The sequence below is a fragment of the Calypte anna genome, chromosome 11 (assembly GCF_003957555.1).
Source record: "Calypte anna isolate BGI_N300 chromosome 11, bCalAnn1_v1.p, whole genome shotgun sequence".
NCBI classification, from domain to species: Eukaryota; Metazoa; Chordata; class Aves; order Apodiformes; family Trochilidae; genus Calypte; species Calypte anna.
In genome coordinates, this window is record NC_044257.1 from 18,068,878 (window position 1) to 18,185,613 (window position 116,736).

The 116,736-nt window shown below is 49.4% G+C and overlaps 2 protein-coding genes across 7 annotated transcripts; one reads left to right on the forward strand and one right to left on the reverse strand.

Moving 5' to 3' along the window:
* Window positions 1-21,595: 21,595 nt before the first annotated feature.
* On the forward strand, window positions 21,596-72,979 carry JPH3 (junctophilin 3). Its single transcript, XM_030457652.1, has 5 exons — window positions 21,596-21,977; window positions 37,766-38,543; window positions 56,552-56,676; window positions 61,359-62,278; window positions 72,780-72,979. Exons 1-5 carry the CDS (start codon window positions 21,596-21,598, stop codon window positions 72,858-72,860), a joined length of 2,286 nt encoding a protein of 761 aa, XP_030313512.1. The 3' UTR covers window positions 72,861-72,979.
* Window positions 72,980-81,085: 8,106 nt separating this feature from the next.
* Window positions 81,086-102,224, reverse strand: KLHDC4 (kelch domain containing 4). Of its 6 annotated transcripts, none has more exons than XM_008491360.2 (12): window positions 101,974-102,224; window positions 101,461-101,552; window positions 100,699-100,777; window positions 99,719-99,817; window positions 97,581-97,717; window positions 92,357-92,449; window positions 91,310-91,469; window positions 86,512-86,593; window positions 84,442-84,650; window positions 82,762-83,164; window positions 81,971-82,087; window positions 81,086-81,682 (listed from the first exon to the last, which is right to left on the reverse strand). In XM_008491360.2, exons 1-12 carry the CDS (start codon window positions 102,070-102,072, stop codon window positions 81,507-81,509), a joined length of 1,746 nt encoding a protein of 581 aa, XP_008489582.2. In that variant the 5' UTR covers window positions 102,073-102,224; the 3' UTR covers window positions 81,086-81,506. The 6 variants fall into 6 exon arrangements, with proteins under 6 accessions (XP_008489582.2, XP_030313513.1, XP_030313515.1 ...); XM_030457653.1 differs by having other exon boundaries at window positions 81,100-81,682; window positions 97,581-97,713; window positions 100,722-100,777; XM_030457655.1 differs by lacking the exons at window positions 97,581-97,717; window positions 101,974-102,224 and having other exon boundaries at window positions 81,100-81,682; window positions 100,722-100,777; window positions 101,461-101,486.
* Window positions 102,225-116,736: the final 14,512 nt, after the last annotated feature.

Below are 116,736 nucleotides of genomic sequence, written 5' to 3' on the forward strand. Positions count from 1 at the left end.
GGAAAAAAAAAAAAAAAAAAAAAAAATCTCCCACCCCCAAATCAAACAAATGCCAGCTTTGAAGCACAGAGAAAAGATGTTATGTGGGATTTGGGAAAAGGGGATTAAAAAAAAAAAAAGGAACAACAAAAAAATTACAATTAAAAAAAAGTAAAATTACAATTAAAAAAAAAAGAATAAAAAATTAAAAAGGAACAATAAAAAATAAAAAAGGAAAAATAAAAATTAAAAAAAGGAACAATAAAACATTAAAAAGGAACAATAAAAAATATAAAAAGGAACAATAAAACGATTTTAAAAGGAATAATAAAAAAAACCAGAAGGAACAATAAAAAAAATGAAGAAAAAGGAACAGTAAGAAAAAAACAAACAATAAAAAAACAATTAAAAAAAGGAACAAAAATTACAATTAAAAAACAAAAATTACAATAAAAGAATTAACAAAAAAGGAACAATAAAAAATAAAAAAGGAAAAATAAAAATTAAAAAAGCATTAAAAAAATTTAAAAAGGAAAAATAAAAAATTAAAAAGGAATAATAAAAAAATTTAAAAAGGAACAATAAAAAAACCCAAAAGGAACAATAAAAAACAATTAAGAAAAAGGAACAGTAAAAAAAAAGGAACAAAAAAAACAATTTAAAAAAAAAAGGAACAAAACAAAAAAAAGCATCCAGATGTGGGGATTCAGCATCCCTTGCAGAAATAAACCTTAATAATAAATAAACCCAGAGGGTTTGGCAGGGGTGGGAGGGAGGTGTCCTTGCTGTGACAGGAACCTCGGGAGGGATGTGTGCGAGTCACTGCCCTCTGCTGATAAACTGCGGCAGGCACAGAATGGGCTCTAAAAGGGACTTTTCAGGCTGCTTGGGTTTGTTTTTTTGTTTCTCCAGCAGAAGAGGTAGAGTTCTCCTAGGGAAAGTCCCCCCTCCATCCCTGCCCTGTCTCATCTCTCACGTCTCAAACCTCAGTGCCAGACCTGCAGTGCTCTCACCCCGTGTCCTTCCCCTGGGGATTGTCCCTTCTGTGTCCCCAGGCAGCTCCTCTGGCTTCCTGCCCTTCACCAGGGGACTGAAAATCCCCACGCCCTGCCTGCCAAAACCACTTCCCCACCTCCCTTAGGATCAGAGAATGGGCTGGGTTGGAAGGGACCTCAGAGATCATCAACTCCAACCCTTGGATCATCAAGTCCCTTCCCTTGCTGCTTGTGTCCTTCTCTGAAATTCCTGCAAAAGAAACGTTCTGAGTTTTCCCTGCTTTTCTCTTTGCTCTTTCCCTCCCTCTCCTGCTCTGCAAGACTGGGATCAGAGAATCCTAGAATGGGCTGGGTTGGAAGGGACCTCAGAGATCATCAAGTCCAACCCTTGATCCACTCCCCCCGTGGTTCCCAGCCCATGGCACTCAGTGCCACATCCAGGCTCTTTGGAAAGATCTCCAGACACGGAGAATCCACTACTTCCCTGGGCAGCCCATTCCAATGCCTGATCACCCTCTCCAGAAAGAAATTCTAAGTGTAAGGAAGGTTTGCACTGAACGGAAGCAAGGCCAGGCAGTGGGTATAAGGATGTTGAGTCCTTTGGTGGCTCTTTGCTCCCCTTGGTGGCTTTGACCCTGAGTTAATCCATCCTGAGGAGTCTCTGTAGCTGTGCTCCAAGGCAGGAGGCTGCTGATTGCCTGCTGGTCTGTAGCAAGCTGCTAAGTCTAAACTTTTCCCCTTGGATACCAAGTCTAAGCCTGAGCCCCGGTCAGAAGTTGAGGGTGTGCATTTAGAATCATAGAATGGGCTGGGTTGGAAGGGACCTCAGAGATCATCCAGTCCAACCCTTGATCCACTGCAGTTCCCAGCCCATGGCACTCAGTGCCACATCCAGGCTCTTTGGAAAGATCTCCAGACACGGAGAATCCACTACTTCCCTGGGCAGCCCATTCCAATGCCTGATCACCCTCTCCAGAAAGAAATTCTTTCGAATCTCCAACCTAAACCTCCCCTGGCACAACTTGAGACCCTGCCCTCTTGTCTCAGCCTTTGCTGAACCTGCAGCCTCCTCCTCCTCCCCATCCCATTCCCGGGGCAGCTCTTGCCTTTAGATTCCCGCTCGGAATCCTCCCTTCCTTACCGGGAAAGTCACATTTTGGGTGACTCTTTCCCAAAGAGGAATGTGTTGCAATCTCTTTTGGTTCCCTTTCACTTTGCCCAGCTGCTTGCCCCCTCGGCTCGGGGTTGCTGGAGCCAAGGTTTGCCACGTGCCCAGGATGGAGTCATCCTCTCCTACCCACAGCCTGCTCCCAGCTTCTCATCCATTACACAACGTTCACTCACTCCTGGCTGCAGCCAAATTGCTTTACAGCTGGAAAAGAAAATCTGGAAGCATTTACTTGGCTATTCCAGTGACATTCCTTGGGGTTCTTTTCACATCCTCTCCCTCTGCTCGCTGCTTTGGGTCAGCGTTCCACTAAACCAGCTTGATCTGTTTCAAAATGCTTAAAGGGGGGGGGGAAAGCACGAGAGGGAACGTGCAGGAATATTTACAGAAGAGGAATGGTAAAGTTCAGTGTTTGAACTTGAAATTCAGGGTACAGTTTGTTCCAGAAAATGTCAGCTGGGGCAAGAGAGGGAACGTCACCTGCCTGACCTGGTGGCCCCGGGCTGCAAACATCTGATAGGAAGGAGACTGAGGTGCTGGAGCAGGTCCAAAGGAGGCAACTGGGCTGGTGAAGGGATCCAGCACAGATCCTGTGAGGAGAGGCTGAGGGAGCTGGGGGTGTTGAGGCTGGAGGAGGCTCAGGGGAGACCTCATCACTCTCTGCAACTCCCTGAAAGGAGGTTGGAGCCAGGGGGGGGTTGGGCTCTTTTCCCAGGCAACTCTCAGCAAGACAAGAGGGCAGGGTCTCAAGTTGTGCCAGGGGAGGTTTAGGTTGGAGATGAGAAAGAATTTCTTTCTGGAGAGGGTGATCAGGCATTGGAATGGGCTGCCCAGGGAAGTAGTGGATTCTCCGTGTCTGGAGATCTTTCCAAAGAGCCTGGATGTGGCACTCAGTGCCATGGGCTGGGAACCACGGGGGGAGTGGATCAAGGGTTGGACTTGATGATCTCTGAGGTCCCTTCCAACCCAGCCCATTCTGTGATTCTCTGATTCTCTCATGTTTACTTGCTGCCCTGCAGGCTGGGACTGCACGCTGGGGATGGTTTCCTGAAGAATCCCACAAATAACTTGTGAATGACGAGCAAAATGAGAAAATTGGGATTGGTTCACAGGCGATTCATGAATAGAAGAAGAGATGAAATTAGCTGAATGAACTGTTCATTATGCATTATTCAGCCAGCTGTACTAATTAGTGCCTTAAGGACTGTTCCCCTTCCCACTGCAGCCAACTCCAAAACTCCTTTTGATTTCAGAGGGAGCAGGACAGAGCCCTCAGAGAATGGGCCTGGTGCCTGCTTCCTCTGCAGTGCTTTTTCCTTCTTTTTGTCTTCTTTTTTCCCTTTCTTTCTTTTTTTTTTTTTCATGTACTCTTGCTTATTGATTCCAACTTTCTGTGTCTTCTGTTTCTTCTAAAATGTCCTGCATGACAATCAATTAATTGCAGGAAAACCAATGTACTGTCAGCCCTAGAGTGTCTGTCTGAAGCCCGATGTGTTCTCTCTTTCATATGTCATCTTTTTTTTTTGTCCAGACTGGGTAGTACTGACAAGCACAGAAGCTTGAAAACCCTTCAGAAAACACAATAAAAAAAAAAACAGAAAAAACAAAATCAGAAAACAAAATCAATCAGAAATACCACCAGGGCTGAAGGTGCAGGAGTTAAATGTCTGCACTCTGAGCCAGCTGGGTATTTCGTGTTTTATTTTCTGTGCAAGGGGAATGTTTATGATGTTTCTTCCCCACCAGAGTGTTCCTGCAGCACAGTTTTGCTCTGGCTGTGGATTTCAGAAATCCCAATGTTTGAAAAATGCATCAATTCAAAGCAGTGCTTGTGCTTTGCCAGAGCTTCCTCAGAGAAGACACCTCAAAAGTAAACTATTTTATCCTGCTTTCAGATTGATACCACACAATATCATTTGCAATGGTTTCTCCATCAGACCACCTCTGGTAGTGACCAGAATCCCATCTTTTATGGCTTGCTTTTCTTACCATGAGCAACCCAACCCCTTCCAGAGAAACAAAACCTGGTTGTGGTGTTGCTGAGGGGAGGCTCCTCTGTCATTCCTTCTGCTTCCTCCACACCATCATCCCAGTCATCTTCCCAGCTGGTGCTGAGGCCAGGGAGAGCCCAGACTGATGTTCAGCTCCCAGGCTGAACTTGAGGACACATCTAAATGAATTAATTACCCCAGAGCCCTTCTGGTCCCCCATCCATGACAGAAGTGCCTTCAGTGGGAATAGCTGGCCAGGGAGCAGCTTCCCATTTACATGGGAGTCACATCCAAGCTTTGCCTGCATTTTTCCCAACTCTGTGCTGTAGCAGAGCTCTCTTTTCTCCAGTTTGGATCCCTGGGAGAGCAGCAGCAACCCAGCTCCATGGTGCAGGTGCTGGGTTTCTGCCCCAGCCTGACCCAACTGGGGTGGAGCTGTTGGTTTTTCCTCCCAGCAGAAGAAAAGCTGGGAATACATCAGAGCATCTCCTACCAGCTCAGCCAGGAGAAACCTCCACAGCCCCACTCTTTGGGCTCCTCTCCTCAGACTGCCTAAAATGGATATAAAGGAGCCTCGAAGTGGGATTTATTTTCTTCTGAAGACCCATCCTTAAAATAACAAACACCAGAAAAGGGGTGACACGCAGTACATCTGTTTGAATAACGTGGCCCTGCTGTCTGTGGCAGAGGAGACTCCAAATAACTCTTTGATTGGTGTTTCCTTTCTTCTCCTTCCTCTCCTCCTCCTCCTCACAGATACAAATCTGTTCTGCGAGCTCAAAAGCACCACTTCTGTCTCCCCTGACAAGCTTGTTTTGATGCCCTGTGACAATTATTTCATTTCCTATCTTCTCTTCCAGCAGAGCCAATATTTATCTTTCCTTACGGGACTGTGGCTTTGTTTCCAGGCTGATGTCAGGGGGGTAAGGACAAGTACTTCAGATCCAGCAGCCCGAATTCCTGCCCTCTGACTGCCTCTCCTGGAACTGCAGCTTCCTCTGCAGCCAGCCCTGCCCTGCAGCAGAAAATTGGGATTAAAACGTGCGTTTTCAAGTGTTAAAGTTAGCACTTTTCTAAAGAGGGACATTCTCCAGAGCAGAGCTGCTGGGAGCACTGGTGTGGCAGGGAAGGTTCAATATGCAGAAAGGGGATTAAAACCTGGCCTGGTGTCAGCTGCTTAACTGCTTCCCCAGAAGCAGCAGGGCTGCTGGCCATGTCTCCTCCTTTTTATTTTTTTTAATTTTTTTATTTATTTTTAATTTTATTATTTTTAAGACGACCGTTCAAACACAGACTTGACACTGCTGTAAAAACGCAGACTGCCAGGCACCATCTCCAGCAATCCAACTGAAACCAATTCAGCCCTTGGAAGAGGCAGGAGCTTACCAGGCACTGTGGTTTTGTCACTTTTCCTTTGTTCAAAGCTCTGCTCCAAACCGAATTAGAAACCATCTTTCCCTCATTAAATCTGTCTCCTTTCAGCACTGATGCTTTCACTTCATCACCACATGCAATTTTTTTTTCTTTTTTCTTTTTTTTTTCCAAGCCCTCATAGCTAATATCACAACTATAGATCTAGGGTTTATTTATAGCCCCTCAACTCTGCAGAGAGCTGTGTGTCTTGTTGCCCTGGAAACCAGGATTCTAAAAGTAAAAGGATTTTAAAGGGATTTGAGGAGAGCACTGCCAAATTTGAGTACTAGCTTTCACTTCCAGAGGTCTCTGTTCAACCATGCCTTAAAACCAGTATAAAATGCATCCCCCAGTCCCAGGGAGCCCTCAGGGGTTACTGGTGCTCTGGGCTTCTTCATGACCTGGCACTTTGGTCTCTGTTGTGAGAATAAAGATGCACAGGGAGCTACAGGGGTGTTAAACTCTTGGTGTCAGCAGTGGCATATTTGCTTTTTTCTTTCCCTTTCATTGTTTTCTTTTCTTTTTTTGGGGGGGTGGGAAGCCTTTGTCCAAGGGAAAGGCCACATGGCTGAGTTTGCAAACATCCTGCAAACATCCCAATAAAATCAGAGCTTTGAGCCAGGCATGGGCTGGTGTTTTCCTGGAAATGCAATTTCATTGAATTTAACAGTTTCATTTCTCTCTGGGCACGGAAAGGCCAAGGGCAGGATTGAAAGGCTGGGTCCCACTTATACCCTGCATCCTCTGTTGGCAGGTTGGCAACGGGCAGACAAGCTCTGGGGCAGAAATCTGATTTATCTGGAGCATTAAAAAAAAAAAAAAAAGCCAATCTTTCCTCATGGGAATCCTCAGCCCCAAAAGCTGGCAGGGTGCTGTCCCCTCAGCCTGGCTGTGAGCTGCTGGATCGTGGCAGGAATGCTGTGTTCACCACCACCCAGGCTTTCCCTGTGCCTCTAAATGTCAGGTGTGTGTGTCCCCCCACTTGCCTGGGGACAAATCCTTCCAGAGCTCTGCATGGAGGACTTCTCTGGCTATGGCCAGCAAGAGCTAAGCCTTAAAAAAAAAAAAAAAAAAAAAAAAAGAAGAAAACTAAAACCCATCTTATAATTCAAGCAGTAATTCTGTTTATTAAGCAGCTCCAGAGCCCTGTATAACCTGAGCAGCAGTAGTGGATCAAGGGTTGGACTTGATGATCTCTGAGGTCCCTTCCAACCCAGCCAGTTCTAGGATTCTATGATTACCAAAACCCATCTAATAATTCAAGCAGTAATTCTGTTTATTAAGCAGCTCCAGAGCCCTGCAGAACCTGAGCAGAGATTAACCAAAACCCATCTTATAACTCAAGCAGTTATTCTATATATGAAGCAGCTCCAGAGCCCTGTATAACTTGAGCAGAGATTAACCAAAACCCATCTCATAACTCAAGCAGTAATTCTGTTTATTAAGCAGCTCCAGAGCCCTGCAGAACCTGAGCAGAGATTTGAGATGCATCCAAGCTTGGAAAAACACCCTGGAAAATGCCACCCCATGGATGTGGCCGAGGGAGATGGGAGGGTGAAAGGGGAGGTCAGGAGATGTAACATGACTTACCCACCAACATGTGGCTTCAGTTCACCACCGAGGCACAAATGCCAGAGCTGATGAGCTATTGCTTGGCATTTCCAGGAGTAAAAGCAGCAATCCCTGGGGTGGGGGCTGCCAGGGCCTCTTGGGGGGAGTGATCACTCCTCTCCTTCCCCTGAGCAGCCCCGACATTTGCACAGCACATTCCCCAGCTCCGTGCTGCCCCAGGGGGGATGGTTCCTGGCTAGAAGTTACTGCCATGATTTTAGGTTAAAAATAGGGCTCACAGGCCCAGGGAATGATAATTCACTGACTTATCTTTTCCATTAGAGGGTGCCAGGAACCTACTGTTGCTGCAGACCCCAGAAATCATGGAAAACTTGACTTTGTCCTGGATGTTTTGAGACTGGGCAAATTCCTGACCATTCCAGGCACCTCGTCCTGCCCCACCAAGCCAACACGAGTGACTTGACCTCCGTGTGGGTGAGGAGGAGTTGTTGGTGTGGGAGCTGTAAATCAGAAGGACATTACCAGCTGACAGCCCCCAGCAAACTCCAGGAGATGAAGCTGAGCAGGAGCATCAGCTGGAGACAGGAAAGCTCTTTGCTGGGCTTCATGAGGTGCCGAGGAAATTAGGGTGATGTCCAGGCTTTCCCCACTTGATGCTGGATATGGGAAGAGCTGACTTGGCAAGAAGGGTTGTTGGGCTCAAAACCTGGAGGCTCAGGGCAGGATTTCATGTTTTGTCAGAAAAAGGGGTGAGTGACGTTTGTCAGGGGTGGCCTCTGGGTCATCAGGTGCTCCTCAGAAAAAGGGAAACCTTCCTGGAGGGCTTCCCAACCCTTCAGCTGTGAAATGTGAGGGAAATCTTGCCTGGATCTCATCTGTAGGGTGGGTGTTTTAAGGGTCAGAGGTGTGTTTTGAAACAGTGAGCATGGAGAGCACATGATTTGTGGAACACCAAGGGATCCTGGGCACTCTCTGGAGGTGAATAGGAAATCCTCCTTAAAAATCCCAAATATTAATCACAAAAAGTGAAAGGAGAGGTGGGGAAAACTTGTGTGGCTGTCACTTGTTGTGCTCTGAGTCTGGGGCTGCCAAGAGTCACCCAACCTCAGGCATGGGACTCAAAATGGATCCATTTCTCCATCCCAGAGATGCCACTCGAGGCTGCACTAAGCAGCAGAAAACCCAGGAAAAATTTAACCCTCCTTGGCTGGAGGGGTGCTGTCAGAATCAGGGCATCTAACCCCAAAAACACCAACAGGGCTTGGTCTCTACTTCTTGGCATAAATGTTGCTAAATTGTTAGCAACAATCTTCTACAGGGCTGAAAAATGGCAGGCTAAAGAAATGATATTAAAATGAAATGATATTAAAAAAAATACAGAAAAAACTTTTAGAAGATCCATCCCTCGCTTTCCTCATCTGCCTGTCCAGCACAGGAGCTCTTCTGGAGCCTGGGGCTTTCTGGTGGGCAAGTTAAGTAGGAAATCTGGAGCTTTTTAAAGAAATGAAGAATAAGGAAATTGTTCACTTTTAAAGAAGTGACGAAATGGGAAGGGAAGGGAAAGGGAAGGGAAAGGGAAGGGAAAGGGAAGGGAAGGGAAGGGAAGGGAAAGGGGAGGGAAGGGAAAGGGGAGGGGAAGGGAAGGGGAAGTGGAGGGGAGGGAAGGGAAAGGAAAGGAAGGGAAGGGGAAGGGAAAGGGAAGGAAAGGGAAGGGGGGGGGAAAGGGAAAGGGAAAGGGAAAGGGAAAGGGAAAGGGAAAGGGAAAGGGAAGGGGAAGGGGAAGGGGAAGGGGAAGGGAAGGTTGGTGTGTCTCGATCCCAGTGCTGCTTGGCTGTGTCCCATGCTGACAGCTTTTCCTGTGGCCCTGGGCCAACGTGGCTCGGGGTTTGGAGCCGTCTGCTCCTGTCCAGGCCACAGTGGGTGATTGAGAGCAGATGGGATGAAGGGCTGACCCTGAGCTCCACCAGCAAGGCTCCTCTGTGCTGTCCTGCCCGGGATTTCAAGGTGAAGCAGGAGCAGCAGTGTCTCCACCAGGCTGGGGAAGGCAGTGTCAGCAGCCAGCTCACACACAGCCTGGTTGTTTTTTACCCCAGGTCAGGGAGGATGCTGCTCCATCTGGACCTGAAAGTTAGCATCATGTGCTGGCAGTTTTTATCTGGCTGACAGCTTTAAAAACAAGGGTGGTAAGAGAGCAAGTGACTGGTTTGAGGCAGTGGTTTTGCAATAAAACCATGCTTGGCTGAGGGCTGGTCTTTTGCTGAGGCCATCCTTCTGGTCACGGTGGTTTCCCTGCTATCTAAAGGATGGAAACTGGTTCACATGTGGTCCATGTGGTGGTCAGGAAGCTTGGGCAGCCTGTCTCCAGCTGCTTCCTTGCTTGCATGGCCAGGGGACAAGAAGGAAGCCTGTGTCCAGTCCCTCTCATACCACTGAAACATTCAGATTTCATGGGGTGGGAATAGCAAACTGCTGGGGCTGCAGTCAGATCCTCCTGGAAAGAGCCACTGAGGGCTCATCTTACACTGCTGGGGCTTCTTCCTTTCCAACCTGATCCCAAAGCATTCTCTGGAGTAAATATAAACCAGAGGTATTTGGGGAGGAGCAACACAGCTCAGCAGTTTGGGATAGGAAGGGAAAACACAACCTCTGAGTGCATCAGAGGGAGGGCAGGCCAGCAGTGTACAGTACAGCAACTGGCACACCTGGGCCTTGGCCAAGAAAATAAACATAGGAAATACTTGAGACTGATGAAAACCATGGCCAGCCTGCTCTGGTTTAAAGAGGTCTTTCTGGGACACCAGGACAGATTCCTGTTGCAGCTGAAACGGGATCCCAGCCCTGTTCAAACTGGGAGGCAAAGCCTTCATTGGTTTCAGCTGGGCCAGCATTTCCTTTCAGCTGGTTCTAGTTTTGCCCAGGATGTGATTTCCCCTTTCTGGGCCATGCTTTCTCTTTGCCACCCAGCAGGGACAGCAAACTGGTGCAGTTTTGGAGGTTGGAACAGGGATTTAAGGATGGATCCTGCATGGGGCTGCCAGGATGTCAGGAGGTGCCAGTTTCTTCCCAATTTTCCCTTTCAATAAATAAACTCAGAGGCTTTTCACTCTGGAGTTTGGGTCCCTTACTATAAAAATTCAGACTCCTGTGTGCTCTTCCTTGTCCTAATGAAGGTGGCAGGTCCTGGGGTACTTGAAATAAGGGGGAAATTGCAGCAGCTTTCAGCCTGAGACTTTCTCCAGCATTAACCATCCAAAATTCACAGGCTATTGAAAATCCTGGGATCTCAAAGGAAATTTGGAGGGAAGGGTGAAGTACTACTGGTACCTGTAAGCAGAGAATAGAGCAGGAGCTTGGGGTAGATGTGAGAAGAGCATTCCCAGGAGGCAGAAGCCCAAGGAAAATTCTTTTCCTGGCTGAAAATGAAACTGGGCAAGAACTGAATGAGCCAGAGGACAGGGAAGGAAGCCTCCAGCTCTACTCCTTTCAGGGATCTCCTTTCATCCCATTCTGTCTGGGATAAGCCGTGAAGTTTCAGCCTAAATCCAAAATTTCCTCCACTTCAGAAGAGTTCCCAGGTGGGATTTATCAGCCCCAGGATGCTCCTGGCACCCTCTGTTTCAGCAAAAATTCCAGTACCCTTTTCTCCTTCATCCCTGCTGCTTCCCATCCTTTGTGCCTGGGGTGTCTCTTGTCAGTGACAGCTGAGTTAATCTGGTGGTTTTAGAGTTCTCAGGGCTTGATTTCTGCATGTTTCACTGTTCCAGGGTGACATTCCTTTTATCCCTTGCTCTTTCTTTTCCTCCTGGATTATCCCATGTTAATAGGTACCATGTAATACAGCCTGTTGTTAACTGCTCCTGAATCCTGCTTGCTGATTCCTTAAGCAGATCTTGAAGCCCCGTGGATCTGGCTTTGAGTTTTAGGGAGATTTGGTTTGTGCCTTTTTTTTTTAAAAAAAACAACCACAAAACCCACAGCTCAACACATGAAATGTGTGGGATAGCTTTCTACTCCAACTTCTGAGAAGCAAAGGAGCTTCATAGAAAGGGCAGGTCCTGTCTGATCAACCTGATCTCCTTTTATGATCGAGTGACCAGACTGGTGGATGAGGGGAAGGCTGTGGATGGGGTCTACCTGGACTTCAGCAAAACGTTTGACACCATCTCCCACAGGATTCTCCTGAAAATGCTGTCAGCCCATGGATCAGCCAGGAGCACTCTGTGCTGGGTCAGGAACTGGCTGGAACGGGCCCAGAGAGTGGTGCTGAACGGGGCTGCATCAAAATGGCGGCTGTGGTGTCCAAAATGGCGGCTGTGGTGTCCCCCAGGGATCAGTGTTGGGCCCAGTGCTGTTCAATATCTTCATTGATGATTTAGATGAGGGGATTGAGTCCATCATCAGCAAATTCACAGATGACACCAAGCTGGGGGGGAGTGTGGATCAGCTGGAAGGCAGGAGGGCTCTGCAGAGGGACCTGGACAGACTGGAGAGTTGGGATGATCCCAATGGGATGAGGTTCAACATTCCAAGTGCCGGGTCCTGCACTTTGGCCACAACAACCCCATGGGGAGCTCCAGGCTGGGCACAGAGTGGCAGAAAGGGAGCTGGGAGTCTGGATTGCCAGGAAGCTGAAGAGGAGCCAGCAGTGTGCCCAGGGGGCCAAGAAGGCCAATGGCATCCTGGGCTGGCTCAGGAACAGCGTGGCCAGCAGGTCCAGGGAAGGGATTCTGCCCCTGTGCTCAGCTCTGGTGAGGCCACAGCTTGAGTCCTGTGTCCAGTTCTGGGCCCCTCAGCTCAGGAAGGAGATTGAGGTGCTGGAGCAGGTCCAGAGAAGAGCAAGGAGGCTGTGAAGGGATCCAGCAGAATTGCTGTGAGGAAGGGCTGAGGGAGCTGGGGGTGTTGAGGCTGGAGAAGAGGAGGCTCAGGGGAGACCTCATCACTCTCTGCAACTCCCTGAAAGGAGGTTGGAGCTAGGGGGGGGTTGGGCTCTTTTCCCAGGCAACTCTCAGCAAGACAAGAGGGCAGGGTCTCAAGTTGTGCCAGGGGAGGTTTAGGTTGGAGATGAGAAAGAATTTCTTTCTGGAGAGGGTGATCAGGCATTGGAATGGGCTGCCCAGGGAAGTAGTGGATTCTCCGTGTCTGGAGATCTTTCCAAAGAGCCTGGATGTGGCACTGAGTGCCATGGGCTGGGAACCACGGGGGGAGTGGAGCAAGGGTTGGACTTGATGATCTCTGAGGTCCCTTCCAACCCAGCCCATTCTATGAAAGAAAGAGACCTTGCTTGAAAAATGACATCAAATATGGGATAAACTCTTCCACAGCTGTCTGTCTGCTCAGAAAAAAAGGATCCTTGAGTGCTCTTGCAGGACTTTGTTTCATAAGGTAATGTCAGCTCCTTCAGTTTGCTGTGCACTCTTGCACCAGTGAAAGAAATTTCTTCTTTTTTAATGAATTATAACTCTCTATATCCAAACAATTCTGGGGCCTACTGCCACTGCCTTTCTGAACACAGAAAAACACACTGTCCTTTACCATTCCCAATGCTCAAAGCCTTTCCAAACATTCATTATTCTCCTGGAAATCCATACATCAGCATCCCCATCGAACGGAAAACATAATCCCTGCTTTCTAATCAGGTGCCAAACCATTTTGTTGCTGGGTTGTTTCAGAGCATGCACTGCTTTAAGCTCAGTGTTTGGCTTTGCTGAGCTGGTGAGGAGCCATTGGTCGCTGCCTCATTTTCCCCATTGATCCTAGAATAATTTGGGATGGAAGAGTTATTGGTGTTCAGTCCATTGAGGAAAAAAAACAAAACCCAACACATTTGGGCTTGTAACCCTCAGCTCCTGGAGTTCTTTGAGAGCTTTCTGAATTAAAAAAAAAAAAAAAAAGAAAAGTGGCTTTCTGTATCTGTTAAGCTGGAAAAAAATGAAGCTCTTTCCAGAAAACAACCCCAAACCCACAAAAAAACCCCCTTCAAATTGTTTATTCTTTTAAATCTCACCCAGCCTTAAGCCTGCCTGAAGGTGGAGGTGGGACAGGAGGAGCAGATGTGGCTTTTTCTCCCAGGTTTGGCAAAGCCATGGGGTGGGACCCATCCTCTGGCCCTTCCCACCCTCTGGGAGCAGGAGCAGCCTTTGCACAGGGATGAAGCTGGCAGCCAGCATGCCAAGTCCTTTTTCTGCAGCAGGTTTCTTCTCTTCACATTATGTCAACCACATTTCCTGAGAAAACCAGCGGGAACACGGGGGTGACAGATGTCCCTTCATCCTCGGCAGCTCCTCGGTCTCAGACAGAAAATTCAGAGGCTTGAAATGAAGGCCAAGGTTGGTTTTGGGGAGGACTGGCTCCCTTGGGTTTATTTCCAAGCATCTCTCAGCTCTGGGAAATCAGTCACCTCAGGTTTTCCCCCCCGTGCCAAGGGGTTTGTCAGCCCTCCAGGAGAGGGTGGGGAATGGAAGGAGCTGGGGAGGGAGGCTGGGGAAGCCCAAATCTCCCCCAATAAATGGTGTTGTTTTATCTCCTGGTGCAGGGCTTTGGGAGGAGAAGGGCAAAGCAGGCTGGCTGGCTGCAGAGGGGTGATGGTGACAAAGGGTCTGGGTTTTCTCAGCTCAACATACATTTACTTCACATTAAAAAAAAAAAAAAAGGTAATGATAGGTTTTGGGGGAAGTTGTGTTGTTTTCCCCAGGCTTGATTTTTCAGCTTCCAAGATCACACAGAGCAAAAGCTGCCTCTGTCCTTTGGCAGAGGGGTGGAGGGAGGGAAGGAAGGAGGATGGGATGCTACCACCTGCACAGCCATCTCCTTCCTCCTACAACATTTGCTTTGTGGATCTTTATGCAGGACAGCAAGTTGATTTTACAGAATATATTTCCTGGGTTTGTTCCACAGCCCATAGGAAATCCAGTCTGCTCACCATCCATCAGTTTTACCTCAACCTGCAGCAACATCTTTCCTCCCCCAGCCTGGATGCTGAATGACCTGTGGTACCTCCTCACCTTTCCTTGTCCTTATTGCACACCTCTGGTTCCTCTGCATCAGTTTCCACCTGTTTCTCCCCTCCAGCTGCCTGCAGCCCCGTTCCTTTGCTCCCAAAACATCAGTGCTGGGAGGAAGGAGGGCTCCTATCCTGCCTGTGGTCTTCACAGCCCCCAGCTCCTTCCTTCAGGCTGCTCGGTGGGTGCTGGGGAGAATCAAGGCCTGGGGGCAAAGCTCCATCTGGCCCCAAGGCAGAAAGCATCGTCACACAGTTCCTGATCCCAGCGCTGGGACTCTTCCCTCCCGTGTGCTCAGCTGATCAGGATCAGCTTCTTTGCTGCTGTTTTTGTGCCTCTTGATTTCCACACGGAAACTGGCTCTATTTTTACCCGGCTCAAGCTGATTAGATTTGCAGTAATTGGCAGGATAAACAGACACATACTGCATGCAGCAGGTTAATGCGATACACTCAGTGACCAGTAAATGCACTTAGCCCATGCCCAGCACAAAGAAGGCAATCAAGGTAATTTATTGTACACATGCCTCTAACATGCCCATTAGCCATCCCTGCCCTTCCTCTCTCTGCAAACCCATTTCCCCCCTGAGACAATGTGTGTTATTGCCAAATGCAAAACACTTCAGCGTTTTCTCCTGAGCTCTTTGCAAGCCTCTATTAAACTCCAGGACACGCAGGAGTTTCTCTTTCTTCTTAACCCAGGCCTCGACTTTTGTTGACCTGTAAGAGATTATTAGTCTCCAAGCAGCCACATACTAAAAAAGAAAGATGCTGCTTACAACTGGAAGGCTGACCTCCCTCAAGTAATGGAATTTCCAACCATTTCAATGCCTTTCATAAGCTACAATCTAAGATTAGCAGGAGTTCTGCTTGCTGCAGTATCACTCTGTTCTTTAATTGGTTTGGGGGGTAATTTAGCTAGAGACCAAGTAGAGAAAACTTGGGGACAGCAGCAGGTGAATGGATAGTCCTGGAATTCAATCAGCCAGGGGAGGAAATGAACAGGAAGTGAAAATGAAAATCATTCCAGTCTCCAAAGCTGCGTGTTTCCATCTCGTGTCATTAGACCTCAGCAAGGCTCTGCCAGTTGGCTCTCGATCTCTGCAAGACAGAGGTTCTGAGATGGATATAAAGAACCCTTCTTCTCCCCAAGTTGCTCTGATCCCCAGCATTTAGCTCCTCTGCAGATGGATAAACACCCGGGCACGCTGCAGCCCGGAGCCGCTCGCCTGCGGTGCCTCTGCTTACCCGATGCTCTCTTGCTGCTCACAGCTCAACTTTGAACCCTCTCAGTTATGCACTTGGAAAAACCTGCCTAATGCAGGCCCTGTTGATGTTGCCCTGCCTCCCAATCAATCCATCACATGGACCAAGCCCAGGGCTGTGTGGGAAGCCCAGGGTAGCATGTTGGTGGGATGATCTCTGCCTAACACCCTTGGACACTCATTGCTGAAAGACAGTGAGCTCCCCACTGCCTCTTCCCCTCAAACTCCAGTTTGGCTTCCAATTACTTCACCCTCTTTTAATTCCCTATCTATCAAGGGCACTGTTTGTGGTTCATTTCATTGTCCAGAATTCTTCCCAGGCTTAAAAAGGCTTCAAACCAGCAGCGTCCTCTTCACCCTGTAACGCGTGGGCACGGTGCTGGCTTCTTCCCAGTCTTCTAGTACTTTCAATGACTGTTCCAAGACCTTCTGAAAATCACCATTAACTATCCAGACAGCTCCTTGGCCACTTGCTTTACAACCCTTGCAAGTTATTCAGATCTGCTGGTTTAAAAATACCAGCTTGCTGTTCAGCATACATCCCAAGGTACTCTTGGGGAGTATTTCATTAGCACGTTGTCTTTTTTTTCCCCCACCAGATCCCAAGGAGAAACCTGCACTGAGCTTTTCTGCCTTTTCTATGTCGTCAATAAATCTCCCATTTCTGTGCAGCACTGGCCCCCTCTTAATGCAAGGCTTCTGCTCTGGAAAATCTTGAGAAATATCCTCCAGTCATTAGTTTTCCTGGCTTCTGAGGTCTATTAATTACAACAAGTTTCCCTTTTCTTCTTTTTGTGTTTATATCTTGGTGACTGACTTCTTCTCCAAGCCACGTTATTTTTTGCTTTTTTTTTTTTTTTCCTAACAAAGATTTCTATCTGCCTTGCTGCTTTTTTTTGGGGGGGGGGGTAAAACATTCTCAAAGGCTTCTCCCTTTTCAGCACACTTTTCATTCCAAGTCTTCCTCCAAATTGATCTGACTTGTAATTATTTTCTGCTTGGTGAAACAGGACCTTTGAAAGTGGCGAGTATCTATATGTAGTACTGCTTGGAGCTTGATTTCATTTACACACAACAATGTAATCAAGCCAGGATTGCTTTCTCACTCCTACAGTGAGAAATTCATCTTCACCTTCCAGGGTGAGGCCGAATGGAGAATTCCCTCCCATTGGAGGCAATATCTTTTTGCATTAGGAAATTAGGAATTTTTCCCAGGATATTTTCATACTGGCAGCTCAGGATGTTCAGCATCCAGCGCTGAGTCTGGACTCCCCAGTGATCACAAGGTTTTTAGTGGGTATTATGGATGTGCTGCTTAAAGAAGCAGCTCGTGTCGAGTTCCTGCTGCAGTGTGATGATCTGCTGCAGACCCTTCTTGCTCCACACCTTATTTCCTAGGATAGTGCTCCAGGAACACTCTGGATCATTTATTTCCAGTTTGCTAGTGACTTAGAACCAGCCTGGGACTGCTGATGTTTGGGAGGAGGAGATAGCTGCTCCCAAACCAGTTCCAAAGGGACATGGAGACGAATTGGCCGATCAGGAGCTCCAAGCAGGATTGCAAACCTCTGTACATCACTTTAAAAACCTCCTCTTTTATTCCACATTCAGCTGCCTTTTTTCCCTTTCTTTCCCTGAGAAAGAGGGTTGCTTTTTTCCCTAAGATCACTTTGATGTGCTTCCCCTTCAGCATCATTTGGGCATCCCCAGGAGCTGCTTGCAGTCTGTAAGGTTCTGTGGAGCCCTGCTGCTAGTGCCAAGAAAACCATCTTCTCCTCCTGGGCTTGCTGGCCTGCTGAGTTGAGAAGCCATCAAGGGCTGGGCTCGGGGTCGACAGCACACAGTTTATCCACCTCCTCCTCTTTCCATCCTCTGTTATGCTTTGCAGGATCAAATTCCCAGAAAAAGCTGCCTGCCTTGCTGGGATGCTGGTTTTCTGGTCAGATAGATCCCACTGTTCTTACCCTGAGGATACAGTAGCCACATGGGTTCCTCCAGCTGATCCTTTCTCCTTTCTTAAGCCTTCAGCTGATCCTTTCTCCTTTCTTAAGTACAAAGTTACCAGGAGGTTTTCAGCAATGGTTGGGTCTCCCTGGTGCCCTACACGTGTCCTGCTGAACCTTGTTGTACATCAAACCCCAGTGCCTGCATCCCCATCCCACCCTGAGCTGCCCCATCATCCTGTGCCCACCTCTGCACTGCCCACAAGGGCAGGATGGGATCCACCAGAGATCTGGGCCTCTCCACCAGTGTTTTTGTCCACCAGGCACACCAGGGATAGGCAGGTGCTAATTTTATTCCCTATATTTTGCATCGCTCCTGCTGCCAAATGCTATTTTGTCTTCCCCCATCCATTCTCAGTTACTTACCATAAGCTGATTTGCTTTTTATTGTGTTTTTTTTTTTCCATCTCTGTTCCTTTATCCCAAACGTCTTCTCGCTCCCCTCATCCACACAATCACCAAGTTATTAAAAAAAAAAAAAAAAATGCTAACAACTTGACAGCCCTACCAAGCACTGTCTGTACCCTTGGGGAAATTTCTCCAGAGTTATTTGTGTGCTGGAGAAATCCCACTGTGGTTTAAGGGCAGCCCAGTCCCAGCATGGCAGCACTTGTGGGGGTCAATCAGGCACTTACCAGTGGTGAGAGCACCTTCCAGAAGGAAAAACCCACTGGCATTTGGGCTTGGTGTGGAATTTCATGTAGAATTTCCTCTCCCTCAGCCTCCTCCATGTGGGCAGCCCCAAGGAAATAGGAACTGGTCTGGAAAGAGCTCCCCAAGGCAGTAAGGACTGCAGGTGCTTCAGGGAGTGATTTTTGAATTTTAAACTAAATCCTGACCTTTGGATGAAGTCTGGGAAAGCAGGTTTCATTTGGGATAGGCTCAGGGACAAGAGGGTGGTGGTGGGGGTGTGCTTGGCCACCCTGGTCACCCTGGCATCTGTAATCATCCAGCCACAATCTGGTATTCCCACAATCTTCCCTTTTTGGATGCCAACAAGGCTTTGGGCAATTTCTGAAGCCTCCTGAAACTCATCTTTAATAACCAAAAGAGCCCTTTCTGACCAACCCCTCCACTCCAGCCACAGGAGCACACACCAAAACCTAAATCAGGTCACGTCCAGAAGAAGAACCTGCCCCTTCCTCAGCCCCAAAGGTGCTGTTCCCAAATTAATACTCATTTTAAACCCATGCACCATCCTGAGAGCTCTGTCCCTGGGAAATCTCGTTCTCTGCTCCACTTCCTCAGCAGATTAAGTTTTTTTTTCACTGGGCACCAGTAAAGATGTTATTTGAACATCTATTTTATTAGGAGCAGCACCCTGTGTTGTTCTCACCTCAGTGGTCCCATACCCCATTGAACTCCACAGAAGGATAAGCTGGCCTTTAATTAATGTGAAAATTAATTAATTTGTTTACTAATTACAAACCACTACCACTGTGCAAAGCTACTGAGAGAACAACAGAAGGGGGATGGCCTTTTTTTCCCCAGCCAAAAGTTGTAGACATTTTATACAATTTCTGTTGTAAAATTGGGGGTTTCCACCCAAAATCTCACTCCAGGAAAGAAAAAAAAAAAGAGGGGGGGGAGAAGGGGGGAGTTTGCAGTTGCCCAAAAATGCAGTACTTGAAGGGAGGGGTTTTTAGGAAACAAACAAACAAAAAACCCACAATAAAACACACACAGAGTGTATGATGAGGATGGTTCTTGCATAGATGAAGGACTTGGTGTTTGAAAAGACATTTTCAGCTGAAACAAAATCCTTCAGTGGGAAAATTTCCACCCACTCTGGTTGCATCTCTTCCCTCCAGCTCTGAGGGAAGAGGAAGGTTTGAAGGTTTTCTTCCCAGTGAGGTTGGTTCTGTGTTTCCATGGAGGGACAAGAAAATGTAACAAAGGATAGAGGATGGAAAAAAAAAAAATAAACCCAACCAAAAAACCAACAAACCAAGACCCTGAGTGGAAAGATGCAGTCTGGAACTTCCCCCTAGGTGGGCAACCAGGCAGATAGTGAGCGAGCCATCCTTTCCAGTGGGGATGCATGTGCCTGGACCCCGTGGGTTTCAATCTCCAGGGTTTGCAAAGCTCATTTTATTTTCTTTTCTTTGGAGCCCTTCGTGTCTTGCCCAGATTTTTTCTGCTTTTATAGGCACTTTGGAATTTTCATCACACGGTGCTCCCCCTTTTAATATTTCTGCCTTAATGCACTCCTGTGTTAATGCAAATGTGTCTATGTACAGATGCAGAGAGACCTGAAAATCCACCCTGATGCTGCAAATATTTGGCAGGCTGAGGAGCCAGGGGGTGCCTTGCAGGACCCCGTGTGCTCCAGAGGCATGGAGTGAGCTGTCACCACTGCCCGGGGAGGAATTCACAGCTTCCCCAATCCCCGGGGGAGGGAAGAAAGGAATAAAAAAATAACCTGCGGATGGGACCGGTGAGCTCCTCCTGCTGTTTTTTGAGGGCTCGGGAGGCTCCTGATGGGATGCTTGGTGCTGAAGGGAGGGGATGGAGATGTGCAGCAGCCCGGCAGGGAGGGGGACACAGCCAGGACCTGCTGCCATAAAACCCCGAGAGGCATCACGGCCTTTTCATGAATAAATAATTCGCGTTGCAGTTGCAGTGTGCTGGACCCGGGCACGGAGCAACAATCATCTGCCCGGAGATTCGGTGCTGGCGATGCTCAACGTGGCGTTTTTCTGTGGTTCTTATTTTTTTTTTTAAACCCTTCTTCCTTGTGCCTCCCCCCCCCAACCTGCAACTAGGGACCTCCGGGGTCTGGCAGGGGACAGTCCCCTCCACCCCATCCTTTGTGGCGTGGAAGCAGCGTCGGGAAAGAGGGGGAAAAGGAGAAGGGATAAATAAAAAAAAAAAAAAAAAAAAAGAAAAAGAAAAAAAATAGAAAGAAGGGAGCGATGCAGGGGGCTGCGGCCCTGCTGGGGTGGGGAGGAGAAGGCGACGCAGTTCCTGTCTCTTTAAATCCACCCTGAGCCAGGAGCCGGGAGCTGAGGCAGAGCAGAGCTCAGGATCCCTGCTCATTAATAAGCAGGATTTATCCCCGTAGGGAGCCGGGAAGCGGCGTTGGGGCAGGCAGGGAGGGGGCTGTCTGTGTCTGTGTCTCTGTGTGTGTTTAGGGGGGGTTCTCAGCCGTGGGGAAAGCCGGTGGAGCCGTGTGCCCTCTGCCCCCCTCCCCGACCCTCACCCCGGGCATCCAACCTCGCTCCGAGCATCCTCCGGCCAAGATGCGGGATCGGCTGGGCGAGGCGAGCGGGTCCCCCCGGGAGTGAGGTTTTGGGGAGGGAGGGAGGGGGTAAGGGCAGGGAGGGTGCAGGGTGGGTGGGGTGGAGGTGTCGGGAGGGTGTGTGCGGGGGGGGTGGGAGCCGATGTCGGCTTTTTAGGACGCGGGGGGTGGGTGCTGCGCCTTGCGAGGGCCGGAGCGGGAGGCCGGGAGGGAGAGAAGGAGGGAGGGAGGGAGAGGGCGGCGGAGGCACCGCATTGCTGCTGCTGCTGCTGCTGCTGCTGCTGCTGCTGCCGCTGCTGCTGTGGTGAGGGCCGGTCCCGCTGCCGGCCCCGCCATGCCGCCGCCCCCGCCGCCCCCCCCCGGCCCTGCGCCCGGGCAGCCCGCGGGGGGCACCGCGGGGGGGGCTCTGAGCCGCCTGCCCCGGGGTGCGCCGGGCTGCGGGGCTCATAGTCACCTTTATTTTTTTTTATTATTTTTTTCCCCCCCTTCCTCTTGGCATTTGGCCTCTTTTTTATTTTTTTTTCTTTTTTTTTTTTTTTTTTTTTCCTCTTTTTTTTTTTTTTTTCCCCCCCACCCCCGTTCCCTGCCTTGGATGGTTTTTAGGTGGAGTCGTTTGCACCAAAACCCAATAGCTGCTGCTGTTCTTGCTGCTATTTTTTTTTTTTTTTTTTTTTAATGATACTGTTTCCACAGCAGGGGAAGAGAGAACTGATCCTGAACATACTCCCAGAGAATGAATAATCACAAGAAACTGGCTTAAGCAGCTCCTTGGATCTGGTGCATGATTTAGCTTGAGTTTAATTCGATTTAATTTAATTTTTTATATATATATATATATATTTATTATTTTTTCCCCCTAAATCATCACTCGTCTTTTTTTTTTTTTTTTTTTTTTTTAATCTATATTTTTTAAATTTAAATCTTATTTTTTTTTTTCACCTTTGGGGAGATTTGCAAACCGAATTACATGCATGTCCAGTGGGGGAAGGTTTAATTTTGATGATGGAGGGTCGTACTGTGGAGGCTGGGAGGACGGAAAGGCTCATGGCCATGGAATCTGTACCGGCCCCAAGGGTCAAGGTGAATATTCGGGCTCCTGGAGTCACGGATTTGAGGTGCTGGGGGTCTACACTTGGCCCAGTGGCAACACTTACCAGGGCACCTGGGCCCAGGGCAAACGCCATGGCATTGGCATGGAGAGCAAAGGGAAGTGGGTGTACAAAGGAGAGTGGACCCACGGATTTAAGGGACGCTACGGGGTCCGTGAATGCACTGGAAATGGGGCCAAGTATGAAGGCACCTGGAGCAATGGATTACAGGATGGCTATGGGACAGAGACCTACTCGGATGGAGGTGAGTGCTGCATTGATGCCTTGCTGGCCAGGGGAGGGTTGTGGGGGGGTTGTGGGGGGTGTTACAAAGCTTCTGAATGGGAGCCCTGGTTTTAGGCTGCAGCCTCTGAGGTTTGTACCCTGCCAGCTCGGGGTGAGGGATGCTCAGACCCTGCAGGAGATAAAGGACCAGCCCAGCATGGCAGCAGCACAGCTCTTGCCCACAGGTAGCCCCATATGTTCAGCTGCTCTCTGGGTGCTGGGTCCTTCCCCTTCTCTTCTCCTCCACCAGGCTTTTTTTTTGGGGGGGCTATGCTGGTGGGGGGGGACCACCCAGCTTTCACCCCTTGGGGTGGGTCAAGCAGCATGGAGCCAACCCAAGCTGCACATGGGATTTGCAGTTCTGCACCACTGGAACCTGTAGGATTTGCATGGAAGCAACCCCGAGTGTGTGTGGGGGAATCCAGGGCAGCTCTGGTGCTGCAAACACTTCCAGCTCGGGGCTGGGGGCTCCCCACACCCTGCAGCCCCTCTGAACACATCCCCGAGCTGAATAATGCCAGGCAAAAGACCTTTAATTCAGACAAGAGCCTTACATTCCTAGTTTATGGCTTACTGCTTAGCACAGGGGCTCAGAGGGATCACCAAAGCTATTCTCTGCCATCAACATGGCTTAAGGAGATGTGGAGGGGGAAACTAGGATTAAATAAAAAGCAAGAAAACCTAATTGAAGCGATCAAAAAAAGGAAAAAAAAAATAATTCCGGGCTAACAAGCTTTAAGGCCCAACTAGGAGAAACAGCTGGTGCTCTGCCCTAAGTGGCTGTATCATTCTCTCTCCTCTTTTGTGGCTACTTCCATAATACCAGGCAGGCCTACCTGCCAGCACCCAGGGGCATTCTCCAGTGCTGCCCCATGGCTTGGCTGGCAAACATCTCCCATCTAAAGCAGGATTATTTTATTTTTGTTGGGGGGGGTGTGGGTTGGTTGTTTTTTTTTTCTGGGTTTTTTTTTCTGGTTTTTTTTTTTGAAGATGTTACCATTTTCCAGGATTGCTACTTTAAGGAAATTGCAGCGTTGCTGAGCTCCGTCACAGCCTTCCTGAAAGGTGCTGCAAGACCTTTCTCTAGAAACCCCAGTTTGCTGCTTTGTGATGAGGCAGGGAGGCAAGATTAAACCTTACCTGCAGCTGCTCGTTTGTGCTCTCCAGGGGAGAGGTGAAACAATCTCGATTTTTTTTTTTTTTCCTTTTTAATTTTATATTCTTTTTTTCAGTGCTAATTTTATGCCGGGTGGCTTTCCTCCTAGGGGAAAATAGAGCTGCAAGCTTTTGTTTCAGCTGCCTGGGATAATGCTGGGGTCTGAGCTGGAATCTGCCGAGTGTGTGTTTGCAAACCATCAATAAATCCCAGCAGCCCTTCCGTTGGGAATAGAGCTTGGTCAGAGAATAATCCAGGTCTCCCACGTTCCAAGCTGTCAGGGAGGGGGGTGTAGAGGTGGGTTTTTTTCTGCATTTTCCCAACGTGGGAGTTATCACCCTGTCCCCCTCCTGGCAGCCAGCCCCTGCTTGGGGCAGGGGGGTTGCAGAAGGCAGGCAGAGGTCTTGACAAAGTACAGGTCCCTGAGGGTTGGGTGTTGCAGGGCTGGCCCCATCCCTGGGCACCCACCTGCCCCCACCCCAACCCTCTTCCCCATCAGCCTGGAGAGCATCTCCAAATTGGGGTGGCTTCCCAGCAGTTTCATCATTGCTGAGAACCTACCAGAAGGAAAGGGCTTTCCCTTCCATCTTGTCAGGCCACCCCCTCTTCTCCATGCTCTGGGGACCCAAAATCTCTGTTCAACGTTTTAGAAGGAAGTAAGAGGATCAAGGGCAGGGTCTGGAGCACTATTCCCTCTTCCAGGGAATCTGCAAACCATCCTAGGAGGAAAGGGGTCCCAGTGACCAAAGCTGTTCTGCTCCCAGGGACCTGGTCCTGCTGACTGGGCTCCTCCACACCACCTTCCCCCCTGGTCCAAACCCAACTGAAACTTCACTTTCAGCCTTTCCCTGTCTCCATTCTGGGTGCAAAACACCAAAGTTTGGCACCTCCAGCCTTTTGTCCACCCAATCTGAATGAACTTTGTGTGTTTGGGATGCCAGAAGCTGGGGTGTGCAGGAGCTCTGCTGGGGGAGATGTGGCAGAGGGGAGGCAACTGCTGGGAAGGATGTTTCTCATTAAGCTCTTCAAGTTATTACCTTCATCAAACCAAAGTATCCTAGAATCCTCGCCCCAGCATCTGTCACTTGCCACCCACAGATAAATATTCATCCCTTGCCCATATATATGTATAAATATATATATATTTTAGCTCATCAACCAGAGCTAGGGGATGGCTCCCTAAATGCGCAGCAAAATCTGTGGCTTTCACTCCAGTGTTACCATTTCCTCCCCCAGCAGTGGGAAAGGGCAAAACTTGAGGCTCCACCACCCATTGCCAACACTGCCTTGGAAGGGGGGGGTGTGGGGAGCAATATTTGGCTTGGCTGATGCCCCTGTGTTGCTGCTGGATGGGCAAGGAGGGGAGGGGGATTATGGCAGTGAGCCTGTTGCCACCACCCCCAGCTCCTCCACCACCACCCCCAGCTCCTCCACCACCAACCATCCCCCAACTCCACCACCACCACCACCACCACCATTACCACCATCACCCCCAACTCTACCACCACCACCCCGACTCCTCCATCACCATCACCACCACCACCCCCAACTCCTCCACCACCCCCAACTCCACCTCCACCATCACCACCACCACCACCCAATTCCTCCACCACCAACCATCCCCCAACTCCACCACCACCACTACCATCACCACCACCCCCAACTCCACCACCACCATCACCACCACCACCCTACTCCTCCATCACCACCACCACCCCCCCCAACTCCACCACCACCACCCAATTCCTCCACCACCAACCATCCTCCAACACCACCATCACCAGCATCACCCCCAACTCCACCACCACCCCCACCCCCCTCCCCAACCCCCTGGCCCTGCTCACTCCTGCCCCCCCCCCCACTTCCCCCGCAGGCATCTTGCAGCTCTCACACCTCCCACACCAACACGCTCAGCACCACCCAGGCACCCAGGCACCCACCCACCCCACCCATCCTACCCACCCCAGGACCCGACCCACTTGTGCACCCGGGTTCCCTGAGCCCTGTGGGTGCTTGGCCAGCAGCTTGGTTCCTGGGGTGGGTTTGGGGCTCCCCTCATGACAAGCAGGATGCTGAGGGGCTGGAGCATGGCCAGAGAAGGGCAAAAGGGCTGGAGCAGAAGGAGAAGGGGCTGGAGAAGTTGTGAGGAGCTGCTAAAGGAGCTGGGGGTGTTGATCCTGGAGCAGAGGAGGCTGAGGGGAGAGCTTCTGGCTCTCTGCTGAGAGGAGGTTGGAGCCAGGGGGGTGTTGGTCTCTTTGCCCAAAGAACAAGGGATGGGACAAGAGGAAATGGCCTCAAGTTGTGCCAGGGAGGTTTAGGCTGGAGATTTGGAGAAACTGCTTCACTGCAAGGGTGATCAAACACTGATCCTGGCTGCTCAGGGTGGTGGTTGACTCCCCATCCCTGGAGGTGTTCAGAAGGTATGGAGATGGGATGCTGAGGGACCTGGTTTAGCACTGGACTTGGTAGAATTGGGTTAATATTTGGACTCGATGATCTTGAAGGGCTTTTCTAGCCAGGGTGATGATTCTGTGAGCAAGGCAAACCTGCTGCTCAGAGCCCAAATAAACAAACACAGCCCACGCTTGGCCAAATCTCCCTGGCACCACTGCACACCCCACCCCCAGTCCTGCACCTGCACTCTTCTCTCTTTCCCCTGCATGCATCTACCCGGTCAGACCCCCCCACACCCCCAAACTGCTGAAATGTCTTTATCCTGGTGCTGAGCCCCAGGTTGTCCAGAGGAGCTGTGGCTGCCCCATCCCTGGCAGTGTCTCAGCCCAGGTTGGATGGGCCTTGGAGCAGCCTGGGCTGTGGGAGGTGTCCCTGGGCATGGGATCACAGAACAAGGTGATCTTTAAGGTCCCTTCCAACCCAAACCAGTGTATCATTTCTGCCAAAACTCTTTTGCCACCTCCTGTACCCATCCAGCACCACCCTGATGTTCTATATCCAGGCTGCTGAGCACTGCTTTGGTCAGATGCTGGAGGTGCAGCAGCCACTTGTTTGCTGGCCCTGGCTCAGCCTGGCTCCAGATCAGGATTTTTCCCTTGGTTCTGGCAAAAAAGGGGCTGAACCCACCTGGGTCAGCACCCAGGGCAACCAGGACCTTGCTGGAACAGAGGGTTGGAGACCTCCCAATGGAGACCTTGTCCCCAGCAGGTCTGGAGGTCAGGAGGCATTTCAGCTTCTGCCTTTCTGTAACTCCTCGGATCCTTTGGAAAAACTTACCCAGGGGTAAAGGTTGGGGACGTGGAGGAGATGGGATGGATGAAAAAAAAACCCCAAACCCACTTTTGCTGTTTCCCTCCTCCCTCCACCCCTCCCCAGGTGGAACATTTGGGATTTAGAGAGGAGCCTGGGGAGGGGACCAGCCCCTCGTTAAGGCTCCCATTGCCTGGTCAAGCCCTGGGGAGCAGCTCCCTGGGGTTCTTCAGGCTGGAGGTGTCCCCAGAGCATCGAGGCCATGGCAGGTCCCTCCTGCTGCCACCCCAAGTGCCCAAGAAGCTCCTGGCAGCTTTTTTTTCTCAGGAGGCATCCCCCAAACCAGCCGGGCAGTGGCATCGTGGTGTTCATCTTGTGTAATCCTCCGTGCCCACTCACCTAAATGAATCATCCCTTGATAGGTGAGTGAAATAGAATCAGTGTTTTCATTGTTAGCACCGGGTGAGTAGGCAAGTGGGGTTTCTTGGCCCTGGGCTGGCAAATTTTCCTGCTTGGCAAGCAGCGAGGAGAGGGAAAGCGATGGGGTGGGAGGTGCTGCCCTGGGCTCCCTCCCAGCCTGTCCCCAGTGTGCTGGCTCTGTGTCCCACATTCCCTGCACTGGTGACACCCTCAGACCTTCTTGTAGGAGGTGCTACCAACCCAAGTGGCTTTGGAGTGGTCGAGGAGGTGAAAACTGTGGAGATATTTGGTGTTCAGAGGGGAATGGAGAGCACAGGGAAGGGGACACAGGGCCTTGGGGACACAGGGTTTGGAGGGGCCACCACTGATCGGGGCTCTAAGGGTGGTGGCATCACTGAGGGCCACAGTGGGTGTTTCATGGACCCAAGTAGCCAGGGCAAATTTCCCTGCAGTGTGTTGGTAGCAGGGATGTCAGAATTACCTTAAAAGTATCAACTCTCCTCCTTATTTTGCTGCCAGGAAGGAATCATGGATGCACTTTAAGTAGTGGGTGGAAACAAGCAAATAGAAACACACCCAGAGCCTCCTGCAGAATCAGCCTGAGCTGCTCCTAATAACCCTCCTAAGAACCTACTAATTTAAAGGAAAAAAAGAAAAGGCTTGAACTTTGTTTCTGAAGCATCCTGCTCTCTAGATTTGGTCCAGAAGATCCTGGCAGTGCAGCAGGGGCCCTAGGGGAGCAGGAGCTGAACCATCAGGACCCGAGGAACATAGAAAAATGAATCAAAATACTAAATGAGGGTTCTGACCAGCATCATGAAAAATAAATGATATGAACTCATGGTAATTACTTATCTCACTGGAACATGCTGCTTAGTTTCAGGTACAGCTCAGGACAGAGGAAAAAGGATTTTTACCCTGGGGAAAAGGATGAGACAGAGAAATTCCCAAGCAGGCTTAGACCCCAGCTCCATCTCCCTGAGTGTTTTGTCCAGGGGATGCTGTAGGACCCCAGCCTGGGGGGACCTAACTCTAAGCCCAGCCTGACCCATAAGAGAGGATGATTTCTGTCCCAAAGCACAATTTGCATCTTCTTTCACTAGGGGTGGGTCACCCCAAGGTTTCTCATGGCTTTTAATATAAATCTCAGGATATTTCCATGGGATTTGGTATCCCATGGGGCTCCTTGTGGTTGGGTGACATCTCCTCCTCGAGCTGAAGGTTGGGTTTTTGTTTGGTTTTGTTTCTTTCTTTTCCTTGAAGCTCCAGCTTGTGGAATCATGTGATTTTGCAAGATTTTCATCTTTTCTTTTCTTTTCTTTTCTTTTCTTTTCTTTTCTTTTCTTTTCTTTTCTTTTCTTTTCTTTTCTTTTCTTTTCTTTTCTTTTCTCTTCCCTTCTCTTCTCTTCTCTTCTCTTCTCTTCTCTTCTCTTCTCTTCTCTTCTTCTCTCTTCTTCTCTCTTCTTCTCTCTTCTTCTCTCTTCTCTCTTCTTCTCTCTTCTTCTCTTCTCTTCTCTTCTCTTCTCTTCTCTTCTCTTCTCTTCTTCTCTTCTCTTCTATTTTTTTTTTTTTTTTTTAGCAAGGTTTCCACAGACTAGTGCAGAAAAGTCATCCCTACAGAGTTGGGGACCAGCAGACAAGAGCTAAAAATGCCTCCAGTTTAAAAATTCCTCGATTTGGAAATGAACCTGATGAATTTTGAATGCTTGGAGTCAGGCAGGGTGGATGGAGATGAACGATCTGTATTAATGCAGGCAGGATTTAAAGACACAGAAGCTGGGGCAGGATGGAGTTGGGGATGATCTTACAGGGGACAAGCCCGTGGTTTAGCATCTCTCGTGGCAGATTTTGGAGTTTTTACTTGTTTGGGGTCTGGCTTTGGCATTGAGTGAAATCCTGACCAAGGAAAAAGGGTTTTTTTGCAGGAGTTTGCAATACAGGAGCACCTTGGTGCTAGTTCATCCCTGCAACAAGCTGTTTAATTTACAGTTAAAGTGTTTATTAGCAAAAAGGGGAGGAAAAAACCCCACTTGCATGAGCAGTGTTTATATTTTGGGGTTTGATGTTGTCTTTTCAAAGGCAGATTCTGGCCTTTGAATCAAAACTCTTTAAAAACGTCGAGCAGTGCCTGAGCATTCCCTTAGGACAAACCCCTCCTTTCCCAAAATTACTCCTTGAAGAAATCCCACTTACTCTCATCGTGCAGCAGAGCAGCATGAATTTTCATGAATGAGTGAACAACCAGAGCACAGTCCTGAAGTTTTCAGCCCTTCTCCCCAAGATGATCGCTGTAAAGTGCTTTCCTGCTCAGGGCATCACTTTGGATCTGCAGGGTGTTTCCCTGGGGTAAATAAATAAGGGATTGATGATTTATTTCACACAAAATAAACAAACCCTGTTGTGGCCTCATCCCATCCAGTGCCATCCCTGCTCCTCCTATCCTAAATCTGGGGGGAGCTGAGCATCTCCCAAGGGATGCAGCTCCCCCAAACAGCATCGTTTGTGTGTGCCAGGGAATCAGCTCTTACTCTCCTGAGCTCTGCTGAGAAATGGGGTGAGATCACAGAGTTTGCACTGAGGATTAGAGTGCTGGAGGATTAAGGGACTAAGCATTAGCCCGATTTCACTCTGCTTTGTCAGAGGAGCACATTAGATGTAATAAAGGTGCTGAGTGACACGTTCATTTGTTTCCCATCCCTCCCGTGAAACTCTGAGCCCAGTTTTGGACCCACAGAGATTCAGCTGCCCTGGACAAAACTATGGGTCCCATTTCACCAGGGGATGATTTGCTCTTTTGGCACTCCTGTGCTTTCCAAAAGAACAGAAATTTCTTTCTTTAGTTCTTTCCTTTTCCAAAGCTGCCTTTCTCCTGGCTCCAGGACCTGGGGCTTTAAGAAAAAGCACAACTGGCCTGAGCTGCACAATGAGCCCCAGCAGAATTAGTGATGCTGAGGTTTGCTTGTCATCAGAAGGGTCTGGAGCCTTTCTCTGGCTGCTGCTGGAAAAGGCAATTGCTAATGAGTGCAGAGAGGCCAGAGGAAGCAGGAGATCCGGGATAATGAGAGAAAAGAGGGAGCAAATTGATGTCTGCCAGCATAGCTTCATCCTGCTGACCTCCTGACAGCAAATCTCTTTGGGGCAGGTGTCATGGTACTGGGGATATAAAGGACTCCCCTTGTGTTGGGTGGAGATGAGTTGGGGTGGAAGGGACCTTAATGATCATCTCATTCCAGTCCCATGCCCAGGGACACCTCCCAAAGCCCAGGGTGCTGCAGGCCCCATCCAACCTGGGCTGAGACACTGCCAGGGATGGGGCAGCCACAGCTTCCCTGGGAAACCTGGGGCTCAGCACCCTCACAGGGAAGAACTTCTTCCTAATGTCTCACCTAAATCTTCCCCCTTTCAGTTTAAAGCCATTTCCCCCTTCTCCTGTCACTATGTGCCCTCGTGGAAGGGCATTCCGCATCCCCCAGGTGAGCATCTCATCTGGATTTCCCTTTCTGATGATTTTCCCCTTTGGACAGCAGCTGAGCAGTCCCTGGTCTGTGGTGTTTCTGTTCCTTCAGGGTGTTATTTGCATCCACAGAGGAGGAGGAGGAGGCAGATTTCCTGGCTGTATAAACCCATCTCCTCCCTCCAGCTCCCAACTCTTCGTCTTGCAGAGGTGCCCAGTGAGACTCCAGCCCTGCACCCATCTCCACCTTATTCCAAAGCCCCCGTGTCCCTGCCCCAAACCCAACCACTCCACTTTTTTGTTTCCTTAGATGGAGAATCCCTGCTTTTTAGCTTGAAAAAGTAACCATGTTGGTAGGAGCTGCAAATGATGCTGTGTTCTTGGCTGAGACCTGATGGCTGCCCAGAAAGTAACAGAGCAGGCTCTGAAAGCTCTGCTCTTCTCCCTTCTCCTTTCCCTCTCCCCCATGGATGCCCATCATGTACAGCACCATGACTAACCCCCATCACATGTCCCTGCCTGCAGATTAGATATTTGCATACTCAAAAAAAAAAAAAAAAAAAAAAAAAAAAAAAAAAAAAAAAAAAAAAAAAAAATCCATACTTTATTTCTCCCCCTCTCTAAGCAGTTACCAGAACGTATTTTTGGCAAACGAGGAGCCACAGCAGAAGCATCTGACTGGGTGTTTTAGCCTGGCTTGATGATGGGTCAGAGGCATGGGGAGGGAATTTTCCTGCTGGTGCTGGATCTGTGCAGCATCACACAGGTGACTCCTGCTTTTCACCACGGGTAGTGAAAGGTGACAAGTCCTGACCCTCTGTATCATGCCAGCTGAGGGCTTCAGGTGGTGATCTGGGGGATGATTTCTGCTCTCTGATGGGCAGCTGGGGATGGGGCAGGGCATGCAAGTGCCCCTTGTCACCCAAGTCAGCCTTGTCCTGCTGGCAGGAAGGGTTTGGGATGGTTTGGTAGCAAACATGGCCCCAGGTGTGTGCCCAGGAGGAGCCAGACCTGCAGGCAGGCAGCATCTTTAACATCACATTTATTTTTACCAGCAAGGCCCCTGGGACATGGGTGGCTGGTGAGGAGGTGCCCATCATCCCACCATCAGGGCTGGAGCTGGATCAGCATCCTTCAGCCCTCTCTTTTCTCTCCCACCTCTTCTTGTTGGGGTAAGATGGTTCTGAGATGTTAAAGCTGATTTCTGCCTCAATCCTCCCTGGGCCTTTCTGCTATCAGATAGCTAGGAAGTGATAGCTGTAAAACTTACTCCTTCTCTCTTAATTCCAGAGACCTAATTATTGCCATCAGACATCTTTAATTAATATGCTGCAGAGCTCAGAGATAAGAGAGGGGGGTCCAGCACGCCAGGAAGGATATTTCACCAGATGAACTCACAATTTGCAAGGCCTAATTACTTCAGCTTGGACTGGAAATGTGGACAGGCACTTTGGGTAGCTCAGACCTCATTCCCAAATTTCCCTGAGTAGCCAAAAGGAGCTGGGAAGGTTGGATCCCTGCTGTGGCCAAACCCTCCCACAGTCCCAGGAGGATCTGGCCAGGCTTCAAGGATGGGACAAAAGCTCCAGAGAAAGCTTTGGAGCCTGGTGTTCCCATTCATGTCCTGTTGGACCCTGGGGAGCTGTGCCTGATGATTTTAGCCCTTGCACTGCCCCGTGTTGGTTGGCTACTGGTGTTGGTTTGTTTGTTGTTTGGTTTTTCTTTTTAACTCAGTGATGAGTAAGGAATATTTTCCTAAACGTTTGACTTTGTTCCCAGGTCATGTTGTGATAATAACATGGATGTGTCCACAGAACTCAGCATTCTTTCCAGCATCCTAAATAACTGCTCCTGTTACTCCAGAGGAGAGGCTGAAGCAAGGCAGGGCTGTGCAAAACCCTCCCATGTGCTTGCCAAGGGCCTCATCCTGCAGGGCATGGAAACCACCTGGGGTTGGGAAAAGTCTGTGAGCAACCTTCAGTCCATAAAGCTTGTGCTTTATGGTGCTCCTGCTCTGGAGCCAGAGGGCTCAGCAGCCTGCAAAATCCCAAATCCTTGGGTACAAGGAGAGGGAGGAAAGAAAATGCAGTCATTCCAACCCCCCAGAATCCTAACTTACTCCTTCCAGCACTATGGGGAAGAAGGAGCAGGTTTCTATCCAAGTGCATGATCCCACCTTGGGCCAAGGGAAGCCCCAGCCATGTTGCTGGGCTGTCAGCAGCATCTTCCCTCAGGGCTTCCTTCCCTCCATGTCCTGCAAAATCCACCTATTTCTCCAGTGTCCTCTAAGGGAATTCCTGGTGCTGTTTATTTCTCTGCAGACTGGAATCCTGGGCATCACTGTTGCTCTCTGTAAGCAGGAGAGGACTGAGGGTGTTCCAGGCAGCCCATCAGACACTTTCCACCCTCCAGCATTTCTCACCTCCATCTGGACCCTTTTCTAGAAGTTTCAGGTCTCCTTTTCCTCTCCTTCACTGATGTCCTAGAGGCAGCTGGTGGGGGGACAAATGCCATCAGGGAAGTGTCTCTTCTTCTTGCCCAAGGTTTCAGCCCAGTCTGAGGAGTGTGCACAACAGGGAAGAGCACAACACGAGTTGGTTGCCTCTTCCCAGCTTCATCTGCAAGAGTCAGTAGCTTCTGCCCTGGTCCTGGGGCCATGAGCACCCACAGCAGAGTGGCTGCACCCAGGGGAGATGAGCTGGAGATGGAGCTTCATCTCCTCCTTCCCTGCTTCCCTTGAAAATCCCTCCAAACCTCAAACTCTTGGGCAAACCCAAGAGCAGGATCAGAAACTCAGCATCCTTCCTGGTGTCTGGAGTGCCTTAGATCCTCCCAGAGCACTTTGCAAACAGGGCCTAATTAGTCTCCCTAATGAAGGCTGAGTTGCTGGGGTTGTGCTGCATGATCCCTGTTGCCAGCAGGGCCTGTGGAGGTGCAGGGGTTGCACCCATCCATCTCCCCTCCCCGTTGCTGCAAGGTGCAAACCCCGATTTCAGGGATTTTTGGCCCTGCGGGAACAAGAGGAGCAGCCCTGAAAACTCTCTGCTCTCTTCCCAGAATGAATTTCAGCCTCCCGAGCCAAATGCTGAGAAAGCACTGAATAATTGCAACAAATGAGATTACTTTTTGGTGCTTGTCATTTCTCAGAGCAGATGATCTGCTGCTGGAGCACCAGGGATGGTGCTTTGGAGGCCAATGACTTCCCGCTCTCTGCTCTCAGCCTGCCTGGCTCCTGCCAAGGCTGGGGCTCCACGTGGCCCTCCAGGCAATGGAAATTCCTGCAGGAGTTTTAAAAGCCATTTGGAAAACAACCCAGCCTTGCTCCAAGGGGAGAAAGTAAAAAAAAAAAAAAAAACCCCAAAAAATCCCAACCCTAAACCCCAGGCTTAGGAGCACAAGTGGAAGTGGCCAACAACTGCATCATCCCTTTCTTTTTCTTGCTGTCCCATCCCTGCCTTGCCCCCTCTGTCCCCAGAGCCCATTCCCTTTTCCCTAGCCCATCTGCTGAGAATATTCCCACCCATCCATTTATCAAGATGACTTCTCCTTCAGGCTTCAGGATTGTTCCCTCTCCTTATTTTTCTCATGCACGTGGCCACATCCCCACCCTCCTTGGCATCACCTTCATCTTGGCCAAATCCCACTGGAACCATCACACCAGGAGTCAAGAACTCTTCCCCAGGGTACAACCACCAGGTTAACCATGGCATGAAGGGATCTTATTCCTTCAGCCTCTGCTTTTGATGCAAAATTCCCATTCCCAGGGTAGGATCAGGTCCTCTTTTCAGCAGGATTTTGGTGCTGGTGGCTGAGATTTCTTGGCTTGGCTGTCCCAGCCCCAGCTGCCTGCACAGTGCTGCCCTGACCATGTAATGGATGCTTCTTTTTCCCCCACTCCATTCATCTCCTGCAATTAATGCTCCAGGAAGCATTTTGCAAATATTGATAGTAAGGAAAAAGCTAGGAGCAGAAATGGCTGCAGCTCCTCCTGCAGTGCTGTAGTAAGGCACAAGTTCCCTTGCTCAGGAGGATTTTCTTGCCATGTCCAAGATTTCCCTGGCTGCTCATTGTCCTTTTGGCCATGCAGAAGCTGGGTGGAAATCTGGGGCATCTTGGAGGCATCCATGCGGGACCTGTGTGGCTTGGGGAGAAGGTTGGAATGTTTTCCTCCTCAGTGATTCTTTTTGTTTTCTTGGTCTCTGTTCCCTAGTTCCTTGGTTTGGGCATTGCAGTCAGGTGGTGACCAGAATTTTAGGAATGTTTTCTTGCTCCCTACTTCCCATCCCAATGGGGGGGTGTTGCATACAGCTTGAGGGCATCTACTCTTCTGCCCCAACCCTGAGAGGTGCTCAGCTCCCTACACTTCCCCTGAAGTCCTTGGGAACCCCCATTCAGCACCTCAGCAAGATCAATCTGGGGACCTTTAGGATCAGAGGTGTTCATCCTGTTCCACCCAGCCCCATCCTCTGGTCCCCAGAGCCCCTCCAGTACCCATTCCCTTTTTGGCTTCCTGCCTCTGGACCAGCACCAGCCCGTCCATCCCAGCATGGCAAGTGGAAAACCATAAATTCCAGTTTCCCCTGTAGGGAAAAAGAGTCTCAGGGCTCCTTGTGAGACTCAGCTTTGTGCATATTTCTGCAAATGCTTGGGGGCAGAGGTTAAGCTGCACAGTGCAAGGGGAGGAGGTGGCAGCACTTCAGCAACGCAGATGAGGTGGCTCTGAGACCTTCCCCTCCTCATGGCCAAATCCTGGGATGTTTGGGGGTTTAAAACGTGATGAAGTCAGATGAAGGAAGGAGTGTGGTTTCTTTCAGGAAGGATGGATGAAGGGAGCTCCCCAGAAGGGAGTTCTGTGATCTGCTGGTGGCCATGAAGGTGGCCAGAGGTCTTGGTGGCCACTGTGGAGGTGACTCTGACCTCCTGAGGTGATGCCCGGGTGGTGCCTCCAGCAGGGAAGCAATCAGGAGAGCAGTGACACTCAGGAAAGCAGATTTGGAGGTTAGGATTTGCTTTCAGCTCGGAGTTGCTCCATGATGTTGGGAGGGGAGAAGCAGGATGGGTTTGGCTGGGATGGCTCCTCAAGCCCTCACATCCTCTGCCTTGAAAAATCAGCCTTGCCAAGGAGATGCAGGGATTGCTCCTGGCAGATTTGCAATTGTAGGAGCAGGTTTTAAGGCCATGTGAAGATGAGAGCTTCCCAGGCACCTCTGGAGATAGCACAGGCACTCTCTGCAGCTGGAACTTGCTCTGCCTGCTTGGTTCTGCTCTTTTCATTACCTTTGGTTTCAGCAAAGCCCCATGAGTGCTTCACAGGGCTTCACTTTCATCTGGTTTTGGGGTTGTTTTTCTTTTTTTTTTTTTTTTTGCTAGGAGGCAAGGAGGTCAGGGGACCTGCCTGGAGCTTGCTGGCTGTCCCCCATCCTTCCTCTCACCAGCACTGGCACCACCTCCTCACCCTGTCCCACCAGTGCCTGCCCTAATCCTGGTGCTCCACCTCCCTCCTCACTGCTAATCCAATAAACCCTCAATAAATCCTGGCCCTACTGCTCCATGTCCCTTCTCCCAGGCAGTCTTTGTGGGGTCCTTCATCTTAGGACTGGTATTTCACCCCTAAGGAGTGATGTAACCCTTTGAAGGGTCCTCAGAGCACCAGGAAGGATGCTCCAGCCTTGGGGTGTTTGTGCAAAACCCTGGTGGATGGTAGATAAGACAGAGGATGCACCCCCAAACACAGCTGGGTGTTGGCTTCACGCTCTTGGGAAGCAGTTCCCTTGCTCAGCTTGAGCATCTCCAGAGCCCCAGGGACCAGGGCTGGAAACTCCCAAGGGAACTGGGATGAAGAACTGGGATGAGGAATGAAGCAAAGCAAAAAGATGTGTGGCTGTAGGGTTGGGATGGCTCCTGGCAGTACGAGGGGGATTCACCTGGGCTGGGGATGCACATTGGCCAGCACAGCCCCTTTAATGAACCTTTCTGCTGGGCTCTTGGAAACTGTTGAGAGGGAAAAGGCTGCAGCAAGGTGAGTAGGTCCCAGGGAATGATATTTTTGTAGCTCAGGTGGCCCCAACCCAACAGGAGGCTCTGATGCTGTGAGGTGCTGCCTGTGCCCATCCCAAAGAACTGGTCCTTCCAGAGGTGGGATGCAGCAGGGCAGCACCAAGCTGGGACTGGTTGCAGAACACCAGTATCACCAGTATGAAGCGAGGAACCATCCTGGGGCTCAACAATCCACCTCGTGTGGGCTCAGGCAGGCGGGGAATGACTGCAACTCGACCTAGTCCAGAAAAGATTAAGGTGACCTAAAAATAAAAACAAGCTCTGCACTTCACCTGGCTGGGATCAAATGCGAAAGTGTGCTGAGCTCCAGGAAGGATGGGATTAGAAACCCTGGGCAGATTATGGCCATGTGTGTCCATGCCCAGGGCAGGCATTACACCTCCCCTTCCCAGGATGGATGGGATTCTTGTGTCTCCCTTCCCAGGGCCTGTGTGTGCTTCATGGAATCATTAAGGTTGGAAAACCCCTTCAAGATCATCAAATCCAACCCTAATCCAGCTCCCACAGCCACCAAACTATCTCCTCAAGCACCACATCCTTGAGCACCTCCAGGGATGGCAGCTCCACCCCCTCCCTGGGCAGCCCATCCCAATGCCTCACCACTCTTTCAGGAAAGAATTTTTCCCTAATATCCAACCTAAACTCCTTCCTGGCACAACTTAAACCTATTTCCTCTCATCCCGGAGCTAGTTGCTTGGGAGAACAGACCAACTCCAGCCTTCCTACAGCCACCCTTCAGGCAGTTGTGGAGAGCAATAAGAAATTCTATGAACCTTCTCTTCTCCAGAGCACATAATCCCAGTTTCCTCAGTTGCTCCTTGTATGACACATCCTCCAAAACCCTCACCAGCCTCCCAGCTCTTCTCTGGACACCTCCAGAACCTCAACATCTTTCTTATACCAGAACTGGACACAATATTCCAACTGTGGGCTCATCCCTCTAACAGCCAGCAAGGCAGCTCCAGTGAGTGCCCACGTGGGTGCAGGGGTTCCATAGGAACCTTGCCCAGGAGAAAACCAAAGAGGTCTCTCCCCATGAGGGTTCTATTTCTACACATCTGCTCCTTTCCTCTCCAGGCTGGGTGAAAGGTGCTGTGGATAGAAATAAATATTGTAGGATCTCATCCACTTTGCTCCCTGCATGGGTGGGATTGGAGGCTACTCCTGGACAGTGATTCCCCAACCCCATCACCCTGTCCCTTCCTGCCCAAATTCAGGATGGTTTGAAGGGGCAGTTCCTCACAAGCCTTGGCTGGTTTCAGACTGTGCCTGCAGTCCAACCATGATGTTCTTTTTCCCTCCCATCCCATTGACATCCCAACGGGATCCATTGAGATCCCGTGCCGCGCTTCGCTCTCCCCACTAAACAAAACCCTACAGATGAGTTTGACCTTACGGGGGGTGTTCCACAAATCTCCGTGCCACAAAACCCCTCTCTTTGCTATTTTATTTTTTTTTTTATGTCTCCTCACCCCAGGCACGTACCAGGGCCAGTGGGTCGGGGGGATGCGCCAGGGTTACGGCGTCCGTCAGAGCGTTCCCTACGGCATGGCTGCGGTCATCAGGTCACCCCTGAGGACATCCATCAACTCCCTGCGCAGCGAGCACACCAACGGCACCGCGCTCCACCCCGACTCCTCCCCGGCCGTGGCCGGCAGCCCCGCCGTCTCCCGGGGAGGCTTCGTCCTCATGGCCCACAGCGACGCCGAGCTCCTCAAGAGCAAGAAGAAAGGGATCTTCCGACGGTCGCTGCTGAGCGGGCTGAAACTCCGGAAATCCGAATCCAAGAGCTCCTTGGCCAGCCAGCGCAGCAAGCAGAGCTCCTTCCGGAGCGAAGCCGGGATGAGCACGGTCAGCTCCACCGCCAGCGACATCAACTCCACCATCAGCCTGGGGGAAGGGGAAGCCGAGCTCTCTGTCATCGAGGACGACATCGACGCCACCACCACCGAGGTCTACGTGGGGGAGTGGAAGAACGACAAGAGGTCGGGGTTCGGGGTGAGCCAGCGCTCCGACGGGCTGAAGTACGAGGGGGAGTGGGCCAACAACAAGCGCCACGGCTACGGCTGCATGACCTTCCCCGACGGCACCAAGGAGGAGGGCAAGTACAAGCAGAATGTCCTGGTCAGCGGGAAGAGGAAGAACCTGATCCCCCTGCGGGCCAGCAAGATCCGGGAGAAGGTGGATCGGGCCGTGGAGGCGGCCGAGAGGGCGGCGACCATCGCCAAGCAGAAAGCGGAGATCGCGGCCTCCAGGTAAGGGGGTCCCCAACACCCCAACACCACGAGGGGGCTCGGCTCTGCTTTGGTGGGAGAAGGGAGAGGTCTTCTGTGGGAGTAGGTGCTCACAGAATCTCAGAATGGTTTATGTTGGGAGAGACCTCCCAGCTCATCCAGTCCAACCTTTGGCCAACACCACAGTCAACTACTAACCCATGTCCTTAAGGACCAGGTCCAAACACCTTTTAATACCTCCAGGGATGGTGACTCCACCACTGCCCTGGGCCTTTCCAATGCCTGACAACCCTCTCAGGGAAAAAATATTTCCTAACATCAACCCAAACCTCCCCTGAGGCAGCTTCCATCCCTTCCCTCTGGTGCTATCACAGTCACTAAGGAGCAGAGGCTGTTTCCCTCCTCTCTCCAACTTCCCTTGAGATAGTTGAGCCACAGGGTCTCCTCTCAGCCTCCTCTTCTCCAGCCTAAACACCCCCAGCTCCCTCAACCCTGCTCGGGATGGGCATTTCAGGGCAGCTGCCTGGTGGTGTGCCATGGGCTGGTAACCACAGCCCTGGTGGTAACCACAGCCCAGGTGGCTCAAGGGTTGGACTTGGTGATCTCAGAAGTGCTTCCCAACCCAGCTGATGCTGTGATTCTGTGGGTAGGTGTCCTGGTGGGCATCTGGCAGCCTCTGGGGCTGGCTGGACCCTGAAGGAGGAGTGAGCAGCATCTCAGCCACTGAGCTGTGCCCAGCCTCCTGGGTGGCTGCAAGCTGAGTGGTTCCTCCAACTCCAAGCAACTTTGTGCTGTCTGAGGCTCTGCTAAAAAGGAGCTCTGGGGAGCCAAATAATCCCCACAAAGTCCCAGGAAGCCTCACACCAGCTGCAGCCATGGTGTCACTGTTCGGTGATACAGAGAAGGGCTCTGGTCTGGCTGCAAATCAGAAGAAAGGGAAGGAAAAAAATGATTTGTGTCGAATTTAGGTTGAAATGGGGTCCAGCTCCCAGCTCAAAGTTGGGGCACTTCAAACGGCTTGGAGCTGGCTCCCAAAATGTGCCTGGAGCTTGGTGACTTGCAGCCAGATCCCTGGCAAGAGGTGAGCTGAGGAGGAAAGGTTCTTCTGCTGAATTCTGGGCTCTTTGTGTTCTTTTTTTTTTTGGGTTGGTTTAATAGAGCGTGGTCATTCCTTTCTGTTTTATGAGGAAATGCTAGGTACAGCAGTCAGGCTGGAGGAAAAAAAGGCTGAAAAAGAGCTGGGAAAAACCCTCCTTGGGCTCCTGTGCTGGATGAAGTGTTGGGTCTGGATCATTTGTGTGCAGAGTCACGCTTGAAGTCTTTATCAGCATCTCTGCCAATGACTTATCTGCAGTGTGAGGGAGACTCACAGGTTTTGGGAGCATGTTTGGGTTGGATGATGTTCTTTGAGCTGATGTCGTAGCAAATTGTTGATTTTTGTTGTCGTACCAGAGTGTTGACAAAGCTTTAGGGGAAAAAAAATTAAAAAGCACACAAGATTTCCAGGGAGGAGACAGCCTGGGGAGATTTTTCCCTGTGGTCTGGGGGGGAGGTAGGAAAGCCTCAATACAAATGCCTGAATCAGGCCTGGAAATGGGGAGTTTTGGTGGGATGAGAGGTCTGAGAACCTGAGCATCCTCCATCCCCAGGTAAGAATGGTCCATGAAAGCTGCAAGAGTGGGAGTTGGAAGATATCACCCTCCTCCCATGTTGGAAACACTTAATGAGCTTTTGACATATGCTGTTCCACCTTCTAATTATAAGAGAGAAGGGAGAAAAATTCAAATTAGATATAAATACCAGGGCTTGAGTTCTTTTCTCCCCTGTACTGCCCGGAGTAACGTGGTTCTGGGCTCTGCTGGGAGGGAGGATGCAGCCCCTGAGCACACGTGTGCATGGAGGAGGAGAAAAAGCTCTGGGATTTGGCCAACACCCAGAGAACCCCTTTAAGCATCAGTGAAAATTGCAAAGAAATAAATGAATGGGAGAGCCAGGCTTCCAGGCTGCTCCAGCAGAGCCTGAACCTGGTCCCACCAGGATATCCTGACATCTCCAGCTCCCTCCACCCTTGCTGCTTGGTCTTATTGGTCTGTTCTTGACCAGACACGTGGGGAAGAAGGTCAGGGAAGCCAGGGCTTTGCTCTCTTTCTGGCACAGCCATTGCACAGGGGTTGAAAAGCCCTTTATTGATCTGCCACACAGCCCCATCTCTCCCTGCTGGAGCTGGGGACAGGAGGACTCTGAGGTGACACACTCTGTGTGAATCATTAGTGCTGGGTTACCAACCCCAAATGACATCTGTCCCTGGGATTTTTGCTGCTTATGGTGATGATTTGAGATCCCCAAACCTACCAACTATGGCTGGGGGGGAGAATGAAGCTTTGCTGGAGAGCTGGGTGGGGCACTTGGGATGAAATGGGTGCAGGGGCTCAGCACCAAAACCTTGGGGGGTGTCTTGGGTTTGCAGCTCAGGCTCAAGGACCTCAAAATGCAAGTAGGGAGAGCTGCTGTGCCTGAAACCCACCATCCTTCAGCTTGAGCTCTTACCCTTTGAGAGAGTTTTTGCCTGAGCAGTCTGTCCTCAGCGTGCAGAACCAGAAGAGAGCAAGGTTGTGCAAACCCAGACCCAGCTAAGGAGGTGTTCGTAGAATTAGTCCCATTAATTCCAAAGCTTCTACAAGGAGTGAACCCTCCCCTGCAGAGCCTGCACCCAATTGCATCATCCTAGAGGAAAGAAATGCAGAAAATAGGCAGTGGGTGCATTGGTGGAGGAAATCTGATGCTCATTTTGGTGGCTTTGGGGCTCGGGGGTGCAATATCCACCATCCAACACTAACAGGAGCTCTGGCTTCCCAGTACCAGAGGGTTTCATACCAGTGTGGCTGTAGATGTGCCTGTAAGGGTGTGTGTATATTCTCTTCTGTCTAATAATATGGCTGAGTTCATTCCACAGCCTTTCCCTTGGTGGGGGAAAAAATATGTACCCGCCCACGGATTTCATTAAATTTGTAAGGATTCAGTATTTTTGAAAACTCTGCCACTCTCTCAGCTTGGGTTGGAATTGGCCAACACGTTCAAAAGTTATTAGTGTGGGAGTGATGGCATATAGATATATAAACAGAACAATCACAGAACTAAGCCCCATTTCCTGAGGAAAGTAGGCTAAAAACACAGTGTACTGTAGACAAGTAAATTGGGTTCTTCAAGTTGTTGTAAGTCTGAACCAAGCACGATGGCATCCGTGACACAGAAAAAAAAATCAGCCCAATTGAGGAGCAGTTTGGAGGCTCAGTAGATGTTTCTCCTGAATTTTCTTGGATGCAATTAAAATGAAATCACATTGTCTTTCCTCTTGGCATTTGAATCAGAGAGTGGGAAATCATCATTATTTGGGGAGGGCTCAGCTCCTCTCCAGCACAAGCTTGGTGGGACCCCATTGTTCAGCACCTTAAGTAACAGCTCGATGCCTCAGCACCCCAGAGAGGATGCTGGGCTTAGGTTTAGTCCTAAGTAATGCACTTCCAGGCATAATTATAGCCAAGCCATTCACTAATGATGAGAAAAATATAATTAAGCTGGGGAGTCTCAGGAGGAGTCGGGCTGGAAATTAGCAGAGTGTCATTCAACCTCAGGAAGGGAAACTGGAAACAAACAGAAAAGGTTTAAAAAAAAGAAAAAAAAAGAAAAAAAGAAAAAAACCAACGACAACAAAAAAGGAGTGAATCAAGACAACCTGGTATCCAGGATGGGTAAAGGAAAAATGGTTGGGCTCAGCATGGATGCTCCTTCAGGATGCTGCAGGCAAGGCAAAGCATCCCTCTGCCTCTGATGTATAATGGGGAGCAGGAAAGGCAAGAAAAGCCCTGGAGAGCTGAAGAGCAAAAGGTTGTTTGAGCCAAACAGGTATTTTCTTCAGCAAAATAGAAACGCAGCCCGGGTAAAACCCAGAGAAAAGCAAAGGTTCTGCAGCTCTGCTCCCAAACATGTGAAGTTGTGGTAATGTCACTACAGGCAGTGTGCTGAGCAGTAACAATGCTGCTTAATGCTCTCTCAGGCTTGTGCCTGCAGCTTTGCAATTGTGCTGGAGCTGCATCTGATTTGAAACCTCATGATTTGAGGTTTCTGCTGTGGGTTTTTATGTTGTTGTTTTTTTTTTTTCTTCTCTGCTGCTGTGGGGAGGTGGCTGCAGGGCTCCTGCATCAGTCTCACCCTAATCCCTGCCTTGTGCTGCCCGTGGGGCTTTTGCTGTGGATGGAGAGGGAGGAGGAGGAGGAGGGATGGGGATTGAGGGGGAAGCTGTGCCCTCAGGAGGGTTGTGTGTCCTCGTCCTCAGGTGGGGATGGCAGCTGAAACGGGTCTCAGCTGAGCTGGCTGTGGGGATGGGGCTGAGGGAAGGCTTCAGGGATCAGAACAAGCATGTCAGGGCCTCCCACCACCTCCTCCAGCCCCTCTGTGGGCACTTCTGGGTGCAGGGAAAGTTCTACTCAGGGCTGCATGGAGAAGCTTTGGCCTCTTTCAACCCCTCAGCATCCCTGTGCTCCGTGGTGTTTGCCCAGCTGGGGCTGGGCAGGTGTCAGCTCTGCCCATGGGGTCACGGATGGCATCATCTGGTACCTGCTGGGGCTGCAGGGAGAGCACAAGCCTTCCATCCCTTCCCAGTCCCTCCATCCTTTCCCTGGGGAAAGGGAGCAACAAGGAGACAGCCCAGAGAGATGGCTGGAGGTGACTCAAAGGCTGAAACCACCTGGGGCAGGAGGTAAATTCTCTTTAGGGCACCATTTTCCTTTCCCTTTCTGCCCTCTCTCCCCCCAAACAGCCCCTGTGCAATGCAGAGAGGAGCAAAGCCCGGGGCTGGCAGCCTCCAAGTGGCTTTACCATGGGCAGAGAGCTGAGCTGAACCCTGGCCAAGCCTCCCGATGTCCCTCAAGCCACCTCTGTCCCTCTGCCACTTCCCTCCCCCCTTCATCGTCTGGGCACAAGCTCTCACTCCCTGACTGGGTCAGGCCATGCAGCAGTGGTGGAAAAGATTAGGATCAGCTGTTATTCCTCTCGTTTGGGTGTCCCTGTCATCCCAGATGACACAGTCCTGACACAGTCCCTCTGACTCACACCCGGCACAGTTTCCACCTCTGGCTCAGGACACTCGAGGAACAGCTGAGCCCCAGGCAGCATCCCAGCCCCAGCTCTTTGCTGGCTGCAGCATGACTGGTGTAAGTCCTCCCTCCATGCCAATTTAATAACTTCCTGCTCAGGCAGGAATTACAGCCCTAAGCCCTTTTGTAGCCGTGTCAGAAGTCAGGTCTAGCCGGGGACAGCTCTGGGTGTCCCCAGCTGCCACCTTGCTGCTGGCACTGCAGGGCAGAGGTGGAGGGGAGCATCATGGACAGGCTGGAAAATGAAGGGATGATGCTTTGGGAAGTAATCCGACTCTGGAAAACCTTCAGCAGGGTCTTTTATGAATTCTAGGAGAGCAGCTCAGCTCTGCTCCTTCCTTGGCTCTCCCATCCTGCAGCCACGACTGCTGCTCCCAACGGGGCTCCCACCATCACCCTTCTTCTCTGAGCCAAATATGAGCTCAAACAGTTTTTTTCTCCATGTCCCAGGTGTACAACATGAGTTCACATCACCATTTCCAGCGTTGCTAAATCGTGATGAAGCAACATGGGCAGAGCTGAGGTTTGCAGCCCCTTGGATTCACCCTGTTCCCCATCACTGGCTCTGCCCTCCTCCCCACGGGGAAGATCCCCAGAATCCATGTGGTGCTGGCAGGTGGGCTTTGTGTTGTGGCACAAAGCAGCAGAGCACAGCTGGAGGGGAGAGCTTGACCAGGAGAGGGGGCTTGGGATGTGGCAGAGCTGAGATGGAAAGCCTTGGAGCATGATGTGGCAGTGCCAGCTCCGTGGTCACTTTTGAAGTGGGATGGGAAGGGGCAGGGATGGCACTGGCCAGTGACCAAGGATGGGAGGGGGATTCAGTCTTGGTAACCTCCTCTTCCATAGGAAGGAGAAGCCCTATAGAGCTGGGCAGGAGGTGAGGGACAGCTTGGGGGGCTGAAGGGGTGGCCGCATCCTCCTCCTCCTCCTCCTTCTCCTCTTCCTCCTCCTCCTCCTCCTCTCCAGCCTCACCCAGGATCATTGTCCTGGTGATGTGGGATGATTTCCGTCCCCTTTTAAGCCATGTTGGATCCCCTCACACCTCCTGCCAGCCCCTTCTGCCTGCACAGCCCAGGGAAGAGGCAATGAGCTGAGGAAGAGGATGGTGAAGCCTCTTCTTCTCCATGCTGATGCCAGCGGGAGGGGAGCCGGGGCTTGGGTGGAGCAGGAGGAAAAAAACAACCCACAAAAAACCCCACCACAACAAGAACAACACCAGCAAAAAGCCATTCCCTGATTTTCCTTGCTGCTGCTTGTCCTGTTCAGCCAGCAGGAACTGCAGGGTTGCTTTGCTCAGTGATTTTTGGGAGGGAAGGGAGAGATCCTCCCCCAGCCTCTGCAGCTGCCTGGCAGCCCCATCCCTCTCCTCCATCCTCATCCTCACTCTCCCCGTATCCCACCACCCTAAACCCCCCTGGCCATGTCCCTACCCACACCCCTGGTGCTGCTGCTTCCCAAAGCTGAGAGCAGAGGTGAGGGGAAGGTTTGGGGTCCCCATGCTGCAGCTTTGTTTCCTCCCCATCTTAGAAGAGAGCCCCAAGTGCTTTTTTTTTTTTTTTTTTTTTCCCCCTCCTCCAGCTCCTGTTTTGGGTTTTCCTGGCACAAATCCCTGACAGCTGTGCTGGTCCCACCCACCCCACCCACCTACCCACTTCCCTGCAGTGAAAACCCCAACACCTCCCCATACTCCCATCCCCACCCTGCCCTGAAGCCCTGGAGAGAGGGAAAAGAAGTATCAGGATGGCAACTGAGATAAAAAACACAGAGGTGGGTAAAAATATTGAGGTTTTTTTTCCCTGGGAAATGTTTATGAGCATCACTTTTCCCAACAGCCAGAGATGGGGATGCTGGGTGGACCTGCAGTGCTCTTAGGGGACTGGGCTGGGGATCCTGGTCCCATGAGCTCTTGCATTTTGTTGGAAAATCCTCAATTGATGAGGTTTCTGTTGTCTCCTCCAGGCAGGACAAATGACAATCTGTCCTGGCTTTCTAATCCAGGAAATTAAAGGATTTGACCATAGACCCTGCTAAGAGAATTTCCCCCCCCCTGAAAAATCCCAGGAGGATTTAACCCAAGGATCTGACTGATTATCCCGTTAAAGTTGTGCCTAAGAAAGGTCCCAATTCTTCAGGGTGCTCAGCACCCTAAAATCCCCTGGCAGCAGTGACACAGCCAGGCCTGATGTTACAGCCTGGCTTCTGCTGAGACCTTTCCCCTTTCTCCCTTTCCATCCCTTTTCATCAGTGCAGCAGCTTTGCTGATTTCTTGCTGCTCAGTTAAAGTGTCTCTGGGATCCATCCTCAGAGCAAAACCCCCTGGGATGGTGAACCCAAACAAAGCTGGGTCAGTGGGCACCCCACCATGGAGCATCATCCTGCATCCCCCTCTGTAACCCCCTGAGAGGAGCTTGGAGCCAGGGGGGGTCCCAAGGAACAAGGGATGGGACAAGAGGAACAACCTCAAGTTGTGCCAGGGGAGGTTTGGGTTGGATTCTGGGGACAATTTCTCCCTGGAAATGGTGGAGTCCCCATCCCTGGAGGGGTTCCCAAGCTCTGGAGATGTGGTGCTGAGGGACACGGGTTGGTGGTGGCCTTGGCAGTGTTATTTTGGTGGTTGGACTGGATGATCTTAGAAATCTTTTCCAGAGCTGAAGATGAAGCACATTTCGAAGGGGAAAGGTTGGGTGTAAGGTTAGGGGGGGGTTGCAAATGGAGAGTGGTGCAAATGGCTCCTTGGGGAAGCTGGCTCTGGCCTCCCCTCCATCCTCTGCTGGCTCTGCCTCTCCTCACCACCTCACTGAGGAGAAACATAAATAATTAAAAGCCCTGATCCTCTCCAGGTGCTGAGTCCCTTCCCCTGCTCTACTCCTGGCTGCTTCAGTGGAAATTTTCACAGGTTTTGCCTCCGAGGCAGTGCAGACCCAGGGCTGTCTGCTCACTGAGGGACACCTTGATGTTTGGGGACCAAAAAGTGTCCCCAGTGGTGGCATCTCACCCTGGGGATCCCATGGGATGCTCGGGGAGCAGTGGGATGAGGATCAAAGCTGAGCAGACAAAGCCCCTCCCAATGGGGCCAACCTTGAGATGCCTGCTGAGGAGTAGGATATTTTGGGGGTGCAGGGTGGCTTTTGGGACTCAAAACACCCCCACCCAGGGCAGCAAGGAGGAGAAATCCATCCATGCAGTGTGGCTGCTTCTGGGTGGGATCTGAAGTTTGAGGCAGGCAGGAGCTGCTCGTTGCTGTGGTAACAGGGATGATATATATATATAAATATATATATATATATATATATGAATATACATATATATATTTATTTTCCCCCACACTCCACTGCAGAGGGGTCTGCCCACCCCTGCCTGGCCACCCAGGGCTGAGCAGAGCCCCAGAGGCACCCCCAACCCCCTCTCCCTGTACCCCCAGAGCTGTGGAGGATGCAGGGAGTGGGGTGACTTGTGTCCCAGGGCTGGGGGAGCCTCAGGCCGTGCTCAAAACAGGAAGAAATTTCCCCAAACACTCCTGTCTCTTCCCTCCTTCCCTGTGGGGACCTGGAGCTGCAGAGATGGGTGACAGCAGCCTGGCACTAAACTTATTTCTGCAGCAATTTAGGAGCTGATGTTGCATTTAGGAAGGAGGATCTGGGGGGTTCTGTTTCCAGCTGAGGTTTCCACACCAGGGGATGGTGGTGCCTTGGGTTTGGGGCACAGCCAAGCCAGGACCTTGTCCCCACTCATCACCTACCAAGTTGGCATTTAGCAGGGGGGGTCTAGGGCTGTGTTTTCCTTGAGGAGCAGTTTTGCTCTGGCATCTTCTCCTCCTTCCTGGGGGCTGCTGGTGTGCAGAGGTGGGAGCTGGACGTGGCAGTGGGGGATGGAGATGACACCAGCACGTCCCACACGTGGGCTGTCCCCAACCAAACACTTCGGGGCTGGTTTCTCCTTACAGCAAAGCTTCCCTGTTATCACCAGCTCCATCCTGAGGAGCCCAAATGTGGCAAGAGGTGCACGGGGTGATCGCCACCACCAGCATCTTGCTGGGAATCAACCTCCTCCCAGCTGCATGGAGCAGAACAGGGAGATATTTGCTTCCCAAGCATCTCCTAGGACCCTGGTAGACAAAATACATTTTTTCCATCACTCAGAGGACTGGATCAGTTTTAAGCCATCCCTTAGAACTCTCTTGCATCATCCAGAAAAGAGCCCAATCTCCTCCCTGCAGGGCTGGAGGTGGTGAAGGAGTCCCAGAGGGTGAGGTTGGGTATCAAGCCCTGCTCCTCTGGCAGCTGCAGAGCATCTGTCAGGGCTCCTGAGGCCATTTCAGATCCAGGTCTTGGCCTGGGTCCAGACTGTGCTAGAATTAAAATATTAAGTTTGCTGTTGACTCTAGATGAGATTTTTTTGGGTTTTTTTGGGGTGTTTGCTTTTTTCTTTTCCAATTCTCTTTGAATTTGGCCGTGGTTTGTAGGTGGGTGTAGGCTGGTTAAACTGGTGGATGGCTAAATGGTTCATCCCTGACCATCAGCCCATCACCAGGGGGAGAGGGGACCATGATGGACATGAAAACCCTTCAGTAAAATCCTGGAAACCTGCCCCATCCAAAGCTGGAAAGCAGGCAGCATCCCCCCTGCTCCACCTCTTCCCATTCCTTGAAGTTAACTCTTCCCCAACCTTGCTCCCAGCAGCTTCCTGCAGGTTTTGCATCACCACCCATCACTTTGGGGAAGATAATGCTGCCCCCAGCATCACTGCAAGCATCTCATGGCTTCCCAAATTCATAAGAAAAAGGGAAACTCTGACAACCTGGAATTTTCTCTTGCTGTCCCCATGTCCAGTTAGGGAGAGGGGAATGCTCTGAGGTCCACTGCATCCTGGGGACATCTCCCTGCTCCATTGCTGCTGTGTTTGAACCCTTTCCATGGACCAAACGTGGGGACAGTGGCATCCAAGTTGTCTTTAGGTGACTCTGAGGTGCTGTGCTTGGCTTGGGGCTGGTACCGCATCGCTCACCCGCATCCCTCGGAGCTTCCTTACAAGTGACAGATGGCAGGAGCTGAGCCTCCCTCTCCAGCTGCTCATTATCTTCCCAGCTGTAAATAACATCTCAGGGCAGCTTGCACGTCGTAGCCACTTCAAAAGACCCATCAGCTTTGCCCTTGCCAGGGGGGCAAAAGAATGAAAAGGAAAAGAACCCACCAGGAGGGAAATGTCCTGGTTCTCTTCATTCCGTGCATCCCTTGGTTGGTGAGAGATGCTGCTGGCATCCTCTGGGCCAGATGTGCCTTTGGCTACCAGCTCCTCCTTGCCCAGCCCTTGGAATTGGATGGAGTTTGGAGTTTGCTTTGCTTGTGCAGATTTTTGTTGTCTTTTTTTTTTTGCTTAGCAACAACAGGGATAAAATAAACAAATCAGAGCATCCCTGTGGGATGATGCTCTGTGGGATGATGGCCATCACTGTGGCCTCCTGGCTGCTCCCATCCTTCTCCACCAGAAAGGACCCAGCTCAGAGTCCCAGGGGATGTGCAGGGATGGGAGCAGCCAAGATGGGCACTGCCATTTGGGCCACTTTTTTTTTTTTTTCCCAGGATTTTGGGGATGTGACATTTGGTTGTGGCCTATCCCTGTCCCCTAGGTCACCCCGTGACTTTGCACCCTTGTGATTCCAGTTCTCCAGCAAAGCTCATTTTTTTCTACTTAAAGGACAGAAGGACAAAGCCCAGGATATTTTTTTCCCCTTACTTGCTTTAAAAAAATAGTATTTCAGTGCAGAGAGGCACGTGATGATGGGATGAATTTGCCTTCCATTTGTAAACTCCAGAAATACAAAGGAAAAGAAGAATCTGGCCTGGAGCAATGAGCTAAATGGGAACTGGCTCCATCCTTTTTTCCATGAATTTTGGAGACCCCACTCCTGCTATACCCCAGTTGGGAGATGGGCACCTGCTCTCCACGAGGTCTCCCAGCTGGTTTGGGGGTGGTTTCTCCCCATAACATAACATTTCCCAGTGGAAAATCACAGGGGAACCCATTTTGGGGGCTTTTTATTCCCATCCATCCTTCTCTATAGTTCAGTTTTTGGGGCAATAACACCACCACAACAAGGTGGGGTTTTCAGGATTAAAAAGTTTCACTATTTTTAATTTTTTTTTCTTTTAATTCAGAACTTTCCTCTTGAAATTTTAACTTTCAGAGCAATTTTTTTTCAGAGCCTGCACCAACCATTCCCTCTACCCAGTGCTATCCCAACCCTTCCCTTTTGCTGTCTCTCTGGTGGAAGGTTTCAGGCAAGGGATTCTCCATCCTCCCATCCCAAAATCTCCACCCAGAGCTGGGAAGTCAGGCAGCAGGCATGGGGAAACCAGGCTTTCTTTTTTGCTATGCACAGCACCTGCTTTCTATTGGGCTGCAAAAAAAACCCCAAACAGACACTTTGGGCTGCATTACATCATGTCAGAGGTCACTTTAGCTGTTGGTTTGTTTGGTTTTTTCTTTTCCTCTTAAAAATTCCAGCAATAGGAAGGGGAGGATGGGGTGTGGAGGAAAAAAAAGCAAGGCAGAAGCATCAGGCAGGGCAAAGAGGCTCATGATAAGCAGGTAAATGGGAATTTATGCCCAGATAGCTAATTGGTGTGTCTAATATTCCACCCCCTGAGTACAGGCACTGTATTACTGCCTTCACAAATCACTCCAGGCAATAACAACCGAGCAGGGAGAGCTGTGAAAGGGCTCAGCCTGGAATTAAGAGCGGGTTTTATCGGGGCAATAAATGCCAGATAAGGCAAATAACAAACAGGTTGTTAATTGCTGCCATCTCCCCACTCCCTGAAGGAAATGTCTAGACAGAGCCTGGCCCTGGCTCTCACCTAAAGCCCAGCCCTTGCAGTCAGGTTTCTCACTGGGGTTTTTTTTGGGGGGGGCTGGAGAGGTGCTAGGTGTGGGATGAAGGATGCTGAGCCCCAGACCATGGGAGCAGCAGGGAGAGGCAGAGCTCAGCTCTCCCAGCCCTGCCCTACATCAGAGGCAGAAGCCAGACAGTCTGCAGCACTGATTAATAATTCACTCCCAATTTGTCCCATGGAAGAAGAGCAGCCAAAGCTCCCCTCCTTGCAGGCAGGGTTTCAGCTCCCAGCAAGCAAAGCCTTTTCTCACCTCTCCATCCCTCCTTGGTGCTGGATGCATCCATCAATCCCACACCAGCACTTCTGGGAGCTGGGAACACCTCTGCTTCCCCATCAGGGAGCCCTGGAGGGGGATGCAGCAGTGCTTACCCTCTCCCCATCACTGCTGGGGTTGGGTTCCTGGCATCCATCAGATCAGGTTGATCAGATCAGACTGATCAACCTGATCTGATGGATCAAGGATCACTGGGGGATGGATCACTGGGGACTTGGGTTCTGTGGAGCTTGGTGCTACTCAGCTTGATGCACTCAGGGCTGGATCCTGCTCTGGATCCTATAAAATAACCCCCAGCAAGTCAATAGGGCTGAGGGGCTCCTGGATTTTGCACGTGGACTGAAAAATCTCTTTTTTCATGCCCTCCTCCCTGGACTGAGAGCATCCCAGTGCTTCCTGAGTGCAAAACAACAGGCCTGGGGTTGGAGGGAAGAGCAAAGAGTCTTAAAAACCCCACAAATTCTCTTCCCTGAATTTCTCCTGAAGTGTTTTCTCCCACTGTGCCCGGGTTTTAATTGAATTTTGCCATCTGAAAAATACATGAGGCCCTGTAATGGAGGGAGAAAACATCCCTCCTGGAGGAGGATAAGCATGCATTAAAAAAAACCCCAACAAACACAACCACAAAAAAATGAAACAGAAAAAAAAAACCTCAACAAAAACACAACAAAACCAAAAGCTGCCTGATTCCATATTGACCTGAGAGACAAAGTGAAGGCTGTGGAGCCAGCCTGGCCCCTCAGGAAAACCTGAGGCTCTTGGTTATGTCCCAGGATGAGCTCAGGGACTGCTTAACTCCATCCTTGCCACACCTTTCCATTTTTTTCCATCAAGAGATGGACTGTGGAGGTTTTCTCTTCTCATCTGGTCCTAGGAGTTTCAAAAGCTGCACAGAAAAAGGCTTTTCTAATAATTTTAATGATTTTCTTTTGACCTCAACTTTCTTACTTCATTCCTAAGCTCTGGACAGTTTGATCCATCTGTCCCAAAATGCAGAACATGGGGGAGAAGACATCAAACCCTTTTGTGTTTACCAGGAGCTTGGGGGTTTTTTGGGGGGTTTTTTGGTTTTTTTTTGTTTGGTTGGTTTTTTGTGGGGTTTTTTTGGGTTTTTTTGGAGCTCCCTTGCAGGAAGGTTGATTTGTAGGTAATAAAATCAAGGTAGGAAAGATTTAAAGCCAAAGAGTCCTTGGTACTGAGCCAAAGGGCTTAGGGATTGTGTGCTCCTGGACTCTCTGGAGAGGTTTCCATCAGGTCCCAGCATGGGATGGAGGAGGGTTGGGGATTTTCATCCCTGTGGTAAGATCCCAGCAGCATTTTCACACTTCCCTGTCAAGCCTGGATCCCACTGTGAGTTCACAGGGACATTGAAGGGTTTGCCTGCAAAAGAATGGGAATCCCCTGGCAGGAGCTGCCTTGTGGATGCTGGAAAGCAATCTTTCTTTTGCAGAAATCTTAGAGCCCAAGTGATGCTTTTGAGGCATTTAAACCCCAAATAATACAGCATGTAACTTCCTTTGGCCTTGGATAGACTTCTGCTCCAAGGGGCTGCTCCCTGGTTTTGCTGAAGAAGAGCCTGAGCCTGGTTTTTATGTAGGAATGCAAGGAAAAAAGGAAAAAAGGAAAAGGAAAAAGGGAAAAGGAAAAAAGGAAAAAAAAAAAAAGGAATAAGGAAAAGGAAAGAAGGATGATGTGTCCCTCCTCTGGTTCCAGCTCACCCTTGGCACTACCACCGTGCTCAAAGAAAGTTGGATGGAAGGAAAGGATCCCAAAGGGAGGATTCTTGTGACACCAGCTGCAATTTGAGGCATCACTCACAACTCCTGAAGAGTTTCTGGTGGCCCTCAAACTCTCTCTTAATTTTCAAGCTTAATTTTTAAAGCAATTTGCTCCACTTGTTCTCCTGCCCAAGCAGTTTATTAACACAAACCCCACTCAAACCTTGCCTGGCTTCAGTTTTGCTGCTTTTCTTCCTTCATGAAAGCACCAGGAGCCCCAGCTTTTGCTGCAAGTTCACCCCTTTTTGGCTAAACCACCCCCAAGCAGCAGATGTGGAGCAGAAACCCCTTGCAGAAAGGCTCACACAAAGCCAGGTCAGAGTCACCTTCCTAAAAAGCCAAATCCTTCCCTGTAACTCACTTTATTCCAGATTCTTACAGGACCTGATAACCTTGGCATTACCACTTCCAGGTATTAACCTTTTGCCTTGTCAGTCCTGGGCCAAATCACAAGAAATCTGCAAATATTTACAGAAATTTGGTGGGTTGGGATTTTTTCCCTGCCTCCTGCCAGCTCTTCTTGCCAGTTTGACCACTTGCCTGGGCAAGGAGTGAGTCAGCTTGGCAAAAAAAAAATTAAAAAAAATATCCCAAGCCACTCCCAGCATAGCCTTGAGCCAAACTGGACCTTTGGGTCTCAAGAACTCTAAACCCCCCCCACCCCATCAGCCCCATTCTTGCTGGAACACCTTCCCCCAGTGCAGCTTGGCTGGTGAAGTGCACCCAGATGTGATGTGGAGGCTGTGGCCATCCCCAGAAGTTGCTCAGAGCTGGGGTGTGTTGATGTTCAGAGAGCTCTCCATCTCCAGCACCCTGGGATGGGTTGATCCTGTAATCCCTGTAATCCCATTGATAGCAGGAGAACCCCAGAGGAGAACCTTCTAGGAGATGCACAAGGGGGTGGTGGTCTAAAAAAGAAAGCAGATGGGGCACTTCAGGATGTGGTGGTGTTGGGTTGATGTGTGGATTGATGATCTTAGATGTCTTTTCCAACCTCAGTGGTTCTGCAAACTTCTAATCAGCTGAGATAAGGTGGGAAGAGCACCATGGACACAAAGCTTTTCTCCAGTGGGCTCGTTATGGGATGGAGGACACCATGGAGAGGTGATGCAAGGGGATCTCTTTAGTTGTTTCCACCCCTGAGCATCCCCAACCTCCTCCTCCACCTGTGAGGAATCCATAGGGAAGGCTTCAGCTTTGAGTGGGGTTTCCAGGACAGCATCTCTGGCCTTAAAGCTTGATGTCAGTGCTTAGGGCAGGAGGAGCAGGGGGATGAGCTCAGTCCCCATCTATGCATCCTGGAGAAAGCCTTTTATACCAGGAAAGAAACCCCAGCAATTAATAGAGGATTTAGCTACGAGCAGCAGAGATGTGTGAGAGGCAGCTGGTAAATTCAGGATGTGACAGAAATCACCCGAGCACTAACTGGATTACTTGCTTTTCTTTGGGAATAGTTCTGTATTTTTATTCTGCAACATCCAGATCACCATAATTCTGCTTTTCATCTGGTGGGGCCTCTCCTCTGAGCATCTTAGAGAGCATTACAGACATCTGAGCCTGCCTGCTCCTCAGCATCAGATCCTCTTTGGGGGTATTGAGTGTATTTTAGATGGGAAAAAGCTTTAATTATTGTGGTTGGGATTTAACTCTTTCTGAGCCAAAGCCCCTGCTTGCTGCTCTTCCTCATTGCCTGAGCTTGGAGTCCATGGACTGGTCCTGCAGTTGCTGGAGTGATTTTTCCAGGGATGGAAATCCATCTGTTCCTCCAGGGATGGAGTTTTGGACTCTTTTTGGTGAAAAAACGGAGGTGATGAGTGCTGGAGAGGAGAGGACAGCAAAGGGGGGGGCTTCTTGTGTGGTCTACAAGCAAAACCTCCTGCTCTGGAGCCACCTCCCTGTGTCCTCAGGGCCCTTGGAAGTGGCACAAGCTGCTTCCCAGTGCTTCCAACCCCCTTCCCTGGCAAGAAGGGATGGATAAGTGCCATGCCATGCCTCTGGCTGCATCTCCAGGGAGGGGAGTGGGTAATCCTGCTGTGTTCAGGTGCCTTGGCACTCCCAAACCTAATTAACCCTTTGTATCAAGTCAGCAGGGACCAGCAGCCAGCTCCAGAAATGTCCTGCAGGATGGGAGGGACAGTCCCTTCTCTGAACTGGTTCCAGTTCCAGGAGATAGCAGAGGGATAGAGGGATGGAGGATCTTTGGGAGCTGACATCCAGAGCACCGAGAAGCTTCCCTGGGAGATGCCAGCTCTTTTTAACAGCCTCAGAGAGCCAGCAGCTTCATTTGGAGCCTCCAGTGGCCCCATCCTTGGCACTGGGGTGTTCTCCTCAGCCCCTCTCACACCCCAGCCTTCCCCACCAGCCCAAACCAAGACCAGTTTGCTGCAGCTTCTGCCCAGAGCATCCTTGCTCGTCCTAAAAAGAGCTGGGCTGGGATATCCACCAGGGGCTGGGGCTGGAAGATGCTTGCCCACTCCTCTTACCTTGTGTGGAGCAGGGCGAGTGCTGGAGAGCAGGGAGGGGAAAAAAATGGATTTTAAACCAATTTTCTGGTTGTATCAGTCCTGGGGGACCCGCAGGACCTGCAGCAGCATCACCACAGCCCCTCCACCACCTTCATGAGCTGCAGAAGAAAAGGTCACCCCTGTCACCTCCTCCATTTATATAAATAAAGCTCTTATTAGAGCCAAGGAAAACTTGTCAGCTCCTAAAAACAAGTGACAGGGAGCAGGGAGCAGGCATTCCTCCCGTGCTCATAGAGGTGACAGTGTCCCAGACAGATGCACATCCTGGTTTATATCCCAGGTTTGTGCAGCCCCATGGGAAGCTGGGCACGTTCCCAGCCCTATTTTCCATTTCTAGGAGCCTCTCAGCAGTGGCTCTCCCCACCCAGCAGCTGTCGAGAAATTAGAGGGAATTCAGAAAGCAGCAGAAAAAATGATGATAAAAAAATAAAAATAAAAAAACCAAACCAAACTCATGATTAAAGGAGGTGGTGGAGGGCCTGGGTTTGGAGGGAAAAGAAATCAGCTGAGCTATTTATAATGCTGCCTGCTACCCAGGGAGGGGGAGGAGGGAGAGGGCTTAAAGTGCTAAAGGGAAGGGGCAAAGATGCTCCAGAGGGGCTGTGGGAGAGGGTGTAAATCTGGAGGGATGGGCTGAAATCCCATCAAACACAAGAGTCCAAAGAACCACCCAGAGTGGAGAAAAATGCCCTGATAAAGGTGTGCTGAGGGATGATAGAGGTGGCACCCATGGCAAACCCCTGCTGGTATTTACATGCAGCACTTTATGCATGGAAATCTTCATTTTTTCACCCAAAAGCAAATCCTTTTGGTTAAAAAAAACCCAAACTAAACCAACAACAACAAAAACCCCCAACCCTTTTACAATGAGGATTAAAAAACCCCAACCCAGCAGTTTTACACTGGTTGCTCTGTCAGGGTCTCCTGTGGAGGGATGCAGGATGGAGGGGCCCAACCTGCTGCAGGGGGATGTATCCTGGGGGGACAAAACATCCTGTCCCTCTTTGGTTGGAAACTGAAATGCTGAGGTGCTACCAGGCTGCCTCCTGTCCTTCCCTCTGCTGTCAGAGGGGTTCTAAAGACTTTTTATCAATATTCGAGGATGTTTGTCAGTATGGTGATGGGTGCTTTAAAAATAAAAATAATATAAATACAAATATAAATATAATAAAAATTAATTAAATTAAATTAAAATTTAAATAAATATGTTTATTTTTCTTTATATTCCCAACCTCCTGGGCAGCCTGCAGACCCAGAAGCAATTCACAGACCTCTTACCCATCACCTTAAGGAGCCCCAATTCCTCCCCCACATCCAGAGGGGCTTTTTGTAGGGGCAAATCCGAGTTTCCCCGTGCTTGGGAAGCTGCTGACTCCTTCTGATCCTTCTCTCTCTGGTTCTCCCAGGACCTCTCACTCCAGGGCCAAGGCGGAGGCAGCGGTGACAGCGGCACAGAAAGCTCAGGAGGAAGCACGGATCGCCAGGATCACTGCCAAAGAGTTTTCACCTTCCTTCCAGCACAGGGAGAACGGTCAGTGCTTTGGCCCCCTGACACTCTCTGCCCTGCTCAGGGACCCTAAACCCCCCCAGAATGACCCCAGAATGACGGGGAGGTGCCCACAGCTACTGGTCCTGACTGGGACTCCTGGGGTGGGAAGCCACCCCCTGACATCAGTGTTTGGAGGGTTTAAACACAAAGCTTTCAATATTCCTCTTCTCCCACCAAAATATTCCCATTTTTCAAGTTTAGAGTCCTTACTGGTTGCACAGAAAAAACCCCAGGAGGGCTCCAAAAGCAAAACACAAATGATTCCAGAGTTGGGCACTGATTTTTTTTATTTTTTTATGGTTCATGATTTCTTTTGAAGGCTGGGGCTTGCAGGGCTGGGGTGGCACACACTGGGACATCATCAATCCATCACCTGGGTGTGCAAATCAGTCCCATGTGTGTGCAGAGGTGTTGGGGAACTTGAGGGTTGCCTGGGGGTTCTTCTTTCCCCCCCCCCATCATCTTCCCTGTGAGGGTGCTGAGCCCCAGGTTGCCCCCAGAAGCTGTGGCTGCCCCATCCCTGGAAGTGTGGAAGGTTGGATGGGGCTTGGAGCAACCTGGGCTGTGGGAGGTGTCCCTGCCCATGGGACCAGAACTAAATGAGCCTTGAGGTCCCTCCCAACCCAAACCAGTCTGATTCCATGAAAGCTGTGGTCAGGCAGTGGCCTTCAGGGGGCACATGAGGAGGATTCACCCCACATGGGCTGCACCCACCCTGGAGGGGCTGCTGCCAGTGAGGTTGGGAGGCTCCACAGCCATAATTAAGAGAGTAATTAATATAGGTGAGTGGTTTGATTCTGAAGTTTCCTTATACCCAGCCCTCATCAGGAGGCATCTCTCAGTGTTTTCTCCCCTTTCCATTCCCCATTTCTCTCTAAATGGAGTTACTCACTGGCTCCAGGGGTTGGTGTCAGGGACTCACGGTGATGGTTCCAATCCACAAGCCAGGGGAAAAGGGGCTCAGTGCATCTCCTGGCCCAAGTCCTCACTTCACCACAGCACAGGGGCATCCCATGAGCCATGAACCTTCTGGAGCTGGGCCATGCAGCCAAGCATCTCCCCCCACCCCCAGACACAGCCACCCAAGGGTGGGCTCTGGGGTGCTGAGCATCTCTCTGCTCACTGGGAGAAGGTGCAGCCTCTTCCCACACCCCTCAGCATTTTCTCCTCCAATTTGTATATCAGAGATCTGAGCTTTCTCACAGGGCTGCAGAGTCCCATGGGCTTCTCCAGCCCTGAGATATTCCTCATCTCCATTTCCACTTGCCCAGAGACTTGGCCGTTTTAAATCGCCTCTTGAAAAGATATTTTTAGGTGATACATTTTTTACAAGCTTCTAGACAGGGACATGGTGCTTGACTGGTGTTGGGGCTCCTGTTCCTGGTGCTCACGTCTGGGTGGGTTGTGTGTGAGTGAAGAGCAGGGAAGGAGCTTCCACTTAGAGCACATTAAAAAACAAACACAGCAGCCCAGCCACGGGGGGAAAGCTGGGAGTGCCTGTGGGCTGAGCCAGGCAGGGAATGGCTGGGAGCATCAGTGCCACCCCACAGCCCCTGGGTCTGGATGCTGGTGCTGGATGTGCCCCCTCTAAACAGCAGCAGAGGTGCTGGATGTGCCCCTCTTAAATAGCTTAATGGGTGCTGGATGTGCCCCCTTTAAATAGCATAATGAATGCTGTGCCTGCTCCCCTTAAACAGCAGCATGGATGGGTGCAGGATGTGGCCCCTTTAAAGAGCTTAATGGGTGCTGGATATGCCCACCTTGCACAGCATCCAGGGTGCTGGATGTGCCCCCCATAAAAAGCATCATGGGTGCTGGATATGTCCCTGTTAAATAGCATCATGGGTGCAGGATGTGTCCCCCCTGCTCAGCATCAAGGGTGCTGGATATGTCCCTGTTAAACAGCATCATGGGTGCAGGATGTGTCCCCCCTGCTCAGCATCCAGAGTGCTAGATGTACCCCCCCTAGAAAGCATCATGGGTGCTGAATATACCCCTTTTAAGCAGCATCATGGGTGCTGGACGTGCTCCCCTTGCACAGCACCATGGGTGCTGGATGTGCCCCCCTTCAGTGGTTTAATGGGTGCAGGATGTGCCCACCTTGTGCAGCATCAGAGGTGCTGGTCATGACCCCCTTCAACACCATTATGGGTGCTGGATGTGACCCCTTTAACAGCACCATGGGTGCTGCTGCAAGTACTGCTCCCACATCCCACGTGTGTGTCCTAAGGGTCCCCTCAGCACCAGGGGACACATCCTGGGCTTTGCAGACACCACAGCCTCAGTCCTGCTGGTAACCCAGGTTTGGGGCTCTGCATCCTCCTTCACCCCCTCACAACCCTTCTTCCAGGAACACCACGTGCTCCACCACTAATTTTAGCTCTGAATAAATCCTTGCACAGCCTCGGGTGTCAAAAACCACCAAGACAGCCCTGGGGCATCTGTTGGGTTTCTCTGCAAGGAAACACCCCCATCCTCCTGGGGCTCCTGTGGGGTGGCTGTGCCCCATCAGCAGTGACCCCTGCTCATCCAGGAGCCTCTCTCAGAGGCTGCAGACCTTAGGGGTTTAACCCCTGGAGAGGAGGAATCAGCTCAGCTCATTGCAGGACCAGGTGGGGAAGATGTAGGAGGAGAGCAGTGTGTTCCCTGGGGAGGATGCTGGAGCATCTCGGGCTTTCTCACCTCCATGGTGGGGCTGGAGGTGCTGGGGAGGGATGGGGATGGAGAGATGGTGCTGGAGCAAGGCTGTGGCTGCTGGAGCTTGGCTTTGGGGCTCTTCAGAGCTGGTGGGAAGCTCTCAAGACCCTGCACCTCCAGCCTGGGGTGAGCAGGGTCACTCCAAGTCTTGGGTGAGCCCATTCCAGTAGTTGGGTTCACAGCATCCTCATAGGAAGCTGGGTTATTCCCCCCCCCGTCCCCAAGCCTCAATTTCCCACCTGGGATATTGGAGGAGAGCTGAAATGGGAATGTCTCAACAACAGCCACAAAATCAGTCTGTATTTTTCCCCAGGGACTGTTATTCTGAAGAAAAAAAAAAAAAAGAAAGAAAAAAGAAAAGGAGGGGTTGGCTCTACCTTTTTCCTTCATCACAATTTCCCAGTTGCCTGGGAGGGGGGACAGAGATAAATCCCAGAAGGTTCATTACCTCCCCTTCCCCCCAGACAAACAAGAGACACAGGAAACAAATTAAAACTGAACTAGCAGAGTGAGCATTGTCCCAAAACACACAGAGGTTTTTCTGTGGCAAATAATACAATAAATAAATAAATAAACCCAACAAAAAAACCCCAAACCAACGAACTGACAATCCTTAGAAAGCAAAATTCCAATAAAAAAATTCCATTAAAAAATTCCCAAGCAGTCTCCCCACTATTTACCTCCTCCCTTGTAGCTGGACCATCTTGTGGTAGGACATGGGGACAGCTGGGGGTGGAGGCACATCCCAGGAGTGGCAAATTAAGAAATTTAAATTAAAAATTACTCAGCAGAAGTGAAGAGATGAGAGCAGGAGCTCCAGAGCATTTCTTTTGAAACCCTGGCAAGAAACTGAGTTCTTCCTTTTTGAGCCTCGTTTCCTGTCTGGCCCTGGCAATTGCAACGAGCTGCATTTTGGGGGCATTAGGCAGTTAATGTATTTATCAAATTATTCACACGATTTAGCATGGATTTCACTGGGAAAAGCTCTGCCTGGAGAGGGGAAAATGAGAATTAAGCACTCTTAGCTTGCACCCCCTTGGAAATAATTTGCTGTTGCATCAATAATTAATAAGTGGCAGGTTTTCTAATTGTGATTCTTGCCAGCTGGTCACCTCCTGCAGAAGACACTCAACCACTCTTAAAGTCCCCCTCCCCAAGGAGACATTGTCTGAGGTGTCCTTTGGGCTCAAAGATAAGATAAAGATAAAGACAAGATCCAGCACTCAGGTAGCCCTGAGCAAACCACCTTGCTCCTGCCTGAAGGTGTGAGGCATGACCACCCCTGTGCTCTGCATCACATCCCCCAAGAAATGTCCTTGTTCTCCTTGTCTGTAGGGGTTTGTACATCCACCCAGGTGGCACCAATTCCCCCTGAACCTTCAAGGTGAGGTTCCATACAGAGCAGCCACAAAGCTGATGTGTTTCTCACCCCAGGACGGGGGGGGGGTGTGAAGGCAAAGGGTGGTCCCAGCAGCTCGGGGTATGAGGTGAGCGTTGGCTTCCAGCAACCACATCTCTGATTTCCCCTCTCATGCCAGAGAAATGGGTGTGGAGCTGAAAGAATAAGGTGGTCAGATGGATCCTCCAAGAGGTATAGTGGTGCCAGGTGGTTTCTAAAAGGGTTGGGAGCACCGGGGTCTCCAAGAGTGGAGAAACACACTTGGTGCAGAATGCCCCAGCAGCTGCTGCCAAACCTGTCTGCAGGTCCTGGAGGTGATATCAATCTTGGTGTAAAACCAACGAGGCCTTTTCTCTTGGCCTGGTGGCAAGAAGCTGTCCATTGTGTGACACTCCTGCTGCCCTCCTCCTGCCCTGCTGGTCCCTACCCCTCCCAGCCCCCTTCTTTGAGATGAGGAACCCGGTGGGCACCCACAGGATAGAAATAACCCTGTCGCCTTTCTCTCTCCCTCTCTCTCTCTCTTTTTCTCTTCACGACTGCACAAAACCAAAAAATACAATAAAAAAAGGGCTCGAATGCCAGAGACCCAAGCGCCAGAACTCGAGCGATGACATCGAGGTCCTCTCCACGGGGACCCCTCTCCAACAAGAGAGCCCCGAACTCTACCGCAAAGGGACCACCCCGTCCGACCTGACCCCTGATGACAGCCCCTTGCAGAGCTTCCCTGCCAGCCCCTCTTCCACCCCTCCCCTGGCTCCTTCCTGCAGGAACAAGAGTGCTCACTTCTCCAGGCAGGTCTCGGTGGATGAAGAAAGGGGTGGGGAGATCCAGATGCTGCTGGAGGGCCGCGGCGGGGATTACTTGCGCCCCAACAGCTGGGGTGAAGAGAAGGTTGGGGGGACCCGTGGGGTGAGGAGTGGGACGCTGAGGAGCGGCCAGCTGGGCTCAGCCTCTGTCCCTGAAGATTACAGAGGTCGGAGTGGAGGACACAAACACTCGGCCTCCAACCACAAGCAGAGAGAGAGGTGGACAGATTCCCCGGCCGCCGTTTCCTGGACTTCCCACCACAGGTCCCACAACCACAGCTCAGGGAGCTCCAAACTGCTCGAGCTGGATGAGGAGAAGATGAGCAATTACGAGATGGAGATGAAGCCCCTCATGAGGATGGATTCTTATATGCAAGAGGTTCACACCCAAAAAAGACACTATAGCAAAGGGGGACCCTGCAGGAGCGTGGCCGATGACCACCGCGGGGAAGACCGGAGCTTCGGGGTTCAGAGACTGAGGTCTAAGTCCCAGAACAAAGAGAATTTCAGGCCAGCTTCCTCTGCTGAGCCCACGGTGCAGAAACTGGAAAACCTGAGATTCGGGGACAAAGCTGAACCTCGGCTACTAAGGTGGGACTTAACCTTCTCCCCACCACAGAAATCTTTACCTGTTGCACTAGAATCCGAAGAGGACAATGGGGATGCGCTCAAATCCAATACGGTGAGTTGCCTAAATTGTGTCTTGAAACCTGGCTGAGAAACCTGGTGCAGAGCTGCTGTGGGATCCTGCCTCACCCATAGCATCTGCTGGAAGCTGGTGTGGGGTGTTCTCCTCAGGATCTTGGTGGGAACTGCAGGTTTTTCACTGGAGGATGCAAGCTGCAAGGCTTGAGTTCCTTTTGCCGATAATTCCATCTGTTGCCGGGCTTTGGAGCATCCACCTACAAAAGGTGGAAAAGCTGCAGAATTAAGCAAGGTGTTGGTGATGCTGCCTTGTGGGTGGGTTGTGGCAGCAGAACTTCACACGTGGTGGGACCCTCTTGTAACATCAGGGCTTAAATTCTGGTAGCTGGGCATTGTGTCAGCCTGCAGCAGCTCTTGGTCACTCTGCCACGATGTGATGGCACTGCCTGGTGAAGCACTGGCCTTGTCACCATGCTGACCATGTCAAGTGTGGTCACAGCTGCCATACCTGCAGCATTTGGAACTGGTGAGGCCACAGCTCGAGTGCTGTGTCCAGTTCTGGGTCCTTCACTACGAGAAGGACATCACATTGCTGGAGCATGTCCAGAGATGGGCGACCAAGCTGGTGAAAGGTCGAGAGAACAAGTCCTTGAGGAGAGGCTGAGGGAGCTGGGATTTAGTTTGGTTTAGTTTGGAGAAGAGATGGGAAGAATTTCAGTAATCAGGAGGCTGGAATGGGCTGCCCAGAGTCACCATCCCTGGAGGTGTCCAAAGGGGGTGTAGGTGAGGCACTTCAGGACATGCTCCCATGGGCATGGTGGGGTTTTCTGGGTTGATGGTTGGACTTGGAGAGCTTAGAGGTCTTTTCCAACCATGACAGTTCTGTGATTCTGTGGTCCCTGCTCCTGCAGCACCTGCCCACAGCTTGGGCAGCAGAGCAGCAGTGTCCCACGGGTGGGCAAGGACATCTGCAGCCCCCGAGCAGCAGAAAGGACAAAACCAGCAGCTCTGTCCCTGCTGTGGATGTGGAGGAATCACCCCCACACACAGCCCTGGAGCTTTCTGGCTTCTTCTTCCTCCCTCAAGCTTCGTCGCAGGCTTGGAAGCCCCCACGCAGCATTTCAGATGAGCTGAACACAGGGTGCTTGCTAGAGGACCTCATTGTAGGACACTTCTTGCTGCTCCAGAAGAAGAAGAGAGAGCTACAAGTGAAGCCAGCCCTGAGCACATCCTGCTGAGCACACAGACAGGCACACAAGAGTCCAGACCGAGCTGTCTGGACCTGCTGGTGTAGGTGGCTGTGAAGCACAAGAGAAATGGCAGGCAGCATTAGGGGCCTGACAGAGGGGAAAAAGCAGCAGCAGGAATTCATAGAGTCATTAAGGTTGGAAAAGAGCTCCCTGCAGGTCAAGTCCAACCATCAATTGCATGGACACCAAGCCTGCTCTGCCTGTGGATGCTCCAGGACCTTTGGTAATGTGACCTCGCGGGGTGGCAGGGAGGTGGGAAAGACACAGGTCCCAGAGGAGGAATGAAACCATCATTTCTCTTCAGGGAAATGGCTGGCAGAAGCCCTTCTGGTGTCTCTTCCCACCCAGCCCAAGCTGGACACGTTCCTGATGCTCCAGAGCTTGGGCAGGAGGTCTTGCCCTGGGGTGCTGGGTGGAGGTAACCAGGCACTGCTGGGGTGTAACATTACTGCAGGTTTGGGCCGAATCCTGGGCACCCAAGAAGGGGCAGAGCCTGCCTGGAAAGGCTGACAGAAAAGCCATCAGGATGCACATCATCCTTTTTAAGTGCTGTAGCTGTGAAGCAGCATGTTCAGTTTTCTCACATTCATAACCGAGGGTGGAACAGATGGCGAAGGTTTGGGAGGAAGCTAATGTAATAGAGAGGAAGAGATAATATGGGGATTTAAATAACCTACAATGCCAGCAACAATTTGTTCTAGCAAGAAGTGCACCGTGCTCACTGGGTGTCACTCCATGGGGCCTGGCAGGGAGGGGGTCAGAGGGAAGGAGGTGGAGGAGAGGAAGGGGAGGTGCAGGGATTTGTCCTCCTGCCCAGCACTCTGACCTTGCCTGCAGCTGCCATCAAGGAATCATGGAATTTTCAGGGTTGGAAAGGACCTTTAAGCTCATCCAGGTCCAACCCCCCTCCATGGGCAGGGACACCTCCCATTATTGCTCAGAGCCCCATCCAACCTGGCCCTAAAACCTTCCAGGGATGGATGGGGGACACCACCTCTCTGGGCAACCTGTGCCAGGGTCTCAGCAGCCTCCTGGGGAAGAACTTCTTCCTAATTTCCAACCTGCATCTCCCCTCTTCTAGTTTGAATCCATTCCCCCTCATCCTATCCCTGACATCCTAAAAAGTCCCTCCCCAGCTTTCCTGAAGCCCCTTCAGCCCCTGGATGCCACAATGAGGTCTCCTCAGAGCCTTCTCCTCAGCAGCCTGAATCACCCCAACTCTCTCAGTCTCTCCTCACAGGATGGATGCTCCATCCCTCTGATCATCCTCAGATCAGGAAGGATCTCAAAGCAGTTCAGGCTCTCTGAGGAGGAGGAGGAGGAGGGAGAGGAGGAGGAGGGGAGGGGTAAAGGGGAAGGATTTATCTCACCCCGTGCATGCCCAGCACCACGGGGCACTGCCCTGCTCAGTCCTGCCAAACCCCTGCTGCCTCCTGCTCCCTCCCTGCATCTTTGCATGCAGAACTAAAGCTCCCCAAGTCCTCCACAGCCCCATTTCCTTGTGCTAACCTGAAACACTCCATCCTTCCCCACTCCCAGCCTGCAGGCAGGGAGCAGCTCTGGCGTGTGCGTGCAGGGTGTGTGTGTGTGCACACGTGTGTGTGTGTGTTCACACGTGTGTGCCCACACTGTTTCAGCTTGCATGGCAGCAGGCTCCCTGGTGATCTGCAGCATTGCCATCTGTGAAGCTGCTGGCTGACAAGGGCGTTTCTCATCTCCAAGGCAGCTGGGCTGTACCAGAAAGGTGCCTGCCCAGGAACAGGAGGGATGCTTTTAGCAGAAAAGGGTTATTTTTTTTGCCCTACCTGGAGTATCTCTGTGCAAGAACTGAGGTCGTGCTCACAGGTCAGCTTGCTTTAAAAATAATCTGCCATAAACCAGCTCTTACACACACCCATCAATGAGCCCAGGAGGTTTGGTCTGCATTGGAGAGTCAGCTCAAGCTTTGGGAGCAAGCACACCCCTGGCAGTGCCAGCAGGAAGGGGGTGGGAGGCAGGTCCTGCAAAATGCAGTCTGAAAATGATCACTTCTCTTGATTTCTGTCTTAGAAATGAGGCTGGAAGAGCTGGAGGGGTCCCTTGGTGTCCAGCCTCTTGCAATGTGTGCCCAGGTGGGGATGCAGAATTCTGTGGAGGAGTCAGACACATAGGTTGCTATATGAGCTATCTATCAGAACTTGGTTCTTCTCCATCATTTTTCACCAGACCCTTAAAAAGAGGCTCCCAGAATCCCCCTTCATCAGGGCTGCACATCAACTGTTGAAAATTGCTCTTTAAAAGGTCATTTCTTGAGGCTGCTGCACAACCTCAGTGCTGCAGCTCAGTGTTTGCCATCAGGGGACTTGGGGGTTTCAGGGTCACCAAACTGGCTCTCCAGGCATATAAAAACTTGACAATTACACTTACAGCCACCTGATCTTTCTGTGTCTCTGTGTGCACTGACCCCTTGCACACACAGCACAGACTCACATCAGTTGTCATCACTCTGGCAGAGGAAAACAGAACCCAGGACCTGGGTTGGGGTTGTTGGCTTGAAGGGACTTAGCTGAACATCATCATCTCTGCTGGCCTTAGGAGGTGCAAGGCTCAGACCTGGGCCTTGGTGCTTCACAGTTTCCTAGAGCCTTTGAGAAGATCTAAAATGGGAAAGGAAAAAAAAAAAAGGAGTTGTTGAAACACTGGAAGGGGAAAGAGGTTTCCTAAAACGCCTGCAAGTCTTTTATCCACCAGCACAAAACGCAGCCCTGAAAATGGGTTGGGGAAAAAAAAAAAGAGAAGAATAAAAAAGAATACCTCTCCTTTCCTGCAGGTGCTGAATATCTGTGGCTTCTAAAAGGGAAAAGGAGTGTTTTAGGCACAGAGGTCCTCAGCATGCCTGTGAGCAGGGGCAGGGATGGAGCATGATCCATCTGCCTGTCCTCATTTAGCAGAAGCAATCACGGGTGCTCAGATGGAGACTTCTAGGGACACGTTGTGGGCTCACTAAAGGCACCCTAGAGATATGAGTAGGCTCGAATCTTGGCCCTTTAAGATCCCTCTGTCTCTTCTCACCAAGAAATCCTGGCAGTAGGGCAGCAGCCAAAAAAACCCCAAAAATCCCCCCAAAACCCCACCCCAGCCCCCCCTGATATTTCCTTCCTTTGTCCCATGCTGCCAGATAAAAATCTCAGCTGTTTGCTATCAGCATCACTTCTTTGTGATTTTTGCAAGACATCTGCTGGGTTAGGGATCTCAGAGAGTCCCCTGGTCACCTCCAGGTACCCACCCGGGGAGGCAGGGAGGGATTCCAGCAGCTGCAGCATCTTCCTCGCTCGCTTCCTGCTCCAGGGGCGGATTTTCCATCAAATTATTCCGAGCAGGTTTTGCTGTCGCTGGGGAAAGCAAGGAGGAGGCAGCCAATCTGCAGGCAGCACAGGGCTCTGCCAGAGCCTGTGGTGCTGCCAGAGCTGCAGGCAGGGCTGAGGGAGGGGACCCGGGCTGGGGGCTCAGCCCCAGCTGCCACGGAGCCAGGATGGGGGGACAGAGCATGGCAACTTGTCCCTCAAATGCCACCTCCCTTTGATGCTCCCTTTTCCAGCAGCTGAAAGGTTATTTTTGGAGGGTCTGACCTCAGGTTAGGCACCTTTGGCCCTCGAGGGTGTAAAATGAGGTAAAAATAGGAGCTGGATGTTCCCTCTTGTCCCAAAGGGCACCCAGAGCTGGGGTGGAGAACCTGTATCATCTCCAGGCTGTGCTCTGAGATGCTCCCATCCATCTGCCTTTGGACCAGCCTGCTGGGAAAAGCTCTGGGGACATTTTTGTGGTTGTCCTCCTTGTGGTGTTATCCCTGTAGTCCTCTCGGTCTCCTTACTTCATGTTTTTCCATGATTTTCTTTTCCCCATCAGGAGCCTTCCCCAGGGCTCCTGGCACGGGCATCTCCAGCATCTCCATCTCTCTCCCATCTCAGCCCAGCTGGGTCAGACCCCAAATCCCAGTGGCTGTGGCACACACACACACACACACACACACACACACACACACACGTGTCCCTACCACCATCACCTCTAGAGACAAGAGAACAAGGAGCAGGATCAGTCCTGCAGGCACCCACTTGGCATCACAGCCCTAGAGATGAGCCAGGTCTGAGCATCACCACGGGGGCTGCAGAGCAGAGCAAAGAGTTTTGGGGGGTGTGTGTCTTTTTTAAAACAAATAATAAAGGGGAGCTGTTCTTCTTCTAATCTCATGTGAAGACGTGGCAGGAATGACTTGTGACAACACAAGGCAAATATTGTTCAGAGAGAAATGTGATGTTGAACGTGACAGGGTCCTTTTAAAACCCTTTTAATCTCAGGGCCCCTTTGATGTGCCTAAAGAGATGCCCTGACTGACTTGGCTCCTATCATCCTGGATTCATTTTTGGGTTTTGAGCCCAACTCCACAGCTAGCTTTGAGAAGGTTGGGGTCAAATGACCACAAAAAACCCCCCCAAAATCTTACAGACAGGCAGACAGCTCCAACCTTCCTGCTCACTCCCAGCTCCATGGGCACCCGTGACTTGAGGACTAAACCAGAGGTGACAAAACATCTTGGGATGAATCCTGGCTGTTGACTTTACCCCATTTTTTCCCTGCAGAAGCAGGTTTTCCCATCCCACTCAGCTGCATGCTGGTACCAAGTGCCTGTTCCCCTTACATGGGCACTTCCAGCATCTCCTGGGCTCCCTTCCCCGAGTCACAGGAGATGCTGGAATCCACTGGAGAAGGCCAAGCAAATCCCTTATGTTTCTTTTCCTAAATACTCCTTAACCATTTCTCAGCAGCCTGTTCCTGGCAATTACATGACAATTCAGCACAAATGTCACAGAGCTGTTAAGTTTTAAGCACTTTCTGCAGTGCTGAGGCTGGAAAACAACACACACCTATATATATATATATATATATATACACACATACATGGGGTTTTTGCTGATCCAAGCCCTTGGAAATTCCACTTAATAGATCCCAGAGGGATTCCTAGGTAACCTGCACTATGGTTTCCATGGCAGAGACACAGAGCTTGTGCCCTGTGATAACAGATCATCATGGACTGGTAATGCTTCAATTAATTAGGCTACAATTGCATTTGTAAACCACCTGTCCCTTGTATTCCTCAGCAGAGCCTTGGCTTAACAGAGGCTAAAACCAAACCAAAGGGAGGTGCAGCCAGTGGTGGGGGGCAGCATCAGAGCTGCAGTGTGCCAAACCCCCCAGGCTGGATGAAACCTCCACCCCTCACTTCTACACTTAACATTATTGCTACTACTCCTGTGCCATAAGGATTTATTTTTTTTCCTTCACATTTTAGTGTTTCCTTTGGCTTGGGGCTTTGTTCCAGCTTTCTAAACTTTGGAGGAAATCTTAAAAGCCCCTGGAGATTATCCCTGTTGGTAAAAGGACACTTTTACCTAGCTGATAAGTTGCCCACCCCTGGTAGGTGTTTTGCTCCCAGGGATTCTATTATATTAAAAAGCAAAACAAGATGAAACAAACAAAAAAAACCAACCAACCAACAAACCCACCAAAACCACAAATAAAACATCCCAGCCCCGGAGCTGCCTGGTTTTGCTGATGAAATCTGCATCACCCAACGTGCTGGGGGATGCTCAGGCACACCAGAGCCTGATTCAGTTTTTCTTTTCCTCAGAGCCAGGCTGGGAACCATTCTGGGTGGCATTCATCTTACATCACTTGTGTCTACAGCCAGCCTAGATGGTTAGTGCAGACGAGGTGTCTAACATTTAGACAGCTCAAATTGGCTGAGGGGACTCTGCCAACTGGTGGCTGCTTCCCAGTCTGCTCTGGGTTTGTGCTGGGAAGGCACAGCAGAGCCCCAGCTCCTGAAGGACAGGACAGGGAGGGGAGTTTGAAGAAATCTCTTCCTGAGGACCTGCTTTAGCAGGGCTAAAAAGAGTGTTGTGGCTTTCTTTTCTTTTAAAAGAAAGATAAAAATATTAAAGGTGTGCAGGCTGTGCTACCCACAAACCAGGCTCAGACAATCAGCTCCACCTCTGGCTTTGTAGCACCCCAGAGCCTCCAGAATTTGGGGGGGCCTTTCCTAAGTCTCAAGCAGGCCAAAGACAAGGTAAAACCTCACCACACTACTGAAGCACCATGCAAAGCTGCAGATCAAGGGCTGTGGCTCTCTCTCTTCAGCACTAGAGAGCTGGCACGTGGCATGGGGAGTTGTACAAGCTGCTAGGTCTAAAATGCTGCCTGGCCCTGGAGTAAAAACCAAAAGGAGTCCAGTGACCTATTGCCAGGCTGGGCTCAGCAAAACATCTCTTCCAAAGCACAAACCCAGAAATGATTCATCCATCCTCTGCCTGGGCACTGGGCAGGAATGACTTCTTCGAAACAGATGACACACATCCCAGGACATCCTTGTCATCAGAGGGGAAAAGGGCAAGTGTGTCCCTCTGAGCAGAGGTGAAGGCAGGAAGACCTCACGAGTTAGAAATAAGCCAGATATAAGCAGTTAGAAGTGCAGCAGGATTTGTAATTGGAGTTAAAACAGAAGCTTCAGCATCACAAAGCTGCTTATCCAGCAGCTGCCACAGGCAGGGCTCCAGCTCCTGCTCGGATCCCTGTCCCTTGGGGGGAGGGGAAGCAGCCATGGAGAGCCCTGGTTGGAGTCAGCACAGGGTAGAAGGGGTTAAAAAAAGGGAATTGTAAAAAGGAAGCAGAATTTGTGGGTCGTCAGACAGCCGGGATTTGAGCTGCTCTGTTTGCAGAGCCCCCTGCCTGCTCATCCTAGTTCTGGGATGCTTTTGCTGGCAAACGGGGAAAAGCTTGCAAAAAGCCTTTCCTCCTGCCCTCTGCATTGAAGGGAGGATGCAAGATACAGCTGGAACCAGGGAGGTGAGCAAAAACACCCTGCACAGGACCCCAGGTGCATGCTGTGAAGTTTGCTGACTCCTTCCCCCTTTTCCTAGATGAGGGCACGACTTTGAGGCACTGCTGGGCAAAAGAAGGATCCTTGGACATCATCCCAGCAGCATCCTCTGAAGAGGAATCCTAAAGGGGTTGTCATTTCCCACAGGTCCATCCCAAAGTGTCCGTGGTTTGGGAGGGGAAAGCTTCAAAGTAAAGAGGCAGCCAGTCCTGCTTTGTGCCTGTTTTTGTCAGAGCAGCCCCTGGATTATCCCAGGCTGATGTCAGCTGGCATCCAACTGGGATACCTTGGTGGTACTGAGAGGATCCAGGAGGCTGAGCAGAGCAGGGTAGGAAGGGCGATTGCTGCTTTGGCAGGGGAAATAACTGAGGAGTGGACAGGAGCTGGTGCAAGAGCCAGGGAAGCTGTTTAAGTCCTCCCTTGGCTGCGAGGTGGAGGGACCCAAGTGGCTTTCTGTGTCTCTGCGGTGCCCTGCCAAGAGAAACAATGGCAGGGATAATCACTCCCAATCTGTTATTATATTAACGCGGGCTCAAAAATCCTAAAACCCAATAATCTTTTGAAATGAAGCTAAAACCCCCCAAATGCAAACAGCGCAGCGCCGGGTTTGGCAGCGGAGAAGCCCGGGGAAGAGGAGGGGGGATTGGGAGGGGGTAGGAGTGGCAAGAAGGGGGTGGTTTCTGCCTTTGGAAAGGCTTTGCAGGCGGAGAGATTTGCTGGAAGCAGTCAGGCGTGGATACCTGGCTGCCAGGAGAGGCTCTCTGCAATCCCTCCCTGCGCTTGGCTTCCTTTGACCCTGTTGCTAAGCTACAGATTTGCCTTTCCAGCAAGCTCCAGCATCCTCGCTCCCACCCACTCCCAAATGCGAACTGAATCAGCCTGCTCAGAAGAGAAATGATCTCTGGCCAGCAAGGAGCTCTGGTTTTATTTTTTTTTTTTTTTTTTTCTTTCCAGCATCTCTGCAGAGTGGTTACAAGGATTTGATTAGAAAGGGCACCCCCACCCCTGCCCCGTGCCACCCTGACAGCCACGGGAGCTTTGTCACCAGGACAGGAGCCTACTAAAAAAATAAAATAAAAAAATAAATTTGTACCATTCCAGGCAAATAAAGCTGGCACAGCTCTGCTGCAGCAAGAATAGATGAGGCTACCAGCTCCTCTGAGAAATAGCTACCACCTACCTGCACACACACTTGCTCACCCTGATGCAAGCCACGTTAACACTTTAGGACAGCCAATGTTTGATGGCAGGGGCGAGGTGGCAGGGGGGATGTTTTTCTGCCCAGTGCTCTGCAGAAAGATGCGTTGGAGGCTTGGCTGAGGTCCTGATGCTGAGTGGTCTCCTCCAGGGTCCCACATCCTCCTCAGGTCCAGCAGGAGTTGTCCTGGGTGCCTTCATGTTCAGTGGGAAGGTTCTGGGATGGGTGTCTGGCAGGGGGCAGCAGGGATGTGAGTTGCTCCAGTGGTTTCCATGTAGTCCTCAAGAGCTTAATTGGGTCTCTAAGAACCTCAGCAAAGGTTATTAAAGCTTTCCCCAAAAGCAGAGCACTGTATCTGGCCCAGCTTTTGCCATTATGGGGACACCAGTACAAGCAATGGTGTTGAGTGGGAAATGTCCTCCCCCAAACCATCCCCAAACAACTGCATGATACCATACAGGTTTTTCCCCCCTTTTCCTTGACCCCCTCAGATAAGAACTGATTTTAGTTATTCTCTTAAGGTCAGGTTTCCTATGGCCATGAAATGGGGGAGTCCATAAGCAACTGCTGCCTCCATCAATGGACCCAGTGGCTGTGTGTCCAGGACTTACATCCCATTTAAACAGAAACTTTTCCAAGACTTGTAGGTATATTGAGGCAAGTGGATGGAAAGGAAGCGTTGAAGTGGCTCAGAAAAGCAGGGGTCCAACCCTGCTGTCACCCAGGCAGAAGAGGGACAGTGTCCCCAGGGATGCTGTGGGTTATGGAATAGGATGGGGAGGGAGCAAAAGGGATCCTGGCACAGCCCAGGTGAGTTCTGTTGGTGAAACAGGAGGGAGATTTTGTTTGCAGAATGTAGGGCTGCCCGAGGAGGTCACTGTGCTTCAGTAAAAACCCCAGGGGGGACCTTTTTATATCTGGGTTCAGTCCTTTCTTCTGCTCTTTGCTCACCTCGAAGGGGAAGATCTTTATTCCCACCTTCCTCACTTGGGCAGCAGCCTGAAAAAAATCAGGGGGGGTCACCAGGAGCTTCAGGATCATTTGCTGGAGGGGGTAAAAATGCTGCCTGGGCTCTGCTGCTCTGTGGATCCTGCAGCATCCTCATCCCTGCTGCAAGGCAACCTCAGCCAGGCTTTCAAGGCACCTTCTAACTCCTCTCCTTCTCTTTCTCTTCCAGGGCTCAGCTCCTATCCTGGTAGTCATGGTGATCTTACTAAATATTGGAGTCGCCATTTTATTTATTAACTTTTTCATCTAATTCAAGACTGTCTCGTTTGCAGAAATAACAGTTACATGTATGAATGGGGGAAAAAACAACAAAAAAAAACAAACAACAAACAACAACAAACAAACCAAACAGCAACAACAAAACAAAAAAAAAAAAAAAAAGGGAAAAAAAAAATAAATCATAACTCGAACTGTCCTACGACAATTTCCAAGTCTTTTCACAGAAGAACAACAACAAATGATGGAGTCTCACTCACAGTTTGCCTTTTTTCCTGGGTAATGTTTTTTGGATTTTAGCCAAAATTCTTTGCTTGTATAACACTATGCTGTGTGGCATGGCAAAATGCTATCAACACTCTGCCCCCCCAACACTGGAAAGGATGAGAAGGAATCCCAACAAAAACCAAAACAAAACAAACCCCCATTTCCCTGCCCCTTCACATCCCCCCTTCCTCAAAACAAATGTAAAATCATAACAACAAGAATGAAGGTGGAGACCAGAGGAGTGGATGGTGGAAAGAGTTTGTTTGAAGTTTGTATGGATCCTGGGATGCTCCAGGCCTGAGTTTCCCAGGGCAATCCACCACAGCTTGAATGATAAATGGGGAAAAAAAAAAAAAAAAAAAGCAGCAAAATCAGGCAACTGGTACTTGTCTTCCTTCTCCTTTTGCAAATGGAGAGATGTTGCTGTGGGAAGGAGAAAAGAAGCCCAGGGAAGGCTTGAACCCTGCCTAGGTGGGGGAGTTGGGAGAAGAGCAATGAGCCCCCTTTGATTTGTTTTCCAACAGAGCAGCAGCTGGTGCTGGGCTGAATTCCTTGGGGCTGGGGGGGAAAACAGGGAACACAAGGTGTGAGCAGCAACCCCACCACCCTCCTGCCTTCACTCCTCCTCCTCCTCCTCCTCCTCCTCCTCCCCAGGCTGCTCCCCAATCCTTAGCAAAGCTGGAAAACCACCCAGTGCTCCTTGGAATTCCCAGCTCATTTCTGCTGGGTAAAAACACCTGGATTGCCCCCCAAAATTTGCAGGCACCTCCAGCAACAGGAATTGGGTGGTTGCTGGTTGTCAGGCCATGGAGCAGCATTCCTTACAGCATCCTGTCCCAAAGACAGGGATGCACAAAGATGCAGACTGGGGGGGAGGGACTGGGGAGGGAGGGCTTGATTCTGATCCACTTAGGATAATGATAAAATAAAGAAAAATCGGGTAAAACTTGGTTTTCAAAGGCATCTGGGGAGGAGCACTGGAGCATGGCCCAGAGAGGAGGGAGAGGGTGGTGGGTTTGTCTCTTACATCTTGCTGTGGACTGTTTCAGACATCATGCTTGGGCTCTGAGCATGTAGTACTTTGCACTTTGTAATGCAGGATGTATATTCCAGCTTCCAACATGTCCCTGTTAAAAAAAAAAAAAAAAAAAAAAAAAAAAAAACCTGAAAAAAACCCCAAACAACCACAAACAGAAAGAAAACCCAAACATTGTTTGCAATGGCAGCCTCTAAGGATGTATTCTTTTTTTTTTTTTTCCTTTTTTTTTTTTTTTTAATATGTCACTTAAATTGTTTGTTTCTACCATCTTTGTAATATGCCTGCCTTGATTTTTCTCCCCTCCCCTCTCCCCACTGATAATATACAGACTCATTAAAGATGCCGTATCCCTGTTCTGAGCTGTGATGCTCCCAGTCACAAGAGTGTGGTCTTAGCTCAATTGCTTGGAAATGGCTGACATCCCTTGGCTTTTAAGAACAAAAAAAACAACCCCACCAAAACCCAAAACCAACAAAAAAAACCCCAACCTAAAAAAAAAAAAAAAATAAATATCAAAGACTGTTCTGCTCCCTCCCCGTGCTGGTTTTCCCCCACCGTGGAGCTCTGCTCTGCTGGGGATCCATCCCCACCAGGTCCAGTTCAAATGGTTTGTTTGGGATTTGGGACATCCAGGGACCAAGTTCCACCCTCAGTTCTTCCCACTGCAGCTCCATTCCAGAGGAGAAGTGGGGCAGGAACCCGAGGGTGGGATGAAAGCCTTCGACAGAGAGATTTGGGGCAGGAGAAGGTGGGGGGGGAAAAAAATCCTCCTTGACTTTTCTCATACAGAGTTGTTGGGTACAGTCCTGACTTGTGGACTCAGCTTTGCTTTGCTTCTGTTTTAGCTGTTTCTCTGCTACCTTTTCAGCAGATTTCTTATTACACTGCACTGGATTGCTATATTTTTAACCAGAAATAAACTAAGGATTAGAGCATGTGCCAGTTAAATTCAGTTCTTTTCCTTACATGGTCTTATTCCCTCCTGTCGCAGTTTTTCTTCCTTCTTTTCCTTTCCCTTTTCAGGCAGAGGGTTTGGGGGACAAGGGAAAGAATAACTGAAGGCAGCAAGACCCCAGATGAGCTTTTAATTTCATTTTACATTAACTCTTAAATTTCTTCCTACCCCTTTTTTTTTTTTTGTGTGTGTGCATTTGTTTTTGTTTTCTTTTTTGGGTCCTTACTCATCTTTTTGGGATGGCTGCTGTAGACTTGAAACGAACCAAATAACAACCAAGTGTGATTGCAGCCCTGGGAACTCCTCTCTGGGTTTTCCAACTCTTCCTAAAAAAGATTTGGATTTGTACATTCAGGTGCATGACCCAAAGGTCCCTCCAGGAGCAGGTTAAACAATTACATGCAAACACAATATGATATTAATATAAATATATATTAAAAAAGCAGCACAAAACCCCTCTCATCATCAGCCAAATAAAAAACCCTAGTGATTTCATGACTTTTTCACCCTGGTGACAAACTAACTATTCCCCCTCTTGCCTGTTGCAGTTACATCCAAACCCAAATACCAAATGTTTCACCTCTTTGTTCCCCAGGATAAAACCTGCCCTGAGGCTCAGCAGGAGAGATGGCCACAGACTGCTATTAATTGCCTCCCCAACCACGTGTTTAAAAATAAGAAGTCTTTTATTAATCATGAGCAATTTATCTTAGTTCTGGGCTTTTCACGTCCTGCCCAAGGCCAGAAATATTCTTGAGAAGTAGCCCAGGGAGAGAGGTAATTCAGAATATTTCCTTTTCTTATGAGCCCTGGATTCCTGCATATCTACCTAAGGCACATTCAAACGTCTGTCATCGGGGCATATAAATCTCTGTAAATTGTCCATCCCTGCTGCTTTATGTCCACATGGACAGATGCATGCAAACAGCTGAAGGTTTAGAGCATTATTTTTATTTTTTTTTGGCTGCAATGGTATTTTTATCTTTCCACAGCAGCATAAACAGCACCTGAGGCACAAGGAGGGGCTGGAGGATCCCACCCTCCTCCTACCATCACACTAAAAAAAAGCCCCATGGTCCTCCCTGGGCACACCCAGGTCCTTTGGACAACCCCCCTGTGGGAGTGATGGGCTGGTTTGATAGCACATCTATGGGGAAGGGAAAAAAAAAAAAGCAAGAAAAGCAAAAAAAAGGAAGAAATACAAAAAAGCCTCCACCTGCTGGTGCCATGTCAGCTTCTCACCAGCCCATCTGGTGTCAGGTTTGTTCCTACCCAAGATCTGGATCCTCCAAACACCTTGGGACCATCTCCAGGGCCTGATCTTTCAGGGATATTGAGCTGTTGCAGCATCTATTTAGCTGGTGTGGAGTTACAAAGCTTCAGCACTGCTTGGGAAAAAAATAAAAAAGAAAAGGAAAAAAAAAATTCAGACTGCAACAGAAGGGGAGGGGCAAGAGGAGAACTCATCTCGTTTCCATGATGAAGGCTTAATTGAAGCCCAAAGCCTAATGAGATGCCCTGACAGGTTTTGGAAAGTTATGGAAAAGCAGGAAAATATTTTTAAGCTGTCAGAGGGTGAGGTTGGCTCCAGGGATTTGTGCTCATGGGGAAGAGAGCAGAGGCTGGGAGTGGATCTGCTGCATGGGGCTGAGTGGCTGGCACAGGGAAGGGGTCCCACAGCCCCTGGCCATGGCAACACCATTCCTGGGGCAGGGAAATGGGGCAGCCCTTACATGAATCCCACCAGTTATGGGGTTGCCCATCCCTGACCAGCAGTGCTGAGCCCAAGGCTTGAACCAGCCCTGAAGGCAACTCCAGCACTGCCTTGGAATAGCAGCTCCACCAGGACCAGGCATTTTAAGCTCAAGCTTTCCTTTTATTGCTTTCTTTTGATTAATATCAACCCACAGGCACTTAGCTTGAGCACCACCACCAACCAAACTGCTTTTTCAGGGCTCCTGACCATGTCCAGCCAGGGAGTTTCACCTGGCAACCAAGCCCCATGGCTCCCAACCAGTGTCCCAAGGGCTGAGCATCTGAGTGAGCTGTGTCCCTTCACCCCAGGTGACACAGAGGGCATAAGATTAAAGGAAAAGTCCCTTCCTAGATGGTGAGAGCTGATGAGCACTGCCCAAAAGTTTTTGTTGGATGGAGAGCTTGGAAATGCTGGGCTGGGATTGCCCCCTCCCCAGCTGAAGGTGTCAGTGGAAGAGGAGCTTCAGACTCCCATTCATTAAGATGAATTATTATTAACATTCATTATCTGCTGCCTGGTAGCCTCACCATCCTTATCATCAGCTCCTTTTATCCCAAATGTGGTACAATTCTAACAGCACTGACAGCACAGGAAGACTCAGCCTCTCTCACACACTTCTTTTAACAGAGTCACACCACCAACAACCCAACCCCTTACCTCCTCCCCAAAAGCAGCTGCCCCCCCCCCAGCCCCCCAAAACCCCAGCAGCTGCTGCATTCTGGTATCAGGTGTTTGATCTTGGAAGGAAGAGCTGGGAGAATCATTTCACTGCTCCCCAACCTCTCCCAGGTTTCCAAGCTCTTCTCTTGTCCATCCCTGAGGGATGCTGCAGCTCTTGGGCCAACAGCTGCTTCCCAGCTAAAGCTTTTACAGTGCTCCCCTTCCCAATTCCTCAGAGTTTGGCAGAATTTGGGTGTCCTTGGCCTTGCAGACAGACACAAGGTGCTCAGGGCTGGTTAGCACTGCTTGGACTCACCCGTGGGGTTGCTGGAGCAAGAAAGCAGAAGTTTTGCTGATATAAACCAGGTGAAGAACTCCAGGTTCTCCCCCAGACAGAGGGGGAAGGGTTGAGAGAGCACAACAAGGCTGGCAAGCAGGCAGAAGAAGGGATTGGGACTGATTTATCTCCAAACCCCCGCCCCAGCAGTCAGCTCAGCTCAGTGTGGCTGAACCAAGGCTGCTGGGAGCAGAATTCCAGGAGCAGAGATGCTCTGGGCACTTTTTTTCATCTAGAAACAGCATTTTTCTCTGGGTCAGTCCTGATTGCCCTCTGTTAACTCCCCTTCAAGGTCCATTTGCTTCCCCACACTAAAACACAGACACTGGTGGGCATGAAATCGCTCTCATGTGATCCAGGCTAAGCTTAGGTTAGACACAAAGCCCCCAGACTTCTGCTGTGGACTTTGCTGTGCAACCCCAAGTCAAATGCACTGCAGCTGCCACCCCCTTCTTCCCTCCCTGGCTGTGCATGGAAATGTAGCAGAAAAATCCAATTTCACTGCATTCTTTGCAGTGTGTGTGGCCCAAAGAAAAGAGATTGCTGAATACAGTTTCCTCCAGGAGTGAGTTAAACATAAAAATGACTTTCAGCCTTGTCTTTTAGCTGAAAAAAAAAAGCAAAACAAAAAAAAAAAAAAAAAAAAAAAAAAAAAAAAACCCACAAAAAAAACCCAACAGCTTGATTGTTTCCAGATCTAATAATACACTGAGGTCTCCTTCTCCTATGTAAATGTTTATCCATTCATCCCTTTACAATGAGATGGGCAAAAGCACTGGTCTGATGGATGCCAAAGGCATAACTGAATTTTTTTTCTGGGCATTCATACATTAAAAAAATGTACAAGCTGTTCTTGGTACATGTCAGACAAGAATAACTACCCTGCTGACAGACACTGCTGGAGTCTCTCTGGTCCTCGTTTTCCACCAAGTTCTCACCCTGGCCCTTCTCCCGAGTAACATTTCAGGAAAGCCACTTCCCAGGATCAAGGTTGGAGAAGATCTCTTAAGATCACATCTGCCTGCAAAATCCTAACCTTCCTCTTTAAGAGACTTTTGGACCCAATAAAAGAGAAATTATCAGATATCTTAACCAGCAACCCCTGAGGATGCTCCAGGGGGCTCTCAGCCAGTGCTCAGAGGAACAAGGGAATGTTAGTTTGGTACCAAAGTGCCAGAGTTTGCATTTCTTAAGCCCCTGGCACAGCCCAGCACATTCTGCTCTCCCCTGCAGGCACCCAATGTAGCAGTGAGAATCAGTCACCCTCCCTCAGCTCAGTTTTACCTTTTCTCAGAGGTTTTGTGGCAGCTTCCAAGGCTTCCCCAAGTAGCACCAGCAAGAGCTGGGCTGGGCTGTCCCAGACACATCTTCAGCAGGCACCAGGGCTTGAGGGAGAGCTTTATTTCTCTTGTGATTTACTCACCTGCATGTGATTTAATTCATGGCTCAAGCTCAAAAGCTGCAAATGCAGCAGTGAGAATGGTCACTGGGTGGGTTTCAGTCCCCACACAGCATGGTCCAGGTAGGGTGCTGACAACTAAACCTGAATTTTCAGGCCAGGAGAGATGGCCAGGGTGACATCTTCTCACTGTACAACCTCAGGATGGCCACCAGAGCCTCCTGGAGCAAGCCATAGGACCAGCCCCAGCCTCCACTAACTCACCCCAAATCCTAGCTCTGGGAGGAACTCAACCAAGCTGCACAACCAGGTCAGCCCAGCACTAACAGCCCCCAAAACCTCCTGTCCCTCAGCTGTGGGGCCAGGCAGTGTGTTCCCCATGGGACACTGAGCCCATCCTGACTGGCAGGTTCCTTGGAAGTGTTGTCTCTGCCAGTCCATGCCTTCCTCAGTCATTCTGAGCTTGGCACAGTGCACACCCAGGACCACATTTCCAGAGCCTGTGAGGAAAAGATGAAAGGAAAAACCTCAGCATATTGTTTCACACACTCCAGCTCATCCTATGCATCTCCTTCCCTCATCCAACAGTCTCCCTACCAGAGAAGGGGGAGGGAGAATCTTTTCCTGCTGCTGCACTGTACAGAATTATCCTTCATCCTTGGCACTGCTGCAACCCAGCTTCAGCTCAGGAGAAAAAAAACCAAACCAAAACACAAAACCTCATTCAGGATGCATAGCTGCATTTGTGAAAGCAAAAAAAGACAAGAACATCTGGTAAAAGGTGTGTTTTCCCCTGGCTGGTTGGGCCTTTGGAATGGAGTCCCATGCGGGGATGCTGTGGTTTTAAAACCACTGCTTTTAAAACAAAAAGTAAATAAATCAAAATAGTAATTTAAAAATAATTAAAACCAAATCTGAAAATGCAACTCGGTGGCAGATTCCCCAAAACCTGGCACAGAAAGCCATGGACATCACACCCAAAAGATCACATGGCAGGGAGATCAAGGGATTGAGAAGGAACCCAAGTGAGAGGGCAACTGATGCTGTTAGCCAAGCAAGCACTGAGGATTCTTCCCTCATGTACCAATAAATGGTTTATTTTCACCTCTCTCCAGCTATTTTGGTAACTGCTACCTCCCTATCACACATGTTTTTACTTGACAATTAAATCCCATTGGCTCTGTTCAATCTTTCACTCCAATTAGGCTCACAGAACCTAACACTGCTTTCCCAAGAGCTCATTCCTTGGGGATTCCCTTGCCAAAACAGCACCCCCAGCACCCCAAGCCCCCTGGATTTCTCTGCACAAGGCCTTCTGGTGCCTTCTGGTGTCAGCTCAAGCCAGCACTTGTTCCCTGCCACAGCCACACACTTGTATCCCATCTGTTGTCCCCAAGGACCACAGCACTGCTCTGCTGGAAAGAAAAGAGATGCCTTGAGGAGACTGGGGTAAAAAAGCCAAACCAAACCAAAATCCTTTTGAGATTGTCAGCCCACTCCCTTCTGTCCTCAGCATGCCAGCAGGTCTCATCTGACTGGCAATAAAGTTTATTTCTAGGACAACTGCTTTCTTGGCCAAGGTGAAACTTAACTGGGAGATTCCACAAGCAAAGGAGAAACCTGCTAGGGCTGGTGTTAAAGGAGAGGCTTCTACTGTTACAAGCTCAGAGATGGTCTGCAAGGATTCCCAGGTAGCTCCAGGCTGTGCAGCCACATCTCGGGGCTGTTGGAGCATCCTACAACCACCACCTGCATATTTCACACCAGGAAGAGCAATCCTTCTACTCACAGCAGGAGAAAAAGAAGTAGAAAAGGTAGAATGGGATTAAATGAGAAACCCAAGATGATAAAACCAAGGAATTTTATTGTGGAAACCATTGGAGATGTGTTCTGGCCCCAGTCAGGGTAGGGAATTTGGGACCAGTGAACCACTGGGATGTGCAGTTTGTCTCAACAGACTCAAAACAACCTTTGAACAAAAATCAGACAGTACTATAGCTGCCAGACTCAGCAGAACAGGTGCTTGGACATCAATCCTGTTCCTTCAGACCCTCCCCACAGCTCCAGGGGAGTAACAGCATATCCAGAGCATTAATCAAGCAGGCACATTGAGACTGGGCAGCCCAGGGGCACTCAGAGTAGGCAAAAGCTGGAATTCCAGGACACCTTCTGGACACCCTGACTGCCTGGCACATCAGGCTGAGGCCAATGGGGCAAACCACTGCTCCCAGAATGTCTCCTGACTCCTGGAACAGCCTCAGCCACCTCTAGACTGAATCTTCATAGAAAGTCTTTGCCATGGCATGTGCCACTTTTACCACCTTCTTCTCCTTGGCATCTGGGCCCATGTTGCTCCGGGCAAGTTGGATCCAATACTGCTCTGTCCTGGCCAGGAAGTCTGGGTGCTCCTCCCCAGGCTGAACTGAGGGGTGCTGCTCAGCTCCTAGGAAGGGAGAAAAGAGAGGTCACAAACAGCTAAAGAAAGCAATCTCCTCTTCCATGTGTCAGCCTGATGAAGTCTGCTCTTCAGCTCAGGTGTTTTAAAGTAACAGCCCAAAGATCTATCAGTGGGCAATGGAATTTCTCCTCTACATGAGAGCAAAAAACTGCTGTGGCTGGAAAACTCACCTGGATGCCAGTGAGGCCATCCAGGCTGGCAGGGGAACCAGCAGGTACTGTACTAAACCCCACTTTATATTTGTCTGGAGACAACATTCATCTTCATCATTACCTTCCTCATCTTCACTCTCCTCTTCAGAGCTCTCCTCACCATCTTCCCCTCCCTCTGCACCTTCCAGATCATCATCATCTTCATCTGATTCTGACTCCTCCAGCCATTCTTGTGTTTCTTGGAAGAGAAAGGAAACAGAAGTAGTAAATAATAAGCTGTTTCCCATTCCTACACCCAGAACTGTCCTGGGGAAAGCCAAGACAAGGTCAGATTGCTCCTTAAGAGGCCTCCTGTATTCACAGCCCTCATAGATCTCCTGGCCTGGCTGTCCAGGGGCCTGGATCTGATGGGGAAGAGGGGAAGAGGCTGAATAATCAGGAAGAAGAGCACAGAACAGCTGTGAAAAAAACCTGGTCAGTGCCAGTGCTGACAGAGTGAACTCTTCCCTAGCAGCTCCCAGTTCTGTGATCAGAAACAAGACTCCTTCCTGCCTGCATGCAGGGCCAGGGACATCCTCTTTTAAAAATGGCTCTTTACAGTGCCTAACACATCACCTGGGATGAATCACTTCACCACCACCCCCCTAAGAGAAATGCTGCTCTAAAACAGACCCACAGATCCTTTCAGTAACAAGTAGAAAGTCCATCAAATCCATCTTCCCAGGCTTCTGCAGCAATGCTGACCATAAGCCATTCCACAGCACATCCTCCCAAGCTTTTCCCAGGAAAAAACACAACTCCAAGGCTCATCACTTGAGAAAAGCTTCACAGTTGAGGGGTTTTTTCACCCTCCCCCCAGTACACTGTTGCTAAACTAAAGGCAGAGAGGGAGACCCCAAGATCAGAGCTTACTTGGATCCATCTCCACTAGCACTTTCCATTCTTCCAGCTTGTGCAGGTCGATGCTGTGGAGGTCACTGAGGGTGAACTGGCGATCCCCCACCTCAAACATCCCCCCAAAGACATAGAGCACCCCATGCTTCACTGCCAGCATGGCATTGGAACGTGGGCATGGCTCCACGTGCTGGCCCAAGGCTCCATCTTCCTCCTCCTCTTCTGATTCAGGCTTCTCCTGCTCTCCTGCAGGACCAGAGATCACCTGCTTGATTGTCATTACAGTCCCATCTTCTGCCACCACCTCTTTGACTATCTCCACAGGGCCTTCTGGAGTTTCCTTCTCCATCTCCTCCTCTCCAGCAGCCTCTGCCTCAGTTTGCCTGCCACGTCTTCGCTTCCTCTTCTCTGATTTTGGTCCCTGTTAACATGAAAAAAGAGCAGGGAGAGGCTGCATGTGAATTGTGTGCAGCTAACAGCATGTACAGCAGTTAATAAAAATACTGCTGGGAGGGAAAGGGGGAGAATTCAATTAATTTTCACTAGAATTGTAAGCTCAAGTGATAGATGCAACCTCCCCCTCAGCATCAACTTCTACCAGCCATGAAACAAGGAGTAACAAAACTCCTGCAAAAGCCATGGCATGGAATTGGTTTTTCCATTGGTGGCAACGTGCTGAAGGGACAGAAAACTCCTCTCTTCTATCCTGCAGGTGCACACAAACCACACAAGCAGTTCACTGGGCTTTAAGAGGAGCAAGAGAAAATAACCACCATTTGGTGAAATCCAAACAATTGCTGGGCACTAAATGACAGTGCATTGCCAGGAAGCACTCCAGGTCTTCAAAGTACCACAAGAAAGGGTTGGGAAAGTGTCAGCTAGGCAGGCAGAAGCAAACATTTGAGTTGATGTTTGCCTGTTATTATGGGATTGGACTTCTCTTTTTTGACAACAAAGGCAGAAACAACAGAGGTAGAAAGGAGGAAGTTCAAACAGGACACTTCCCCCTTTGAGGAGGGTTCAAACAAAATCAAAGATCTGAGCTGAGGGCCACATTTCTGAAAATTTTTGTGAACCAAGGGTAGTATTTCATCTCTTCTAGCAGCTCATCAACAACAGGGAAAAAGAGGGAGGTTTTCTGATCCCATCACAACACAGGATCTTTTCATGGTAGCTTTTACTGAACTAGACTTAACACATCTGACCTGGAGCTGGCCTCCAGTAAAACACCATAACCACGTTTTCCTGCTGTTTTGTTTCATTTGGCATTACACAGCAACACAGCACCTGCACCCTGACTCCTAGAGAAGGGGGGGGATTTCCTCCTCAACCACTTTTGCTCTGTGCCCAGCCATCCAGGGCTCTCTCCCCAAAAAGATGACAGTCTGCATCACCCTGGGGAAGCAGGGCAAGGAGCTACCTGGGAGGGAAGGAGAGGGGTAGCATAAAGTCAGAGAATTTAATTGGTCTGGCAGCAAAAACCTTCTAGAGCTGCAAATCACCAGCTTCATCTCTACAGCCTCTTCCTTCCTGATCAGTGGGTTTCTGGATCACAACCTGGTGTTTCAGCACCCCAAATTACTAGAAACAGAGGCTCCCTCCACACTAAGAAAGTTGTACAAGGGAAACAAAAAGGTGAAGAACAGGTGCTGGATGATCAAGGAGAATTAACTGAATGTATTATTTTTAAACCCAAACCTTCAGCTGCCCGGGAAACCAGCGGTTTTTCCCAATGTCATAGAAATAAATATCATTGAAGAAGTCTCCTTCTATGCTCTCCTCCTCCTCTTCATCATGCACTCCCCCAAAGAGCAGGCAGCGGTTATTGGGAGCCATCACCACGGAGAAGCCAGACCTGGGGGGAGGTTTCACTCCAGAAGGGCTGAGCCGACTCCACGTCCACTTCTCTGTCAATGAAGAAGAGCAAATCTCAAAGGAAAATCCTGATTTATCTTCCCTGGGTTTTCAGCCCTCCAGGAAGAACCTGGATGACCCATGTTGGACACTCTGAGAGCAAGAGTGTTCATCAGAACCACTTCTATTTTCAGCTTCAATCATGCAGTGTCTCCACCTTTCCAGGAAGGTGGAGTTCAAACCAGGACGGGTTTCAGCCTTCCAGGAGCAAGGAAAGGTTCCCAGTGACCCCATGGAGCACACACCTACAGCAATTCTCTTCCACAGGTCCCTGATCAACTTGCACCACTGCCTCAACCCCCAAAATAAGTCCCCAGGTCCCCTTTGACTACAGCACCTTATCTGCCAACTCACAGTCCAAAATAAGTTCAGTTCACTGGAAAAAGACCCAACCAGGCTTTAAAAAAGGGCTCAGCAGTGGGAGAAGGCTGGTGCTCTAATACTTTTGCTCCAATCCTTTCTACTCTGGATTTTGAGGAAATCTCTAAAATGCAGGCTGGGAGAAGGGTAGGCACTGCCTGGGCACTGTGCTCCTGCAGGAACCACCATTTCCAGAAGATAAACTACAAACAGGATATAATGCAAGCAGGGTCTGGTATTCAGACAACATCTGTGACCAACCTTCCTCTCCAAATCCCCACTTCCACGTGGTCAGGTTTAAAGAAATCAGTCACAACTTCAACATTTTAGAAATTCACCCCAAAGAAGGCTGTCCTGCTGCCTGAGACAGGGGCAACATACACTCTGTCCTAAGGAAAGGGATGGAATTCCTATTTCTGGGGACATTCAGAGATAAAACAAGCAACCACAACCAACTCTTGGTCATAGCCCTGCTCTAGGTACTCTCCTGAGACCACAACCCAATCCTCTCTTAAGAGAAATCAGCCACCACTACCAGACTTTGTCAAAACAAAAATTTCCAGCGTGGAGAATTCTGAAGCCCCAAAGATTTTTCTGTTGTGAAACAGAAAAGCAGTGATCAAAATGTCCCAGGGAGCAGGAATTTCAAAATGTTGTTTTAATTCCCTCCCACACACAAACCAAAAAATCCCCCAAATATCTATTCTTGTAGTTTTTTTTCCTGAAGCTGTTTGTGCAGGCCAGAGCTTCTCACACAGTCTGATGGTTATGCAAGGAGCCTGGAGACCCTCCACTCCATCCCAGACTATTCCAGGACCAACTGGGAGGTGTCAACATCGATGAAGCCATGAGCTAGAATTTTTTCTCTGACAAAAAGCACACCCCAACCATCCTCCAGAGCTCTGCCAGCTCCTCCAAGCAGTTTCTCCACCAATTCCCCAGTGTTTCTCTGTGTCAGAGCTACCATTAGCTTTGAAAAAAGTCACCTGGAGCTGTGTCCTGGGACTCCTTGCAGCCTTTGGCTACCAGAAAGCTCTGCCCAGCAAAGCAGACACAGATTCATCTCTTCAGGCAGTGAAATGAAGCACAAGAAGGGGACAGAACCACTGTGTGGCTGCAGCAACAAGTGGCCAGGTCCCTTTGCAGAGTGCAGCAGTGAGGAATTCTCTATGTGTAATGGTCCATCTCCAACACACATGAACAAAAAAGGAGGATATCATTACCCCAGTACCCCCCTGAAACTGCTGCTTCCTTCACCCTTTCTATGCAAGTCACAGTATAAAAATGCATTTAGTTACTCCTGGGAAGAAGAAATATTTAAATCAAACCCATCTTGCTGTGTTTAGCCCCAAAGCAAACACAGGGGCATAGCACTTTTCAAGGGGAATTTTGTTCTAAGCCTGGGGTGTTTTTTTTGGTCTGTTTTTCAAAGGAAGAGAGAGGATCTGTAGTCACAGTCCTGCAGCATCCCTCCCAGCTGCAGCAGTACCTTACCTTCCTCCTTGCCTGCACTTTCAGCCTTCAGCAGGAACATATCTGTATGCAGGGTGCCTTTGTCAACATCTTTCTTAATTCTCTGCAGAGAAGGGAAAGGACAGGGATGCTCAGGGAAAGTTGCAGCAAGCCAAAAACAGAGGAGGTCCAACTCTTCAATGCCTACAAAGTCAGTCATGCCACACACCCCACAGATAAACCTAATCACAGCCTGAAGCCCAAAATGCAGACCCTGTGGCCCTAGAGCATCAGGCAGGTGACAGCCACCCTGTTCAAGCCAGGATTATTTCCTGTGACAAGTGACAACCAACATCTGACTGACAACCAGGCTGCAGCACAAAGCCTGGGACCTGTGGCTGTGTGAAGACAACAGGGTGCAGTTTAAGGGCAGGACCCAAAACAGGGGAATAAATTGCCACAAGGGATTAAAACTGCTTGGTTTTGCAGAAGGAAGGAAGGATGAGCAGCAGCAAGGAAACAGGAGATGCAAGGTCCTGCCTTTTCCTCTGCCACAGAGAGGATCAGGTGCTCCCCAGGGACTAATAGAACATCTGTGCCTCTGCTCCTAGAGCTGGGAAAGAAAGCAGATACCCACTCCACCCAAGTGCTACACAACAACTTTCCACAGAGCTTGCAAGTCCCCCAGGGATGCTGAGCAGAAGCTCAGTGTCTGTGCTGTGCCATCTGCAAGGCCCAAGTTGAAGTACAGATGTGTGACCAGCACACAGATTTTCAGTCCCTGCCACCCTGCTACAAGAGAAGTGGAGGTGACAGGGAGGTGACAGCCCACTCTCTGCACTCCTGCCTGACTGCAGATCTTATTTTGCAGCATTCTGGGTCCCACAGAGCTGTGAGAAAGTTTTTCCTCCTAAAAAGAAACCAAACAGAAGCTCCGTTTTCAGCCCTACTAAAGGCAACAGCAAAGCACAAGGAAGAACAGGACCTTCTAAAGGAAGGTACTGTGAGCTCATGGTGGTGCAGGTATTGTGGCATCAAGTTCAAAGGGCTGTGAATCCCTGGGCCAGCAAATGCCACTCTCTGGCCATGTCACACCAGTGTCACCCAGATCCAGAGCAGCAGGAATCAGCAATGAGCTGCAGGCTGCAGGCAGCTGAGCTACACCAACCTTTCTCAGTCTATTTCTTACCTTAATCAATGGATACTCTGGAGCAGGATACAATGGATACTCAGCAGCACTGGATACTCAGGAGAGGGAGGGAGAGCCAGAGGAGTGGGCAGGAGGCTTTACACCTTGGAGCACTGAAGTGAAACCCAGTGACTGCAAAGTGTGCCTGCTAATGATGCCAGGGATGGTGGTTATTTCAGCCCCAGGCAGGCTGCAGTTCATCCTTAAATGCTAGACAGAGCACACAAGCAGGGAACACCCAGCCTGAAGTGTGCAGGAGAACAGTAAGATGTGAGCTGTCTGCACAAAAGGAGGGGAAATAACAAACCCTGAGAGAGCAGTTGGCTTCCCTATTGTCCAGGGTCTGTAGAATAACCACATTATTTTTCTCCTGAAAACCACACTGCTCCCTGTAGTAAACACACCACGTACACAACATGACAAAGCTGCTTGGGCTGAGAAAAACCCCAATGAGGTGGAGTGGGAGTTAAGTTATTTGCTGTCAAAGAGATGCCTATTTTCCCCAGTTCACACTGGCTCAGCAGCAGACACTTCACCAGCAATCAGTACACTGCTGCTGGAGAGCTCAATCCCCTTGCACCCAGGACACCTTAGTGCCCTGAGGAAATCCTTCCTTGAGCCCCAAGAGGCTCCTGTTTCCCCTGCTATCCTCCTTGCCTGGATGTTCCAGGTGTTTGCTTCCAAGCTCAGACCTGGTTTGGATATCTGCAGCCTGTTGTTTGCACGTTCAGGTGGGTTAGCAAGTTACAAGAGTTTTACAGGCATTAGCTGAAAAAAACAACAACAACCCTAGCACTACTGCTGGACAGCAGGATATCTGTTTATGCCCCTTCAAGGAGCAAAGAAACTGAGGCACGGAGAAAAGAAGGGGAAATCAGGATTCCCCAAGGTGTTAGACATGTCTGAGAAAAGAGAGCAACAATGGCAAAACACATCCCATCAGCAGAAACCCTTAGCAGGCAGAACTACGGAGGGAACCAGTCCCACCAGACCTTGCAATTCAGCCAAACACTTCAGCCCTGCCACCAGCAATCTCCAGGCAGAATCCAATCCAGATTTGCCAAGCTTGCCACTAAAAAAAAACAACCCAGCCACACACCACCTCCAAATCCCCCCCCAAATCCCCACATGCCAGTCATTTTTGGAATCCAGAAGCCTTGCCAGCCTTCCCATGGCTTGTAGGCTGCTTGCACCTGGAAGGTAGAGCAGAGCAGACACCTCCCAGCTGCATTCCCTGTGCCAGGCAGGCACAGTGTGCTCATGTTGCCTAGCAATAGAGAGGTCTCACTGCTTTAGAGAGCCAAAAATGCAGCTTGCTGCAGCAAACCCCATCCCCAGCGTGAGAACTGGGTGAGGACATCTTTAAGATCAGCAGGAGAACAAGTCTGAGCTCCTTGTGGGATGGGGAGGTACATTTTAGAGCTGACAATGCTCACCACAGCCCCTCCTGTAGAGGGTCATAGAATTTGCCTTTTATCATTTCCAGGCTGAAGATGAAACAGACAATCACAGGGACACCAGGGTACTCAGTAAGAACCCTGCATTTTAAAGTGTCAGGCAGGCTCCTGAACTTGTGTGCCAGCATCTCAAGTTAGATGCACTCGGGGTTATAAAGGTGCTTTTTCACTACACAAGTGACCAAGTACACAAGCCAGACACACTTGCTTCACTCCAAAATAAACCCAGAGAGACTCAGCTCCACGATAAGCAAAGACAGACTGAGAATTCAATGGCTGCACATTAATGAAGCTGTGCTTCTCCTAGAGGAGATAAATCTTGCCAAATTAAGTCCAAGAGCATGCTAAAGGTGTGTGGCCTCTGCATCCCAAGAAAGCTGCAGAGAAAATTCTGTCTGGTACTTGGATCAGTTTGTAGCTCACCTGCACCACTCCTGACTGCAAGTTTACACACAAGCAGAGTCTCTGTCAGGAAGGGCACAGAGAAGCACCCTTACCTCTCTCTATTACAAAGCAGATTCATGAAAGGAGTCATTGTTTTAATCAAAAAGCTGTTCTCTAAGCTGGAAAGGAACTGAACCCAGCTCTCAACCTTGCTCAGTGCTCTGCATAAAGGCTGAGGGCAGCTTTGCACTCCCCCATCTTTTCCATTTCATTTTTATTAGCTCAAAACAACCAAGAGCAGTGTGACAGAGCCCACCCTCGTGAAGTGGAACACAACCTACTGCAAACATGCATCAACTTTTCTATGTCTATGGGGCTCAGTGTGCACTTGAAACCCAGCTCTTTCAGTAGCCATGAGAGCCACACGTAGCATGGCATGCAGGCTCCTGCTTCCTTCCCACCCTCCAGAGTGATGGGACAGAGAAAAGAAAAGGACGAAACCCCTTTTGGGGAGAAAATGCCTCTGTATTGTTACTGCTATTTAATCAAATGCTCCTCTCATGAGCCAGAGCCCTAAGTGCAGGCCGTGAGGAGGCACAAATGCTTCTAAATATATAGACAGACTATCTTCTCTCCCCTTCTCTCCCTGCTTTTCTTCTTTGTTCATTTATTCACATCAGCAGAACAAGGCGTCCTCCTCCCCCAGCGAGGCTCTGCTGGCAGCAATGCCTTTCCAGAGCCAGCAGCAGCAGGATTTGGGGCTTCTGTCTGCATTCACAACATTAAAAGCTTTTTGCAGGAGCCTTTTGCTCAATGAAATATTTACTTCCTCCCTCCCAGCACGCAGACAGGGATACTTGGTCAATGAGGACATATGGCCTAACGGGCTACCCAGTATAAATTAACACGATTAACAAAGCAAAAAGCAGAGCAGAGGAAGCCTGGTGCTCATCAAAAATCTTTTTTTTTTTGAGTCTGCTAACCAGTGCTGCTCCCTTAATCCTTTCACTGATGAAAAAAACCCACAAGTCTCCCAGCAACTGTTGCTCTTAACCTGCAAGTAGAGTACTACCTAGAAATGCTGGCAGCAACCACCACTGTTGCTGAAAAAGAAGTAATTTCTCACAAGTTGCTTACTCCTATCTCTGCAGTATCTAATCTTGGATTAGGGTAGCAGGGAAAACACAAAACAATTTTGACCAAGATAAGCTCCTCAACCTGCATGAGTAACTGCTTTAGTGGGAGAACTGGATCTCTAGAGGTCCCTTCCAACTCTGATAATGCTGTGATTCTGAGAAGGCACAATTAGAAGAGGAGATGCCTCTTGTACCACCAGCAGTGGTTTGCAGCATGTAAAACAGAACCATTCTGTTTATGAAGAACCCAAGGCCATAACTGCACATTCCTGTCAAGCTGGCACACCCACATGCCAACCTGCACCCTCATTATCAGTATTTTTTGGCCACCTGGCAGCTGTGTGACACATGGAAACATCGTCAGTCAGAGCAGTGGGCAGTTTGGTGACAAGATCACCCAATTCTGCACTGGGGACAAGGCTTGAGACACTCAGCAGAGGGAAGGAGAAGAATAAAGAACTCAATTTTGCTGTCCCAAGCTCTGAGCCCACTGTCCTCCCCAAGGAGTCAAACCACAGAAGGTCACAGCCAACACAAGACCATTGTATCAGCCCCACTTCAACAACCTGAGTTTGTCACATTTAGTTTTCTCTTTAGACTCTCAGTTTTTCCATCAAATATTCAGTTTCAGATCTAGGAAATACAGCAGTAGCTTACCAGAGAAGCTCTCCTACCTGTTTGGAGTAGCCTCCATAGATGATTATGCTGCCCTCAGGACTGGTAGTCATTTGACAGCCAGATCTTGGAGCAGGCCCAATTCCTGATGGAGCCAGCTTGCTCCAGGTGAAGGAGTCCAGGTTGAAAGCATACACATCATTGTAATAGATGTAATCTCTGGGGAGAGCAAATTGGCACATCAGAGGTTTTGCAATGGTCACCATTTAGGACAAGATAAAATATCACTTCAGGAACAACATCAGGAACCTCTGAAGAGGTGCAACACCTTATTCAACTTCTTGTTTTTCTCCTTCCACAGCTGCAGAGAAGATTTGCTTGGGTGAAGGTTACTGTTCCAGTGCAACAATTTGCATGTGGCAGACCTTTTTTTAAGACCTCTCTAGGTTCTCATTTACCTGTGTCATTCCTTTTTCCAACAGAGGTTTCCTCAACTCTTCCCAGTGAATGTGGACCAAGGCAAGGCAAAGCAGAACACAAAAGCTCAAGAGAGATCAGAGCTGTGTCTGCCCAGGGGAGCACAATACACCTTGTTCTCTTTCTACTGGTCAGCTCACATACTGCTAGTGGAAAATGCTCTGCAAAGGTGAAATTCCCAAGGACACAGCCAGATCCAGGCTGGGCTTTGCACCTTGCACTTTGCTCCCAGGTTCTATGATTATGCTGCTTCCTGTCTCTGAGAGCACAGAGCTAACAGGTGGCTTCACAGTCCCTGTGACAGACCTCACAAAGTAAGAGTCTACTGGAGAAGATGCTTCAAGAAAGACAAGGCTCTTTGACAAGATTCAGAGAGCAAAAGAGATGTATTAAGCTTTAGTCACAAGGATGAGTACCTACTTCAGTGATGGGCTAAGTGGTACAATGGTTTCCCAAACACTTGAAGACTTTAACTCAAGAACACTTGTCTTTCTACCACAGAAGTCTAGTTCAGTAGCAGTGCTGCTCATAACCCTTCCTTTAAAGCCCAGCTTTTTGTTACTGGTGAAATTCTGTTGTCCTTTTTTCACAGAGGATTCAATACCACCAGCCAGCCTACAGTAACTCACCTTGCACTCTCATGGAAACCTCCAAAGACAATCAGCTGCCTTTTGCAAGCCACCATTCGATGTCCACTTCGTCCAGAGGGCCCTCCTGAGGCCCTGAAATGCAAAGAAATTCCACTCATTAACAAAATTCCTTTTCCTGTTAGTGTGTCAGTCCATTTTTACTGAAGTCATTGGCAGCTCTGCTGACTGAGTTTAGTGTCTGTTCTCCTGGAAGAGTAAAACTCATGGAGAGCTTCACTGCCATAACACCCAGGTATGTTTTCCTCAGAACAGCATTTGTGCTCCTCCTGTAACTCTTTGCATTTGAAACACGGGCATGTTGCAGAAAAAAAAAAAATTCCTAGCAATAAACCATCAAGTTTCTAACAGCACCTGAAGTCTTGAAGTCTTTTCTGCTGTAACTCAGGAGCTGATTTTTCAGGCAAGTTTAATGAAGAGCAGTTAACTCCCACCAATTCAAGAAAGGCACTCCAGACATAGATGTTTTCTCCAAGTACCAAGAGTTGTCTCTGACATCCACTCTCTTTTACTGTCTTAGGAAATCACCTACCCATGGCATCTTCACTCACCCACCTGCAGGTAGGATACAGGATCAGACTACTGAGAAGACTTGGAATTACTTAAGAACAAAGGCACTACAGCAAAACAAGTCATCATTATTATCTTACTCACTGAAAAGCAGCCAGGCATCACCATGCTGCTCTTTCAAGCCTTTCTGACCTTTAAGTTAAATGTGCCACAATCAATTTCCAGGTACAAGCAACAACACCCCATCTGTCACATCCAGAAGCTTCACATGAAGCCAGGCAGCTGGGAATGACACTCCTGAGAGGCAAGGAAGGTAAAACTTCCTTCATGTTCACCCACAGACTGAGCATCACATCAGAGAGAACAAAAACCACTTCAAGAACCCTCAAAAGAAAGGCAACTTCAGGCCAAACTGCAGAGAAAACACAATTTTGCTGTGTGTGGATTCATCTATCCCACTTCCACCCTCACTGGGGAGTCTCCCAAAGTGCCCAGAGTTGGCACCACTGAACCCAGCAAGACTTCTCAAACAGGCAGTGTTCAACGTGTGTTAAGTGGTTGCAAAATCAGGGCCCTAAAGAAATATGAAAGCTGCTCACTGTTGAAAACAACAAAACCTTAAAGCCACAATCCCACTGCTTCACTTTCCCTGGCAGCAGGCAGCTGGAAAGTGTGGTGATAGGTTTCTGTGGAGAGAGAAAATGAGGGTCCTCATCCACTGCCAAGAATGACAACCTCACACCAGTCATAATGAAAACCTCCCAGTAGAACAGCAGCATTTGGGTAAGGCTGAATTAATATTGATTGCTTGGATTTTTTATTCTAACAGAAAGTGGGGGCTTCCAGGCATTCACTGGGTTTCTAAGTATCACCCTGCAGCACAGCACCTCCAGTATTGATTTCATCAAGACCTGAAATTGTTATTTTCTCTTCTGTAACAAGACTGCCACATTATTATTCCAAAGGATGGCACCTTTTAAAGTATATATTTTTTTTTAAAAAAAAATCAACATTAACAATAAAACCCTCTTCTTGGGGACTATCTTCTCCCTTGCTTCTCAAAGTCTAAAATCAATTCTGAGCAATAAAAAGTTTACTCATTGATGTGTGGGTTTTAAGAAACAAGTTCCCACAAGTTCTCAAAACCACAAACAGAACCATCCAGTCTGGGGCCTGATCTCAATTCAGAGAGGTACCAGCACCACTTGCCCTCAACCACTGGGTTATTCTCTCCTTTCCAGCAATGCAACCTCCAAGAAACTGAAACACAGCTCCAGGAGGCCTCACCCTCTGCACAGCATTTTATCATCTCAGCACCCTTGGCTTTACACACTGCAGGTGTCAGCCAAAAAGAGCAGATTCCAGCCCTGGATGTAAGGACATGCCCTCCTAAACCTGCAACAACAGCTCTCAGGAAGTATTTTTGTGTGGAGCTATTCACACAGCCAAAGGTTTTTGTCCCCAGTCTCCAAACACAACACTGGAAAAGCCAAATGGCAGAGCCAAGCAGGACTGGCATAATGTGCAACCATCCCAGGAGGCAGCTGTAAGCTTGAAGATAAATTTGCTTTTGGGAAATCAGTCTCCTTTCACCTGTACCCTTGCTCATGGTCCAAACCAAACCTTTTGGAAATGGTTGCACAGGCTTTATTATTAATACTTTATTTGGTGGGGTTGACACCTGAAAGCAAAGGTGTGGGAGGGAGCTGTAAATTCTCCAGTCTTTTTTTAAAAATGGATTTAAAGGTAAGTATGGATAAGGACTGGCTCTACACATGTGCAGTGTGAGGCTGATCACAACTGCTCCAGAAGGAATTTGCTTTTGCTTGTTACTCTGGGACTTAAAGTAGCAAAACAGCCCTGAATTCAGCCCCCAGATTCCAAAACTGAAGACTTGAATGTCCCAGTGGCTACAGGCTGCATAACTCAGTTACTTTTTCAGTCACTCTTTCACCCAGATGAATCTCTGAACTTTCCCCATATTAATAAAAGTGATGATGCATCCAACATCCCATCAAAAGGGCATTTCAGGACAAAGTGCTTCTATCCTCCAGTAGTGGAGGCAGCTGAAAGCCAGGGCTTTAGTGTTCACTTTTACTTTTGAGTGCAAACAAGTGCTCAGCTGCCCAGCACTCAGTGTACCCACTTGTCTGTATATCCTGTTAGGAAGGATACAAACAAATACACAACTGTACAAGGCATAAAATCCTCACCTTAAGTCCCTTGTGAAGTCAATCAACACTTGTGGACCTGGATCTACCAAAGAACAAGTTCACAAGGCTCACTTCTGGGCCAGCAGAGAACTCCTGCTGAATGGAGTTCAAACATACAAAACACCAACCTTTTCTTCAAGCACCTTTCTACCCTGATGTTGCAGGACCTGATCTTCCAGGTGACACGTGAGGAAGAAGAGCCATCAGTCAGAAAGAAACCTACAGTGAAATGCATCCTGCACTGCAGTGACTGCTCCAGTTCTCTCCACAAAGTGTTCAACACACGCTTGTAAAATGCTACCCTGAAATATTTATAGCACCACATCTCAAAAAAAAAAACAAAAAAACCCCCCAAAACTGTTATGGGAAGTATGATGAACGTTCCAGCATTAAAAGGAAAGAAGCAAGACAAAGAACTACACAGAGCCTGGATCTGCCAGTTCCCAAGCACAACCCCAAAGTGTGATGCTCCCTGTCTCTCTCTGAGGGAGGGCACTGGGCCACATGGAGCTGAGTAAGGATGTTCTCTCTAGGGAGGAACAAGACAATTTGGTTAAATTACTGCTTAGCTCTGAGGCAGAGTAACAAACAGTTCATGCACTGAAACAACCTTCTGCATCACACACATGATAAGGTGGTTCCCATAAGGCAAAGTCAGCTGCTGGCAAACCTTCTAACAGGCTAGGATTGTTGTGCTTGGACCATCTTTGTGCAAAATGCAAGTAAAGGTAGTTAAATATTGCTAAATTGAGCTGTTTTTAACAGCAGACTGGCACCACTGTGCTCTGTGCTAGGAGATAATGAAGATTCACTTTCCCAGCAGCCTTCACAAACACAGACCAGGGATGTTATTCACAGGGATGAATTATCCAAGGTTTTCTCTTCAGAAGTGTTTTACAGTCAAGCCTCTTATGGCACCAAGATGGTCTGTGGCATGAACTGTAGGCCAGGAAGGACAACATAATTGTCTGAAATCTAAGCTGTGCAGCTGGAATAACTTCATTTCCTAGAACTGCAAGTTCAGATCACAGCAGGGCCATCTTAGCTATTCAATCCACACAAACCAATCCATTCAGACCCACCTGGAACAGGGTATTTGTGATTCTTCCCACATGGAGCAGGAACTTGGTCTCTCTTGCCCTGACATTTCTTAAGGAATAATTATGTTTCTCTATTATTTGCACTAAAATGCCATCTTCCAAACCCAACTGAGTTTACTCAATACCAGCCTCTACTCCCAAATATCCACCACCAGACATTTATTCAGGCAACAGTGCTACCACACTGGAAACCTGGAATTATTGCTTGGCCTGCTATGTGAAGGCTGTACCAAGGCTGGTGCCCCACCATGATCCAAAAAAACCAAAAAACAAACCAAAACCATGCACAATCTGCCCCCTCAGTATAGCTTTCCAAAACACACTCACTCTCCCAATAACCACTACCCCTCCCTCACCAGTCACCTCAGCTGATTAATGGCAAACTCAAATAAGCAAGAGCTTGACTTAAAGACAGACATGAGAAAAAAACTGACAGTAGAAGTGGGGTTCCCTGGCAAGAAAAGCAAAATTCTGAAGGAAGTGAAATGCAGCACCTGTTCTGACCATAGTTTTAAAGGAAGTAGGGGAAAAAAAATAACCCTTGTGCAACTCAACAATCACTTCTGCCCTCTGCTCTTCCCCTTTCCAAGCAGACTGCAATCAAGGTACCATATGGAAAAACAAAGAGGCAGCAAAACCTTGATTTCTGCACTCAGTCAGCTTAGAAGTAAAACAAAGACATCCCCTCCCAGCCTCCTTCCCCAGACTCCTCATTAATGCAGCTCTTGGAGCTCTGCCCAGGGATGGGGAGGAGATAACACTTTGTTTTGTTTCCCCACTGGGATGTGGGCACAGGTGGTTTCAAAATTCCAGCAAGGCTGAAAGACAGATGTCCATGAGGAAGCTCCAAAAGAGCAGATCCTGCATGGGGCAGGGAGAGAGAAATGATCATCTCTCCAAGGCACTTCTACCCATAGAGATTATGATGCTACTGTAGAAAATGTCTTAACCTTTTCTCTCCTAAGAAACAACTAAGTATCAGTGTCCCCAGATGCATCTTCCCCACTGTAGGTGTCTACAGCCACCATGGCTGGGAGGACAAAGTGCTTTTCATGGTACTCTTTCCTTCAGCTGAACAACACCCAAGCACATCAGTACTCAAAAAAATCAGGTATTAAATGAAACAGCTTTGGTCTAAATAGATTTGGAACACATCTCTTCTTTCCATGTCCTTCTGGAGGCTGATCTCTCCATCATTTCTAGGATGGGCACCTCTGTACTCAAGGGAGAGAGATCATGCTGGGACAGCTCCTCATGAGGTCAATTTCCCTGACTTCAGAACACATCAGAGAATGTCAGAACATCAGGTTGGAAGGCACCTCAGGAATCATCTGGCCCAACCTTTCTTGGCAAAAGCATAGTTGACAAGATGACAACACTTACTTGATCTGCTCCCAGGTCTTGGTAGCCAAATGCAGGACCCAGAGATCCTTGTAATGATAGAACTGTTCCCCATTGGGAGATGCAAACTCCCCACCAAACACCCACAGCTGCCCACCAGCTGTGGGCACCACTGCTGCCTGCCAGGAGAAGAAGAAAGAGCTGGATCAGCCAAGGGTTCAGAAACCAGAGATAGAAGATCCTTATCAGTCAAATGGAGCTGCCTCCAAATACCAGAAAAGTATCAGTGGCTGCTGCTGTCCTGCTTGACAACAGCAGATCTCTGGGGCTGAAGGAAGGGGAATTTTAAATTCAAATTACTGTACAGCACACTTTCCCTACAGCAAAAGAAAGCTGGCCACATATGTTTTTTTCCAGGTTAGCCATCACAGCTCAATATTGGGATAATGACCTCTTTCTTCAGAAGGGTTTCATTACCTGCCTGCCCTTCCCAGCAGAAAGCAAGCAAGATTTTTAGTATCAGACACATGGCTGATAGAAACCAGCCTGTACATGCACTGATTAAACATGTAACAAAATATGGGTGTGTTTTCAAGGAGGATTTGGGGGAACATGACTTTACCCAAGCATAAAGGGGACACATGCCTGGTTTTCCTGGATATCTGGTGCTTAAAAGCTTAAGGGGAAGGTATATGCACCAGCCTGCTCCTACTTACGTGTGACATTTTCAAGAGCTGGCTTGAAATTCATTACACAGCCAAGCCTTTTCCTTAAACAACTGACAACACCCATCTGTAGCTATTGTAATGACAGCTCTGTTGGGCTGATGTGATGAACTCAGACAGAGGAGGGCACGTCAGGGACCAGAGATGACAAACAAGACTGAACACATGCCCATACAAACCCAGGGACACACTCCTGTTTACCTTTGAGTTAACACAGAACAGGTGTCAAAAAAAAATCCAAGTGCCAGGGAAGACAACAAACCAGTAATGAGGCTGAACTGTCCCTCCTGTGTGACTATAATTAATTATCAGATGGAAAACTTCCTGAAGGATGACTCCTCAGGTAGGTTTCTCGATTTATTTCAGCCTTCAATCCAGTGGCAGCTCCCTGATGCACCGCAGCCTGCCTGCTCGGTTCAGATTCAGCTGCTAGACAGCCACCTGCTGGCTACCAACACCCAAACAACCACCTCTCAACTCCAGGCTTTTCATCCAGGGAAATAAAAGGGTGTTGGAATTCATGGTCTCCTTGTGGAATTTGGTCTTGAAAATCAACACTGATTTCAGCAACACGAGGCAAGCCAAAAATCAAGTCAGAACCTTTCCATTCCAGAAGGGACTTGCAGGTCAGAGCAGCTCAGGTCTGATACAATCTGGGAAAATGAACCTAACCAGGGGTTTGGGTCTTACCAGGATGCTCTAAAGAGCTTTGGGGAGGAAGAAAATAACATTCAGGTCCTGTATGGCAGCTTTTGAAATGGAGCAGTCACCCAGCCATGTGCTGCGACAGGTAAGATTATCTATCAGACAGCTGGCAAGGGCCAAAGACCTGCAAAAAATACAAGTCTTTGGTCCAAGTTCTCAAGTGGAGATGTTCACATAAAGTAAACCATCCCAAATCCTTCATCATCACATCCAGACCTTAAAGATCCAGGCACCAGAGAGGTGAATTCTAAGGGAGCATCACAGTATCCCAAGGAAAATTCAGACAACTTTGTCTACTGCCCTTGCAGACAGAAATAAAAAAAAAAAAAACAAAACCAAACCTGTCTGTCTGCCAAGGACCAAAATCACAACCTAAAGGTGAGACACACAGTCAGTGCTGGAGGGTTGCACAGCTGGGACACTTGGCAAAGCCCAACTGCTTCAGTAATGCTGCTCCAGTTCATCCAAGTGCCTCCCCAGGAGTCCAGCTTCAGTCCTCTCAACCCAGCAGATACAACCCCAAATTTTCATCTGACACATAACATTTCCAGAGGCCACCAAGGGATCAGAGAGCACAAGAACCCAGGGCAGGATTGTAGAGATCCCCTGAGAAGAGGTGAAGTGACACCACAGCCCATTACAAGGAGAATGAAGCCAGAAACACTCAGGGGAAAAAAATAATAAAATAAAAAAAATCAATTCCCTCCCATCTTTAGTGCAGTTTTTGAACAATTCCAACTGGTGCTGTACCTGGTGAGCACACCTCCTTGGTGGTGGGTTGGGAATCTCCAGTTTGGACCAGGTGTTCTTCCTGATGTTGTAAACATACAGCTCGTTGTACAGGTATGTCTGTTAAGAGAGGAAGAGCAAACATCACCAGAGCTCTCTCCTGGACAGGGTCAGTCTGGCCAAGCACAACCACTCCTGAGGGTTATCTGTGCCTCCTCCTCCACCAGACTGGGAGTCAGCAACTTTTTCAGAGTGATCCAACACTCCTGGACTGCTCTTTCCCAAACCCTTGGTTAAGCCAGTGATAGCTTGAAATAAAAGGACTTAAAAAGTTGGAGCTCAACACAGGTTTGGAGGTTAAAGCTGCCCAAACTGCTGCCCAGCTCCAGAGACAAGAACAGCTTCAGGTAGTGAAGCAAGCAGAATTAGCTTAGCACATCACAATGGGGGATTCCAAGGGGGCCAAGTATCACTGGCAGGCCTGAGTTTTCAGGCTGTGGTATGTATTTCTTAGGATCAAAAAGACCATTTTGTCTCCAGCAGCACAATAAACACCTGCAGCTTGCAGAAATGCAGTAAGAAGAGTGTCCACTTGTAACTATTTGCTACTGTCCTCACCTCCAAGACAGGCAATGCCTTGCCAGCTGCAAAACTGCAGAAATATCTTGTTTTGAAAAGTAAAAGGGGTTCTTCAATAGTTATCAAAAAATGAGGGGCAGATATGGCTGCAATTAAGTCTGGAGAAATTATGAAACCTTTAAATATTGATGCTGAGACAATCACTCTGACTCCTTAATGAGTTCCAGCATGTCTCCTTCCTGCCAACTGCTCCAGCATGAGACAGTGTCACGGCAGAATTAAAAGGCTATTTTGATCTCATTTGGGGACAAATACATATTTTATGACTGCTGCCTTGAATTTCACTTCAAATGAGACTCATGCAAATTACAGTAAAAGGCAGGGAGAGGATAAAGAAGAAAAAAAATGGAAGTATACATTACTTTTTGGCCATTGAAATATTCACCTCCAAAAAGGATCAATTCGTCTTTCTCAGGGTGAGCAGAGAGGGAGCCATTCAGCCTGCAAAAGAAAAAGAGATGGACAAAACAGTAGATGTGTAAGAGTCCTGCAAAACCCAGAAGCTCACAGCCCTTAATTCAGCCAGCACTAACACCTCTGCCCTCTAGCCACAAAGGTCTCTCCATCATCAGCCAAATTATCAGGCTGAATTATTATATTCACCCCAGGGCTAAAAACTTCTCCCACGAAATTAACTTCTTCAAAACTTCCAGCAAGATTAATTTGACACTGTCTGAAATCTTCTCCTATTTTAGGAGCACACGTTATGCTGTCATTTAACTCGCCTTTTGACGTGAGCTCTTGAATTTTAATGCTGCTGTGTCAAGAACAAAAATGAGTTTGATGAGGGCACGTAACCATGGGGAGAACTGGGCTGTCTTGTCCCAACTTCTCTGCGTCATTACTCTGCAGTCACTGCTGGTCATGGCTCACCTACATCCCAAAGAGTGACAGATCCCTATCACTGCCAGTTAAAAAAAAATAACCCACAACCTTTTGGCTCAGATTTTGAATCCTTTTTTTAACCAGGGAGTCAATACACCAGGTATTTTATAACTCCACACATCACCTATGGCAGATACTACGCCTCCCACTCTCAGGAAATAACTTCACATAAACTGGTTTCATTAAAAGCACAATTAACTCCTGTGGAAGTGCAGGCAAAGCTTCATGCAGTCTCCTACCGAGGTGAGGGGGGTGGGCAGGATGTCTCAATGACTTGGGTCTTTTTTGCATCTAAATTCTGAAATTCTGCTATCAGGGCTTCAAGATCCTCCTGAAAAATGAAATGCCAGACATAATAAGTTCCTTCACAAGCAGAGAGCCACCACATGAAAGCAGCACTCACCATCCCCCTTTTCCTGATTAAAAAAAACCTCTCTGCTTAGGTTCCCTTCATCCCACAATCACCTAAAATGCCCCAAACCGGTGGATTTTGCCTCGATAGCATCGCCCCTTCCCAGCTCCTCAGCTTTGTGCTGAGGTAACACCGCGTCCTCCCCAGGCAAGGTCGCTGTTTTCAGGCCTGGATACCCAAACATTTTCATTTGCCGCTCATTCTTTTCCTTTATATTTTAAAACCCCTCAACCTCCCCCCTACCCACTCCTCCTCTGCCTCCACCTCAGGCCCCGTTTCACGGAACTCCCCAACTCCCGGGATTACCGGACCTCCCCTCCCTTCTTCTCCCGCATCTCACCTCCTCCTTCTTGGCTCTGCGGGACACTTTTTTCTCCATCTTCGCAGCCGTCTTCTCAGCTCCTTTCCCCTTCTTCTCCCTCTTCCCTTTCTTCCCCATGACCGCAAGGCCGGCCTAGGCCGCACGGGAAGCACCGCGCTCTCCGGGCCACGCTGTCCGCTCCGGGTGCACCGCAGCTCGGCTAGCAGCACCCGCTTCGTTCCGGACCTTCCAGGCCGCCCTTCGCCTCCTACCCGAGCGCTCAGACCGCGGGGGCCCTCTGGAGGCCCGGCGGACGCTGCATGGCCAAGACCGGCCCTAAACCTTCCCCTCCGGCGGCTCCACAGCCTCCAGGCCGGGGCTGAGGGAGTGCGATGGGCCCTGGGAGCCCCGCCGAGGAGGGAAGGGGCTTAAAGCGGCTCCGCACACCACCCCTCACCCCGTCCTCGGAGCACAAACTCCTTTTTGACTTCTGTTCCTATTTATTCGGGCCCTGAGGGCACCGTCGGCCCCACAAAATGGCCCCTTCCCCTCACACAAAATGGCCCCGCCGTGGGGAGCCAAGGGCTCAGGGGGTGCCTGAAGGAGGAGGAGGAGGAGGAGAAAAAGGCCCCGTGGAGAAATAAAAATTAACTGCACGACACAAAAATAAAACATAGGGACTGAGGTGCTGCACGAGTGGTTGTGTTTCCAGACACAAAGTCACGGAAAAAGGGGGTTTATCCTGCTGGGCTTCAGGGACCTGAGGGAAATGGGCGCTGCTGTGCCTCGAGGCCAGGCAGATCTTTGGGGGTTTTGTTTGATGATGGGGAAGAAATAATGGTGATTTGATTTTTCTCATGTGGTATTTCACAAGGATGCTGAGGCCGGGTAAAATTTTCTGGGAAAACGCTGGCGTTGAACACATAACCAGAGTGGATGCAGGAATTCAAATACATCTTTGAGCCATGAGTTTCCTTTCATCCCCCTGCACTTCAAAATTGCTTTTGTGGGTGTTGCTCTCACTGGGGAAGGAGTAAAATCATATTTTTCTCTGAATTCCCACAGAAAAACAACACATTTCCTGGAAGCGTGGTGGTTTTCATCCCTGTTTTCATCATTTTTTTAATCCTTCCCTCAGTCAAAATGAACAAAGATCCACTGGAGGTCCCTTCTGCCCACCAAACTAACCCCAACACCCAGGACGTGCTCTGCAAGTTGCAGGACTCATCCTATGCTTTGAAATTCCACCTACGCTTCAACCTCAGGTCTTGGGAACAACCCCAGAGTATGAAGGGAAGAGCTGGGAAATAGGAAAAAAAAAAAATTGGGAATGTTTATGCACAGGAAGCAAACAGAAGGCTACAGAGAGACCAGGTCAAGTGAATGGGGTAATTTCTCAGCCTCCATGAGATTCAGGAGCTCTGCTGATTCCCTGGCTCTACACACACAGGTTAGGAAGTCCTGATGTCTGCAGGAGTTTGGTCACTAATTCCTCTGGGGACAGATCTTCTTTTAACTCTTTAGGAAACATTTTTTTCCCTCAGAGGGTTATCAGGCATTGGAATGGCCCAGGGCAGTGGTGGAGTCACCATCCCTGGAGGTATTTAAAAGGTGTTTGGACCTGGTCCTTAAGGACAGGGTTTTTTAGTTGACTGTGGTGTTGGTCAAAGGTTGGACTGGATGAGCTTGGAGGTCTCTCCCAACCTAAAATATTCTGTGATTCTGTTTTTGGAAACCAAGCAAGCTGCATCTTTGTGAAACCTGTTCTTGAAGTCCTCTCTAGGCATCTGTTCACTGGGAGACTCTTTCACCTCCTGCCCACCTGGGTTCACCTGCCCCCATTTGCCTTTTTGGAGCTGTGTTATTTGTGGTTATTTCCACAACTGGGTGTGCAGGCATCCTCAGCTCTGTGAGCTCAAGCTGCATTCTCAGAACTTTATTTTTCAGATTTCTGACTGTATTTTCAGATGTTCAGGGTCATTTGGGGCCAGCCACCACACAGGGAACTGCGTAGGGTGGGACATTCTTAGTGTGCATTCTCTGACCTCTTGAACTATATAGTTTGTTTCTCATGGTTTATGTGGAAAAAAAAAAAAATTAAAGGACAAAGAAAACTTTGCACTGTGCTTTGGAAACACAAAGCACAATATAAGCATGAAACAGGGCATGAATTTCTCAGGGTGAAATATACCCCCCAGTCCACCATGGTGTAGAAATCCTGCTGTAACAACATTGAGGGATGCATCTTCCTTGAGTGATTCCATGGCCACCTTGGCTGTGTAGGTGAGACTAAAGATTGTGACCTGAGAATCTCAGTGTCCCAAAACATGAATTTGAGACTCCAACACTGCCTTAGGTGAGCTCTTCCCATCACCCTGAATGGGAAAAGCCACTCCAGATTCCCACAGGGAATGTGTGGGACGTACTCCTACACGTTCACACAAACATCTTCACCCAGCTGGCAGACAGATGTGTGCTTCCAGACATGCCTGAGTCCTCACACTCTCATTTCTGATGTCTCAGGGTTTGTTTCTGCTTTGTTTTGGGGAACAGAGCTCGACTTTGCCTGTGTTTGCACATTTTGTTCCTCTGCTCTGAAGTTGTCCTGTGCTGTTATATCTGGCAGCCCATCTCCATCCAGCTCTGACCTATACAAAGAGCACGTGGTTTTTACTTTGTTATTTTTTTTTTTATAGTCTGGAATATGCTCATTCAACAGGATGGTAAAATCCAGCTGTATCAGCAAAGAAAAGAATAACAGGCATGAAAGCTTCAGAAAAGACTGGAAAGCTTTTTCCCACAAGTCTTCTTTGTGCTCTGACGCTTGATTTATCTTTCCCTTGTTAGTGCTTTCTGAAGCCAGTAGCAAGGAAGGAATTAATGGCACAGATGAAGTGGGAGGACATGCTGACAGCACAGGAACTAAATCAACCAGAAATGCATTGCCATTGTAGGAAGAGCTGGGGTGTTCAAGTGGACTGGCCCTGGCTGTATAGAATGGTGAGAATGAAGATAAACCCTGCAAACAGAGAGAACTGTGGGGCTGCTGAGCAGAGACCACTTCAACCATGCTGCCAGGATCCATCCCAGCTAGATTTTGGTGTAGGTCTGTGAAGTGCTAGAAGGGAACACCAGATGATGTGTGTGTAACACCTGGGAGCATCACTGGGTGGGAGACTCAGGGCTTTGAGTTCCCCATGTGCCTCAAGACCTGTCAGGATGCTCAGGAAAAGTGATTTTCATTCCCTGCTCTCTGGCATGAGAAAGCTTCATATAAACAGTCATAAAAATAAGTCCCTGAGTCTCCTCCAGGCTCAGGCTGCAATTTGCTTTCTCTGCACATGTAAAATAGGGAGGAGAGAACAAAAACAACAAAACAACCCAAAAAGTGCCCCCAGTCTCTGATGGCAGCATTTCTAAGTCATTCATCTCCAAAGGAAAACGTGGCTGCAGGGCAAGGAAGGGCCTGTCCATAGCCAAGGCTTTTTTTGGGAAAAGTCCTTCATATCAGAGAATTTGGGGTTTTATCCTGGCCATGCTCACAGTCCACCAGAGGCCCCTCAGCCCCTGCTTTATGAACCAAGCTGCAAGTCAGGGACAGTGCTTTGCTCCCTTCAAGGCTCATTTCTACCCAGAAGCTGATAACATCTCACTGCTATTCAATTGGCTTCCTGAATTTTCTGTTTTGAAAATTGCTGCTCTAGTACCTGGAAAACAGAGGAAGCAGAGGAAAGCAGAGCCTTCCCTGGAGGGAAGTACAAAGTGTGGCTTTAGGCAGATGCCTATCCCAAGGGACAGCAATCTAAATCCATCAGCAAACTGTCACACTTGAAGCCACAGACTCACAGTCTGAGTACCTCTGCCATTCCCAGGGGACTTCGTTGGGTTTTCTGTGCTTCTGAGAAGAAAACTGCAGAGATAGTATTAAAAAGCAAAGCAGAGGAGATGAGTGGTTTGGAAATTGATATTTCTGATTGTTAATCATGACACATCAGTCTTACATATTCTAGCTGAGGCTATTAGAGCACTCTGGTGTTAGAACACTAATTAATTGCAACCCTACCAGTAGTAAGGAAGAAGGCAGCTCCACTTAGCATATAGAAAACAGCTGGAAGGAAAGAAAAAAAACAACAACACAGCACCTGGAGGGAAAAAAAATCCAACACAGATATTGTAAAATAAATTCTCACCTTAATCCACCACTAAACTACAGCAAATAAATAAGAATGAGCAAATGAGCATGGCTTTCCCTTCTCTAAGCTCTGATTTTAAATGCAGATGCTTCCATTTCAGCACCAAAATGAACAGCCAAGAGCTAAAATGATCAGTTTGGTTTTAACATCAAGCTGAGCCCCTCCACACCATATTTCTGCACATGTGAAGCCTGCCCAGCCTGGCTGTGCTTGTTTTGGTTTTAATTAATTTACTCTGAGCCAAAGTGCCAGGGTGAGAAACAGGGCAAATACAGAGCAGGAAGCATCAGTTGTGTGTTTCCTGCTGCAGTGGTTCAGTCTTCAGCCTCGTTTGTGGCAGACAGCTCTAGGTCTGAAAACAAAGTTGTTTTGCAGGAAAACTGGTGCTGGCCTTGAAGATGAAATAGAGGAACCATCTCAGGGTAGTCAGAGACTCAGCTCAGTGATAAGGCTGACCATTTAAGGGTGATTTAAGGGATGATTTAAGGGTGGCCATCTCCTGGGGGGAAAAAACAGGTTTCTGATTTGGGTAAAATAGCTGAAACAGCCTCCAAGGGTGAGGAGAGGGTGCTGCTCATGGACCTTCCCTTCCAGTGAGCTGCTCAAGACTGCTGAATTAGTCTTAGGAGGAGAAGGCTCCCCAGGAGACTTTATTGTGGCTTTCCAGTATCTGAAGGGGCTCCAGGAAAGCTGGGGAGGGACTTTTGAGGCTGTCAGGGATAGGATGAGGGGGAAGGGAGTCAAACTAGAAGAGGGGAGATGCAGATTGGAAGTTGGGAAGAAGTTCTTCCCCAGGAGGGTGCTGAGACCCTGGCACAGGTTGCCCAGAGAGGTGGTGGAAGCCCCATCCATCCCTGGAAGGTTTTAGGGCCAGGCTGGATGGGGCTCTGAGCAACCTGATCTGGTGGGAGGTGTCAGGTTGGACCTGGATGATCTTAAAGGTCTCTTCCAACTCTAAAAATTCTGTGATTCTATTTCAACTGTTTACTGTGAAGAGCTGCCAGGTGGGAAAGCTCTGCTCCCCCTGGTTACAGAGCCTGTCTCCCCAATGTACCAGCACACTGACAAGCACTCAGCAATCCTTTTCAGTGAAAGATTTTGCTACCTTAACACGAGAACACCTGGGCATGCACAGGTGAGTAAGCACAGGAGGAAGGGCTCTGGGAGGAGCTGATGTTTTCATGCCCTGCAAACTTCCTTGCAGAGCAAATTCTTGTCCCTTTGGAGACATCAGGGTTTCCTGCAGGGACTGCTCTTTGCCTCCACTATTTCACCAGAGCACCTTTGATTGGGGTATTTCAAGTGTGTCAGCAGTGTCACCGGGCCATGGCAGTGGTTACCAGCCCAGCCTTGGAGCTGCTCCTGATTAAAAATCCTCCAGCAGCTGCACAGAAAAATCCCTGCCCAGTGATTGTCACCTCTTTCTGTGACATTGGCTCCCATCACCCTGCTCCAGTCAGTGTGCCAGTTCCCAGCACAGCAGTGAGAAAGCAGAAATCACAGGCTGCCTTTATGTCCATCCTGGATCTTCATTAATTAGGCTAGTGAACCATTAATTAGGCTAGTGAGCCATTAATTAGGCTACCTAAGCTGCTTTAGAGATGCTTAATCTTCACTGTGCAAGGCAGTTCACAGTATCAGGGGCAGAGTCTGGCTGATACCAGCTGAAACTCTTTTTTCTTACCCGACACCAGGCTTGTTTTCCTCTAGCCCCATTTATTTATCAACGTGTTTAGATGTTTTTCCACTCATTTATGCACCAGGGGGACTCAGGGGCACTCCTCTGAGATGTCAGTGTCATTGCACAGGTCCCTGGCTCACCTCTCCATGGAGTTTTCTGGAGAGACTAACTCCAGGATCACAGGTTGTGGCTCAGCCCCATCCACCCCAGGTCTCTTGGAACCCACTCTGTCAGTTCTAAAGAACAGCAGAAATACTGAGGTGGAAATGAGGGGGAACAGGTAGGAGGGAAGTGAGGGAAGAGAAACCCCAGGAAGCCTGGAGTGAGAAGTGTCCTCTGGACAGGAAGGGTCAGCTTGTTCATTAGAGCCAAAAATGCATTAAAATCCCCTTAAAATGTGCACAACCACCACCACCCCATGATTTAATTTCTCAGTCTGATGCAACCCAGGCTGGGATGTAGTAATCCTTGCAGTGCCTTTGCTGTCCCAGCAGATGTCACCTCCTCTGCAGAGAACGGCTCAGAACCAGCCTGCTGCAAGAACCCCCGGGACCTTGCATCATATCTGCCAATCCCTCCTTGTCTGGGGGGAACCAGAGAGCCCAGCCCAGGGTCAGGCTTCAGGGGAAGAGGAGAGAAGCAGCTCAATGTGAAGAAACTGTGTTTCAGGCTCTGCAGCTTTCCCTGCTCCCTCTTCTTAAATCCTCCTGAACGAGGTGATGGAGAAAGCGATTCCAACGTGGACTCTGTTTTATCCGAGGGTTTTTCTTGCCCAAGAACAAGTCCAAGCACATTCACTTCATCCAGGAAAACTTACTGTGCATTGAGGTGCCTGAACAGCCCACGCTTGGTTCCTGGGGTACACCCTCTCCAGAGGCAAAACGTGCTGGGGGCTTTGCAGGGTCTGATTTCTCTTGGACACCAAAGAGCAACCACTGCCTGGGGTTATCTGCCCTGGCTCCCTCCAGTAGGCAAGTCCAAGCTGCCTCATAAATACCCAGTGCCATTAACACCCAGCCAACACTCAGTTCCCATTCCAACCCCCCTCCTCCCAGGATCTCAAAATACCTTGGAGCAGTGTTCCACTTGAACGGAGGAGACAGCAGCATCACGAGGGGGATGATACCTCCTGCAATGTGTCTGCAGGCTGGGGCAAGGCAGGGATTAGCATCTCACCTGCCTTTTGTTGCAATCACCAGCCTTGGGACAATGCTCTCATTTCAAGTGCTCTTAAACACCAGTTTTCCTCTCCCAGTTCCTAAGGGAGCACATCAAGGAGCACATGGCTCACTTGCCTGGTTCTCCAGCAGGGAGACCTTGTAGTAACCCCACAGAAGGCAGGGCGAGGGAGCTGGCTTCTGGATTAGCAGAGAAAGAGTTAATTTAGGCATTAGAAAAAACTTACTGACTGCCAGGCTACTGAGACACCAAATGAGACTCTCCCAGTGGCTCTGAAACCTCCAAAGCTGTGTCTAAGCCCCTTTGAAGCCAACATTGGCCACAGATGGTTGGAGAGAGTCCTCCTGCCTTGGGGCTTGTTTCTTACTCCTCTCCCCTGCCCAACTTTAACCATTTTCTACAGCTGAGCAGGTGAAGGACAGGGGCTGAGCCTCAGTGTTTGATTTTTCTCACCTCAGCCCCGATTACAGAGACACAGATGAAATTAATTTTGTTTTACCTTCCCAGAAAGCCACTGCCTGCTGGGTGAGGAGGTTTTTTCCACAACTGATTGGCATTTGCTTTTCCTGGTAGTGCTGTGACAGTTATTGGGATCAGATTATCTACTTATTGCTGGACTTGCTGCTGTCACCTTGATGTGACAAGGCTTTACCAGGCTGAGCAATGCACTCTGGAGGGATTTGGTATTTTCTCCTGCTCCAGTTCAGTCTGGTTTTGTTAGCCCCTCAGTAAAAGATAACTCATCCCTTATCATGCTAAACACACTCCTTCAAGGAAACGATGACCCTGGCCAGATTCCTTGTGGTTTTGCAGAAGGAAAGAAAATATTTGTTCATTCTCAATGGCTTCAGAAGGTACACTCAGGTCTGTTAAGCAACCTCCTGAGCAGAAATGCTCTCCTGGAGCATATCCATTTGGAGAAGGAGCTGCTGTGCTGGGGTCTGTGCTAGGCTAGTGCTGGTTGTGGTGGGAACAAGAAACCAGGGATGGAGCAGGAGGCATGGGAGATACGTGCCCCATGTGCAATGGTAGCAGCTTCCCTCTTTCTCACCCTTCCTTGTGAACTCCCAGAATCTCAGCAGCCCCTCTAGGGTGGTTAACAGGTTAGGGACCAGGAAATGTAAATAAAACTTTTTTTCTTTCCCTTCTATCTTCATCTCCAGAGCCCAGCACCTCCTCATGCTGCAGTTCTGCTTTGACTGTTTAGATGGATCCACACTCCAGCAATTAGTATTCATTAGTTTTTACAAGATGTCCTCACATCCACTTCTGAAGACGTTTCAGGGTGTTTTTACAGCCATGATGTCATGAGTGCTTGTTCTCTATCTGCCTGTCACTGACTTGTTTCTTTAAAGAAAATGTTTCATTTTAACCTCAAGCTCCAATCCCAGATAAAACAACGTGTTTTTTTTTTAAAATCACTCTAATGTCTACTATTTTCTCTTGGAGACAATCAGCTTGGTTTCCTGACCTGTGATGTCATTTCTCTTACCAGGGAAAAAAAAAAAAAAAAGAAGAGTCACAGAGGAAGGCAAAAGCCAGATCTGGGTGATATGTCACAGCAGGCTTTTTTTCTGTGCTCTTTGGGTGGAAAGGACAAATTATTCAGACAGCCATGTGCAAAACATTCTGACACAGCACACACACACCACCCCTTCTGCTGACAGAGCAGATGGGACCACTTGAAAAACCAATATTGACTCTGGTACCTGCTGCTTGCTCTCCAGTGCTGTCTGGCAAGGAGCAGGAGCACGAGTGGGGTTTCCATGGTGGCTGGTGACACCTTGATGCTTTCCCACAAGATAAAATGTCCCATGACAGGATTGAGGTGAGGGACAACCCAGCAGCACAGAGAGGGAGCAGGGTTGTGGCTGGGTGCCTGTTCTGTGTCATTCCTCCCATCCAGCATCCAGAGGGAGTGGGGGGTTGGATTGAATGCAGCTCTGATTGAATGCAATTCCTCTTCCCTTCTCTCCAGGGACAAAGTGAGGGATCAGGACAGGCTCCAGGAAGAAGAGCAGGACCCAGGGGATGTATCTGTGCAATCCCAGCTGCACGTTCCCCTCTGCTGCCTCCATGGTCAGACTCCTCCTGCTCTCTTCTGTCTCTGGGGGCTGCCCCTCCACTAAAAAAGAGTACAGATATTTCAAGACACCATGGAATAAAGAGGCTGTGCAGCCCTCCCAAGGCAATGAATCCTTCTGTACCACACCACTGGCATGGGGCATCCCCTGGAGATGTCTGCCATGAAGGTTCATTTCTTCTGCAGAGAGCTGTCATCTCCCAGGAGCTGTGTTTCAGGGGTTTATCAGGGGGTTCATACCAAGCAAAGAGAGAGCAAAGCAACCTGGCAATACTCTGAGTTCCAGAGCAGCTCCCAGGAGAAGCTGGCAGCTCCCCCCAGGCACAGACTTGCCTGGAAAAGGTCTCAGTTGGAGGCAGGCAGGGGCTCGTGCTGGGGTTCCTCATTCCTCCCAAATCCCTCACCTTTATCCACTGCACCTGGAGGCCAGGGGGGTTTGAACAAGCTGCTGGTTATTTGTTGAGGCAAGGCAGGCAGCAGAGCCCTGCCTGTGCCCCAGGCCATCAGGGGAACCTCACCAAACCTAGCTGGGAAAAATCCTTCAGCTCTGGGTGGTAAAACATTGATCTGAACTTCCCCCAAAGGGTGCAGGGAGTTTGGGTTGGCCTTTGGGCAGCAGCATGCAAAGTTCTGCACTTCCCAAGCTCTTCCAACCCAAACTGAAAGATTGGGGTCCAATTCCTCCTGCTGCTCTTGAGGGTTGTTTCCAAAGGGGGTGATTGCCAGCTCCTCCACCTGCCCCACCACCAAACCCCCAGCAGGGAAGCTCTTCCTCACCTGATTTTTGCTCTTTGGTCTCATGCAGGATCAAGGATCCTTTTCCATTCCTGATCAGCTTTGTCTCCAGTTTGCCCACCTCTTCCCAAGTCCTGGTTCCATCCCACCCTGCTGGAGTTAACCAGCTTTGGGATTCATTTTGTCCTTTCATCCCCAGGCAATTTTCTCAGAGATGGAGGGGAGAGGACTTTCCCCTATGTCTGTGTTTCTTCCCAACACAGTCCCCAAGAAGGTTTGAATTTGCAGTCTCTGTAGGTACCTGGGCACACCAAGCAGGGGGTGCAGCTCTGCAGGAAGGCTGCAATTAATTTAAGAAGGGCAAGAAAAACCAAATTAAAGCATCCACCCCAGCCTAACCCCTTGCAGGAATCAACAGGAATGGCTGCAGCACCCAAAAGGCCATTTTCTGAGATTCCTGCAAGAAAAAACCCAAAAAGAGCCTCCTGCAAGGAGTGAGGCAGAGTTTCAGGGGAGGCAGGGGCAGAGCTGTTCCTCTGTGGACACTTTTCTCCCTTCTTGGCTGTGAAATGGTTCCTGCTGTTTGGTTTTTTTTTTTCTGATGCAACGACCCTTGGTAGGATCTTGCATCAGACACCGAGGAGTCTGCAAGCCCAGGGCTGGGACTAAGCAGATGGAAAAGTGGTTTTGCAGGCTTATTTTTCTGTGCTGAAGGCAGGGAAGAAATCCAGGTGGTATTTCACCCACATAGCAGGAAGAACATCCTGCAGAGAACGTTTTGCAAGGGTTTTGGATTTATCTCCTCTGACTTGGGTGCAGGAAGTTCTCTTAACTGTGTTTTAGTGAGTAAGACAGAGAAGCTGTTAAACTTTTGCTCAGCACCTGTTCAGAAGCTCTACAGGGTACTAGAAAAAAACAAAACCAAACCTATTTTTGCTTAGATTTCCCATGTTCCCATTTAAAGTATTATTTTTTATTAAATCTGGGAGCTAAATACTAAAAGCAAGAGAGGTTTGAGACTTGCAACCTTCCTAACCAAGTGATGCCAAGCTTCTGGCTTTTTCTATAAAGTCTTAGAGGTGCCTGAAGAAAACAAACATGAACAAGTAACAAAAGGATTTTTCCATCCCCAGATGTTCTTTCTAAAGAAAAAAAGGTGACCAGCAAAAGCAAATCAGAGGATCTGATCTACACTGGGATTATTGTGGCTTTTAATGGCTTGCTTCTAGGAAGGGGAAGTTCTATTTTGAAGCAATTATTTTCTCTACCTGAGGAAGGAGCAGCTAATTAGCAGCTCCTCAGCCCAGACTTTTCTGTTTGGTTGCTTCCTCAGGTTCCTGCTCTCCTCCTGTGACCAGGCTTCCAGCCCTGATTTCTGCAGTAACTGCAGGACCCAAAGTGTCATGTGAGAGCTTCAACTCTTGATGCTGGGGAGAGGCAGAGCCTCTTTGAAAAGATTATTTCAAGTAACACTGGCAAGCTGGGGTTTATTATTTTTTTTTTCTTCTCCTAAAACAAACAGGAGGCTGGGAAATGGCTAAATACCATTTAGCAGCAGACAGACAGACAGACAGACAGACAGGCAGCACTGGGAGGCTGCAGTTAAACAGCAGGGAGCTCATCCTGCCATGAGTGTTCCCAGCCTTACAGTTCCTGCAGTTCATCAGGACACCTGGAAAATCTTTTAAAAACCCTAAAAATTGGCTGACTTCAACACTGAAAGCAGTGGAAGAGTGAAAGGTGGTACCACACACCCCATGGGTACCCAAGGATGTTCCCATTGTGTCCCTGGGGCTTTGTCTTTGGTCCAGGCAGCTCTTCCCAGGCAGTGCCCTCCTCCCAGTGACTTGCAGGCAGCTTTCCCAGCTCCCTGAGCCTGGCAGAGGGGCAGGACAGGCTGGACAGCCAAGTCTGGGCATCTTTTTCAGTCCTTGCAGCAAAATGTCTGCAAACTCAGCTCCTCCTTGCACATCTTGGCCAGATCTCCCTGTGGCCACACAAGCATTTCCCCAGCTGCAGCTGAGGCAGCCCCAAGCCCTTCAGCTTGATTTTCTCAAGATTTGATGTAGAAAGATAACATGTCCTTTTTTAATTATTTTTTTTATCTATTACCATTACCATCCACGTGCAATTGATCTGCTGACTTTTGTTTATTGAAACCCAGGGCCAGCAGCAACCTCATTCCAAGTCTTTGCAAGACCAAAAAATGTGTTTTTGCATCTGGTTTATCACACAGAGCCTCACAGGGCTCCATTCCCCATGAGCTGAGCAGAGGCTTCACCATCCCCCCTTCTCCTGGCAGAGGTAACACATCCCCTCCAGACATAGGTTTGGGTTTTTTTTGGTTTGTTTTTTTTTTTTTTTTCTCTTTTAACTGCTCTGTTGTCTTTGCAGCAAGGCTGTGCTCAGAGGGAACATGCACCAGCACCTCCGTGCAGCTCCTTACACCACAAAACCTCCCAAATAAATACCTGAGCTGCCCAGACCTGATTTATGAGCTCTGCAAAGCCAGAGGGCTAGAGGGATGAGCTGGGGTGAGGGATGAGTTTGGGTTAAAGGGCTGAGTTTGGGTTAGAGGGATGAGTTTGGGTGAGAGGGATGAGTTTGGGTTAGAGAGATGAGTTGGGGTGAGAGGGACGAGTTTGGGTTAAAGGGATGAGTTTGGGTTAAAGGGCTGAGTTTGGGTTAAAGGGCTGAGTTTGGGTGAGAGGGCTGAGTTTGGGTTAAAGGGATGAGTTGGGGTGAGAAGGATGAGCTGGGGTGAGAGGGATGAGTTTGGGTTAAAGGGATGAGTTTGGGTGAGAGGGATGAGTTTGGGTTGAAGGGATGAGTTTGGGTTAGAGGGATGAGTTTGGGTGAGAGGGCTGAGTTTGGGTTAAAGGGATGAGTTGGGGTGAGAAGGATGAGCTGGGGTGAGAGGGATGAGTTTGGGTTAAAGGGATGAGTTTGGGTGAGAGGGATGAGTTTGGGTAAGAGGGATGAGTTGGGGTGAGAGGGATGAATTGGGGTGAGAGGGATGAGTTTGGGTTAAAGGGATGAGTTTGTGTTAAAGGGCTGAGTTTGGGTGAGAGGGATGAGTTTGGGTGAGAGGGATGAGTTTGGGTTGAAGGGATGAGTTTGGGTTAGAGGGATGAGTTTGGGTGAGAAGGATGAGTTTGGGTGAAAGGGATGAGTTTGGGTGAGAGGGATGAGTTGGGGTTAAAGGGATGAGTTTGGGTTAAAGGGATGAGTTGGGGTTAAAGGGATGAGTTTGCAGCTCCAAGTGGTTACACAAGGCAAGGAGGAGCACGGGAAGCCCAGGATTTTCCCAGACAAGTCAGAGCAGAAATGACCTCACTGCAATCTAGAGCCAGGCTCCTGGAGACCTTGACCAAAGCAGCCAGAAAACTGCTCCAAAGTGGAGAACCCCCTCGTGTTCCCACCATATAGTTACATTTGTAGGGTTTGCACAGGCACATTGCCACATCCTTACAATCTGCTGATGGCACGTAGTGTGCACAAGGCTCTGTGCCTTTTATTTTTATTGCTTTTCTGATAATATTGTTGACTGGCTCTGGAGGCTACAAGACACAGAACTTGCTGTTGTTTCAGACAGTACCTCATCTTCTGAAATCTGGGGAGGGCTTTGATGAGAGCTCTTGCTCAAAGCTTGCTTTGAATTGAGCAAAGAGCCCAGGGGCAATGTGTAGATGGAAGATGAGGTGGCAAAACACCTTTTAAAACCTGCTGGCCTTTTGGGGCAGCCATGGACAAAGCCATCCCTACCCACTGGGCCTGCTCTGTAAGCTGTGCATGTCCCTCCCAGGGCTGGAGAGGTGGTCTGGCTCCAAGGGACGTGGGGACAAGTGATGACAACCCGTTTATTTCACAGTGTTGAGGACAAGTGAAGTATTAAGAACTAAGAATTGAGTATTAACGATTTAAGTATTAAAGAAGTGAACTTCTTTTTTTTTTAAAGAAAAAGGCTTGCAAGCAGAACTTCCATTGCCTCATGAAGAGGACAGTTTTGTTGTCCTGCAAGGGTTTGTCAGCACCCACTCTCCCTTTATTACATAGCCTCATATTTATAGCTCAGGTTTGGTGTATTACCTGCCCCAGAGGATCCCCTTATAGGTTCTACCCCTAACTCCTCCTCAGCTCCTTGCTTTCATTCCTGCCTTGAAGCAGTTCCCAGCCCATGTCACACTGCACCCTTCCTGGCTTCTTCCCAACCCAAACACATTTAGTGCCTTTCATCCTCCCCACAAATCCTCTAATAAAGAAGGAGTTTATTGCTTTTTGCTGGGCTTGCCTGCAGTCTGCAGAGACATTTCTACCTGCTGCTTCCAGGGCTCACCCTTCCTTGGTGGCAGACTTTTCAAAAAGTCTCTTTTAGGTCCCTAAGAGCAGAGGATGTTCTGCTGGTACCCACCTTGGCTCCTGAAGATGCTCTCCTTAGGTTCCTCCTAATTCCTCCACCAAGAGTCTCTCCTACAGAGGAGCCTCTGGGCTCCCTGTCACACACATAACCCTTCTAAACAGCTTCTAACTTCTAGCTTCTAACAGCTTCAACTCTTCTAACTTCTGCCTTTTTTCTCCCCGTGGATATATCTCAAGTTAAATATTGCTGTGGTAGCAAGGTTTGGTTTCATGAGGACCTTGGGCTGGAGCAGGCAACCCCAGAGGTCTTCTCTTCCAGGGTTACTTTCTGAAAGAGCTTGAGAGTAAATCAAAAATCTCCTTTTTCCTGTGAATTCTTTGTTCAAGACACTGAGTGCAGCATGCAAAGTGTGTGTATAACACCCCGAGGCATCACTTTTCCAAGGAGTTTTCTTTGCAGCCTTTCTAATGAAGCTTTTCACACCCATTTCTCCTCCTGGCAGAGAAGACTCTCAGCACCCTGAGCACTTTCCCTGGATCAAGTTTGGTACCTTCCAGTTGGTTTTTTTGGC

Bases quoted from the DNA above. Each gene is read 5' to 3' on its own strand.
- JPH3 (XM_030457652.1), top strand. From the start codon at position 21,596: ATGTCCAGTGGGGGAAGGTTTAATTTTGATGATGGAGGGTCGTACTGT. The intron at 38,544-56,551 runs GTAAGGGGGTCC...TGGTTCTCCCAG, and splicing joins GCGGAGATCGCGGCCTCCAG to GACCTCTCACTCCAGGGCCA. The intron at 62,279-72,779 runs GTGAGTTGCCTA...TTTCTCTTCCAG, and splicing joins ATGCGCTCAAATCCAATACG to GGCTCAGCTCCTATCCTGGT.
- KLHDC4 (XM_008491360.2), bottom strand. From the start codon at position 102,072: ATGGGGAAGAAAGGGAAGAGGGAGAAGAAGGGGAAAGGAGCTGAGAAG. The intron at 97,718-99,718 runs GTACAGCACCAG...TTCTCCTGGCAG, and splicing joins CAAGGAGGTGTGCTCACCAG to GCAGCAGTGGTGCCCACAGC. The intron at 91,470-92,356 runs GTGAGTTACTGT...TGCTCTCCCCAG, and splicing joins GGTTTCCATGAGAGTGCAAG to AGATTACATCTATTACAATG.